The 134,881-nt window shown below is 53.6% G+C and overlaps 12 protein-coding genes and 2 non-coding genes across 32 annotated transcripts; 7 read left to right on the forward strand and 7 right to left on the reverse strand.

The window, feature by feature from the left end:
* Positions 1-3,402: 3,402 nt before the first annotated feature.
* On the reverse strand, positions 3,403-14,679 carry GPC2 (glypican 2). The gene is given in 11 exon segments (XM_058182265.1): positions 3,403-4,390; positions 5,176-5,351; positions 5,783-5,919; positions 6,994-7,134; positions 7,769-7,899; positions 8,185-8,315; positions 8,317-8,342; positions 9,020-9,100; positions 10,065-10,375; positions 11,256-11,414; positions 11,926-14,679. Coding segments are annotated over 11 exon segments (1,716 nt in total). The 5' UTR covers positions 12,080-14,679; the 3' UTR covers positions 3,403-4,121.
* A 9,738-nt stretch (positions 14,680-24,417) lies between these two features.
* GAL3ST4 (galactose-3-O-sulfotransferase 4) lies at positions 24,418-30,789 on the forward strand. Of its 10 annotated transcripts, none has more exons than XM_058180411.1 (5): positions 24,617-25,735; positions 26,145-26,288; positions 26,380-26,517; positions 26,883-27,216; positions 28,112-30,789. In XM_058180411.1, exons 3-5 carry the CDS (start codon positions 26,387-26,389, stop codon positions 28,961-28,963), a joined length of 1,317 nt encoding a protein of 438 aa, XP_058036394.1. In that variant the 5' UTR covers positions 24,617-25,735; positions 26,145-26,288; positions 26,380-26,386; the 3' UTR covers positions 28,964-30,789. The 10 variants fall into 10 exon arrangements, with proteins under 10 accessions (XP_058036400.1, XP_058036394.1, XP_058036391.1 ...); XM_058180408.1 differs by having other exon boundaries at positions 26,145-26,241; XM_058180418.1 differs by having other exon boundaries at positions 26,145-26,241; positions 26,886-27,216.
* Positions 30,790-31,561: 772 nt separating this feature from the next.
* On the forward strand, positions 31,562-37,992 carry TRAPPC14 (trafficking protein particle complex subunit 14). Of its 2 annotated transcripts, none has more exons than XM_058180403.1 (11): positions 31,562-32,783; positions 32,860-32,955; positions 33,038-33,167; positions 33,252-33,338; positions 33,817-33,937; positions 34,974-35,121; positions 35,224-35,306; positions 36,031-36,194; positions 36,425-36,582; positions 36,752-36,945; positions 37,106-37,992. In XM_058180403.1, exons 1-11 carry the CDS (start codon positions 31,875-31,877, stop codon positions 37,257-37,259), a joined length of 2,244 nt encoding a protein of 747 aa, XP_058036386.1. In that variant the 5' UTR covers positions 31,562-31,874; the 3' UTR covers positions 37,260-37,992. The 2 variants fall into 2 exon arrangements, with proteins under 2 accessions (XP_058036386.1, XP_058036387.1); XM_058180404.1 differs by having other exon boundaries at positions 37,751-37,992.
* Positions 37,880-43,175, reverse strand: LAMTOR4 (late endosomal/lysosomal adaptor, MAPK and MTOR activator 4). Of its 5 annotated transcripts, none has more exons than XM_058180419.1 (9): positions 43,023-43,172; positions 41,443-41,529; positions 41,308-41,358; positions 40,408-40,599; positions 39,823-40,023; positions 39,084-39,221; positions 38,914-39,009; positions 38,707-38,824; positions 37,880-38,632 (listed from the first exon to the last, which is right to left on the reverse strand). In XM_058180419.1, the coding sequence occupies exons 2-9, from the start codon at positions 41,522-41,524 to the stop codon at positions 38,257-38,259; spliced, it is 1,254 nt and encodes a 417-aa protein (XP_058036402.1). In that variant the 5' UTR covers positions 41,525-41,529; positions 43,023-43,172; the 3' UTR covers positions 37,880-38,256. The 5 variants fall into 5 exon arrangements, with proteins under 5 accessions (XP_058036402.1, XP_058036403.1, XP_058036404.1 ...); XM_058180420.1 differs by having other exon boundaries at positions 41,443-41,532; positions 43,023-43,141; XM_058180422.1 differs by having other exon boundaries at positions 38,488-38,632; positions 38,707-38,820; positions 43,023-43,175.
* Positions 43,176-51,148: 7,973 nt separating this feature from the next.
* Positions 51,149-51,796, reverse strand: MBLAC1 (metallo-beta-lactamase domain containing 1). The gene has a single exon (XM_058180242.1). The coding sequence runs from the start codon at positions 51,794-51,796 to the stop codon at positions 51,149-51,151; it is 648 nt and encodes a 215-aa protein (XP_058036225.1).
* TAF6 (TATA-box binding protein associated factor 6) lies at positions 51,708-63,894 on the forward strand. Of its 3 annotated transcripts, none has more exons than XM_058180405.1 (14): positions 51,708-52,127; positions 52,207-52,293; positions 52,391-52,544; positions 53,358-53,435; positions 53,556-53,675; positions 54,282-54,424; positions 54,803-54,880; positions 61,757-61,858; positions 61,970-62,152; positions 62,239-62,313; positions 62,401-62,526; positions 62,705-62,878; positions 62,966-63,172; positions 63,241-63,892. In XM_058180405.1, exons 1-14 carry the CDS (start codon positions 51,795-51,797, stop codon positions 63,619-63,621), a joined length of 2,241 nt encoding a protein of 746 aa, XP_058036388.1. In that variant the 5' UTR covers positions 51,708-51,794; the 3' UTR covers positions 63,622-63,892. The 3 variants fall into 3 exon arrangements, with proteins under 3 accessions (XP_058036388.1, XP_058036389.1, XP_058036390.1); XM_058180406.1 differs by having other exon boundaries at positions 53,379-53,435; positions 63,241-63,891; XM_058180407.1 differs by lacking the exon at positions 52,207-52,293 and having other exon boundaries at positions 63,241-63,894.
* Positions 63,895-70,857: 6,963 nt separating this feature from the next.
* Positions 70,858-75,688, forward strand: LOC131198673 (2-acylglycerol O-acyltransferase 2-B-like). Its single transcript, XM_058183571.1, has 6 exons — positions 70,858-71,072; positions 71,502-71,680; positions 73,427-73,631; positions 73,730-73,904; positions 74,037-74,236; positions 75,119-75,688. The coding sequence occupies exons 1-6, from the start codon at positions 70,979-70,981 to the stop codon at positions 75,271-75,273; spliced, it is 1,008 nt and encodes a 335-aa protein (XP_058039554.1). The 5' UTR covers positions 70,858-70,978; the 3' UTR covers positions 75,274-75,688.
* Positions 75,689-78,265: 2,577 nt separating this feature from the next.
* On the forward strand, positions 78,266-82,178 carry MOGAT3 (monoacylglycerol O-acyltransferase 3). Of its 2 annotated transcripts, none has more exons than XM_058183570.1 (8): positions 78,266-78,395; positions 79,107-79,187; positions 79,408-79,515; positions 80,008-80,078; positions 80,507-80,711; positions 81,180-81,351; positions 81,583-81,785; positions 81,923-82,178. In XM_058183570.1, exons 2-8 carry the CDS (start codon positions 79,121-79,123, stop codon positions 82,075-82,077), a joined length of 981 nt encoding a protein of 326 aa, XP_058039553.1. In that variant the 5' UTR covers positions 78,266-78,395; positions 79,107-79,120; the 3' UTR covers positions 82,078-82,178. The 2 variants fall into 2 exon arrangements, with proteins under 2 accessions (XP_058039553.1, XP_058039552.1); XM_058183569.1 differs by lacking the exon at positions 78,266-78,395 and adding an exon at positions 78,426-78,911.
* Positions 82,179-84,411: 2,233 nt separating this feature from the next.
* Positions 84,412-93,238, forward strand: NAT16 (N-acetyltransferase 16 (putative)). Its single transcript, XM_058180245.1, is given in 8 exon segments — positions 84,412-84,480; positions 85,070-85,322; positions 86,870-86,953; positions 88,456-88,601; positions 89,996-90,202; positions 91,262-91,486; positions 92,691-93,084; positions 93,087-93,238. Coding segments are annotated over 8 exon segments (1,530 nt in total).
* Positions 85,340-85,413, reverse strand: TRNAT-AGU (transfer RNA threonine (anticodon AGU)). Its single transcript has one exon. It is a non-coding gene; the product is annotated as a tRNA-Thr (tRNA).
* Positions 85,821-85,892, reverse strand: TRNAW-CCA (transfer RNA tryptophan (anticodon CCA)). Its single transcript has one exon. It is a non-coding gene; the product is annotated as a tRNA-Trp (tRNA).
* A 432-nt stretch (positions 93,239-93,670) lies between the features above and the next one.
* On the forward strand, positions 93,671-94,380 carry LOC131196845 (probable N-acetyltransferase 16). The gene is made up of 2 exons (XM_058180246.1): positions 93,671-93,679; positions 93,832-94,380. The coding sequence occupies exons 1-2, from the start codon at positions 93,671-93,673 to the stop codon at positions 94,378-94,380; spliced, it is 558 nt and encodes a 185-aa protein (XP_058036229.1).
* Positions 94,381-118,187: 23,807 nt separating this feature from the next.
* LOC131198481 (AP-1 complex subunit sigma-1A) lies at positions 118,188-121,363 on the reverse strand. The gene is made up of 5 exons (XM_058183178.1): positions 121,204-121,363; positions 120,518-120,696; positions 119,573-119,681; positions 119,163-119,300; positions 118,188-118,749 (listed from the first exon to the last, which is right to left on the reverse strand). Exons 1-5 carry the CDS (start codon positions 121,300-121,302, stop codon positions 118,702-118,704), a joined length of 573 nt encoding a protein of 190 aa, XP_058039161.1. The 5' UTR covers positions 121,303-121,363; the 3' UTR covers positions 118,188-118,701.
* A 136-nt stretch (positions 121,364-121,499) lies between these two features.
* Positions 121,500-126,859, reverse strand: SERPINE1 (serpin family E member 1). 2 transcript variants are annotated; one of them, XM_058183176.1, is made up of 9 exons: positions 125,898-126,859; positions 125,108-125,373; positions 124,506-124,739; positions 124,126-124,320; positions 123,775-123,973; positions 123,595-123,695; positions 123,160-123,246; positions 122,778-122,861; positions 121,500-122,029 (listed from the first exon to the last, which is right to left on the reverse strand). In XM_058183176.1, the coding sequence occupies exons 2-9, from the start codon at positions 125,370-125,372 to the stop codon at positions 121,992-121,994; spliced, it is 1,203 nt and encodes a 400-aa protein (XP_058039159.1). In that variant the 5' UTR covers position 125,373; positions 125,898-126,859; the 3' UTR covers positions 121,500-121,991. The 2 variants fall into 2 exon arrangements, with proteins under 2 accessions (XP_058039159.1, XP_058039158.1); XM_058183175.1 differs by lacking the exon at positions 125,898-126,859 and adding an exon at positions 125,632-125,785.
* Between the last annotated feature and the right edge of the window lie 8,022 nt (positions 126,860-134,881).

A 134,881-nucleotide genomic window follows, 5' to 3' on the forward strand; every position in this document is an offset into this window, starting at 1 on the left:
AAATCCCCCGTGACGAGAAAGTAGCTGCACAAGGAAGATGGGCGGAAAACTAAGAAGGGTGGACGGGCTGGGGGACGCCGCGTTGGACGGACAGGAAGTGTGCCGTGCCGAGAAGGTCGCTGAGAAAGGAAATTGGGGAATGACAGGAAGTCAGCCATGATGAGAAGGTCGTTTTTCAAAGAAACTGGGGGACGGCCGCGGAAAAGGGACAGGAAGTCGGCCGTACTAGGAAGGCAGCGGCAAAAGGAAGTTGAGAGGGGATGCCAGGAGAAAGGCATAAAGAAAGTCGGCCATACTGGGAAGGTCGCTCAAAGCAGTACTGGCACGGTGATCAGCAGCCATGCGGAGAAGGGCGACGGAAGCGGATCGGCCCCTGAAGAGGATCATAGAGTGGCGGCGTTTTTCCTGCCGCTCTGCACTGCTGGCTTTTTGTGGCTGCGGTACCGGCTCGGACCACCAGATGGCACCATTACCTGTCCCTTACCTATATAGCTGAAGCCATCGTAGGCCATTTAAAATCGGTTTAACTCTTTTGAAGCAGGATTCCTTCTGTGCCTGTGTGGCGGCCCCTGGGAATCCTGTTGCCGTATTAATGTTAATCGTGAGGCGTTGAATAATAAAGATGCAGAATAATAAAACGTAAAATCCGTCAAAAGGATTTTTTGTGTGTGTGCTATTCCTGCTTTGACCACAGGAGGGCACAGTTTTCTGTCCCTTACCGATACGATAGCATTGAGGCCTTCAGAAAGGCCTTTGTTAATGCTATGGGATAGGAAACTGCCATCCTGTGGTCAAAGCAGGTATTGCAGACACAAAAAGAAACCAGCCTTTTTAATGGGATGGTAAGGTTATTATCCTGTATCTTTATTATTGACACCTTATTCGTATTAGGGCAACGGGAGTCCCGTTTGCTGCACCGCGGGCGCAGTAAAAGAAATCCTGCTTCAAACGCCATAAACCAAGTTAAGGTGGCCTATTAAATAACAAGCTTTTAATAATAAAGGATAACCTTAAAATGCCATGGGTTTTGAAGGATTCTTTCTTCTGTGCCTGTGTTGTAGCCCCTGAGACTCCTGTTGCCCTATTAATGTTAATAATACAAGATTTAATAATACAAGATATAAAATAACAACCCTAACCCCTAACCCAACCTCTAACCCTAACTCCTAACCCCAACCCCTAACCCAACCCACCTGACCCTGACCCCAACCCTAACCCCAACCCCTCACCCCAACTAACCCCAACTAACCCCAACTAACCCCAACCCCAACCCCAACCCCCAACCCCAACCCCCAACCCCAACCCCAACCCCAACCCCAACCCCAACCCCAACCCCAACCCTAACCCTAACCCTAAATATCTCTGGAGATTGTCAGCCATCCAGGCAGTGGTTGTCCCAAAGGTGCATTTTCAAGAGGCAACTGGACTTTCTGGGGGTTTTTTTCAAAGAAAGACGTTCAGTTTGGGATAAGGCACCACCCGGTTCTTAGAATGGCTATCCAGCCGAATCAGTCTAGCAATATTGTTATGCTATGGGTTCCTTCAATTACATGATGTCATCTATGAGGACCCTAGGAAGCTCCTCTTCTCTGCAGCAGTGACTCCCCTCCCTCACATATACACTGGTGTTTCTAAGGGCCTTGAAGACAGTCTAAGGCAGGGGTGTCCAAACTACGGCCCGCGGGCCAACTGCGGCCCGCGGGTCAGTTTTTATTGGCCCGCAGCAAATTCTCGGTGGACAGTGGGGTGTGGCCCCCGTCCTGGCCCCCAAGGAAGCCGCCGCTCGCCCGGTTGCAGATGCGGAGTGGCTCCGCTGAGGCGATCCCCGCCCACCCGGGGCTGCGGGCCGGCCATTCCGCCACTGGGCTGTAGGGGGCGCCCAGGACGCCCATGGCTCCAGCCCGGCCCACCAGACAGAGGAAGAGGCGGGCGGGCGGCGCGCCATCGTCCCCAGCGGGCTGCAGCCCGGAAGCCAGGCGGGCGGGCGCTCTGCTTCCCAGCCCAGCAGGATCCTCTCCGGGCGCGGCGCTCTGCACGCGCTCAGGGGGCGCTTACTTGTCGCGGATGATGGTCTGCAGCTCCCGGATCTGGTCGTTCATGGGCAGGAGTTTGAGCTGGGCCGCCGCCGATCCCGGGCAGTCGTGACGCGTCGCCATCGCCGACGTGGCTGTGGCCTCCTCGGCGCCCCCGTCGCCCGCACAGCAGCCGTTCCCGCCAGCGCAGCAGCATCGGCTGCCGTCGGCGCTGCTGCTGCTGCTGTCCAGGCTCAGGCTGTCACTGCTGCCCGGGCCGGGGTCAGCGGCGCAGCTGCGAGGCCCGCCCTCGCCGCTCGCCGGCATCCCGGCCTCTGCCCCGCCGCCCACCACGCGCCGGTTGCGGCAAGGCATCGCCTCCATGCGCCGCTGAAGCAGCCGCCGCGGCGCCCCGCCACACGCTCCGCTTTACCTCAGCCGCGGGCCCGTGGGCCGGCCCGTGGCGCCGCCGGGCTCGCCCGCTCCCCTTGGCCGCCGCGCCTGCCGCTCGCGCGCGCCGCCACTCGGCGTTCGGAGGAGGGGCGGTGCCGCCCACTCTCGCCCCCTAGTTAGCCCCGTCCCTTTCTGGCCTGGGTGGGAGCCGCGTGGCACACCTGAGTGGCTGCGAGGAAGCGGTGCGGGCCTCGCCTGGGCCTCCCCGGAGTCCCTCCATTGGCTGCTGTGTCTCCCTCAGTGGGAAGAGAGTTCATGACGGACGGCGGAAAATCCCAGTAAATACATGCTGGTTGCCAAAAGCTTGACTTTTGATGTAACTGGGGATGCTGCGAAGGTCATAAATGCAAAGACTGGTGGTAAGTCACTTTTTTCAGTGCTGTTGTATTGGTCGCTAAATGAGTGGTTGCAAGCCGAGGATTACTGGTAGCCGCTGTCAGTATTTAGGTCTCTATGTATTTAGGTTTCTATGCCCATAGCCACATCCACTCAGTCACATGAGGAGTTAGCCACGCCCACCAGTCACATGACCACCAAGCCACACCCCAAAATAAGCCACACCCACAGAACTGGTACAAAAATTTTTAGCCGCCCCCCCCTTCCTCCCCCTCCCCCCCGCCCCCCGTGGCCCGGGCCTTTGCTTATTTTTCTGTATTTGGCCCTCACTCAAAAAACTTTGGACACCCCTGGTCTAAGGCAAGGGGAGTGAATTGTGGATTGTGTGGCTTTTTGTTCTTGTCTGTGTTTCTTTTTCTTTTGTCAGCCTTGCCGTTTTCTAAATTCTTAATTTGTGTCCATTGTAATGTTCCTGTTTTTTTGTGACTTCTGTGCGGCTTACAAACAATAAAGTTTGTAACTGTTGCGAGTCAGGCAGCATATAAATTTAAATAAACATTTAATAACTTTAAATAAACATATATTATGCACTGCTTAAAGTCTTGAGGCTTGCACAAACAGAAGAGCACAAATAAGTAAGAAAGAGCTGTTGTTGATACGGAAAACAATAAATTAAATATTTTATTCCATAACTTAAGAAAAAAAGAGTCCAGAAAATACCAGCAGCAACAGGGTTGAGGGTTGGGCCTCAACCAGTTCCATCTCCCCAAGTTTTTCTGGGAAACTGTCTGTGAGTATGGGTATGGGACTGTGGGCGTATGGGCGTAGGGGTGCATCTATAAGAAAGTGGCAGTGAGGCAGGAAGAATAGATAAGTGCGTGTGTGTCTTTATGTGTAAGAGAGAAGAGATTCGGCCACTTGTGCTTATCCCTGCAGCTGCTACCAGCCCAAATGCAGGAATCTCTTCTGCAAGCCCTCCCCCCCCCCAGTTACTCCCCCTCCGCTTAACAAAGTGAAAAAAAACCCCATCCTAGTCATAAAACCTGGACAGTTGCAGGTATGAAAAGGAAATAACAAACAAGGGTAATTTCAAAGCTTGAAAGCATCAGGAGGGAAAGTTTGCTTTTCCAAGGACAAAAGGTGAACCGGTTTATGAGGCTCCCTTCCCTTCCCCGAAGAAGTCAGGTTTATGAGCCCCCGCTTTTCACCCCTACAAAACTGCGTCCCCCACCTGCCCTCCAGCTTTTGTTTCCCTGGGCACATGGAGAGGGGTGCTTCCCCTCCATTAAGGAGGTCTAGTGCTTGGGGACAAGCCCCCCCTCACCGCCCCCCAAGGAAGACCAAATTCAGGAAAAGGGCCAGCGATAGGGCTGCTGTTGGGAAAGGCCCAGCCCTGCTGCTCAGCCTTCCACCACTTTGGTTATGCCGGGAGGAGGAACCCTTCCTGGATCGCTCCCTTCGAGGGGCTCAAGAGTCAGGGGAGGGCTGTGAGCTCCCAGAAGCCCCTCTGGCAACTGCTCCTCCTGACCCTGGGGAGGCTGGCCGGTCTTCATGAAATCCATCACCTGAGCCACTGATGCCATCGTCATCTGGAAAAGAAAAGCAGGGCGAGAAAGGTTGATTATGGGGACCTGGCAGCTGTTTTCCACAGCTTTCTCACTCTGTCTGTCTGCCTGTTTGTCCTCTGAGGCAATTAGTGGGTGGCAGCCTCAAGAGCCCCTCAGAGCAAATCTCCTCCCTCACGGACTCCTAGACTCACCATGCTTCCTGGGCAGAAAGGAAACCCTGCAATGCAACCACCGCAATGTGTTCTATGTGGGAAATGCAGCAGGGTCAGAAAACAAACCGTTTCTGCAACTTCTGACTCACAATGGGTTTCCAGGCTCAGTCTGAGGTGCTGGTCTTACCCATTAAATCCTGAACCCTGGCATGGCTTCCACGAAGGGAAGGACTTTCGTCCTCAGAGAGGATGCCAGGACTTTCGTCCTCAGAGAGGATGCTTCATATCGCTGCTCCCTGCGTGGTTTAGCAGGATCCCAGCAGAAATCCTTCCTGGGACCTTGCTGTGATCTCAGTAGCTCCCATCTTGCTGCCACAAGCAAGGCTGCCAAGCTACTGGATTCAGAGGGCCATTGGGTGAGGGACTCTCTGCTTAGATGCCACCCCTGAGAGGGAGCGGCGTTGGTTTCATTCATTACTTCCGTTCTGCACGGTGGCGATGGTACTGCTCAGAGTGCTGTGTTTTTATGCCTACAAGCTGCTGAGAGTTCTTCTGAGAGCCAAACAATAAATAAAAGCTGTAATAAAGAAAGATATGTGGCTGCAGATTGGCAAGATGGTGCCAGTGAAGGGGAACAAGAAGCTGCAACCTCACCAGCGTCCTGAAAGTCGAGGTCTTGCCCATGGCATGCCCCCATCAGCCACGAGGCCGCACTGCGCAGAGCCAGGACACTTCTCTGGGTTAGAAGATCGGGTTGTGAAATGTCGACCTCCATTTCTGGGTTGTTGATTTGATTCACCAGTCCATCAGCTGCCACATCTGGGAGATACCTGGATGGTTGATTGCAAGGAGGCAGCAGTCAAAGGGGATCCGGGAAGACCAGTCTGTCAGCAGAGCAAAGCCATGCAGTCTACACACACACACACACATACACACACATGCACACACACACACACACACACACACACACACACACACAGAGGTCCGAGAGGACTGGACAGCTAATCCCACATTTACATCATACATCATAGCTAATCCCACATCCCACATTTACATCACGCTTCTTTTCTGAATCTCTCTTTTTCTCTCGCGCGTACACACATGCTCATACACACGCAAGCAAGGCAATTCGATTTTTAAGAAAATAACAGCCACACGGGAGGCGATTTCCCCTTTTTTGCTCTACTCTTACCTTAAATACAGTCATTCTCAATGCACGAAGCCTACTTCTGGCCAAGTCAAGCCTCTTTGGGACCCCTACCTGCCCTGTGTCTGACCGTTCCAGCAACTGTCCTCATTTGCCATGTCAGCCGCTGTCTTCTCGCTGCTGCAGACAGCGTGGGGCAGCAGGGTCCAGAAGCGCTTCATGAGACGAAGTTTTTCCTTCAAATCCAATACCTGTGAGGGGAAACAGGGCAGCAACCTGGTGAGAAAGCTTTCCCCAGGAGGCTGTCCCTCGGATCGGCCGAGGAAATCTTCCCTTCCAGCAGGATAATTTGTCCTGTTTGAAGCATACTGTGTGAAGCGTGATACAGGAACGGGGTGAGACTTTACTGCCGTCTTCTACACACTGCAGTGCCAGGTGGATCATTCGGCCAGGCTGTAACACTGCCAAAGGCTGGGCTTCGGGGCAGAAATGGTATCAAAAGAGCAGAAGCTCCCCTTTTGGCATTGCTCTGGCCATTGCTTTGTTTCCTTTCGCACAGCTTTCTTAGCTCTGTCACAGCGCTCACACATAGCAGGCCAAGAGGACAGAAGGGATGATTGGTATCTTGATTTCTCCATCTTCTTCCTGACCTTTGTTTAAAAATTGGGGGTTTGGGGAAGGGGTCCCCAACAGTTGGGAAATGTTGCTAAAACATTCAGAGTGGAATTAGCCCTTTTTTTTTTCCAGAGATGGGGGGAGCATTCCCTGGACTTTCCAAGGCTTCCATTTCAAGCAGGAGCTTCCACTAGAGAAGCTGCTATCCCCGATGGCTCAGATGGTGCCCCAGAGAAGCAGGCCTGTAGTGATCGGAAGCCCTTCTGGCGAGGGCTAACCAGACTGAAGAAAGGTGGCACGGTGAGCCGAGAAATTACCCAGAGGTGAAGAAAGGGGGCGCCGAGCCAGGGATGGTCATGGCACTATGCCAGCAATGGCAAAAGGTGACGGGAGGACACAACGTGGCCCGTGGGCCCAAAGCCCCACTTCACCAGACCCGGGAAGAGGAGGGGGAAACATGGCTGAACAACCCAGAAGGGCTTCCAGAAGCATCCGTAGCAATTCAAGAGGGTAATTAAAGTTCTTACCCTTAACAAGAAGGGGCTTGTCTGTCTGCTGCTCAGATAAGGCACCCTGCAGGGAGGTATTCCCAATTCTGCCTGGGTTATCTCATCTGTGAAAAATCTTTGCTTTGCCCTCCAAAAAAGGCATGGAGAAGGGCACTACCATTTTTTGTCTTTGAAGCTCACCTATATTCAGCCTGCTCCTACCAGCCGGTCCGAGTTGGTCCCACCTGCGGTGGTTGGCTTCTCCTCTGGTGGGTAGATTTGAAAGCGGTACCTGCTTTCTTCTTGGGGGTCACGTCGGGAATGGGCGGGAGTTGGGCGTGGGTTGCCACAGCTCTGGAAGACCTGAGGGTAGAGCATGGATGACGGGTGGAGAGACTTAGTTTAAGTTAATGCCGATTAATTGTAAAAGAAGCTGAGGTTTTGCTTCTAAAGAGGCATTTGTTCTCACGCGAGGAGGAAGGAAGGAAGGCCTTCTATGAGTCCCCTCCAGATGGAGATTGCGAAAGGCGGCTAACCAAAGTTAGCCTAGGGTGGCCAAAACACTCCAAGAGCCTGGAGGTGCCTGTGAGTCCAGCTAATGCATTATAAGGCATGAAGCGCTGGTTTTGGCTCTCCGAGATAAAATGAAATGTTATGGTTATCATTCTCATACTCCGGGGCTTCTTGTTCACCCACGAAGCACCTGAGGATGACTGGGCTCTTCCGAGTATTACTTATGAGACTGTAGGAAGAATGAAAGCCTCTCTCTCTAAGCCCAGAAGCAAAGTCTTATTTGGGCAAGATGAGGAGAAAAAGCAAATTAAAGGTTGGGTAGTTCACACACTCTTTCTATCTTTTTTCCAAAACTGTATTTCTGTCTGTAATAGAGTCTGCATTTTAGGCTACCAGCCATATTGCAGGCAGAAATTCTGTTTTGAATGAGAGATAACCAATGTGAAAAACAGCATTTGGAGTTTCTGTCGGCATCCATCCGTACCTTAGCCGATGTCTGTATATTGTGTTCCTGCAGGTACATTATGGCCTCTGAAATTTTCACTGCAATGGAATCAGCTGCCAACTCAAAATTGAAGGGTCCTGTGAGTTGTTCTGCCAGTTGGATCAGTGCATCTTGAAAGAAGGAAAAGGAGTCTGTTTGCCCACAGCATCCATGTGCTGGGGAAGCTTTAAGGGGATCCCACGTTGCCCCTTCCATCGAGGTTCTGCTAGGAATAGGTGGTTGTCTCCAAACACTGACTTTTCATGGTCCTCAGAAGGAACAAGAGGAAGGCCAACAACACCCCCAGGACCCTCAGATCTTGGTTCGGGAAACCCTGCTTCACGGAAGTTTGCCATTTAAAAGAAGCTTGACTGCCCCCATCGCAATGTTTGCCTCTCTCTGCCCTGCGTGGTCACCCAGCAAGCGCCCCCACTCGGCATCCATCTCTGTGACGCTCGCCAAGCAGCCTTTCATGACGTTGAGGCAAAATCCATGGCAAGGCTTGAGGGCTGGAAGCCCACGGCACAGTGGGCAGAAGGAGAGGCGCCCGTCGACACTCTTCAGTGGGAGACAGCTGCGTAAGGGTGGAGGAAGGGAGAACCAGGATCAGACTATATGGCATCAATGGAGAAAGGGAGACGGAGGGCCGTGGCTTCTCTCCCTGCACTGGAGAGAGAGGGAGCAAAGGAGCTAATCCAGACAGAAAGCTGATCTCATCTGCAGGCCCCATGGCCCAGAGCCAAATGTGCTATTGTCAAAGGGGTGGGGATCAGAGGATATAGGGGCTAGATGGCTCCCATGAAGCTACAGCTAACATGACTGCAAGTGAACACCATTACAGGTGGCCAGGAAGGTGAGGAATGTCAGAGAGGGTTGGGGGAAGGGCAGTGGTGGGATTCAGCCAGTTCACACCACTTCGGGAGAACCGGTTGTTAACTTTCTGAGCAGTTTGGCAAACTGGTTGTTGGAAGAAGTCATTAGGGCAGAGAACCAGTTGTTAAATCACTTGAATCCCACCACTGGGGAAGGGCTAAGTCATCTGCAGACAATGGAAACCTTGGGCTGCAAGGGAGGAGGAGGGGACCCTCACCCAAGGGGTTGGCGACATTGCTTGCAAACAAGACAGCCCCAGAGAAGTAGAACGTTGGGAGAAGCTGTCTTCCTTCTCTCCTGAGTCTCCAGGTGCTCTCTAGCATTAGCCCCACCTGCTGCCACGCCTAAAGGTTGATTCATATCTGCACAAGAACTCACCTTAACTGCCTGGGCAACGATGTCTCGTCCTGTGGCCAGGCCCTGAACAAAGACCCGAGCAGCAAGGAAAGCCCGAGACACCTGAGGAAGAACAGAAACTGACACCAGGCATCAGAGGAGCCATGGCCACCCATAAGGTGCAAACACAGGGGTAGAGCAAGGGAGTTGGGTCTAGCGGGGAGGCTTCAGTTGAAGGCATGCAGTTGCAAGGGGTGCACTCCACAAGGGTGCTTAAATGTTTGTGCACTCTTTGGAATTGTCAATTTCTCCTTAGAAATATGATCTAAAATGTGATCCGTTTTACACACAACTAAAACTTTAGGACTAAGTCCTAAAACTAAATAAAGAGTGCCCATTCAACAAATTAATTCTCTTTATCCAGTTTCAGGACCTGTGGAAAATGGATGACATTTTAAGTCATGTTTATGCAGAAATGTTGATAATTCAAAAGGGCGCACAAACTTTTAGCCACCGCTGCAGCTGCACCCTAACTGGAATATATCAGAAAGTCAATGCTTCCTTGCATGCCTGTGCCCCACGGTGGGCAGGGGCAACATTTCAAGTCAATGCTGGGGCAGGCATGGGGGGGGGTGTTTTTGTTTTTGTCTGTTTTGTTGGAGAGGGATTGTTTTGAAAAGATCTAGGGTTACCTGGTTGGGTGAGAAGGTCAACCTTGGGGAAGGCATGGCTGTGGCAGAGGCTGGCTCACCCAAAGAGTAGGAGGCCACTCGTGTCTCCTAGGGTAATTTCTGATGCTGGCTACTCCAGTGCCTGAAGGAATGCTTCACACAGCTTAGTTTATGGACTGGGAGATTATGTGACGAAGCAGAAGATGGGGCAGACTGGGAACCTGGGTAAAGAGGGAAAGGTGTGCCCCAACGCCTTCCCCTTTTGGCTCTCTCTGACTGAGGCCTTCCTTGCCAGGCTGCTGTAAGTGGGACAGTGCTTGCTCCCCTTCCCATCTCGCCAAGGGTTCTGCTCTGAGCCAAAGCAGACAGAGAGCTTCTGAGGCCCGAAAGGCTGTCCTGTCAGGAGCAGGGCTCACCTGCACCCGGAACTGGTGGGGGCTGTCTCCAAAGGCATGGAAGCTTTCCACCTGGCGCCCCACACACTCCAGGTACCCTTCTTGGAAGCTATACTGGGGGTTAAGCAGAGGCAGCATTCGCTCCAAAAGCTGAGACCAGAAGTCACTCAGGGCCTCATCTAGGCTGGGCCGAGACCCCTTAAGGTGATGTTGCAACTCCACAAATAATCCCTGGAAGAGGCGGGTATGCTGCACATAAAGGCGCCCATAGGAACGGGCAAACATGGCCTGGAGGGACCGCTCAGCTCCAGCAAGAAGCTCCTGGAAAAAGTCTGGAAGTGGGAGAACAAACACTGAGGATAGCAAGATTAATATAATTTTTTTTTTATTGGCCAAGTGTGATTGGACACACAAGGAATTTGTCTTGGTGCATATGCTCTCAGTGTACATAAAAGAAAAGATACGTTCATCAAGGTACAACATTTACAACACAATTGATGGTCAATATCAATCAATATAAATCATAAGGATTGCCAGCAACAAAGTTACAGTCATACAGTCATAAGTGGAAAGAGATGGGTGATGGAAACAATGAGAAGATTAATAGTAGTGCAGATTTAGTAAATAGTTTGACAGTGTTGAGGGAATTATTTGTTTAGCAGAGTGATGGCCTTCGGGAAAAAATTAAGCGGAACCCTAAGAAACTTGAACTGCTGCCTTCTCCTTTCCCACATTCGCGGGGGAGGCTGCCAAACAGGCAATGCCAGTGGTGAAGGCTGCCAACTGAAATTTTAGGGTGGGGTCAGGTGAGGAAGCAACCCCAGGTGGCATCACGGTTTGTATCTGAGGAAAAGGGAATGAAGGGTTGCCTTAGTCTGCGAAGCACCTGAAGGCAGAACCAGAAGGAACGGGTGGAAAGAGAGATTAAAGAGAGACCCAACCTCAAAGTAAGAAGAAATTTCCTAACAGTGAGAACAATTGGTGGAAAGACTTACCTCAGGAAATTCTGGGTGCTCCATCACTGGAAGTTTTCAAGAAGAGACTGAGCAGCCATTTGTCCTGAATGGCATAAGGTCTCCTGCTTGAGGTTCCTTCCAACCCTATTATTCTATGTCCTATTGGGGGCAGGGTGTACGGAAGTGAGAGGGAAAAAGAAAGAGAGCAGCCGGCTGGGAAAAGGCGGCCCGAGAGAGGCTCCTTTCGCTCGCTCACCCTGAAAGCGATGCTGGCGAGAGCTCAGAGTCCTGATCAAGAAGGCGCCCGTCTCCCACAACAGCGCCCGAAGGTCCGCCTGCCCTTGCTCGCTGAGCCGCTCCTCCGTCTCGCTGGCGCAGCAGGCGTAGTCCTGGGGGCAGATGCGAAGGTGCTCTCCTGCAGGAATTAAAGGGGAGGGCCCATGCGGATCTGTTACACCCTCGGAGTTGGATTAGCCTCTGGGATGAGCCCAACTAGGGTTGGCGCGATGGAAGCGCCTTGCCTTGCCCTCCCTCAGTCTCTACACTGGACAAACGTTTTCCCCACGAGCCGGGTGCGTGAGCCCATTCACTTCCGCTTCCCGGGATCCTTCAGCTGGGGGTGGTGGTGATCGTGGGAGGACAAGTAGCCCAAAAGAGGAGAGAGAAATCCCTCGCAGGAGTTTCTTGACACCCCAGGCCAGAGTCCGTCCGAGCTGATCAATGGGAATGGCAGGGTTAGAAAGGATTTCCCTTCGCTTTGGCGAAGAAAAGAACACCTGCCGTTCCTGGAGCGGGACAGGCTGAGTCTCCCGGCACTCAAATCGCCGCTGTTCGCCCACCCTCCACCCGCGGGATATCGGTCAGGGACGCCCAGGAAACTTTGGCCGCGGCGCCTTCAGAGAAGCTCTCCGGCCGAACTTCCTTACCAGAGATAAGGGTGGGTGGGACCGAAGCGAGTGAGAAGCCGCGGTTCGCCAGCGCCTGCCGGGTCTCCGCACAGCTCCGCGCCCCGCGAGCTTCTCCGGCAGCGGCGGAACAAAGAAGCGCGCTCAGAGCGAAGAGGAGCAGCAGCGTCCCCATCCCGCGAAGTGAAAGGCGCAAAGGCCGAGGAAAGAGGAGGCCCTTCACGCGAGGCACAGCTCGCACCGCTCGGCCACAGTCGGTCCCTGAGAAGGACCAAGCGCCGCTAGAAACAGGCGAGTTTCCCCGCGCTGAGCGGAGCGACTGCGAGACAATAAAAGGCGACCCGCGGGTGAGGCTTGCCGGGCCCTAGTGCCTCCTGCCTGTTATCCGGGCCGGCCATCAGACAATGGGGGCGGAATGGGGAGCGGCCCTAACCTTCCCCATTGCTCTGCTGGCCCCTCCTCTCCGTTGCTCGGCCAGTGGGGCTCTACAGAACCTGAGAGCAAAGAGGGCTGAAGAGGGGGATATGGGGAGCTATAGATCGCCTTCGGCGATGGGTGCGACTTCCCAGTTGACTGGCACCATCCATTTATTTTCCTTAGTTTAAGAAGGAAGCCTTTGTGCTTGACTGCAGTTCTGGTAGCTTGCTTGCTCTGGCTCTCCCCTGTGCTCCCCTCTCCCCTGCAGACATCCAAAAAAGGAGGAGGAGGAGGAGGACTGCTAGGTGAGCCTCTGCTCAGGAAAAACTCTCCATGCTCCAAATTCTGTGAGTGGCCTAAGCAAGTCTGTTCTTGTATATGCAGAAGAAAGAAAAGTTGAAAAGTAGGAAGAGACAATTAGGGAGAGATACAAAAGTGAGGAATGATTTGAATCTGGGAGAGCACCTTTCTTGTTGAGGCCAAGAATGGATCATAAAAATGGACATAGAAGAGAAAAGGGAAAAAAAGGAAGTGGAATGTGCAGGAAGAGAAACTCAATACCAACAATCATTGTATTAATCTTTCTCAAGAATGAACTGAAAATGGACACAAGAAAAGAGAATATGGTTGCTGCTTGAATAGAGTGAAGATAACCAGGTTATCATTAAGTGTTGTACCTTATGATTCTTGACAAATGTATCTTTTCTTTTATGGACACCAAAAGCGTATGCACCAAGACAAATTCCTTGCATTGTCCAATCACACTTGTCCGATAAAGAATTCTATTCTATTCTATTCTAGCACCATAGAAGTGTGTAGAGTTACATTAATGAAAGACATGAAAATGGATGTTTGAGGGAATAATGGAATAAAATGGGTTAAGGGGAAATGCACATAAGAACGATTGCTGCAGGAAGTGGGAAAAAGAGAAAGCTTTTAGAAAGAAAAAGTTGCAAAGAATGCAGTCAGAGCAGTGAATCTGTTAAGGTTTAAAGAGGTAGAGAAAATGCAGAACAATTTTGATGGAAATTAAAAGTTGTTTTAAAAATGAAAGTGATAATAATTTGGGGGGTAAAGTCAAAGTGAAGGAATGTCTTTCCCCAATTTGTATGGGGCTGAGAGTGATACAGTATGTCGAAAAGCAGAATTCAGATGAAGGCTAAAATACATAGGACTGCTGAAGTAGATAAGGTAGCTGGAGAACTATTAACACTTGGGTGTGGATTTGCTTAGATAATGGCCATGTTGCTTGCTTAATACCGGTAGATGTGTAAAAGATGTGCCATTTCTGTGCCCAAAGGCTGAAATTTTCCGCCTTTGTTTCCTCTGTTTCCGCCAAAATAATACATCTCCTGATAATAAGCCCAACTGGGCTTTTGAGTGCATGGCAATAAGGCCAAGCATTTATTTCAGGGTTCTAAAAAATATAAGACAGAGTCTTATTTTAGGGAAAACACAGCACCATTTTTGTTCTCCTTTGCAGAGGGAAAGGTAGACAGGTGAATGCAAAAACTACAGGGGCAGCCATTTGCTAATTGTTCCTGGGAAGATGCTTAACAAGATACAAGAGATGAGAGTTGTTCAGACCTGGGAAGTGCAGATCAGCAGAAGGCATGTAAATGGGTTTTTGATTATCGGTCATTCAGGAATTTAGAACTGTGACAAAGTTCATTGTACATAGAGAGACGTATGGTGTATAATAAAGTAAAAAAGGCCTAAAATTGTGGAATGATTTTCATGGATGTGGAGTGGAAGGTTGGTTGTGGAATACCGTCAGAGTGGCCCACGATGGAAATAAAGCCTGTGGGAGAATAACTCTGGAAGGCTTAGCAAACTCTACCCAGAGCAGAGAAAATGTGGATTGCTGCTTAAGGTACTTACAGACAAATATACAAAGAATGCTTAGAGTGACCTTAGAGGAATATTGGTTGGGATGCAGAATCATTGAATGTCAGGGTTGGAAGTGACCTTGGAGATCATCTAGTCCAACTTCAGCCTATTGCAGGAATCCCTTAGTACAGCATTCTTGGCAGACAGCCGTCCCATCTCCACACTGTCAATGAAAAAGACTCCACCACCTACAGAAAAAGGACTGTAACTACAGGGACTTGTTCTAAGTCTCCGGCCATACTGATCACTGATCACTGTATTAGAGGCTGTTCAGGAAGGACCGCCTATGTATAAAAGCTCTTCTGCTCCTTGATGCCAGGAGAATAAAGTAATTTAAAAAAAGATCAGCTGAATGTGGTACTTGGGAGACCGAGGGACAACACAAGAAGACAAAGGGATGAGTGGACAACAGCGGGACAGCAGTGGATTGAATGTGAAAATGAGAAAGAAATGGGTCGAGGGGCTGGTCCAGACAGAGGGGAGGAGGGGGAGCAGGGGGCAGCACCTGAAGGCTGGATCCTACCCAGAGGGAGCAGGGGGGGTGGGGGGGTGGGGGGGGACAGGCAGAAGGAGGAGGAGAGACCCTCCTGTCTCCCATGAACAAAGGGAGGGCCATGGAAACTAGATCATAAGGCCTTGCCGTAATTAATACCGCAATTAAAGAGGAAGCAACAAATCTTTGTTTGGCACAAATTTCTGCTTTCTTTCAACTACAATCTGTCCATTGTAGCCTCAATGTTTTTCTGCAGACTCTTTGACACAGGATGCCTGAGTAAAGCAATCTTAACAAGTCTAACTGGGTTTTGGGGGTGGCAATAGTGGAGAACTCAGTCGCTTCATAAGCTGCATACTTGCTCGGGTTGCCTGAGTAGACAGAAGGGAAGGGACCCTCCCTTAAGCCCTCCGGCTCCCTCCCTGCCCACCCCAGGCCATCAGCTGAAGAGGCAGAACCTGGCCTGTCAGGTTGCAGGCCATGGAAGCCCATTCCAGGGCTTGAGACATGCCAGGCGGCCTGCTTTGTGTACTTGGGGAAGCAGAAGGTGCCTGCTGGGTGCTCATGGGCTGTCTCCAGGCAAATATTATGTCTTTAAGAAATCGGAAGTGGTATTTTAAATTTAATGTTTTGTTTTCAGATTCTGGCTCTCACATATTTTTAAGACATTATTTCTTCCTTTGCCTCACAGAATTCTGCAGCCACTGAAATACCAAGGTCTGCAGAAGCTGCTGAAAAACCATGGAGACAGACTGGTTAGTGTGCCTGGTTGAGCAAATTCTCTGTTTAGCACAAAACCATTGCTAAGGAGACTATAATTTAAAGTCTGCTGAGTGTACAAAAAGGAAGCCAAACAGAGTGCACATTTTCAAGCATGCAGCAAGGCAGATAATCCATTTCATAATCTGTTTCATCCTGTGGTTTTTCTTGCCTATGTAAAAAGTAAAATCTCACTTTTGTCACCACTGAATTGCATTTTGTTGGATAGGACCCGGTGATCAAGTCTGTCAGGATCCTTCTGAAACTTGAGCGTATCTTCTAAAGTGTCAGTTATTCACCACAATCCCAGCTTGGTGTGGTCTGCAAATTTGATGAGTTCCCCGTCTATCCTCTCATCTAAACCATTTATGAATAGCATAGAACAGAATAGAATTTTTTATTGGCCAAGTGTGATTGGATATATAAGGAATTTGTCTTGGTGCATATGCTCTCATTGTACATAAAAGAAAAGATCATCAAGAATTCTAAGGTACAATACTTAATGATAGTCATAGGGTACAAATAAGTAATCAGGAAACAATATAAATATGAACTGTAAGGATACAAGCAACAAAGTTACAGTCATATAGTCATAAGTGGAAGATGGGTGATGGGAACGATGAGAAGATTAATAGTAGTGCAGATTTAGTAAATAGTTTGACAGTGTTGAGGGAATTAATTGTTTAGCAGAATGATGGTGTTCGGGAAGAAACTGTTCTTGTGTCTAGTTGTTCTGGTGTGCAGTTCTCTGTAGCGTCGTTTTGAGGGTAGGAGTTGAAACAGAGAGGTCTGTAAATATTTTCACAGCCATGGCAGGTTGGTAGCCATTGTTTTTTCTGCAGTTCTAATTATCCTCTGAAGTGTGTGTCTGTCTTGTTGGGTTGCAGAACCAAACCAGACAGTTATAGAGGTGCAGATGATAGATATTGTTTTATCTTGCCTGTACACCGCCCTGAGTCCTTCGGGAGAAGGGCAGTATAAAAATCAAATAAATAAATAAATAAATAAAATAAGACGCCCTTCCTGTCGGCTGGAGGCTTTGCTATCTGGGGACCTCTTGTCAATTGGGGGGATGGGATGGGCAAGCTACATATTAGCTGTCATCCAAGTAGATTTCAGGAGGGCATTTGACAAAGTAAATCACATGCATAAACGAGGACAGTAAACGCAAATTCATCTATACTATAAACTCAATTGCTAAATCCAACTCTACCTACAGTAAACTTAGATCACGTCCTGATCTATCCTTTCTACAACGGATACGTTCTCGTGAACTTCGCACAGAACTTAAAAGAAGACAAGACAATGGTGAATCCAACCTATACATCGACTACCATGCTGATTGCATAAAAAATAAGACCTACAATCAAAAAATCACCTCCAAACCCCCCATCACCCATAACAATCAACCAGCCATCCCAGTACTCAATCAAGTACCCATCACCCTACCACCCATTCAACCAACCATCTTACCAGCCATTCAACCAACAGCCATCCAACCAGCCATCCAACCAGCCATCCAACCAGCCATCCAACCAGCCATCCAAACAGCCATCCAAACAGCCACCCAACAATCCACCCAACCAGCCATCCAATCAACCATCCATCCAAACAACCAAACTACCATCCAACCATCTATACAACCATCTGTTGTACACAACCCCCAACCTACTAACATCCAAAACTAGGTATGCACGCCCCTTACCTCTTCAACACCAATCACTTCAGATCTCAAATGCAAATTGATAAATGCAAGAAGCATAGTCAACAAATTACCTGAATTTATCCTCTTATTAAACAGTGGCACATTTGATATCATTTTTGTTTGTGAAACATGGCTGAACTCATCCCTTCCTGACTCCATTATCTCAAACAAAGAATATCAAGTCTATCGATCAGATCGTGAAAACCGAAGAGGTGGTGGAGTGGCTATCTTTTACAAAAAGTCACTGAATCTAAAAAATATCCAAGTAGCACATAAACTCTCTCTTCCTGAAACTATAGTATGCGCCCTATCCCTTGACACTACTCTTCGATTCTTACTATGCTACAGAGACCCTGACTATGACATTACCCATGCAAATATGCTAACCTCAATGCTAACATGGGCTACCTCTTGCCCATATCCTCTCATCTTCCTGGGTGACCTAAATCTACCTCTCATTAACTGGACAACTAATGAATGTTCAACTGACCCAATCCATACTACACTATACAACACTGTTACAAACCTAGGTCTTGAACAACTTGTAACTAACAATACAAGACTCAACAACTGCCTTGACCTCATCTTCTGCAACAATTCAAACTCAATTTACGGACTACAAATTAAAGAACCTTTTTCCAACAGTGACCACTGCATGATAGATTTTCATCTCAATATACGTCCATACTTAAATCGTCATAACAACAGTACTCCCAACTACAACTTCAAAAAAGCCAATTACGACCTTATAAACAACGATCTTTCATTTCTGGACTGGCAAAATCTGTTTGCAACCTGCATAACCGCTGAAGACCACTATAGAGTCTTCCTACTTGAAATCAATAGAGTCATTAAACTATATGTACCACAAATGACTACCATGACCAAAAAAAACAAACTACCCATATCAATAAAAAAACTTCAATAAAAAAAAATCCCTCTGGAAAAGAAACAAAAAAGGCTATGTTACAAATTTCAAAAACCGCTACAGAAACATATGCAACCAAATAAAAACTGAATGCACAAATTACCACATCAAGCAAGAAGAGAACCTTCTGCGCACAAATTCGAATTGTGCCTTTTATAATTTTGTCAACAATAAACTTAAAGACTCAAGATCCATCCCACCACTAAAAGATTCTAACAACAAAGAATGCAATGACGAAACAGTCAAAGCAAACCTCTTCAACATTTTCTTTGGCTCAGTTTTTGTTAACTCCGATAACACATATCCGACATTCCACAAACGAACCAGCAATGACTATGATGATTTAACTCATATAGATTTCACAGAAGACAATGTTGGAAAAGCTCTTCACAACTTAAAACTATCGCTTTCTATTGGACCCGATGGACTATGTGCATACTTCTTAAAAAACCTTTCCATTAATATAGCAGAACCCCTAAGTATTATCTTTGATAAAGCTTTCACTACCAGTTCTCTTCCCAAACTTTGGTCACTAGCCACAGTCATCCCTATCTTCAAAAAAGGAGACCCCAGCTTAGTCGAAAACTACAGACCGATCTCCCTTTGCTGCGTCACCTGCAAAGTCATGGAATCTATCATCAACCAATCCATTACCTCACACTTAGAAACTAACAACCTACTCTCCAACGAACAATTTGGTTTCAGGAAAAAATTATCATGTAACTTACAACTTCTCCACTGCAAAAACATATGGACTTCAAATCTAGATCAAGGCAAATCAATAGATGCAATCTACATAGACTTCTGCAAAGCTTTTGACTCAGTAGTACACGATAAACTTCTCCTAAAACTAACATCCTATGGCATCTCAGGACCCCTCCACAAATGGATATCTGCTTTTCTGTCTAACAGACAACAAGTGGTCAAAATTGGCAATGCTTTATCAAATCCTGTTCCTGTCAAGAGTGGCGTTCCTCAAGGCAGCGTCCTTGGACCAACACTCTTTATACTATACATTAATGATCTTTGTGACCATATCTCAAGTAATTGTGTTCTCTTTGCTGATGATGTCAAACTATTTAACACCACAGACAATACTTCTATCATTCAAAACGACCTTGATCATCTAACCACTTGGTCTAAAAATTGGCAGCTCCAAATTTCAACCAGCAAATGCTCAGTCTTACATATAGGAAAAAGAACCCAACACTAAGTACATACTAGATGGACATTACCTTACAGACGACCCCCATCCCGTTAAAGACCTTGGAGGTTTCATGTCAAATGATCTAAGTGCCAAAGCCCACTGCAACTACATAGCAAAAAAAGCTCTAAGAGTTGTAAACCTAATTTTGGGTAGCTTCTTTTCCAAAAACACCTCACTACTAACCAGAGCATATAAAACATTTGCTAGACCAATTCTAGAATACAGCTCGCCAGTTTGGAACCCTCACCACATCTCTGACATCAATACAATTGAACGTGTCAAGAAATATTTTACAAGGAGAGTTCTCCGTTCCTCTGAAAACAATAAAATACCCTATCCCACCAGACTTGAAATCCTAGGCTTAGAAAACTTGGAACTCCGTCGCCTTTGACAAGACCTAAGCTTAACTCACAGAATCATCTATTGTAATGTCCTTCCTGTTAAAGACTACTTCAGCTTTAATTGCAATAATACAAGAGCAACCAACAGATTTAAACTTAATGTTAACCGCTTTAATCTAGATTGCAGAAAATATGACTTCTGTAACAGAATCATCAGTGCTTGGAATACTTTACCTGACTCTGTGGTCTCTTCCCATAATCCTAAAAGCTTTAACCAAAAACTTTCTACTATTGACCTCACCCCATTCCTAAGAGGGCATGCATAAGCGCACAAACGTGCCTACCATTCCTGTCCTATTGTTTTTTCTTTTCTTCTTCCTATATATATATATATATGCTTATACCTCATAATTTTTTTTACTCATATATATGTTTATATACTATATAATCTTTTATATGATTTTGTGACAAAATAAATAAAATTAAATAATAAAATAAATAAATAAAATAAAATAAATCTGTTGACAAAATAGTTCACCTGCAGCTCTAGAAGACCTTGGAAAAAGTGGATTTTCTGGTTCTGTTCTGGGTTTTAGGCTGGGATATTGTGGTCAGATGTCTTTGATCTCTCTTGTGGATGACCTCTGGCAGGCTTGTGATGGGGGCAATTCATCTGTCCTGACACAAATAATCTCTCAGTGGCCTTCAACCCCGTCAGCCATGGTATCCCTCTGGACCACCTGGGGATGGGAGGAGCTCCATTAGAGGGCTTTTCTCTGGCTGCTTCCAATCAGCACTGGTGGGGGAGAAGAGCTCGATCAGAAGCCTCCCCTTTTTGCCTCAGGGCTCAACTTTCTTTCCACTCCTACTAAACAGCTACAAATATGAAGCTGCTTAGTCAGGTCTTCTGTGGGTAGGAGAGGTGGTACCCTCCATATGCTGATAATACCTGATTGTACAGCTCCACCTGGGCAACCAAACAATGCCAGCAAGATCCTTTTCCAGAGCCTGGACAACAAGCTTCAGCTCAGTCCTGGCAAGACTGTGCCTTTGAAAGTCCCCCCCCCCCTCATTTCTTTACATTTTCCAAATTTAACTTTGCCTGGTGTGACACTTCTCCAGTCAGGGATAGAATGCATTCCTGCTTGCTGGGCTGGGTGTGGGGGGAGGACTTTATGCACCAGTTCACCTTCTGTGCCAGTTCTGCTTATCCCAGGACCAGGAAGCCTGGCTCCCAGTGACTCAGGCCTTGGTCACCTCCCACTTGGATTGCTGTCATGTGCCCCATGCAGCTGCCTTGAAGCACAATCAAGACACAGCCCTGTGGACAGCGTTTTTCATTTTGCCCCATGACACCACTGCCCTGGAAGTGATGCTGGCTCCCAGCAATCCTCTGGGGGTGGGGGAGAAGAGCTCGATCAGAAGCCTCCCCTTTTTGCCTCAGGGCTCAACTTTCTTTCCACTCCTACTAAACAGCTACAAATATGAAGCTGCTTAGTCAGGTCTTCTGTGGGTAGGAGAGGTGGTACCCTCCATATGCTGATAATACCTGATTGTACAGCTCCACCTGGGCAACCAAACAATGCCAGCAAGATCCTTTTCCAGAGCCTGGACAACAAGCTTCAGCTCAGTCCTGGCAAGACTGTGCCTTTGAAAGTCCCCCCCCCCTCATTTCTTTACATTTTCCAAATTTAACTTTGCCTGGTGTGACACTTCTCCAGTCAGGGATAGAATGCATTCCTGCTTGCTGGGCTGGGTGTGGGGGGAGGACTTTATGCACCAGTTCACCTTCTGTGCCAGTTCTGCTTATCCCAGGACCAGGAAGCCTGGCTCCCAGTGACTCAGGCCTTGGTCACCTCCCACTTGGATTGCTGTCATGTGCCCCATGCAGCTGCCTTGAAGCACAATCAAGACACAGCCCTGTGGACAGCGTTTTTCATTTTGCCCCATGACACCACTGCCCTGGAAGTGATGCTGGCTCCCAGCAATCCTCTGGGGGGGTGGGGGGGAGGAATCAAAGTGCTGGTTCTCTTCTATAAAGCCCTGTGATGAAAGTCTGTAAATATTCTCAGTCTAAAGACTTTTAGCTATACAATTTGGGATGAACACCCTTTGAATGGTGTGGGAGTAGGAATAGATTTCCAGAGGAAACCCCACTTGAGCTTCAGGCTCAAGCCCTGCTTATCTGGCCATCGGCTTGGCAGCAGCTCTTCTCGGCCTCCTTCAAGGCAAAGTTTTCCCTGCACTGAGTGAGCTCTGGTGTTGTTGACCTTCGGGTTTACTGCACTAAACTTGAACACCATGAGTTATTTGTTGTCATATGCAGAGTCACTGTTATGAAACGGGTGATCAAATAAATCAAATTAATCACCAATAAGATCATCCTCAAATGTCTCCAACTCAAAACTGAGTGGCTATGGTTTTGGGGACCCCCTGATTCTGTGGATATTCCAGCTTTGACCTTGGGTGGATTAGCATTTTCCATTCAAGATTGATGTGTGGTATGGGAGTCTGTGGAAAGGGTGGGTGGCACATTCAGCTTCTCCTTAGATTGGGAGACCCTTTAGACAGTCCCTCACACTCTAGTCACTTTACAACTCTACTACCGCAGCACAGTCTCCATGGGGCGGCCCTTTAACACTCTCTGAAGTATCCAGTGGTCCAGAACACAGTGGCCCTGGTACTGATGGGCATCCGTGGGCATGCCCATATACCACCTGTTTCATGAGCTACATTGATTGCCAATTTGCTTCCAGATGCAATTCAAGGTGCTGTTTATGACCCATAGAGCTCTACATGGTGCCGTAGGGCTTGGTTACTTGAGGGACTGCCTGTCTCTAGTACTGTTGGCCCATCTGCTTCAACCTAACTGGCTTGGCACACTCAGTTTCCTTCAGTTAAGCAATCCTCTCTCTTAGGATCTTGAAGTGTGCCTTCATTCAATCAGAATTCTATTCAATCAGAATAGAGCTGGAAGAGACTTCAAAGGTCTTCTACTCTAACCCCCTGCTCAAGCAGGAGACCCTATACAATTTGAGACAAGTGTGCTGTCCAGTCTCTTCTTACAATCCTCCAGTGATGAAGGTCTTGGCACCCACCTTCTGGTATGAGGTTCCCCCAAAGCATTCCCACAGATCCCACCCTAACAACTCTTCTCTGAGTTCCTGAGCTAGATTGCACGAAGCCCATTGTTGAGTGTATGATAGTTTCTTCTGTTGCCCAGATTTGTCATTTTGCTTATGGTTTTATGTTAATTTTTGAATGTACATTTGTCATTTTGTTTTTATGTTGCAAGCCACCCAGAGTTGACTAGAGTAAGGCAGTATGTAAGTCAAATAAGGCTGAAGGCTGGGGCCTTCAACGAGGCCTGGCTGTGCCCCCAGCAAACGACAGCCAAGAGACGCCTGCTCCCTACACCAGACCTTCTAGCTGTCAGGCAGTAAAATCCTTCAAGAGGATGGGATGGCTCTGAGGGGGGCCTTGGCACAGAAGAATGGGAGAGAATGCCCAACTGCCCTTCCCTTCAACCAAAGAAAGAGCCCCTCAGCCCTGGCGGCACTTTTGTGCCAATGGGTCTTTGGAGTGGTCTGGTGAATGGATATCTGGCCAAGCCTATCTTTAGGCTTCCTGTCTCTGTTCTTGTTTTCTATTCTTATGCTCAGCAGTTAGTTTTATAGGCATATTTATTCTGAAAAATCCATTTGCCCAAATCTACATTTCAGAGTTTTGCAGATGGTGGTGATTTATGAGTCTGCTCAGAGTAAATAAATGAATATGGTAGGGCCAGCTCAGCTCCACCCCTGCAAGGCTTTGGCCCTAGGACACCAAGCTCCAGGGTTTGCACCCCAAGCCCAGGCAGCATAACCCTCCGACTGTCTTGGAGGAGTGGGTCACCCAGCCCTGCCTGGCTGCTACACTCTCATGTGCCCAAATGCCACCTGCTTGTACCACCCTGCCCAACAAAGCCTTAGGTTCAAATGGCTCTCAAGGATTTTCCAGCTCTGACTAGAGAAGCTGGACATGGTCACAGGAGCACCAATGGTGCCAGTCCTGGGAGGCCGAGCCCACCCCCACCCTTATCTCTATGTCAGCCCCTCCAAGGCCCTTGGAGTCCTCCTCTTGCCTGCTGCTTGTTGATTGCATTCAGAGAAAATGCCGGAAGACTAATGTAAGCCATTGCTGTGGGGGCATGGCTGTCACTGCTGGGAGGGTAGTTTTGGTGCACCAATTATCCTATATCAACCAACACTCCCTCCAGATGCCTCCACTGCCCCTCTAAGGTGGATACCCGGAACCATGTCCCAGGTCAATTATTCTCAGGAGGCATTCTCCTTGATGAGAATGCTGGATGCTGGATTGTACCTATATATCCCCTTTACTTAAGGAATGTGAAGATCCAGAGAGCAAGTCTTTCTTCGGAAACCAAGCTTAAGCAGGGAACGCCAACGAATCTCTGCTGCTTGATGGGGGCGGAAAAGGAGATGGGACCATTTTCCCGAGGTAAACAAATCAGTGAGTCTGGCAGAAGGTGAGTTCAGCCTTCCAAGCCCACTCTCGACCCATGCGGCCGTTTGCAGACTCCACAGTCGGCCTTGAAACAGGCGAGCCGGTGATAAGAACCGTGGAGCAAAATGCCGGCTTTATTCCACCCCACGGAGGGCTCACAGGAGGCTTATATGGGGCAGCGGATCAGGTCAGGAGACTGAGCAGGCCCCCGCTTCAAGGGAAGGCGGCTGAGCAGGGAGGAGTTACGGGCGAGCCTAAAGCGACTGGCGCGTTTCGAGTCCAAGAGCCGAGCCGGACAGATGGATGCTGTTAGCGGCAAGCTTCGGCTTCGCCCGTCCTTCCGCCTGTACTTTAGGCCGGTGGGTGTATGTGTGTTACGGAGCGGGGGACAAAGAGAAGCACACTGGGCGGGGCAAATGTGATTGGGGAGCGGGAGGCCCACGGAAAGCCGCGGGGGCGGGCAGAAAGCGCGAGTGACCAGAAAAGTTTGAGACAGAAAAGGGGCGGAGGGAGAACGCCAGAAGAAAGGAGGAGAGAAGGGGGTCGAGGAGAGCCAGCGGCGGAAGCGTCCCCTCCCCGCTCCGGATTACCATCGTCGGTCGGCGCCGTGGCACTGATCTCACCCGTTCCCTCGCTCTTCCCCGAATGGGTGAACTGGGCAGCCGTGGGAAGGGCAGAGATCAGGCTTAGACCTCCGACTCTTTCTCGGTGAGGCAGATTGGGAAAAGTTTGGCGACGCCCAAGGATGTGCGGGCGGAGGGGCTGAGACGGAGACACCCCCGCCCCCATTCTGAGCGGCTTGTGGTCGGGCGTGCGTTGGGGACCTTCGGAGTCGGCAGAACAACCTGCCGCGAAGACCTTGCACAAGGTGTGCGGAGATGGGCTGGCTGAGGCTACTTCAGAGAGGCGCTCTGCATGCGCTCTGGAGGCGCTGGGTTTGGTTATGGGAAAGCTCTGGCTTTCCAACGAGTCCCACTCGGAGCTGGGTTAGAGAGCTGGTGGGTGAAGGCGTCCAGCCTGGGTGCGAAGTTGGCCTCATCCCTGCTGGACTCTGGTAGAGAACAGGCAGTAGTCCGATGGATGGCGGGTGGGAGTGGGGGACGGAGAGCCGGCGGTGAGCGCCCCCCCCCCCCATCAACAGCCTGCCTCAGCCCCGGGGCGAGTCGTGCAACAGGAGGCTCTTTAGGGGCGGGAGCCGGGAGGGGTGTGTTCCACCGGGCCTGCACAATTGTAAGCCTTCCCCACCCTCTCCTATACTGGGGTCAAACCCCACAAGTTAAAACCTGGGGGCTACATTTGCACAAATTCCAGGCTTGCTTGGCTTTCTCCTTGATTCTTTCTACACGGTGGTGCTGGCTCATTCTTCAGCATTTGTGCCAGAAAATGTAGCTGCCCAGTTGCTGAGGGTGCAGGGCAGCCGCAATCCTGAAGGCGGCTGCATTCCAATTGTTCTGGGAAGGCAATGCTGTCCAGCCTCATATCCCATCCTGCTCTTTGGGAAAGAAGGCAAGGAACCCAGCTTTCCCAACACCAGGGCTGCATGGATGGCGGTATGCTCACAGACAGCCGTTAGGTAACCTGCCAGGTGAGCCCCCCCCCACCCAAGGGCATGAGTCTTAGCACTCTGTTCACCTGCCTTTGTGCTGGGCATGAATAATGGAGGGGGGGAATGGACACAGAGGGCCTTGAGACTGCAAAGGAACTTACTATCCAGTAGGCAGTTTGGCTTTGCTGCAGGGAGGTGGGGAGTACTCCTCCAAGGACCTCTTAGGGATCATGCCACCTCCTCTCCCCCCCACCCCCAGAATCTGGGAATGACCGGAGGGGCATCTTTGCTCAGGTCATCTCAAAGTCAGGTCACCTCGTGATTCAGTCCTTGGCTGGCTTGGCTTGAGCTGTGCGTGGGGAGGGGGGGGGGAGTTCCAGCCAGGAGATCAGCAGGTCAGGCCAGGCCAGGCCAGAAGGATCTGAATTGGTTGGTTGCTTTCTCCCAGCACCTGACTTCTGCTCAGGTGACCCCTGCAAGATGGGAACAGGTCCAAAAGGCAGCCGTGGAACTTCCTGTGGCCGAGACTGCACGACTGGCTTCAGGTGCAAACACTCAGGAGTGAAGGAAGGAGGGAATATGCAAGGCCTTGGTAGGGCTCCCACTGAAGGCCCAGGGACCGGGTCAGCCAAGCACATGGTCTCTCCCACCACTACTAACTCTCTGCACTCCCCTCCCCCCAGGTGAAGGATGAGGAGCCTTCCCAGGTGGCAGCGGTGCTGCTGCAGCTGCTGTCGGCTGCCCTTGCTCTGGGTCGCACTGGCCATCTGCACGACAATTGGCTTCACGGTCCAGCTCCTGGGCATCTCCTTTCCAAAGAGGTAATGCCTGCTCCCTCCCTTCAGTTCAGCAGGGAAGAGGCTGGGTGCACAAAGCTTGCTAGGTAGTGTAGGTGAGAAATGACTTGGCAGAAGCTGGCCAGGCAGCAGGGGAGTCAGGAGACTTCCGGAGGAGGGTCAGCCCAGGTCCTTGCAGGATCAAGCCTAGTTGAGTGAGAGACCAGTAGAGAATCCCAAGGCCAGAAGGGAAAGGGAGAACCTCCCTAGAGAAGGTGCCAGCCAACCCCCCCTTCACCCTGTGGCCGAGACAGCTAGAAAGGCTTGTTGTCCAGGAAGGCACCAGGTTCTGCTTTAGAAAGGAGTCGGTGCCTTTGTCAGCTGGCTCATCCTTTTCCAAACTCTCCCAGCAGGGTGTCCTTGGCTTTGCTGCTCCCTCCCCTGCCTGCTCCGGTCCCCTCAGCAGAACCTGTGGGGCTGGGGAAGGAAGAGCCCGTCAGCCCTCTCCTCTCCTGCCAGCCACGGCAACACCTGGTCTTCCTGAAGACCCACAAGACCGCCAGCAGCACCCTTGTCAACATCCTGCACCGCTTTGGGGACACGAGATCGCTGCGCTTTGCCCTGCCTGCCGGCTACCAGTTCAACTATCCCAAGCTTTTCCAGGCACGGCGTGTAAAAGGGTGGCATCCCGAGGGGCCACCATTCGACATCCTTTGCCACCACATGCGCTTCAACTTGCTTGAGGTGTGTGGGAGGAGTCCAAAGCAGCCAGGCTGGATTCAGGAGGTGGGATGTGGGAAGCAGGGCTGGGGAAGGGAGGAGGGGCACACACAGAAGACTTCCTCCAAGGGGCTTTACAAGCTGTTGCAGCAGCCGGGAGGGAGCCCCAGTTCTAGCTGGGGTTGTAAGGCTTCACATCTCTCAAGATACTGCTAGCTGAGGCTCCTCCAGAGTGGGATTTGGCATCGGAAGATGTGGGGCAGGCAAGAAGGTAGGTGATGGGTGCCAGGAGAGGGAGTGACTTGGGGGAAGAGGGCTGTGCACAGTTTAGCAATAGCAATAGTCTTAGACTTAGCACTTAGTCTTAGATAATGTCGGCTGGCGACCCCCAGGGGGAGAGCTTTCTCTGTGGGGGCTCCTACCCTCTGGAATGAGCTTCCGCCGGGGTTACGATCACTCCCCGACCTCCGGACCTTCCGACGCCAGCTCAAGACTCTCTTGTTTCATCGCGCAAGGCTGGCCTAATGTGTTTTAACTGGGGTTTTATTGTTTAATTTTAATAACTTAATTTTAATTGTTAGTCAAAATTTAATCAGATTTTTACAGTGTTTTTAATTTATCTATATATATTGTATGAATTCTGTTTTACGTTGGCTGTGAACCGCCCTGAGTCCTTCGGGAGAAGGGCGGTATAGAAATTTAATAAATGAAATGAAATGACTTATATACTGCTTCACAGTGCTTTACAGCCCTCTAAGCAGTTTTACAGAGTCAGCATATTGCCCCCAACAATCTGGTTTCTTTGTTAACTGATGGCCTGGGCTCCAACTTCCACCAAGGAGACAGGCAAGAGCCCATCTTTTCTGTGGGCATCACCTGTAGTTGGCATTAGCACTAACCTCTGCATGTTCCCCTCCAGGTCCAGAAGGTGATGCCCATAGACAGTTTCTATTTCTCCATAGTACGGGATCCAGCTTCCTTGGCTGAATCGGCTTTCTCCTATTACCGGGGTGTGGTCCCTGCCTTCCGCCGGGCTCGCTCACTGCCAGAGTTCCTGGCTTCTCCACAGAACTTCTACCGGCCTGGTGAGCGTGGCAGCCACTATGCCCGCAACCTGCTCTGGTTTGACTTTGGCCTTGATCCACCAGCAAGCCCTGGCTTAGCCACAATCCAGGCTGCCCTGCTGGGACTGGATCGTATTTTCCACCTTGTGCTGCTAACGGAATACATGGATGAGTCGCTGGTCCTGCTGCGTGATGCCCTCTGCTGGAGCTTTAAGGACGTGGTGGCTTTCCAGCACAACCTGCGCAATCCAGAGGCAGTTCACCAGCTGGGACACGCCGATGCAGCTCAGCTCCGTGCCTGGAATCACCTCGACTGGCATCTCTACATTCACTTCAATCACACTTTCTGGGCACGTGTGAAACACTTTGGTACTGACCGCATGGCTGCGGAAGTGGCCATTCTCCGAAAGCAGCGGGCAGAGTTTATGCGGCGCTGTTTACAGGGAGGGGGACCACTGGAGCCAGGCCACATTGCTGACGTGCATATCCGCCCCTTCCAGTTTGGGCAGGTGCCAATCCTGGGTTATGCCCTACAACCCAGCCTGGCATCTGGCCTGCAGGTCGTGTGTCAGCAGATGGTCACTCCTGAACTGCAGTACAAGGATCTCCTTGATGCCAAGCAATTTCCCCACCCCTACAAGAAAGGCGACTTCAGACGGGGAGGGGAAGGCACTCATAATAGCTCTTGGCAGAAGTCATCCGACTGAAATGCTGGCATCGCCCCCCCCTCCCCTCGTGCTCTGCTGGACACCCCCATACACGCAGGACGCAATGGACAGAGGGGCCCTAGGAGAGCTGCCGGGATACGCAATGCCAGAGAAATGAAGTGGTTCCCGTGTTTTGAGACTTGGAGACAAACAGGGCAACGCACCCTCCCTGGCATCAGGCATACCCAGCAGCTTCATGTGAGAGGAGCTTCAATAATTGGATATGACTGAGCCAGGAAGAGCACGACACATAAACCCTTGGCTAATCTCTGGCCCTTCGCTCAGTATTTTTCCCCCTCCCACCCTAACAAGACATCTTCCAAAGCCTGGTAGACCAGCATTCTTGGGGGGAAGGGCTAGGCTCTCACACTCCACCCTTTGGCCCACCATAGTACTCCTGCTGTCTGGCTGCAGAGTGCCTCTCTCCCCTGCCACTGTCTTGTCCCAGAGGCAGTGAGGCTCGTACCCAGAAGGTCAAGGAAACTGGAACTGCCATGGGGCTTCCTGGCTCTTCTCTGTATGTCCTTCTCTGCTTGGGGAGAGGAGGCTGTACCAGAGACTTCTCAGGCAGAGGGGCTCTGGTGGCCATGTGGAAAGCTCGAGGACCCGGGCAACAGTCCTCAACTGGGGACCCTGAGCCCAGGGTTGGAGCTGGGGCAAAAACTTGAGGACCTGTGGAGGCATTGTTGGCAAATGCTGGGAAAGAATGAAGCTGCACTGAAGTTGAGAAAGCCAGAAGATACACAACCAACCCAGGATGGGAAGGAAGGTGAGGAAACAATAATTGTTTGAACAATTAATCATTCAGAGTTATGTGACCCAGTCATAAGGGCTTAATTTATGGAGAGTTTCACATACAGAATAATAAATTGCAGCAAATAAAAGGCTTCTGGAGAAAGGCCATTGCCTAAACCCAGCTCTACCCCAGTCAGGCCAGCAGACCAGAAACTGGTGAATAGGATGAACTGCTTATGGGCTTAATCCTGCTGGGCTGATTGGGGTGCAGGGATTAGACAGGTTTTGGCCTATCCACCTCAGGGCCGTTTCTCTTTTTAGCCTGAACAAAAGAGCCTCAAGAAAAAGGAAACTCCTCCTGCCTTCTCCCAGAAGCCCTTGTGGCCCAGCTGTCCCTTGAAGCTCCATAGTCCGGCTGCCATTCAGTGAAAATAAAAACTGGATTTTGCTGCCTGTTAAGAGCAAGGTTGAACTATGCAAAAGGGTGGGGTGGAGAAATAGCTGTCATCCCACATAACCCTGGGAAGCAAGCCATGGGTGTTCCCGGCAGAGTCTGGCTGCTACTGTGAAACCTCAGAAGTTCCCACCTCCAGGCTCCCAACTCTCACCCATCATCCACAGCAGGCTGCAGGATTACACCATGGCATGCTAAACAGTCTGAGCACCATTGAGCTAGGCATGCCTAACTCATCTGGAGAAGAGTGCCCCCAACTCTCCAGCTGGAGAAACCACAGAAGTACAGTGCCATCTCGGTCTTCTTGCTGGACAGGGAGGCAGGCCCGAGGCTGGAACCTGGACCATCTTCAGGTCTGAGAGATTAAGAACCTCAGGCTCATCACCTCTGCTGCTACACAGTAGTTCAGATTTGCACCTTTGTTCTTTATTGGCCCAAATAGCCAGGTCAATCCAAAAGCTAGGCCAGCACCTCTGGTTCAATCAGTATTCACACTGTGGAACTCTCAAATTATAATAGCACTTTCCAGCATTTTGGGCAGTGATGCTGTTTAGATTTTTTCCCCCCGTGTACAATTACTGTGCTCACTTTCAAAAAGGAGAATATCAGTATAAAAAATTAAAACACATTAATTGATTGCTGTAGTCTGGGCCTTACCTGTTTTGTGTTCCTAAAGCACCTTTTATCCTTAGAAACCAAGATTCTGCTCTCCAGAGGGGGACATTTCTGCTTTTGAGAAATGCCAATGGCCAGAGAAGTGACCCATTGCTGGCAGCCTGGCCTTCCTCTTGTCCAGCTGCATGGCACCACTTCAGGTCAGAATTAGTTGGTGCTTTCTCACTGCCACCCCTCTACCCACCTTCTTCCCGAGGAAGGAAATGCATAGACCAGCTTCTGTTATCTGCACAACTTATCTCACAACTTGAACAATTTACTTTGAATCTGGACACAGTGATGATGGCAAGAACATTGAAAAAAAATCAACTTTCAGGTGGGACTTTCTGGCCCTAATAGTTTGCCATGTGTGTCTGTGTCTGTGTGTCTGCCCGTGCGCGCACACAGGGGAGAGAGAGGGCAGGTTTGGGAGGGGGGAGATACCATAACATGGTTTAAATATACCTGAAAAGTTGTTATCAGGCAAGCAAATGGACAGCGGTCCTTGCCCCATCCAGAATGTGCAGAATCTTCTAGAGTCATTGAGAAAGTAAAAACCTCCAACTCAGCAACTGTTAGAAGCAGTCCCTGCTTAACATTAGGACAGGCCCACAAAGAGATTCCTTCGAGTTGCTTCCGGAGTTCCCAATGGCAGTTTGGGCACTTGGCAAGCAGCCCACATTTACCTCCGATTGCAGCATCCCACAGTCCCAAGATCGCGATTTTTGGTAATTTTTGCCCATTTCCAGTGTTTAATTTCAGCTTCTGGCAAAAAAAAACGTTCTTCGCATGTAATGGATTTTGCTTAAACACCACAGCACTTTAAAAAGTTTGTAAAAACCGGGCATGTCATGTGATGACATGCTTAATGAGGACCATTGTAATTCCGGCCTAGACAGCAGGAATTGTGCTGGGCCATACAGAAATATTAAAGCGGGATCACAACCTTTTAAGGTCCGCCTTATTCAATCCTAATTGATTATTTAATATGTGTAAAACTACATTTATTAACGCAAAAACTGTAAGAACAGCATAATCACTGTACCCAAATCCTCGCCCCAGGAAGGGATGCACGCCAAGTCGGCCTCCGGCCTCCGGCGCCTCCACCGCTCCCTTCCAGCTGTCCGTTGGCAACGCCAAAGGGCTCCAGGGCAAAGGAAGTTCTTCGAACCGCTCCGCCCTGAAAGGAGCCGGTCTAGGAGGCTGCGGGAAGGCTCCCGCCGCGCAGCCTACCCGGGCCGCGCAGCGGACGAGGAGAGGGCGGGCAGTCAGCAGGGAGACGCCGAGTGCTTCCTAGCCCCGCCCGCCGCGCTGCGTCCGCCTCCTTGGCCGCCTTGCTGTCCCGGAGACCCCGGGCCGAATCCACCTCCCGCGCGCCTCGCCTCGCCCTCCTCTCCTTCAGCACTCGCCCGACCGGAGCCCGAACAGGGGACCCCAGCAGCCCATGCCGTGCCGCCCCCGCCCCGCCGCCGCGCGCCCCGCCAGCAGCCGCCGCCGCCAGCGCAGCAGCAGCAGCAGCCTCTTGCCGGCCGGCTGGGAACTCGGCCGCCGTCCGGCCCGCCCGCCGGCATGGAGTCCCAGTGCGACTACTTCATGTATTTCCCGGCTGTGCCCTTCCCGGCCCGCGAGGTGCTTCTGGGGGAGCCAGGCCGGTATCGGGCCTTGCCCCGGAGGAATCACCTCTATCTGGGCGAGACGGTCCGCTTCCTGCTGGTCCTGCGGTGCCGCTCGGGTGCCGGCGGCGCTCCCCGGCCGCCCTGGGGGGAACTGGCAGGCTCGCTCTCGGCCCTGGCCAGCGTCAGCCCGGCTGGCGGCGGCGGCGGCGGCGGCGGCGCTGGAGACGAGGCCCTCCTTGGTGAAGCGGCGGAGGAGGGCGCGGCTGGAGCCGGAGAGGCGGCCGCCAATGGAAGCGTCTTCCGGGAGTGCCGGGCGCTCCTGACCCACGGTCACGGCGCCCGGGGAACGACGGCTGTGACCGTAAGACCGGGATTGGGGCGGCGTGGGGTCTCACTGCGCCCCAAGGAGCGTTCTGACCCTCGGCTCCCTCCTGCAGATCCCCCCCGAGGAGCCCATCGTGTCCACCGACGAAGTCATCTTTCCACTGACGATTTCTCTGGACAGGCTGCCGCCCAGCACCGTCAAAGCCAAAGTAAGCCCCCGCCTTGCCCTGCCTTGCCCTGGCCAGCGCTTCCAGGCGGGGTTGTTCAGGAGTGATGCCCGTTCTTCCGCAGATCGTGGCGACCGTCTGGAGACGCGACCAAGAGAGAGGCGAGGTCCGGGAGCGCGGCTACCTCAGCATCCTGCAGGATCGGGCCCCTTCCCAGATCTTCCGCGAAGAGCAGGGCGCCTTCAAGGCGCAAGGTGAGGCTGAACGGCGGGCGGCCTTCCGCGCTTCCACCGTGCCAGTGCGGAACTGATGCCTCCATCTCTGCCTTTGGTTTACAGTGAGCACCATGCTGACTGTGCTGCCCCCCCCGGAGCTGAAGTGCCAGCAACTCAACGTATCCGGGAAGCATTTGACGGTGCTCAAAGGTGGGTTGCTCGGCAGGGAGGGGAGGGTCCAGAGGTGGGTTTCAGCAGGTTCTGACTAGTTCTGGAGAACCGGTAGCAGAAATTTGGAGTAGTTCGGAGAACCTGTAGTAAAAATTCTGACTGGCCCTGACCCCATCTATTCTCTGCCTCCCAAGTCCCAGCTGATTGGGAGGAAATGGGAATTTTGCAGACACCTTTCCCTGGACTGGGGAGGAAATGGAGATTTTACAGTATCCTTCACCTGGAGTGGGGTGGGAATGGAGTTTTTATAGTATCTTTCTCCTGCCACGCCCACCAAGCCACGCCCACCAAGCCATTCCACACCTATCAAGCCACACCCACAGAACCGGTAGTAAAAACTTTTGAAATCCACCACTGGGAGGGTCCTTACCCCTCTGTATGTGGCCGGAGGTCTGTCTCTTCTGCAGGCAAGACCCATATGCGCTTTGCCGCCCCCCCGCCCCATCTCCCTTCCCAGTTCTGAACGCTGCCTCCCAGGATGAGCTCTCAGTGTGGGACTTGCGGATCCTGCCCAACTTGAATGCCAGTTACCTTCCCATGATGCCAGACGGCTCTGTCTTGCTAGTTGATGATATCTGGTAAGAGGGCCAGTGTGTCTGTCTGTCTGTCTGTCTGTCTGTCTGTGGGAGCATTTAACTGACATTCCCTACTCTTCAAAACACACTATTTGCTTTTGAGCAGCCCAAATCCAACCATTTTCTGAGTTGCACTTCCAGGGCTGGTATTTGGATGAGCAGGGCCTTAGCTACAGCCAGTTTGTCTAGTGTTTAAATCCCCAGGTGAGAAGCCAGGAGGCAGTTTTGGAGCCACCTCAGGCATGAAAGGCAGCTGAGAGACTTTGGATCAGTCCCCTTCTCTTAGCCCAGCCCACCTCACAGGATTGTTGTTTTGTTGTGGGAAAAACAGGAGGAGGGAGTTGTGTTGGATATGTTCGCTACCTTATTTCTAAAAATTATAAAGGTGGAATAAATAAATAACCTGTTCCCCTGAAAATAAGACATCTCCTAATAATAAGTACTATCGGGCTTTTGAGTGCATGCACTAAAGTAAGCCTCTGCCGAAAATAAGCCCTCCCTGAAAATATTTAAATGCAGAGCTAGGTAAGACAGCAAGAGGAACCCCATCTTGCTCCATGCACTCCAAAACAATAAGACCTCCCCAAAAATAAGGCCAAGCACTTATTTTGGGGTTCAAAAAAATATAAGACAGGATCTTATTTTTGGGGAAACACGATATACTTCTTACTCTGTGGGGCGGGGGAGGGAGGGTGGCCAAAAAGTTGTGCCTGGCTGTTAGAGCCTTCAAAGTATCCTTCCTCCCTTGGGCCCTCCAGGAAGGAAAAGCTGCCTCAGGGAAGGCAGAGGCCAGGCATCAAGAGGACCTTAAGGGGTGCTACATGCACAGCTATGAGCTCAGAAGGGAGCTTCTTGCATGGCAAAACCTGGCATGGAAACCTTCTCTTTTCCCAGCCGGGATGGGCTGTGGGCAGAAGCAGTGCTCCATTCCCGATGCCTAGAATTGATGTGTGTGCCAGGATTGTGCGTGCACATCTGTGGGACGAGGGTGCTGGGTTGCAGGTTTTTCTTATACTGCTTCTGTTCCCCCTCCTCACAGCCACCAATCTGGCGAAGTCTCCATGGCCTCCTTTTGTCAGGTGCCCTCGGCCACCTCTGCTTGGCCCTGCTCCGTCCGGGCACTGGAGGAGCAAAATTTCCTTTTCCAACTGCAGGCACCAGAGCAGCCCCCTGACAGCACCAAAGAGGTGAGATTCCCCTGCCCCAGCCTCTCTTTGCCTGGGCACCTGCAGCACAGAGTGGGAGAGGGACACAAGGGGCAGCCACTCATTCTTCCCTGGAACTTGCAGGGCCTGGAGGTTCCTCTCATTGCAGTGCTGCAGTGGTCGACCCCCAAACTCCCATTCACGAGCAGCATCTACACGCACTACAGGTGAGAAGCTTCTCTTTCAGGCTAGAAAGGACACAGCCAGCCCAACTGCCCAGGAGGGGAGTTTGGCTGCCACAGGAGATGAGGAAGGCGCCTTGGCAATGTAGCAGGGAGGTCCTGCCTGGCTTGGAATGGCAAAAGAGCCCCAAAGTCCTATATAATGGGATTAGGGCCTCCTTTTTCCTGCTGGGGATCCCTCTAGTATGGCAGCCCAGAACTTTGTTTGCCTCCACAGCTGCCTGGCCACTGCTTACTCATTAAACACCCCTAAATTATGTCCTTCTGTTGTTCTGTCTAACACTGTACGCCCAATACTGGACCCTGCCAGAGGATTACCCCCTCTCCAGAAATGCTTTCCAGGGTGAAGAATCTTCCTGGAGAAGATTCAAAGCCTAGTTTAGAGTATATAAACCACTTTTTAGTGCATTCCTGTATGTAGACATTGCCCTCTTCTTGGGGCGGGGGTTGGGGGAAAAATATGACGTTTAGCGGCAGAGAGAGGATTGACCCCAAGGGGGCCCAGCAGCAGAGGGTTGGTTGCTCTCTGGTCTACCTTGGCTGCCAAAACTCTGGGTGTGATTTGGCGCCCATCTCACTCACTGCAGGGAGAAAAAAAGCTGGAAGACAGAGTCTCCCTCCCACCCCGAGATACCAAAGGAAGGTGGCATCCAAGAGCTCTAGGGCTTTAGCACAGAGGGCCACACGTTGTTCTCGTTTTCCCTCCTAGGCTGCCCAGCATCCGCCTTGCCCGTCCCAGGTTTGTGATGACTGCAGAATGCGAGTCGCCAGTTGTCTTGCATCGCCGCTTTGTAGTTACGTACACACTCATCAATAATTTGCAGGACTTTCTGGCTGTGCGCCTGGTGTGGACGCCAGAAAGTGCTACTGCAGGTGAGCAGAGGGTAGAGGGTTACTGGGAGGATGGGATGGCTGACTCCTCTTCAGGCAGATGGGATGAGCAGCAGCTTTTCTACACTTGGCTGATTTGCAGCTACTGGCAGCCTGGGAGGACAGCCAGGAGCTGCACAAACCTCTACCCCCGCTGCACTGGTTGGGTTTGGGAGCATTCTGGGTTTTTGGGCCCCTCTTAACTGCTCTTGCTCTGCTACTCCCACCCTAAGGGAAGAAGCCCAATGTCTGCGACGAATGTTGTGCCATACCAGACCCTCAAGACTCCATTGTGTGCCACACCCCTCTCAATAACCTGGGATTCTCTCGCAAGGGCAGCGCCCGCACATTCTGTGTCACGTTCCAGGCTCTGCGTGCTGGCTTGTTTGAGGTAAATGTCCCTCCATGCTACACAAGACAAGCATGGATTAGTTGGCTCAACAAACCAGGATCCTTCTGCCAGTTGTGGTGATCTATCCCAGTTACATCCAATTTCAACATTGCATAGCAGAAAAATCGCAGACCAAGACAACTATCCTCTCTTCTCCCCTCCCCCCCAGCTGTCCCAGCACATGAAGCTGAAACTCCAGTTCACAGCCAGCGTGTCCAACCCCCCTCCAGAGGCCCGGCCAGTCTCCCGCAAAAGCAGCCCTGGGAGCCCAGCAGTGCGGGAGCTGGTGGGGCGTCATCAGGCCAGCCTTGGGCGCTCCCAGAGCTTCTCACACCAGCAGCCAGCACGGGGACACCTCCTGAGGTGAGTGCTGTAGAGGAAGCTAATAGAGAGGGTGGGTGAGTGGGAAGGAAGTGGCTGGAGAGACCCAGCCCTAGGCCCTGCAGACATCAGCTGGGAGGAAAAGGGATGAAATTTGAGCGAAAACCCTGCTAACCTCTCTCCCCTCCCTCCCTTCTAATAGGTCAGGAAGCGTCATGGAGCGCCGGGCCATAACTCCCCCTGTAGGCTCCCCAGTGGGCCGCCCTCTTTATTTACCCCCAGACAAGGCTGCTCTTTCCCTTGACAAAATTGCCAAACGAGAGTGCAAGGTGCTGGTGCTAGCGCCTGTCACATGACAGAGGAGGGGTCCCCAGAAAGGACAGCACTGACTGCCTTCAGCCGACCCACGGAACCAACCCACAGTATGCACCACCCAGTCTTGCATCTGCTCCAGACACCTGAACTTCACAGGATGACCCCCCCCCACCTCCTCTTCCACCCAACCCCATATCTCCTAATAGGACTCGCCCCAGGCTAGAAGCATTTCCTCCTGGCTGTGCCACAGTTCAGCCTTCCAGGGACTGCTGCCCCTCTCGCCCACCCACTCTCTTCATGTTCCTTCAGCTGAGCAGCACCAAGGAGTGACTTTCACTCTGGAGGGGGGGGGAACCTATCCGAAAGCCAAAAGAGGAAGGAGCAGCTACATTGCCCCCTCCCCCAAGCAAGGTACGGGACAGCAGTAGATGTCACCATTAAAAGACAAAGTGACTCCAGCCCCGGCTGGTAGAAGGTACTTTTAACAGCTGGACATTCCCCAAATCGATTTTTCTTTTTCACCCTGGATTAGGCCACGGGATGTGACTTAGAAGGCTCCCAGTATCTCTCCCAGTATCTGCTGCATTCCTAGATGGCAGAGGACCAGTCTCTAGCCCTCTCCCTACCTCATCCTCCCAGGCCAAGGCCACTTTCCATTGCACTTTATTTAATTTTTATTATTTATATTTTTTATTCGTTCAGAAGCAATTCCAACTCTGTATGTATATGCTTACAAATAAACTGCACTGGCTGGCCGGCAAATAACATGCTTAATGGATCTCTTGGTTTGTCCTCTGGCACCATCCCTCTTTCTTCGTCTACTTCTGATGAATTCACCTGATCTCAAGACATGGTCGGATTTAAAAATTACCGCTGGATCTCCACCGGTCGCCTAGATCTTTTGCTGGTTTCAGGCAGCCCAAAGCAGCTAGCAAGCATACAATGTGGAAACTGGTTTGCTTTGCTCCCCCTTGGAACAGCGAACGACATATAAAAAGCTCGGCAGATGCTTCTCCAAGGCCAAAGCAGGGAAATGCTTTAACATCTTTCGACCACGTGCCAGGCATTTGTGGAGGATGGGAATCCCCCCCCCCCACCCCACAGCAGGGACCAGAAAAGGAAGAGGACCCAAGAGGGAACCGCAGGAAGGAAAGGTGGCAGGTGAGGGGAAAGGTCTCCCCTCATCTGGGGACTGGCATCACCTTCCGGCTTTTGTTGGGGGGGACGGGGGTCCCGCTCCACCTCAGGCTTAGCGGGCGGGTGGGAGGGAAGGAAGGAGACGGATGGATTGGGCGCCGTGCTCCCCTCCCCGCCGCTCAGACGACCACGGGCTCCGGGACGCTGTTGAGGCGCTTCACCACGAAGAGCTTCTGGCCGGAGACGGTCGCCAGCAGGGAATGTTCCCCGAAGACCACTGCGGGAGGAAGAGGGACGGCGCCGGTCAGCGGAGGCCATGACGCGGCCGCCCGCCCACCCCGGGACGCTCACCCGAGACGCGGCGGAAGGGCAGCTCCGGGCCGCGCGGCAGCCGGAAGGCGCAGGCCGTGCTCATCAGCTCCGCCATCGCGCCGGCCGTGCGCTCGTCGTTCTCCAGGTCGCCGGCTGACTGCGGGGAGAGGAAGGTCAGCACCCGCTGGCCCCGGTCCGGTCCGATCCGGCCCGGCCCGGCCCGGCCCACCCCACGCGACTCCTCACCGCCAGGACGGCGCCGTCGCAGATGACCAGGTAGCCGGTCTGGTCCGGGATGCGCTCCAGGCCCTGCGTGAGGGCCGCCGCCGCCGCTGCCGCCGCCTGCCGAGAAAGCAGCGCTCGGTCAGCCTGGGCGCCCCTCCCCGTCCTCCCCTCCCCTCCCCTCCCCAGCTCACCATGCCCGGCCGGAGCCGCCAACAGACGCAGGCGGAAACGGAGCCGCGACACCGGCCACTGACCGCTGCGGAAACGGAAGGGGCGGACCGCCGGAGTGTCCCCACGGGCGCTCGCTTCCGGTGAGGGAGGTCTGGGGCCTGAACGAAGAGGCTTCAGCTCGGGATTCTCGCGAGATCGGGCGGGCGGGGCGGTGCCTGCCACGAATAGCTCCGCCTCTTCTTCCGCTTCCCCCTCCCTCCCTCCCTCCCTCTCCTTCGGCTTTCGCGCCCTCCCGGCCAACTCCTGACGGGGCCGCTGCTCGTGCTGATCGGCCGTCTTTGCGCGCGTTCCGGTCACCCGGGGGAGGCCTGGTCGTTCGGGTTTCGGAGGCTGCTAATGTCCGAGGGAGCCTGAGCGGCGGCTCGACGAAGCCTTCTCTGTTGGGGAAGCGGGAGGGGACGGTGCAGGGGAGATGCGAATCCGGGGGGAGGCAGCCCCCACACCCCGGTGTGCTCTGCAACCCGCGTCGGGGTTTGGGCGAGACGGGGTTGAAGTGGCTCAGCGAAGAGCTCCGTCGGCCAGAGACACGATCGGTCCTGCCGAGCCTGGCAATCGGTGGAGTTCAGCCTTCCCCCGACACACACACCCGAGACCCTTCCGGCCCAGATGCGGGCGAGAGAACGAGGCAGTTTAGCAACATCGAGGTTTATTAACAAAAAATTCCGTTAAGAACAAAGGCCGCCCTCGGCTGCTACAAACCCCCACTGCAGCCCCGCCTGCGGCGGGACACCACAGCGTTCAAGATGAGGATGCCAAGAGCCAGCAGCAGGGCCACACCCAAGGCCACGTGGATGGCGGTGGTGACCCCAAAGGCAAAGAGGAAGACAGTCCGGTGGCAAAAGTCAGGCCGGCCAAAGTCCTCGTAGTCTGGGGGGTAGATGGAATAGACCCACACGTTACCTGTTGGGGGAAAGCGAGGAACGTGGTCAGGAAGGGCTATCGGCTCCTGCCCTGTTGGCCCATGTCCACCGCCTCTAAAGTTTGGCCGCTGCTTAGTCTGGGGCTCAGAAACAGCTTGGAGGGAGGCAAACAGCTGTTCCTAGGATGCTATTGCTGTGGGCAGGGGAGGCTGCCTCCTGTCAGCCCCAGAAGTGGCATCAAAGGTGGCCCGAACCCACTTAACAGCCTTCAGTGCAGCAAACTGCCAAGACATCTAGAAAAAGCTCTCCAGCCATCACAGCCAGGCAGCTCTGCCAATTAAAAGCTGCAGGTCATGCAACTCTGTACCCCACCATGGAAGGGCGAGGACCACCAGCTAGCACCTCCAGGTGCCCCTCCCCCTACCTGCAGTGAACCAGGCGCAGAGGAAGAGGAACCCTGCTCCCCGCAAACAGTTGAGTAGTGTGCTTGGTTGGTTGGTGCCATCCCCACAGGGAACACAGCTGAGGAACAGGAGCAGGAGTGTAAGAGCACTCAGGAAGAGCAAGTAAATGGGAAGGAGAGGCTGCCGGGGACACTGACCAAGATAGACTGCTCCTGGGGATGGAGGAGCAACAGATTAGCATCTTAGATTCTGAGACTTTCCTTCAATATGACGCACCCCAGAATGCAGATCCCTCCTATTGGCCTCGGTCATCAGTATTTTCCTGTGTCGAGGAGCCCAGGTGGCTTAAAGCAGAAGATGAAAATGACCCTTTCCTGAAATTTGGGAGACAGCTTGGCAGCCTTAGTCACCTCCCAGATAAAGACTCCAAATTGACCAGGGCTCCAGCTGGTCGGTATCTGTACCCCAACCCAGGGAGACATGCAAACTGCAGGTATAGGTGGAAGGAGGAGAAAAAGCAGCCCAGCCCACTCCCCATTGGCCAATTCAGAGGCAACCCATTTCCATAGCCCAACAGCAAGGACGGCCTGGCATCTTCTCGGGGCCATGCCTGGCACTGGCATCTTGGGAAGGACAGCCCAGCCAACCTTTCTGAGCACCACAACTTGTGGGCCTGGTTCATGGAGCACGTCCAGGCACAAACCAGTGCTGCTTTGCAAGCCAGGGTTTGGGTTGCACCAGCCACAGTTGTTACAATTTCCTCAGCAAACTAGGACTGAAAGCCTTGCAAATTGTATGCAGCAGGTTATTCAGCCCCTGCAGAGCTGGCCCAGCAAAGGACTCGGCACAACTGGAGCAGGGGCAACAGGCCAGCCAAAGGGGCTGTGGGGAGGCAGGGACAGGACGAGGGTTTCACTCACCAATGGCGATTCCTGCCACAGGCAATGCAGCAAAGATAACTTTTCCTAGGACTGGAGGAGGAGGAAGAGATTAGGCCACTCCAGAGATGGGGGAGTACTAGCAAAACCAAGGTGTGGGGAGAAAAAACAGCCTACCCAACAGGAGGGAGTGCACGGAGAAGGCAGGCTCTTCGGTGGCCCTCAGGAGAGGCCTCTCAGGCTGGGACTCTTCAGCCATGGCAGCTGCTGGTGAAGCCGAGGGGAGAACTGAAGGTGCTGACTGCCCTTCCACGCCCATCCCACATCATCTTAAGTACCAGCTGTCTCTGGCCTCCTGACCCAGGTGTGGCCTACCCTCAGCAATTACAATTGAGGGGGGAGGGAGGCAAAGTTGGGCTCCTCCCCTCCTTTAAGGCTTTGTGTGTGTGTGAAGAAATGAATGGCTTGGGTGGGAGGGCCCGGCCCCCTCTTCCCTCACTTGCCTCAGCTGATGGGCGGGCTGCAGACTACCCTCCCAAATGACCAACCTGGATGAGACAACCAAGGCAAAATGGAGTAGTGCTTGGAAAGTAGGAAGCTGAGCTCAGGGACCAGCTTTGTTTGGATGGTTCTGCATGGCCGGGGGAGGGACGACAGGGGAGTTGCCTGATCTAAAAGTCTCACAGGACCACCAGGTAATTAATCAGATTGTCCTTCGCTCTCATAAAGCTTATGAGGTACTTCCCTTTAATGAAAAGGGTGTAGAAGCCAGCTACTAGTTGGAGTAAGCATCCTACCGGGCCCACCCTGTGCAACTACTCGGTTACTTACTGGACTTGGTTTGAGGGCCTGGGATTGAGCTTTGGGCTCAGGCGCCCATGGCCAGTGCCCAAATGCCAAGCAGAAGTGGAATGGGAGAGCACCGTGAAACCTGAGCGGTCTGCCAGTGGCAGCAGACCAGTTCTGCTTGGTTCCCAAGACCACAGCCAGGGCATCTGTGCAGGCACAGGAGGCCCTCACTGACCTGGGAACCCTACCTGGCTCTGGCCTGCACCGTCTCCAACCTGCGCAGCCCTCAGAAATTTGCAGCACCCAGCCTGGCCACAAAATATGTCCTCCTCCCCCCACAATCAGAAATTATAGAGTATCTGTAGATGTTCTTCCTTTCCAAGGCATTTAGTTATCGTGTTGATAGTTTTTCTCATAAATTTTACATTTAAGTTTCCCACTGTTTGGGTTCTTTTGTCACTAGAGCCAGGTCTCTCACTGCAGTTGGGCCAAGTGGACCTGACCCAAAGCTGACACCCTGAGCAAAACTGATGGGGGGGGGGTTGCAATGGGGCCAAGAGAGTCCTCTGCCCAGGGATGCCTTCAGTCCCTCCCCAGAGGTGTTCTTCCTCCCCTCCCCAATTCCATCTTGCAGGCTCGGGCAACCAGGTGGGTGCATTTGATGTAGCTTTGGCCACCCCAGCATGGCCAATCCTGGAGACAGCAGAGGCTGGGCCATGTGCCTATCTGCTCAAGGTAGAGATACCCCTCTCATGCTCAGCCATGCCAAAAGATGGGTAAAAGAGGCAAAGGGGTAGGGGAGATTAGGGGGTGGGTGTGCTGGACTCAGGTTCTCCCTGACCCTCATTCCCCAAGCCAATGCAGATCTCAATCCAGGCAGCAGAGCGCAGCCCAAATGGAGCCAAGCCCTCGTTGGGGGGAAGGAGGACCCTGAGAGCCAGGAGACACAGGTGCCCTGCGCTGTTTACCTGAGACGGAGGGGCTTCACCCAGCAGCGAAAGAACAAATGGACAAGCAGCTGTTCTGACGCCACCTCACTCTTCCTTTCCAGCCCGCAAAGAGCAGCTGACTCCTCACTTCCTCCTGCTACTGCTGCCGCTGCCCCTCCAACCCCACCCTGCTTGAGTGGCAAGGGCAGAGTTGCTGAGAAGATGGCCCCCACCCATCTTACTGTCTCTTTCCCCAGCCAGGACCCTTCACAAAGTCCCAGGAAAAGAGATGGCTTTAACCCAAGCTGAAGTTATGTGAGGCACAGGACACAAATCACCAGGCTAGTGAATTACAGCCAAACCTCAAGCTGAGTTTACAATAGACATTTGGAAGCTGAGTGCAAGGCAGCACTTCTACATGCTTCCGGTGCCGGGGAGGAGAGGAAGAGGGTGCCCGGAAGTTCAGATGGGCAGAATACTGAAACGGCAGGAAATATTAGCCGCCCCTCCCCCACCCAACAGCCTTGCCTTGCCAGGTGCATTCAGTCCAAAGAGATTTAATGGGCGCTTGAGTTTAAGGTCCACCTGAAAACAACCCATTTTCTGTCAGTTTGCACAGCACAGCGGGCCAGCGACTCATGCAGCTGCAGAACGACTTTGCTTTTCATGAAGTGGCCTGTAACACCAGGGTTCCGTTGGCAGCACTTGCCTCTTCCATCTGGCGCTGTCATCTGAGGCTTGATATTTCATCTTGGCTCTGTGCTCATCCTTCGTACAACAGCCTTCTGGACATGCTCAAAAGTGCTGTCATCAGGTTCAGCTTCCATGAAACCAAAGGGAGCTTTAAGCTCTGTTGTCAGCTGCCAGCTTGTGGTGAACCATGGAGAGAAACTGGATGGGAGGGAGAGGGCCTGGAGGAAAATGAAACTGAACTGTGAGATTTTCTGACCAAGTGGCATGTGGCCAAAAAAGGGCTTAGGAATTTTTTAAGTTTATCTTTTAAGGGGTTTTTAAGGTGGGGGAGGGTTAGGATGGGTTATGGGGGTAACTCATCGGGGGGGTAGGGCTGGCCCGTTAGGGCTCGCGGCTTGGATTTTAGAAGTTTGGAGGAGAAGGAGGAGGCTAAAACTCAACCGTATAAGGGCTTTTCCATCAGCACGGTACATGGGAGGGGCAGATATGGTGGAAGCGGGGACCCGTATCATGTTTGGGGAGTGCGCACTCACTGCTTACAAGCGATTGCACACTCCGGTCCCCCTGGCTTTACCCGTTCCCCGAGTGGCCAGAATCCTCAGGACCTGGACCTTGGATTGATGTTGTGTAATGCCAGGTCCGTGGTGAATAAAGCCCCCCTCATTTTTGATCTTATACAGGAGGGGGGTGCGGACCTGATTGGCATTTCGGAGACCTGGTTGGGCACAGAAGGGGGGGGTCACCCTTATTGAAATGTGCCCACCAGGCTTCCGTGCATTTCATCAGCCGAGGGCCCAGGGTAGGGGTGGCGGGGTGGCAGTTATTATTAACGAAGGTCTGGAGCCAAGGGAGGTCACTGTCCCGCAGATAGCCGGATGTCTCTCCTTGTGAAGTGGGGTCTGGGGATACAGGTGGGTCTGCTGATCACGTACCTGACTCCTTGCTACGTGACAGCGGCCCTGCCCGAGCTGCTCGAGGTGATAGCTGGGACGGCGGTGGATACCCCCAGACTTATGGTTATGGGGGATTTCAACCTGCCGTCGGTAGGCGAAACCTCGTCGACGGCTTGGGAGTTCATGGCTTCCATGACAGCCTTGGACCTGTCCCAGTTAGTCAATGGTCCCACTCACATTGAGGGAAACACTCTGGACTTGATTTTTGTCTCGGGACTGTGGCTGAATGATCTGGAATTGGGGGATTTAGTGACCGAACCCCTGTCATGGTCAGATCATTCACTCCTTCGACTTGACTTTCGAACTGCCAACCCTCACCGCAGGGAGATAGAACCGGTTCGCTGGTTCCGTCCCAGGCGCCTGATGGACCCGGAGAGGTTCCTGACGGAGCTTGGACCGTTTCCTGAGGACCTAGCCCACGGCTCGGCTGAAGAACTAGTTGCCGCCTGGGAAAGGGCGGGGGCTTTAGACTGCCTCGTGCCTTTGCGGCCTCTGACCCGGCGCCGAGCTCGACCAGCTCCCTGGTATTCTGAGGAGCTGAGAGAAATGAAGCGCCGGAAAAGACGCCTAGAGAGTGTTTGGAGGTCCAGCCGATCCGAATCCGACCGAACACTAATAAGGTCTCATATTCAGACCTACTTAGTGGCAATAAGAGCGGCAAAACATGATTATTTTTCCGCTCTTATTGCATCGGCAGATAACCGCCCAGCCGCCTTGTTTAGGGTGACCCGCTCCCTTCTGGTGCAGGGAGCTCGGGAGGACCGCTTGCAGGGCCGTGCTGAGGATTTTGGACAATATCTGTCTGATAAAATCGCTCGGATACGGGATGGTCTGGACGCTGATTGGGTAGATTTGGGTGGGATGACGGAGGTAGTTCTTGAGATTATCTGGGGAGAGTTTGATGCTGTGACTCCCGAGGACATGGACAGGATACTGAGGAGGCTGAATGCGACCACATGTTTATTGGACCTGTGTCCCTCCTGGTTGGTACTGGCCACACAGGAGGCTGGCTCCTGGGAATTATCAACGCTTCTTTGGTAGACAGTGTCTTTCCAACCGCCTTGAAAGAGGCGGTGGTGAGGCCCCTCCTTAAGAAGCCCTCCCTGGACCCGGCTATTTTGGCAAATTACCATCCGGTCTCCAACCTTCCCTTTGTGGCGAAGGTTGTTGAGAGTGTGGTGGCATGTCAGCTTCCTTGGTACCTGGATGAAACTGTCTATCTAGACCCGTTCCAGCCCGGCTTCAGACCTGGGTACAGCACGGAGACGACTGGTCGCGTTGGTTGATGATCTCTGGAGGTCTCGGGACAGGGGTAGTTCCTCTGTCCTGGTCCTATTAGATCTCTCAGTGGCTTTTGATACCATCGACCATGGTATCCTGCTGCGTTGGCTGGGGTGTTTAGGAGTGGGGGGCACCGTTTTTCAGTGGTTCTCCTCCTATCTCTCCGACCGATCGCAGACGGTGCTGGCAGGGGGGCAGAGATCGGCCTCAAGGCACCTCATATGTGGGGTGCCGCAGGGGTCGGTTCTCTTGCCTCTCCTGTTCAACATCTATATGAAGCCGCTGGGTGAGATTATCCGTGGTTTTGGGGTGAAATACCATCTGTACACTGACAACACTCAGCTATACATTTCCACCCCTAACTACCCCAACAAAGCCGTTGAAGTGATGTCCCAGTGTCTGGAGGCCGTGCAGATCTGGATGGGGAAGAACAGGCTTCAGCTCAACCCGTCCAAGACAGAGTGGCTGTGGATGCCGGCCTCCCGGTACAGCCAGCTTATTTATTTATTTATTTATTTATTTAATCATATTTATATACCGCCCTATCTCCCAAGGGACTCAGGGCGGTTTACAGGCACTAAAAACAGATAAATAGAATATAAATACAATATAAAACATTTAAAAAACTTATTCTAAAGCCCGTCCAATTAAAAATAGAAATAAAACCCAATTTAAAACCCAAAATTTAAAATCTAGCTCAGTCCTGCACAATTAAATAAGTATGTTTTAAGCCCGCGGCGGAAGGTCCGAAGGTCCGAAAGCTGACGAAGTCCGGGGGGTAGATCGTTCCAGAGGGTGGGAGCCCCCACAGAGAAGGCCCTTCCCCTGGGCGTCGCCAGACGACATTGCCTCGCTGACGGCACCCTGAGGAGACCCTCTGTGAGAGCGCACGGACGGTGGGAGGTATTCGGTCGCAGTAGGCGGTCCCGTAAATAACCCGGCCCAATGCCATGGAGCGCTTTAAAGGTGGTCACCAAAACCTTGAAGCGCACCCAGAAGGCCACAGGAAGCCAGTGCAGTCTGCGCAGGATAGGTGTCATATGGGAGCCACGAGGGGCTCCATCTATCACCCGCGCAGCTGCATTCTGGACTAACTGTAGCCTCCGGATGCCCCTCAAGGGGAGCCCCATGTAGAGAGCATTGCAGTAATCCAGGCGAGACGTCACGAAAAGCGTGAGTAACCGTGATAGGGCATCCCGGTCCAGAAAGGGGCGCAACTGGCGCACCAGGCGAACCTGGTAGAACGCTTCCTGGAGACGGCCAAATGCTCTTCTAGAGACAGCCGCTCATCCAGGAGGACGCCTGTTGCGGACCTCTCCATCGGGCCAATGACTCGCCACCGATGTTCAGCCGCTGGATTTAGCTGACTGTACCGGGATGCCGCATCCACAGCCACTCTGTCTTGGCGGGATTGAGCTTGAGCCTGTTTCTCCCCATTCAGACCCGTACGGCCTCCAGACACCGGGACAGCACTTCGATAGCTTCGTTGGGGTGGTTCGGTGTAGAAAAGTACAGCTGAGTATCATCCGCATACAGCTGATACTTCACACCGAAACCACTGATGATCTCACCCAGCGGTTTCATGTAGATGTTAAACAGAAGGGGCGAGAGAATCGACCCCCGCGGCACCCCACAAGTGAGGCGCCCCGGGGACGACCTCTGCCCCCCTGTCAACACCGACTGCGACCGGTCGGAGAGATAGGAGGAGAACCACCGATAAACGGTGCCTCCCACTCCCAATCCCCCCAACCGGCGCAGCAGGATACCATGGTCGATGGTATCGAAAGCCGCTGAGAGGTCTAATAGGACCAGGGCAGAGGAACAACCCCTATCCCTGGCCCTCCAGAGATCATCTACCAACGCGACCAAAGCCGTCTCCGTGCTGTAACCGGGTCGGAAACCGGACTGGAACGGGTCTAGATAGACCTTGTTCCATCGCTGACTGTTGGGGGCGAATCATTGTCCCCCCGGGGGAGGGTTCGCAACTTAGGCGTTCTCCTGGATGATCGACTGTCTTTTGAAGAACACATGACGGCCGTCACCAGGTTTTTTTTTTATCAAGTGCGCCTGATACGCCAGTTGCGTCCCTTCCTTGACCGGGATTCCCTATGCACGGTCACTCATGCCCTTGTCACTTCCCGCCTGGACTACTGCAATGCTCTCTACATGGGGCTCCCCTTCAAGAGCAACAGGAGGCTCCAGCTGGTCCAGAATGCGGCTGCGTGGGTAATAGAGGGAGCACCGCGATGCTCCCATGTAGCACCTCTCCTGCGCAGTCTGCACTGGTTGCCAGTGGTCTTCCGGGTTCAATTCAAGGTGTTGGTTGTCACCTTTAAAGCGCTCCATGGCACAGGACCAGGTTACTTACGGGACCGCCTACTGCCACCAACAGCCTCCCATTGGCCTGTGCGCTCCCATAGGGAGGGCCTCCTCAGGGTGCCATCAGTTAAACAGTGTCGACTGGCGACCCCCAGGGGGAGGGCCTTCTCTGTGGGGGCCCCTGCCGTTTGGAATGAGTTACCTCCGGGGTTGCGTCAACTCCCCGACCTCCGAACTTTCAAACACGAGCTCAAGACTCTGTTATTTCATCGGGCAGGGCTAGCCTAACGAAATTTTTAATGTTTGTGTATGTTTATGTTTTTATCTTTGGCTGTAAACTGCCCTGAGTCCTTTGGGAGAAGGGCGGTATAAAAATCCAATAAATAAATAAATAAATAAATAAGTGTTCACATCCTCTCCCTGGGAGAAGAATGCCAGTACGTAGAGTGACCGTTTCCAATCTTGTTTAAATCAGTGGTGAAATCCAGCCGGATCCATCTGGCTCGCGTGAACAGGTAATGCTGGCAGCAGGAGGCTCTGTCCATCCGCCGAGACATCATTACGTCCCATTTTTGACAACCTGTGCATACACAGAAGGCTCTGCGCATGTGCAGAAAAGGTCCATGCGCTCCCGTTCCCGAACCGGTAGTGAAGGTAGGTGGATGTCACCGCTGGTTTAAATATGATTGGACAATAAGAGATAAACAATGGGAACTGACCAAGGGAGGGAAGTTAACTGGCAGAAATCTGGTGCACTCTCAGTTCTGGATTTACACCACTGCAATTCACTTGTCTTCTGGTAAACTACTTTTCTCAACAAATGGATTTAAGCTTTGTTTTTACTTAGAAGCCCAAGTTGAGGCAGGTCTGTTGCCCACAGATACTTGCAGACAAACCTACTAGGCAAAGGGTCCAGATGGAATTCAGTGGCCCATCCCCCAGTCCCAACAAGTAGTCCATAATGGTACTACATCTACATGGAGAGAAGCGGTAGGGTACCACAAGGTTCCGTCTTAGGCCCAGTTTTCTTCAATATCTGACTTAGATGAGGGAATAGAAGGCGAACTCATCAAATTTGCAGATGACACTAAGCTGGCAGGAATAGCCAACACCCCAGATGACAAGCTCAGGATCCAGAAAGATCTTGACAAACTTGAACAATAGGCCCTATCCAACAAAATGAAATTTAATGTGGATTTACACTTGGGAAGAAAAAACCAAAGGTACAAATACAGATTAAGCAAAACCTGGCTCAAAAACAGTAACTATGAGAGGGACCTTTGTGTCCTAGAGTGAACGATCAATTAAACATGAGCCAGCCATGTGTGGCAGCAGCCAAAAAAGCTAATACAATCCTTGGTTGTATAAACAGGCATATAATCAAAATCACGTGAAGTATTATAATACCGCTTTATAAAGCTGCATCTAGAATTCTGCATCCAGTTTTGGTCACATTACAGAAAATATATTGAGACTTTAAGAAAAGTGTAAAGAAGAGCAACCAAGATGATTAAAGGCCTGGAGATTAAAACATATGAAGAATGGTTCCAGGAATTGGATAATGGCCAGTCTAGAGAAAAGATCAACTAGGGGAGACATGATAGCAGTATTCCAGTATTTGAGAAGCTGCCATAAAGAGGAGGTCAATTTATTTTCCAAAGCACCAGAGGGCAGGACAAGAAGCAATGGATGGAAACTAATCATGGAAAGAAGCAACCCAGAATTAAGGAGAAATTTCCAACAGGATAATTAATCACAGGAACAGCTTGCCTTCAGAAGTTGTGGGTGCTTCATCACTGAAGGTTTTTCAGAAGAGACTGGACAGTCATTTGTCTGAAATGGTACAAGATCTCCTGCTTGAGCAGGGACCGGAGTAGAAGACTACTAAGGTTCCTTCCAGCTCTATTCTTCCTCTGCCTCCAGGCAGACCTCCCTGAAAAATACAGTTTCCCTGGGAAGATCGATTGGGGGAGTGGGGTTCTCAATGGAGCTGCTTCTCTCTTCTTACTGCCTCTGCCACAGCAGAGGAGTCCGATGAGCTTGGGGGCAAAGTAGAGGCTGGCACTGTGGGCTCCTTAGGGTGCTCTGAACTTGGCTGTTTTTTTGCAGTTGTTTCATTACCAGTGCTAGGAGGGAGTGGGGTTTGCTCCAGTGGTGAAATCCAAACTTTTTTACTACAGGTTCTGTAGATGTGGCTATTGCAAAATCTCCATTCCTACCCCACTCTGGAGCCAACCAGAGGTGGTATTTGCCGGTTTTCTGACCTACACAAAATTTCCGCTACCAGTTCTCCAAACTGCTCAAAATTTCCGCTACTGGTTCTCCAGAACCTGCTGCATTTCACCCCTGGTTTGCTCCCATTTTATATGCTAGTGGGAGGATGCAGCATTCTCTGACCCATCCAGACCACCAAATAGGACATTGTCCTCCAAGTGCACATCTAGAGGGTCTCTACAGATGAGCCAAGGCTAAATCTATTCTCCTGATCGTTCCCTACATGCCACTTCTATCCTTAAATCCTTTTGCGCTTAGCCAAGTTGCATGCAACATTATCCAAAGGGATCCCAGACTTGCAATCCCCACAACAAAAGATGTGATATCCAAACCCAAGTCTGGCCAAAAGCTGCAATTCTTTATTTAGCTGGTCATACGTTGTCATTTTGGACCTGACCATCATTTCAAGGAGCCAGCAGATAACTTCATTTCCCCTCAACTGGGCCACGAGCCAAGCTTTATTACTGGTTTCTGCTATGGAACCTGAGCCTGAAAAAGTCCCAGAAAAGGTATAGTGCCCCTCAGTCAGCAACTGTCCTGATGGGAGTCTCCAAGCCCAGCTGCTTTAAGGGGCTAATGAACGACTCCCCCAGTCAGGAAAGATCCACCACTCGCCTCAATTCAACCCTTTATTGAGTGCCGCCATCAACTCGCCCCACCGGCTCCCTCCCTCAACACCTGAAACGGGGGCCCGTGGCCGGGCACAATGACGTCAGCGATAGCCAAGACGCGGGCCCGACTCTCGGCCTGTCGGGCGGGGTCTTCGCTCAGAGCCGCCCACTCCCCCTCGTCGTCCTGGTGCTCGAAAAGGTCTCCGGCCACCACCACGCTGCCCAGGGAAGTGCCCAGCACCAACAGGCTGACGTCGCTGCCCGTGTGGCCGGGAGTGGGCAGCACCTCCAGGTGCCCCGCGTGGATCGGATAGGGGGCGCCCTGGCGTAGCCCCGTCGGCAGGTAGCGGCCCCCCGGCTGGCAGACGTCCGTGCCCACGATCAGCTCGGCCCACGGGAAGAGGTTGAGGTTGCCAGTGTGATCCGAGTGGCCGTGGGTGCACACCACGTGGCCCACGTCGCCCGGGGACACGCCCCGCTCCGCCAGGCCGGCCAGCAGCCGCTCACGGGCCCAGGGCCCGCCCGTGTCCACTAGGGTCAGGCGGGGGCCCAGCACCAGCGACACCGTCCCGTCCGCCAGGGTGGAGCCGTCCGTCTGCGCCCGGCAGTAGCCTTCCTGCACCACCGACACCGAGTACGGGCAGCCGGGCAGGACCATCGGGGCTGGCCGTCGCCTCGCCATGGAGCCGCCGCCGGATCGCGCGGGAGACCCGAAGGGGAGGCAGGTCAGCCTCGGACCGCCGGAGACACACCGCACGTGCCCCGCCCGAGCCCGGCGGCGCCGCCTAGTGACGTCAGCCGGGCGCCGCGCTCGGCTGGCCAATGACCGGCTTCGCTGGTGGGTGGCGGCGCGGGCCATGGCGGAGGAGAAGAAGCCGAAGGTGGGCAGCGCGCAGCTGTCCACCGAGTCCATGAAGGTGGTGGCCGAGTCGGTGGGCATCGGGCAAGTGCCCGAGGAGACGTGCCAGCTCCTGGCGGACGAGGTCAGCTACCGCATCAAGGAGATCGCGCAGGTAGGCGGAGGGAGGGGGGTCCACCTCCGCGGGGGGCCCCGCCCCCGCCCTGCGGCGCCCACCGGCTCCTTCTCCACAGGACGCGCTGAAGTTCATGCGGATGGGCAAGCGGCAGCTGCTGACCATGGGCGACGTCGACCTGGCCCTGAAGCTGAAGAACGTGGAGGTGCCATGGGATGGGGGAGCGGGTCGGGCGTGGGGGAGGCGGGCGACCGCGGCGCCGTCTCACTCATCCGTCTCTGCTCTTTCTCCTCCTCCTCCAGCCGCTCTACGGGTTTCACACGCAGGAATTCATCCCGTTCCGCTACGCTAGCGGGGGAGGCCGCGAGCTCTACTTCTACGAAGAGAAGGAGATGGACCTGAGCGACATCATCAACACGCCCCTCCCCCGCGTCCCCCTAGACGTTTGCCTCAAGGGTGAGGGGGCGTTCGGGGACTCCCACAGCACCACCCGAACACCGACTCCAGCCACCAAATGCCTTGTGCAAATTGGGACGGCGCTGTTGGTTGCTGCAGAGGTTCCCCCCCACTCCCAGATCTGAAAGTCTCCCAATTTCCAGTCTTGATTAGAGACTTTGCTTTGCTTCTAACATCCCCAGGGGATGGAACGCAGTGTCCCTCCTCGGGAGCCAACCTACTTGTATGCTGTGTATTCTCTTTCCCCTGGGGGAGTCCATAGCGGCCTTGTAGGGAACCAGCTGGAAACGGGCCACAGCCATCAAGCAAATGGGCTACCCCAGTTTGCCTTCCTGGGAAAGTTCCCGTTTGAGGAAATGGGCTGGCAGACACCCATTCTTGCGATCTATATGTATGTGTTTGGGGAGGGTGCCCCAATGGATGTACTATAATCAGAGCATGGTGTGCAGCGAGGCTCCTCTGTTCTCTTGGAGGTTCCTCCTCCCCACCTTTCTTTTGGCCACAGCAAGAGGGCAGGTGACAGCCAGAGGATCTGTGGCACACGCAGCATCCAGCTGTATTTGGCTGTTGAGCAGAGCAGCTGCCAATGTAGAAGCATCCAAACCGGAAGGCATTGAAGTATCCTGGATTTTGTGCTGCTTTATGTTTATTTATAAGCTGTTAACTTTTCTCCTCCCTAACCTGTCTTCCAATTTGAATCTGTAACGCTGCCAAGAAGAGACCAAGCCAGGATTTTGCAAGCCGTTATGGGCCTGCAAAATCCTGGCTTGGTCTCTTTTTGGCAGCGTTACAGAGCTCTCCCTCTCTTTGAAGCTTCTCCCTTTTTTCTAATAGCACACTGGCTGAGCATTGAGGGAGTTCAACCGGCGATCCCAGAAAATCCACCCCCGGGTGAGTGATAAACCGTGGTTTCCAAAGCAGGGCAGGCAGCTTCCTACCTCAAACAAGAGAATTGACTTGGCAGCCATTGCTGCTTGACCTTGACCTCCAGTCCATCTCTTCTCTTCATAGCCCCCAAAGAGCAGCAGAAAGCCGAGGCCACCGAGCCTTTGAAGGCAGCCAAGCCGGGCCAGGAGGAGGAGGGTGCTCTCAAGGGCAAAGGACAGAGCGCCACCCCAGCCGATAGCAAAGGTCAGTCTGAGCATGGCTGAGGCAGGATGGGGAGCAAGGGGCAAAGATTAAGCCCCCTTGCTTGGCACCTGCGGAGAACTGGGCATCCCAGAGTGAGGCACTTTTTTTCTCCCTGGATCTTCAGGAAAATACTAGTGGTCACCCTTGACCATTCCAGCCAGGGCCTGCAAACTATTGGCAAAGAATCTGGCTCAAACCTCTGTGTCGGGAGGGGGGCTCCATGGAGGAGTGGCAGGCAAGTGCTGGTCAGGAAGCCTTTTATAGAGATGGGAGCAAGCAGGCATCTCCCCAGGTCAGCAGCAGCCCTCTTCCTCCTCCTCTCCCATCCCTGGAGGAACCTTTGTCTATCACGGTGGGCATTGGGCACTGTACTTTCTGGTTGACAATGTGCCATGCACTATTGGCTTCCTGTGGCCGTGCTGGGCATTGAGCACTTTGCTTTCTGCTTGACAATGTGCCATGCACTATTGGCTTCCTGTGGCCGTGCTTCATGGGCTAAGGCTGTGCGTTTTCTCAGTGGCCCCTGGCCGATCCCTCTTAATAGGAAGGGGAGATGATGATAATGTACACTCAGAGCCCATCTTTACATTCTCTCCATCTGCACAGGCAAAGAGAAGAAAGGGCCCCTTCTAGAAGGAGCCCCCCTGAAGTTGAAACCACGCAGCATCCACGAGCTCTCTGTGGAGCAACAGTTGTATTACAAGGAGATCACCGAAGCCTGTGTGGGATCTTGTGAAGCAAAGCGAGCGGTGAGCAGCCAGGACTACTCCATCTGCAGACAATGCTGTTCCCTCCCCTCACCCTCGGGTAGCTCACACGCTGGAGAAAACGGCAGTTGTGCACCTTTTTAAGGCGAGATGGCCTGGGGAGCATCTGCAGACCAGGTTCTGGATACCACCCTCTGCCAAGTCCAGCTTCCTATCCTTTGGCCTTTGACAGGCATGGGTAGGATCTCCCTCGCCTGCCTGAAAAGTGGCATTTGATCATCTCCCCTGGAACTGGCCAGGCTTCTTGCCAACACTCTTTTGGTGGTGGGGGAGGGAGGGGGTAGTCCACATACGTTCTTTTCCACAATACCCTCCCTCAGCTCTTATCTCCCTCCCCTCCCCCTACTTTTCTCTCCCCAGGAAGCCCTTCAAAGCATTGCCACAGACCCCGGGCTTTACCAGATGTTACCTCGATTCAGCACATTCATTTCTGAAGGGGTAAGGAGAAAGGGTGGGGGCTCCTGCTCCCTTTGCCAGATCTTTGCTATGGCACCAAGCCACAGGTGGTGGTTGAGGGATGAGGCAGTTCTGTGTCCTCGCTGTCTGTGGCTGTCTGTGCCTTCAGGTGCTTTGGGGGGGGGGGCTGTCCCAATTTCTTGGAGGCAGGAAGAGTTGCACCGAGCCAACCTACATATGAGTGTCTTCAGGAGGAGGAAACAGTTCTGCCTGCTGTTAAGCTCTTAGTAATAAATCACCCCTTCCTCCTGTGGATTCTTGGGAGGATCCTGAATACCTGGGGATCCCAAGGTTGCCAACTAGCTGCTTGAAGACGCTTGGAAGCCAGCAACCCTGCAGCGGAATCCCTGATCTCCTGAGCTGATTTTTGGCCAAGGCAGAAAAAGCTGTTCTTCACAGCATTGCTCAAGCCTTGGAGAGCAAGGGGAAGGGTGCAGTTGGGAAGGGTGCTGCCTGGCACCCTCTATGCACCCTCTGGGCCAATGTTCTGGCTCTGAGATGTAGCTTGGTTATGAATTCCTCGGCTCAGATGTGGAGGACCTCCTAGTTGGGAACCCCCGAAGCAAAGATGGGTCAATTTGTATGAAATAGGAATAGGGAGAGAAGAGAAAAGAATCCTTTATTGGCCAAGTGTGATTGGACACACAAGGAATTTGTCTTTGGTGTAAATGCTCTCAGTGTACATAAAAAGACAAGATACACTCGTCAAGAATCACAAGGCACAAAACCCAATGACAGTCATACGGTACAATAAGCAATCAAATCATACTAGGAAACAATATCAATACAAATTGCAAGGATACAAGCAACAAAGTTACAGTTATGCAGTCACAAGTGGGAGGAGATGGATGACAGGAATGATGAAAAGACCAATAGCAATAGTAATGCAGCCTAATGTGAATAGTTTGACAATGTTGAGGGAATTATTTGTTTAGCAGAGTGATGGCTTTCAGGGAAAAACTGTTCTTGTATCTAGTTTGTTAAGGATAGTCTTATCTCACAACCAGTGTTGTGTGTTACTGAGCAGATTACCCTTTGAGTTTACACATGAAAGCGACTGAGAATGATTGTGGATAACAGAACAGAACAGAACAGAACAGAATAGAATAGAATAGAATAGAATAGAATAGAATAGAATAGAATAGAATAGAATAGAATAGAATAGAATAGAATAGAATTTTATTGGCCAAGTGTGATTGGACACACAAGGAATTTGTCTTGGTGCATAAATTTGTCTTGGTGCAGAAGACGCCTAGAGAGTTCCTGGAGGTCCAGTCGTTCGGAGGCTGATCGGACACTAGTTAGGTCCTATACTAGGACCTACCTAGTGGCAATGAGGGAAGCGAGACGTTGCTACGTCTCCTCCCTCATTGCGTCGGCAGATAACCACCCGGCCGCCCTGTTTCGGGCTACTCGCTCTCTCCTTCAACAGGGAGAGCGGGATGACCCGTTGCAGGGACGTGCTGAGGAGTTTAGTAGTTATCTATACGACAAAATCGTTCAGCTTCGGGACGGCCTGGACCAAAATTGGGTAGATCCAAGTGGGATGTCAGAGAGCCGTCTTGTTGAGACTATTTGGGATGAGTTTGACTCTGTGGCTCCCGAGGACATGGACAGGTTGCTGGGTAGGTTGAATGCCACCACGTTTACTGGACCCGTGTCCCTCCTGGTTGGTGCTGGCCGCACAGGAGGTGACACGAGGCTGGCTCCAGGGGATTACGAATGCTTCTTTGTTGGAGGGGGTCTTTCCGGCCGCCTTGAAGGAGGTCTTTCCGGCCACCTTGAAGGAGGCGGTGGTGAGGCCTCTCCTCAAGAAGCCTTCCCTGGACCCAGCTGTTTTAGGTAATTATCGTCCGGTCTCCAATCTTCGCTTCGCGGCGAAGGTTGTAGAGAGTGTGGTGGCATGTCAGCTACCCCAGTACCTGGAGGAAAGCATCTATCTAGACCTGTTCCAGTCCGGTTTTCGGCCCGGTTACAGCACTGAGACGGCTTTGGTCGCGTTGGTGGATGATCTCTGGAGGGCCAGGGATAGGGGTTATTCCTCTGCCTTGGTCCTATTAGACCTCTCAGCGGCTTTTGATACCATCGATTGGGATTGGGAGTGGGAGGCACTGTTTATCGGTGGTTCTCCTCCTATCTCTCCGATCGGTCGCAGACGGTGTTGACGGGGGGGCAGAGGTCGGCCCCGAGACTCCTTACTTGTGGGGTGCTTCAGGGGTCGATTCTCTCGCCCCTCTTGTTCAATATCTATATGAAGCCGCTGGGTGAGATCATCAGTGGTTTCGGTGTGAGGTACCAGCTGTACGCTGACGACACTCAGCTGTACTTTTCCACACCGGACCACCCCAACAAAGCTATCGAGGTGTTGTCCCGGTGTCTGGAAGCCATACGGGTCTGGATGGGGAGAAACAGGCTCAAGCTCAATCCCTCCAAGACGGAGTGGCTGTGGATGCCGGCATCCCGGTACAGTCAGCTGTAGCCGCGGCTGACTGTTGGGGGTGAGTCATTGGCCCCAATGGAGAGGGTGCGCAACTTGGGCGTCCTCCTGGATGGACGGCTGTCCTTCGAAGACCATTTGACGGCCGTCTCCAGGAGATCTTTTCACCAGGTTCGCCTGGTTCGCCAGTTGCGCCCCTTTCTAGACCGGGATGCCCTATGCACGGTCACTCATGCTCTCGTGACATCTCGGCTGGATTACTGCAATACTTTCTACATGGGGCTCCCCTTGAGGAGCACCCGGAGACTCCAGGTAGTTCAGAATGCGGCTGCGCGGGTGATAGAGGGAGCCACGACGTAACACCTCTCCTGCGCAGACTGCACTGGCTGCCTGTGGCCTTCCGGGTGCGCTTCAAGGTTTTGGTAATGATCTTCAAAGCGCTCCATGGCATAGGGCCGGGCTATTTACGGGACCGTCTGCTGCCTCTCACCGACTCGTGCGCTCTCACAGAGAGGGACTCCTCAGGGTGCCGTCGGCCAGGCAGTGCCGACTGCTGACACCCAGGGGAAGGGCCTTTTCTGTGGGGGCCCCCACTCTCTGGAACGAGCTTCCCCAGGTCTTCGCCAACTTCCTGACCTTCGAACCTTCCGCCGCGAGCTTAAGACACATCTATTTATCTGCGCAGGACTGGACTAGAATTTTAAATTTTTAAATGTTTAAATTTTAAATTTGGTTTTAAATGGGTTTTATTATTTATTTATTTATTTTATTTATTTATTTATTTATTTATTTATATTTTTATACCGCCCTATCTCAGGGCGGTGTACAGCCATATAAAAACACAGAAATATACAAAATAAAACATTCAACTAAAAAACTTATTATAAAGGCCAAATATTTAAAATCAGATATAAATAGTAAAACCCAATTTAAAACCAAAGCTAAAATTTAGTCATTAAAAATTTAAAACCCTAGTCCAGTCCTGCGCAAATGAATAGATGTGTCTTAAGCTCGCGGCGGAAGGTCCGAAGGTCAGGAAGTTGATGAAGTCCTGGGGGAAGCTCGTTCCAGAGGGTGGGAGCCCCCACAGAAAAGGCCCTTCCCCTGGGCGTCGCCAGTCAGCACTGCCTGGTCGATGGCACCCTGAGGAGTCCCTCTCTGTGAGAGCGCACGGGTCGGTGGGAGGCATTCGGTGGCAGCAGACGGTCCCGTAAGTAACCCGGCCCTATGCCATGGAGCGCTTTGAAGATCATTACCAAAACCTTGAAGCGCACCCGGAAAACCACAGGTATCCAGTGCAGTCTGCCCAGGAGAGGTGTTATGTGGGAGCCACGAGGGGCTCCCTCTATCACCCGCGCAGCTGCATTCTGAACTACCTGGAGTCTCCGGGTGCTCCTCAAGGGGAGCCCCATGTAGAGAGCATTGCAGTAGTCCAGCCGAGATGTCACGAGAGCATGAGTGACCATGCACAAGGCATACCGGTCTAGAAAGGAGTTGAAACAGTTTATGTCCAGGATGCGAGGGGTCTGTAAATATTTTCACGGCCCTCTTCTTGATTCGTGCAGTATACAGGTCCTCAATGGAAGGCAGGTTGGTAGTAATTGTTTTTTTCTGCAGTTCTAATTATCCTCTGAAGTCTGTGTCTGTCTTGTTGGGTTGCAGAACCGAACCAGACAGTTATAGAGGTGCAAATGACAGACTCAATAATAGAATAGAATAGAATAGAATTTTTATTGGCCAAGTGTGATTGGACACACAAGGAATTTGTTTTGGTGCATATGCTCTCAGTGTACATAAAAGAAAAGATACGTTCATCAAGGTACAACACTTACAACACAATTGATGGTCAATATATCAATATAAATCATAAGGATTGCCAGCAACAAGTTATAGTCATACAGTCATAAGTGGAAAGAGATGGGTGATGGGAACTATGAAACGATTAATAGTAGTGCAGATTCAGTAAATAGTCTGACAGTGTTGATGGAATTATTTGTTTAGCAGAGTGATGGCCTTCGGGAAAAAACTGTTCTTGTGTCTAGTTGTTCTGGTGTGCAGTGCTCTATAGCGTCGTTTTGAGGGTAGGAGTTGAAACAGTTTATGTCCAGGATGCGAGTGATCTGCAAATATTTTCACGGCCCTCTTCTTGATTCGTGCAGTATACAGGTCCTCAATGGAAGGCAGGTTGGTAGCAATTATTTTTTCTGCAGTTCTAATTATCCTCTGAAGTCTGTGTTTTTCTTGTTGGGTTGCAGAACTGAACCAGACAGTTATAGAGGTGCAAATGACAGACTCAATAATTCCTCTGTAGAATTGGATCAGCAGCTCCTTGGTGTTCTGTTTCCCTCCCCCCAATACTCCCAGCAAAGAGTCAGTCAGAGGCCTCCTTTTCTAATTTATTTACATAGATAAATGTCCTGGCCACGTCTACCCACGGGCCTGCCAAGTTTCTGGAGATAACGAGGAAATTATAGATAAGGCCAGAATTACTCACGAATATATTCTTCCCTCCATTGATAGTTTGCCTGCGCAAATTCATTGCTTTGTCCAAGACAAAAAACCAGGAAGTCCCGCCTCCTATTTATAGTCTCTGCAGATGTCACTGCATGACAATCATTACTTGGCTTTATCCCAACGCTGCTTCTGCTGCACGTGCTGGTCACGTCTGCGCAGTCTTGCATCACTCCAAAACTGTTCTTGGGGCGTTGCCAAATCAGAAGAAGGCTCCAGAGAATCAGGCCTTGCCAGCCCCTCCTCCTCCCTTTGAGTGGGTGCCAGGGAGGGAGAGGGCTCAAGAGAAGCAGGGCTTGCCAGGTCTTCTCCCTCACTTTCTGAATCATCCGAGTCCAGGAGTCCAGGAGTCCGGGTCCAAGAACCTGGGTCACAACACTTGGGCAGTTTGAGCTTACTGAGTTGGCGCAGAAAGAACATTCTTTGTTGTCCTTTTTTAATGATGTTTTTGATGTTAGCTGTCCATTTGAGATCTTGCGATATGATAGAACCTAGAAATTTGAAGGTTTCTACTGTTGATACTGTGTTGTCAAGTATTGTGAGAGGTGGAAGTATGGAAGGGTTTCTCCTAAAGTCTACCACCATTTCTACGGTTTTGAGTGTGTTCAGTTCCAGATTGTTTTGGTTGCACCACAAGGCTAGTCGTTCGACCTCTCGTCTATATGCGGATTCGTCATTGTCTCGAATGAGACCAATCACTGTTGTGTCATCTGCGAACTTCAGTAGCTTAACAGATGGATCATTGGAGATGCAGTCATTGGTATACAGAGAGAAGTGGGGAGAGCACACAGCCTTGGGGGGCCCCTGTGCTAATTGTACAGGTATTTGATGTGATCTTGCTTAGCTTCACCTGCTGCTTCCTGTTTGTTAGGAAGCTTGTGATCCACTTACAAGTCTGTTCCGGTACCTGTAGCTGGTTTAGCTTAGTTAGAAGAATGTCTGGAATGATGGTATTGAATGCTGAACTAAAGTCTACAAAAAGGACCCTTGCATAGGTCTTTGGAGACTCAAGATGTTGTAGGATGTAGTGCAGAGCCATATTAACAGCATCATCTGTTGATCTATTTGCTCGGTATGCAAATTGCAAGGGGTCTAACAGCAGATCTGTGATGGTTTTCAAGTGGGACAGCACTAGCCTTTCAAAGGTTTTCATGACTACAGATATTAGAGCAACTGGTCTGTAGTCATTCAGTTCCCTGATGGAGGGCTTCTTCGGCACTGGGCTGATAGTGGAGCATTTGAAGCAAGAAGGAACATGGCACATCTCTAGCGATTTGTTAAAGATTCGGGTGAAGATGGGGGCCAATTGGTCAGCACAGACTTTTAAGCAAGGAGTTATCTTGTCTCGGCCTGGAGCTTTTCCTGGCTTTTGTCTGTGAAATAGATCTTGCACTTCCTTTTCTCTGATCACCAGGGGTTGTGAACCCAATGGGATGGAGTCAGTTGCAAGAGGTGTGGCGGCTGTTGATGTATCTGAGATGGGGTCAGTTGCAGGAGGCTTGGCTGTTGTTGATATATCTGGGATGGGGGTTGTGGAGATACGTGGCTGTACTTTCCTTTCAAAACTGCAGTTAAACCCATTCAGGTCATCTGCCAGTTGTTGATTTCCTTCAGCCTGGGAAGGAGGTTTGCCGTAACTGGTGATATTTTTAAGAGTTTTCCACAGACCTGTTCATATTTAGAATTCATCACAATCTTCTGTCCAGTCCAGCATTGAGCATCCAGGCAGTTTAGACCACACAAGAAGGATTATCCACCAGTGCTGGATGGCACCTTGGAACCGCCCTGGACTGAGCCTGGCCAGCTCCTCGGCCTCTTCCACCAGATGAAAGACCTTTTCTTGGGGAAAGTGGACATGGAGCAGCATCTCCCAGGAAACTGACCTCATGATCACCTTCCTGCCCCTCCAGGTGCGGGTCAATGTGGTGCAGAACAATCTGGCTCTTCTGATCTACCTCATGCGAATGGTCAAGGCACTGATGGACAATCCAACCCTGTATTTGGAGAAATATGTGAGCAGCAGAGACTTCTCTAGCACCGGGCCAGGGGTTGGGACCGGGGGTGGGGGGTGGGGAGATGGGACTGGCATTGATGGGCATCTGCGGTCCTATTTGTTGCTGCAGCTGCACGAGATCATCCCAGCAGTCATGACCTGCATCGTCAGCCGCCAGCTCTGCCTCAGACCAGATGTTGACAACCACTGGGCCTTGCGAGACTTTGCTGCTCGGCTCATTGCCCAAATCTGCAAGAATTTCAGCACCACCACTAACAACATCCAGTCACGCATCACCAAAACCTTCACTAAGGTGAGGGCCTGGGGAGGTCCAGGGCACTTAGCAACCCTGGCTTTCCTTCTGCTCCTCACGCCTCTTCCCCTTCCTTTGCTCACCAGAGCTGGGTGGACGAGAAGACGCCCTGGACCACGCGGTATGGATCCATTGCTGGCCTGGCAGAGCTGGGGCCTGATGTGAGTCTATGTCCAGGTGGAACCACAAGCGGGTCCTCTTGGCCCAGCTTGGCCAGAGGTCCAGACTGCTTCCGACTTTCTCTTCAGGTGATCAAGACACTCATCCTGCCGCGGCTGCAGGTGGAGGGGGAGCGTGTCCGCAGTATCCTGGAAGGTCCTGTGGTCAGCAATATTGACAAGATTGGGGCTGACCACGTCCAGAGTCTCCTGTTGGTAAGGAAGGCAATCCTCCCACAAGCAGTCCATAGGAAGAGGCTGAGTTGTCTCATCCGGAGGGAGCCTGCTTGCCCTCTGGATAAAAGGGTGCACTCGTGCACCGCAGTGGGTGGGTGGTGCTCTTTCCTTGGGAGTTTTCCTACATATCTTTTCCTTTCTCACCCCCACCCCACAGAAGCACTGTGCTCCCGTCTTAGCCAAGCTGCGTCCCCCTCCGGATAACCAGGAGGCCTATCGAGCCGAGTATGGCGCTTTGGGCCCCCTGCTCTGCACCAATGTGGTGAAGGCACGGGCCCAGGCAGCCGTGCAGGCTCAGCAGGTGAACCGCACCACGCTGACCATCACCCAGGTAAATTGCCCGTTGCTCCTCTGCCCTGGTTTTCCTAAGTGTGGCAAGAGGCAGAACTAATCATCATCTCCTCTCCTCTCTGCACAGCCCCGTCCGACACTGACCCTCTCCCAGGCAGCCCAGGGAGGCAGCAGTGCTACACGGGCACCCAGCATCATCAAGGTCCCTGGCTCCATCACCCTCCCTGTGCAGACCCTCGTCTCAACACGGCCGGCCACCCCAACACAGCCCTCACCTCCACCCACCAAATTTATTGTCATGTCTTCCGCCTCTGGCACCTCCACTTCCCAACAGGTATGTTAGGGGTCAGGGATGGGTGGTAGGCAGACTGGCTCTTTTCTGACCTCCTCATGCTCTCACAGGTGTTCACACTCAGCGGTGGCCCAGCCAGCACCTCCACTTCGCCCGTCACCAGCACCGTGCCCAGCACGCAACCCCTTGTGAAGTTGGTTTCTAGTGGGCAGGCAGCCCCCAGCCCCCCCATCTCAGGCAGCGTCCAGAAGTACATTGTGGTTTCTCTACCACCTGCCACAGAGGGCAAAGGGGGGGCCTCCCAGCTCTCCCCCTCGTCCTCTGTTCCGTCCAGCCTAGGACTCGCCAGCGGACCCCTCAAACAGGAACGCAGCAACAGCCCCCAGCTGCCAGGTGGTACCAGCACCACCACCAGTGCCACTGCTTTCCTCTCCAAAGCCACCAATGGGGGTCAAGGCTTGGTGCCCGAGTCCCCACAGCCCCCCCTCTAGAATTTACCAGTGCCATCTAAGGGTGGGCATGGGATAGTCCGGGGCTCCATTTCTGCGCCCCAGCGTCTCAATACTGTGAGAGAACACCTCTGTGGGCAAAGATTGCCCTGCATCCAGGACTGACCCTTTGTCCTGCCCGCCTGTGTGAAATTGGAGAGAAAGAGAGCGATGGGTTTCTATGTTGCAGGAGTAGCAAGGGTGGTCCTTCCGCTGCTTTCCACAAAATACATTTGCTGTAAATACTTTCCAGTGCCTAATAAACATGTCTGTTCAATAGTTGCATGACCTGAGTGGTGAGAGAGCTGAGAAGGTCTTTGCTCTGGCACAGGGGGCTACAGGGTGTGGGATCCAGGAGGTCAAGGCAAACTTCAGGCTTGCAGGGAGGGGCCAGGCCAAGCTTTCTCCTCCCTCCTAGTCAGGATCATGTTGCTGCTGCTAAAGACCAAGCCCCAACCTTTTCAGTTGTGGGGGTGGGGGTAGAGTCTTTGCCTGAAGGCTAGAAACCGAAGCACCCGTTGGGGTTAGCTAATCCCCCAGCGTTGGCTCTGGAGGAGGGCAAACCCTGGAGGGGGCAGGCTGGTGGGCAGACTCTTCCACGTCCCTCCCCCGCGGCTGACAGACACATAGCCATCCCGGCCTTTGCTGGTAGCGCCTTTACTGCCCGCGGGGGAGCCCAGCGGTAAGCTCTCGCTGACTCGGAAACGACCCGCTTTTCCCAAGTCCCGCCTTGTGTAACCGGCGGGCGACAGCGATTGTTTGGGCCGGCTTATCGGGGGCGGGAGGCCAGAGGCTGCCCCCTGCCTGGGAAGCGCGACTGGGAAGCTGCTGTTAGGGGACGAAGAGAACCATCGGCTTCCTTCTCTGCTCCAGCCGGGCGGCCGTGGGGCCTAACCAGCCGTTGGGACCGCTGCCGTTTCTCTGCCCCGCCGCCGATCGTTTGCGGTCCGTCGAGGGGGTCTCGCTCCGCTGCTCCGCAGGTGAGGCGCGCTGGCTGGCCTGACCGCCTTCTGGAGAGGGAAAGAGGCCAGGATGCCGGAGAGCTCAGTGCGCCCCTTCTGCCGGCTCTGTCGGTCGGAGCTTTTTCTCTCCGCCGGCAAGGCTGCAGCTCCCGCCTCCTGCTTTTCTCCCCGCCGTCCCCCGAGCCGCATGGTTACCCTGCTCCCAAACCTCGGCTATCGGCGCACTGACGACTCTCGCTCCTTAGCGCCTGGCACCGACCCTCCGAACCCCGACTGCGCCTGGAGGGCAGGTAGAACTGGAAAGAGAGCGAACGGCGCGTCGGGGCCTGGCCGCACGCGCGCTGACACGGAGGAGCTTTCCCCTTTCGAAGGAGGCTCCTTGGGCCCCTCTCTTGCAAGGCGAGCGGGAGGGGTCCCTCGCTACCCGCCCGCCCGCCCGCGCCCCTTCCTCACCAGAAAGACGGCGTTGCTGACCACGCAGAGCAGCACCGCGCCGGCCAAGAGCCGAGCCACGACGTCGCCCACCTCCTGGCACAGGCTCGGCTGCCAGGACATGATTGCAGATGGCCGCTCTCTTGTGAGGCTGGAGCGCCAAGTGGGAGGGGGGAGGCATTGTGAGGCCGCAACAGCTCACAGGGGGAGAGGAGGGGAGGGGACGGGGCCGGCTCACGCGCCCGACAAGGGCCGCTGGAGTGGGACCCCTGGAAAAGTCCCACGGCAAATCCCAGACAGGGAAGAAGGCAGGCCCGCTTAGAGCCCTTGCGAGCTTCGACCCTCCGCTCTCGGTCCTCCTTGCTTTCCCGATTCCTCCCCGGTTTTACGAGCCTGCAGGCGGAGCCTCTTGAAAAGACGGCTTCGAGGCACCCTTCCCTTCCGGAAAGGCCCTACTGGCTGGCCCCCCGACCCACGCTTCGTCACGTCGGACTGTGCGGTTGGCCGTGCAGCTGTCAGAGAATCGCTCCGGATGCATCAGGCCAGAGCCTCGGGGTGGGGGAGCAGAGGCTGAACGAGTCAAAAAAACTCTACTGGAGGTTAATCATCTCCATGTTCTTTCACCTTCTGTTGAGCTCCAGCATCCTCCATGGCCACCAGATGGAGGAATGGGAGAGGGCCCTTAGGGTCTCTGCTTTTTGGGGTGCCATATTGGATTGGCTTCTGTCAAAGTAGAACCAGCTTTTGTTAAATCCCGGTGCTCATCAGGCCCCGCCAGGAGTAAAGTTAATTTACACCAGCACTCCAAAACCTCAGATCACCTGGGATTGTGTGGAACCGAGATTTCCTCCGCCAAACACACGCCCTCTAATCTGCTGTGTTGTCTGGTTAACAGAATTTTCATGACACAGTTTATTGCTGCACCTGCCTTGAGTGCTACACCAAGCACAGGCAGTTCCTGGGCTGCTTTCTTCTTCCCTTCCTGCAATAAGCCCCCAGCTCCAACTGGCAATTGCTGTGCCAGTTCCCCCTCCCCCTTATGCAAGTGCCAAGGGTCGTGAAGCTGGCCCACCCTAACTCTGACAAGGTGAGCCTGAGCAGGTGGCAAACCCCACAGAAGCTAACATTCGGGGATCAGGGGTCAGATATATACTACTTTTGACTGGATTTTTCCAAACAATCCTAACACACACACAATTTGATTATTTACAAATACCTTTTGAGGGAAACATGAGGGTGGCTGCAGAGTTTGGAACGAGCTGGGTACACCCATGGGGGAGGAGGAAGAGGTGGTGCCTTAGCAGTGAGTAACAGCCATCCTCTGGGAAGGCAGAGCCTCCATAATAAGAGGCAGTGCAGAAGAAGCCAGCTGGCCTCACACTTCAGGACTGCCTACAGATTCGGTTTTTCGGGGAGGGGAGCAACCTCTGGCCATGTCTCTCCTTCTCACCTCCTGGCACTCTGCCCTCCATCCCACCCACCCCAGAAATTAAAGTCTGGGTGTGACCTCCTTCATCCAGCCCCAAGCACCTACCTGCGAAGAAGGAGAATTCCCAAGACCATCTCCATGCTGGCTTCAGGGCAGGGGTGAAATCTAAAAATTTTCCCTACTGGTTCTGTGGGCATGGCTTAATTGGTGGGTGTGGCTTAATTGGTGGGCATGGCTTGGTGGTCAGATGACTGGGTGAGCATGGCCAATAACAATGAATAATAAAAATAAATAAAAATAATTTTTTTTAAAATGGACTGTAAGAAGAACGGACATTAAATGTTATGGCAATTGAAGAAATATATGTGATAAAAATTTTGAGTTCGAGAAGATGGACTGTAATTTGAGAAATGGACTTATGAAATTTGAAGGAATATACAAGTGGAAAAAAAATTGAATTTGAGAAGATGGATTAATTTTAAAAATGGACTGTAAGAAGAAGTAATATGTGAAGTTGGTATTGCTTCTTTTCTTTTCTTTTCTTTTTTTATTATTCTTTCCTATCTTTTTATTTTTATTGTGAGGGGATCTAAAGTTTGAAATTTTTAAAGGTGGGAGGTTATGTATATTTTGTATACTTTAGCTTGTGATTGTTGGTCATAATACCCGGTATTTGCTCTGGGAAGTCTGGGGGGGGGGAAGGGGGAGGAGGGGGGGAAGGGGGGGGAAATGATACATGGATTGATTATTAATGTACAGTAATTTTTGAAGATATGAAATTAAAAAATTTAAAATGAAAAAAAAACAATGAATAATAAAAATAATAAAGTATAAAAACAATAAGAGGTACCAAAAACCAACTTTCACACTTTACACACACACAACACAATTGACTCACACACAATGTAAAAGCAGCTGCAGCTGCACTTCGCACTTCACACTTCACACAGCCACAAAAAACTCAAAAACCAACTTTCACACTTTACAGACACACAACACAACACACACAATACCACATACAGCTTTCTGAGATTTTGTGTGTTTGTGTAGTTAGAGTGAAACACTACAGAAACACCAAATCTCAGAAAACTGCACAAATATTTTATTTTATTATTTTATTTTATTTATATTTTTTAGATAAGGGATCTCCAACCTTAGTAACTTTAAGGTTTGTGGACTTCAATTCCCAGAGTTCCTCAGCCAGCCAAGCCAGCCAGCATTAGTTGCTCAGTGATGAAATAGATTAGCTAAGCAACTGATTCTGTCTGGTGCTGAAAGTGAAACTGGGGCTTTCGGGCTGGGAAAAAAGCCATGCGTTCGATCAGTAATCAGGTAAGTGCCTTAGAATCTCTTAAAAGGAAGTTTTCTACATGTTTTCTACAGAAAACATGTTTTTTTAAGGTTCTGCTGATGAGGAACTCAGGTGAGATTGCCAGAGGAGCCTTTAAAAAAAATTTTTTTTTTTTAGTTTAAAGGCTCTGCCGATCTCAGCTAAGGGGCAGGATCCTCAAAGGCTTTTTTTTACTTTTAAAAGCATGTTTGAAAGACCTGCTTTTAAAAGTTAAAAAAAAAACCTCTGCTGATGGTGCGGCTCAGCAGAGGCAGGGAGGGCGGGGCCAGGGATTTTTGCTACCAGTCCTCCGAACCAGCAGCTACCATCGCTACCGGATCGCGTGAGCCGCTCCGAACCGGGAGCATTTCACCCCTGCTTCAGGTCCATTTTCTGATACTGCTGACCCATCAGCCCACCTGCATTTTGGTAGCATGGTGCACAGGTGTTGCCACTGCCAGTGACTCCCAGCCCTGCTTTGGCTTCTACCCTTTTGCACCAGCTCTGACCTCTTGGCTCTGTGAGTGTGGAAACAGGCAAGGATGTCCCTGAAGACAGTGCAGTCCACACACAACTCCCATTCTGCCCAAAGATGCATTTCCCCTTCCCCTCTGCGCAGTAGGCAGGCAGGCAATGCAGACTAGAGGGTAAGGTTGGGGTTCCCTGCCCCTTTTCCAGAAGTGTCTTGCCTGTTCTTTCCAGATGGATGGTTCAGGCTACAATATTTGCAGAATATTGGGCAGGAGAGAAAGGGCAGGGGGCTGCTATTAGGAAGCACACTCAGAAGGACACATGGCAGCCACCAAACAATTGTCCTCTAGTCACCTGCCCTGACACCTCCTCCTAATGCCCGCTTTGGGGGCACTTGCCAGCTTTTTACTAGTCTGAGTTACACAGAAGTGTTTCTGCCACACACAAAAATGAAATTTTTAAAAAATTGATACTTGGATATGAAGCTTTCAAATATGATCTTAAAAGCTGGCCTAGTTTAAAATTAGATTTCTCTTTATAATTTTTCTAAACTGCACCCTTCTACGGTTGTATTTTGTACTATTCTGTAGTATAAGAATGTGATAAATATATAAATTCTGTTCATCCTTAATGAAGTTAATAACACATTTTTGCAAGCAATTTCTGCTGATTTTGTTGAAAGACTTCTTCTGCCTTCTACCGTGCTGGTGCTGGTGCTGGTGCTGGTGCTGGTGCTGGTGCTGGTGCTGGTGCTGCAGCAGCTGCTTCAAGTCTCCCCAAAGAAGAACAAGGGAGAGTCTCGGGAGAGCAGCAGCACTGCTGAAGAAGCAGCAGACAGGGAGGCCTCTTTCTTTCCTCGCCAATCCCACTCCCTGGCTGGGAGTACCCATTAAACCTTCTTCATGTCATCTCTTGCAACACTTCTGGCAAGAAAGAATCAGGCCCATCTTGCTGGCCTTGGAGACCATTCCGTGGGCATACAGAAAGAGCCTGTGATTGCAATAAATGCAGAAGTTTCCCAAAGTGCCCATTTGGCTCCCTCTTCCTACCCCAAGGCTCATATTCCACAGCAACTGCTCCCAAGGCCATTGATCCTGGAAAGAACAGAGTCATTCTGCCCAGCAACCATGATTTCTGTTTCTTTTCAAAGATGCCAAGGTATCCCCCTGCCATGAGGCAGATTCTCTCCAGCCAGGAGCAGCTGCCATGATGGGTGGTGGAGAAGTGGTGTTCTCCCCAAACTGCAGGGAGCAGCTACATGTTTAGAAAGAGTGAATGCACTTCCGTCCCTCTGCCAAGCATGGGGCCTGCCTAGCTGCCACTTCCTCTTGTGCCGTTCCCCCTCTGGATGTACTCGGCTTCAGGCTCCAAGAAAGTAGTGGGATTCAAATCCTATCACTACCGTTTTGGTGGGCGCTTGGCGCTCACTCGCACGTGTGACACTTCTGTGCATTCACAGAGATGTCCGGGTGGGTGGGCAGAGCCTCCCACTGCTGCTGCTACCGGTTCGCCTGATCCGGGTTGAACCGATAGCAACCTATCATTGCTCCAAGAGCCACAGGTTTGCCCCATGGCCCAGCTGGCCAGCTTCCCATGAACTATCAGATGCTGTAAGGGGGGCCTAGCATCGAGCCCCTTCCCCTTGCAAAATCTCCAGCCCAGAACACCAGGGGTCCATGTGTCACACACCTTCAAGGGAGTACACCCCAAGTCTATCCTATTCACAGAAAGAGCTGCAACTTCTGGTCCAAATTTATTCCCACTTCTCAATCTTTGGAGCTGCTCCCTGGGGGGTGTGGTAGCAAAGAGGGTCTCTTTCCCATTCCCCACAAGCAAACTCTCTCAAAGGGGGGTGGGGGTGGGTTTGCCTTGCGCCACTAAGGTCAGCAGAGATATCCAGGGAGGCCAGGGAATGAGGCCAATGTTTAGGGCAGAGAAAGCTGACTCTTGGCTGCAGGCCAAGGCGGCCCTCTGCCTTCCACAGGAACTGAGGGCCCTCAGACCCCCCACAAGCCTCTGTGGAAGAACCTCAGCAGAGGCTGGGCTGGCCAGCAGTCAACATGGATTGCTAGCTCATTTGGAGTGGTGTAAGAAAAGGGGTGATATAAGCTTTTAGGGGTGAAAGATATTGGGCACACATTTGACATAGGGGTTCACAGACTGGGGAAACTACATTTGCTCCCCTTGTGATGGTGAGGGGTGAAGCTCAGCTTGTGTCTTTGAAGAGGGCCATGGCCCACTTATGCCGCCCTCAGGTAGAGCAGTGAGATCCAGGCCTCTCTGACAGAGGGGAGGGGGGCTCCCTTGAGGAAGAGAAGGCCCAGCAGAAAAGCTCCAGGTGAAGGGCCAGGGGAAAGGTCGGTGCCTCTCCACCTGAACCGCGACCGCCATGCCTGGGGCGGGAGAAGCCAGAAATAGCAGCAGCTGGGCTCAGACCCAACTCTCTCATGCGTGGGGAGAGGGGGGGGGCTAGAGGCTGTGCGAAGGTCAGCGGCTCGCCTAGAGCTCTTCCCGGTGGGTTTGGGGCCACTCCTCCTCCCTGCGCCGCCTTCTTTGAGCGGCTGCGATTCGCCTAAGACAAGCCAGCCCGGAGCCGCCGTCGGGAAGCGCCCCCCACCCCACCTCACTTACGGGCGGGCGGGGTGTGGCGTCGAGGAGGAGGAGCTCGTCCCTCCGTTATAAGCTGCAGCTGTGCTCAGGGTCAACCTGTAGCCGCCCGATCCCGTCGCCCTGGCCATGTGGCTCCGGTTCGCCCCGCTGCGCCTGCCGCTCCGTCGGCGCCTCCAAACGGCCGCCGTCCTCCAGTGGGTCTTCTCCTTCCTGGTGCTGGGTGAGGACAGGACGGTGCCGTCGTCGGCAGCTTGGCAAGGGCCGAGAGCGGGGGCGGCGGCGGCGGCGGCAAAGTTAGTTGTGTCCCGGCCGCGGCCGAGGTAGCAGGAGAGGCAGCGCTGGCCGGCGGTCGTGACCGGGGAAGCCGCGAAGGGAAGCCGAGGCGGGAGGGGAGGTGCAGCGCCCGGCTCGGCTGTTGCCGGAGGCTCGAGCTCTTGGGCAGCGACTTGCCTTGCTCCACGCGGGGCTGCCTTCCCCAAGCCCGACTGCTCCAGCCCTACAGGGCGCTGCCTCTTCAGCTCAGCGGGGGCTGTCTGCAGGCAGGAGCAGCAGGAGCGGCGGGCTTCTGAGCACGTGCAGAGTGCCGCAGCTGCCGCTGCTCGGGGGCTGGCGAGGCGGAGGAGATGATCACCCGCTATCTTTCTCGTAGCCCAGTGCTGCCTGGGGCTTTACCTGGTGCTGCTGCTCGGGGACGGCTGGCTGCTTGCGCTTGGCTATGCTGTCTGGCTCTACCTGGACTGGGAGACGCCGTCTCGCGGGGGGCGCCGCTCCTCCTGGGTCCGCGGCTGGGCCCTCTGGCGATACTTCCGGGACTATTTCCCTATCACGGTGAGCAGAGGAACCGGGAGGCTGCCTGTACTAGCGGGGGTGTGGGGGTCAGGCCTGGCGGGACACCCACTTTCTCCCGGGGAGGGGCGCCGGCTCCTTGGCCACAAAGCTGCGGGCCGGGGGAACGCGGGGCCCGAAGCGGCGCTGGAACTTCTTGAGGAAAACCAGCCAAGAGCCGCGGGGTCGCCCTCCTTTTAACTGCACTGCCTAAACCTCGGTTTCTCCTCCATTATCAAGCCGCAGTTGCTCCGTAGCCTCCCCTTACTCAAATGTCATCCCTTTTGCCCCCGCCCCCCCCGTCAGAAAATGTCGGCCCTTTTCAGTCTAACCCATTATTAAAAGTGAGAAACTCTCGGGTGCGATGGGGGGGAGGCTTACGTCCGTGGGCAGCTTAGCTGGGCCTGGAGAAGGAGGGGTGGGACAGGAGTGGGGTGCCTGGCAGGGAAGATGGATCACACACCCACTCAAACCCCTTTGTGCTTGCCAGGTAGTGGCCTGCCTTGTCTGTGGGGCACCTCCCCCCCCCTGAAAAGCCTCCAATGAAGGGGCTTAGCCAGGAAAGGAATTTAAAACATCTTGGTATAATAGGCAGACTGCAATGGTGAAAATCTGATATGAAATGATCCACTAATTTCATAACTTGGGAATCATTTACTGAATCCCATGAAGCAGTATGGATTGTAGCTTAAACAATTAGGCCACCCGTGAAAACTCTTGTTCTCTGATCTTTTGCATTTTCTTTGGCTGTAAGTTTCATCTTATGTCTCCAATTAAATGTGACAATTTTTGTAAATGCCATGGTAAATATTGTTTTGCTTATAAACAGAGTGTCATTTTTAATTGGTAGCCCTGAGATGTAACTAACAGTCAGAATTCAGGCAGCTGTGCTGCTGGATTGTTAAATCAATTTATTTACTAATTTCCTTGATCCTCTGCTTGCCCACATTGGTTCTCACTGACCTAGACTGTCCCATCTGTAACTATTTCATGAATGTGCCAGCTGCAAATGTTTCATTGGCATGAAATTTCTTCCTGTTTGTTCGGGCAGATCAGGATGTGTTTCTTTAACTGCAAGCATTATTCTGAACATTTTTTTTGGTGGTGTGGGGGGGGGTGTTTAAGACAGAGCCCACTAAGTTTGCTAAAGCTTCTGTGAACTTCAGTTGCCTTCCAAGTGTTCCGAGAGAGACACCCCCCCCCCAAGACAGAGCCTTGAAAATAACTTTTGGTTGAAGCCGGGCTCCCGAAAAGTATTTGGGTCCACCCCTCATCTCTTGGAGGGCTATTGGGCTTAAAGTTGTGCTCCCAGATCCTTTATTTCCTTGCTTCCTTAAAGCGAGAATTTGGCTCAGGCTTCATCAGTTGGCTTTGCTCCCTAGTCACTCACACGCACAGTCACACTCACACACACCTGTCTGCCAAGCTGAATGGCATCCTGAGGAGGCTGCTGCAGGGCCTCCTTTGAGGGGGAAGCTGGGTACAGCAGAGAAGCAAGCAGTCCTGGATGTTGTGCCCAGGCAAAGTCTTAGCAGCCTTCCTGCTTGGGGGAATCTCTTTCTTTTCAGCCTTTTTGGCTTGGAAAAATGCCAGAAGCCCTGGCAGCTCTCCAGGGGCCACCCCAGGGTGGAAAGCTGCAGGGTCTGTCACCTGAGGGACCACTGACTCCATTCCTGATCCACTATACCTCAGTAATTTGAGTGCTCCTCTCTGCCTGACTTTCTGTTCTACATTTTTTTCCCCTGGCAGCTGGTGAAGACTGCAGAGCTGAACCCTTCCCACAATTACCTCTTCGGCTTCCACCCCCACGGGGTTCTGGTGGCCGGTGCCTTTGGGAACTTCTGCACCGAGGCCACGGGGTTCTCTCAGCTATTCCCGGGGCTCACCCCCCATCTCCTGATGCTGCCCTTTTGGTTCAAGGTCCCCTTCTTCCGTGACTACATCATGAGTGGGGGTGAGCTCTTGGGGGGCATCTAGGCATGAGGGGACTGCGAGGCAGTGATGGTGGCCCGGGCAGTCTTGCTCTGAGCCCCTCTGCTCTTTTTGTTTTAGGACTGGTCTCTTCGGAGAAGACCAGTGCTTCCTACCTCCTTGGCCACGAAGGCGGCGGGCAGGTGGCCGTCATTGCTGTGGGGGGCCCGCCTGAGTCACTGGATGCTCGCCCGGGGGCTCTGACCCTTCAGCTACGCAGTCGTAAAGGCTTCATCAAGATGGCCCTGCGTCACGGGTGAGGGGCAGGGGGCCTCTGAGAGCACTGCAAGACTGGGGTGAGGAGTGGGAGACCTGAGCATGGTTAGGAGTGGCTCCAACCAGCAAGGTGATCCTCCCTCTGACCAGAGCTCTGCCTGCCTCCCTGCAGAGCAGCGCTGGTGCCAGTCTTCTCCTTCGGGGAGAACGAGCTCTTCAATCAAGTCTCCAACCCGCAAGGCTCCGTCATTCGCAGGCTGCAGGAACGGCTTCAGAGGGTCATGGGGCTGGCCCTGCCTCTCTTCCATGCTCGAGGTGTTTTCCAATACAACTTCGGCCTGCTGCCCTTCCGGAGACCCATCTACACAGTTGGTGAGTGTATCTATTGCGGCTTCCAGAGGATGCTAGACAGGTCAGTTGCTGGGGAATGGTTTGGATCCTTTTGGTCATGGCTGCCCATGGCAGGAGCCCCTCTTGGGCAGGGCTGCCTCCACCTTGGGCAATTGTCTCCTAGCACTTTCCCCCAGATATGCCAGCATTTCTTTGAGCTTGGAAGTCAGCCAAACTGACCTCCCTCTGGTGATGCAACAACCAACTGCCAGTCTCTGTGTTGCAACTCCCCTAAGCCAGCCCCTCAGTGGGGAAGCAGCCTTGGACTTTGGTTGGGGCCTTGCCGGGGGGGGGGGCGCTTGGGGATGCTGTGTTGCAATGTTGTGGGACAATGCAGCTCAGACACTTGACCACATGAAGGGGGAGTACTGATGTGGCTGGCAGTTTTCAGCAGATGCTCTGCCCTGTGCCCCAAAGCTAGCTAGTTCTGTGGGGGGGAGGGGAGGTCTACCCCAGGCCACATAGCACTCTCCAGTATCCTTCAGGACTTGACCCTGATCTTGCCTGGCTGGGCTGAGGCTCTTAGTGGTAGGTTCTGCTGATGGGTTGGAGCCCCCTTGCTGATCAAGCTCAGTAGGTCTTCCCTGTGCAAGGGAGGCTGGTACTCCTGCAGCCCAGGCCTCCCCAGAACTTCAGAGGGAGTAGGGGGCTACTGGGAGGGAGGATGGAGCATTGGGGCTGCTTGACTTCACTTGGCTGCAAGAAGGGACACTCCAGGGTCTCCGCTGCCCCCGAGACCTCATTTCTTGCTAAGGGGGGATTTCTCCCTGGTGTTTCAAAGGGAGCTGTTTGGGGGCAATCTGAGGGCTCATTTGTTTATTTTATTCCATTTCTCATGTCTTGCCTCCCCCCCACACCTTTTAGTGGGAGCTCCGATTACAGTGCCCAAGATGCCTCATCCATCGCGAGAAGCCATTGATGAGCTGCATGAGACTTACCTGGAGAAGCTGACTCAGCTCTTTGAAGAGCACAAGGCCAAGTATGGGCTGCCCCAAGACAAGCACCTGACACTCACCTAGCTGGGCACAAAGGGCTGGCCCAAGACACACAGAGCTACACCTGGGTCGGGTGAAAGGACTGCACAGCTGCAGGAGGAGCCAGCACCGTCTTTTAGGGCAGCTTTCACCAAAGATGCTCTGGAGGTGTTGGGTTCAAGCTTCCCTCGTTGCCAGGCAGCGTCAGAGTTGTGCCCAGAGAATGACTGGGAGTGGAACTCTCGACCCTGCAGAGTTGGCATCAAAGGCTGGTGATGGTCAAAGGCTGGTGATGCCAAATCATGGATGGCAGGCACAAGGTCCACCTTAATAACAGTTATGCTGTCTGACTCTTGTGGGGAGGAGGGTGAACTCCTGAGCTGCTGCACAGTCTTGTGTGCCAGGTACCCGACTGTGGCATTTTCTTTGGAAGAAATAAAGTGGAGCACTCAATGCTGTGGAGGGTAGAGGAAGCCTGGGGGGACAGGGTGGGGGGCAGGAGCCCGGAGGTCTTCAGCCTTCCTTCCTCCTGCACTCAGGGCTGTCAGAGAGCAAGAGCCGCAACTTGGCAGCTGGTGGGGATCCAGAACCATGTGAGAGCCAGGGAGAAGAGAGCAGGTCTACCCAGCATAGGGCTGGGGCGACTGAGGGCCTCCGGTTTGAGACTTCTATGGATCTGCTTGGGGGCTAGAGACCACCCCCGCCTTGGCCAGTGCAGGAGAACTTGCTGGGCTGCTTGCAGACTTGGGCATCTGGCAGGCGGAGGAGTGCTCACTGGGTGGGGAAGTGCCTGAGAGGCAGCCAGTGGGTGTTGCCTGGACCTGGCTGGCAGATGAGTCCCGGAGCTCTCTTGCCTACTATTTCCAGCCAGGCTGCCTTTACGAACTGAGTACCTCGGCTTTCCCAAAAAGACCATGCAAAATGGGGAGGGGGCTTTTGAAAGGGGAGCAGCTAGGGTCTGTAACAGGTGCTCTGGCAGCCAGCAGCCAGGTCAAGACCGGCTTCCAGAATTAGCCAAGCTGTCCATCTCTGACGGGTCTGTGGGTCTGATCGTGGGGGGTTCGCCATCTGCTGCCAGTCTCCATACCTTCATGTGAAATGCCACATCCTGTGACCCTGGGTTGGTGGCAGCAGCCCTGCAGAAAGATGATTGCCTCCTCTCAAACCACTCTGTGGCTGCCCCACCACCAGTTGTTTCCAGGTTCTCCTGTAATGGGGGGGGGGAGGAGGAGATCAGCCTCAAATCCTCCTCAGAGCTGAGCACAGGAAAGAGCTTAGTTCCCTTTCCTGGCCAAGGGGTGGTGGTGCCCCTTTTGGTCAGAGAAGGCGGGCAACTGTATGGGAGGCCCTGCTGAGGTCTGGGTGGGGCAGCACAGTGGCGCTTAGCCTGCATGGAGCTGCAGGGAATAAATGGGGGAGGGCAAAGTAGAGTTGCAAGGGGCACCTGAAGGCACTGGCAGGTCTGGGGGGCAGGGAAGCAGCTGTGAAGCAGAAAAGTATGGGGAGGGCAGAATCTGCATTGGGGGCACAGGGAGAGGTGGTGATGACAGGCATGGCAGCTACACACATAAACACAAACATCCTTTGCTGCCCACAGGCCTCTGAAGGAGGAAGGACCCTGCTTGTTCTGGGAGGCAAGGAGAGAGAGGGGGAGGAGGGGTATCTGCCTTGGCCAGCAAGGAAGCAAGGGGGTTGTTGGGGTGCAATGAGGCCATTTCTTAGGGGGCAACCCATGTGTCCTGGAACCCAAGAGTTTGGCCTTGTGGGGCTTCAAGTGGGTGTCTGGTGTGGGGGAACATCAGCATGGAGCTTGCTTGGGGTGCCAAACTAAATGGGGCTGGGGGGGACATGGAGTGCTTCCCCCTGTGGACGTCTGCTGTGGATGGGGCTTGGGGGAGCCATGCTTCTGCCTGGCCTTAGGGCTGGGGCTTTAGGGCCCTGGCTTCCCAAATGCTAGGGAGTTTTCTGGCCCCTTGCAGCCATGGGGGAGGCCAATCGGCTGGGCTTAGTGGGTGAGCAAAACTGCAGGGCTGTGCCAGGGCAGGCCAACTTGCTGGGAAAAGTGGCAAATGCGGGGTGGGGATCCCCTTTTCCTCTCCTGTCCCACCTGGACAATCTTGGAGGGGTGCAGCTGTGTGGGGGAGAAAGAATGGGGTGCTCCTGCAGGCCTTGATCCAAAGTGGCACCCTCTGCTCCCGCCTTTGATAGCTGCAGCTGACTTGCGAGATGCTGGTGCTGTCCTGGGCTGCATCGTCCAGCAACAGCCAGTGTTTGGTATTCAGAATTTGGCACCACTCCATCCAGCTCTACACTCAGCTGCTCCAAGTCGTCTCACAGCCAGGCTGAGCGTGGCCAGCTCCCTCAGAGTCCGATGGCAGGGAGCAGGGGGGGCTCAGCTGCTGCTGCTCCCTCTGGCCAGGTTTCACAACTGCTTTCACCCTCTCTCGCCGGCCAAGTGTCCCGCAGAGAGGGGAGCGCAAAGGGCTCTCCGGCCTATAAAGCAAAGCCCGAGGCAGAGCTTACATTGCATCGTCCCGAGTGCAGCCCAGCCCAGCCCCTGGGCAAGAGATGCTGGAGGTGCTCTTTGGGGCACAATAGAGCCCCACATGTCCCTGGAGATAAAGGCGGCTGCAGCAGGCCTGGGCTGGCTGCGGTGATTCCAATTACGGCTATCCAGGTTTTTTAACTCCCGGCTAGGAAGACTTCTGATGGATTTCCTTGGGATCTTGGAATCCTAGAGATCTGATTGGCTTGCCAGTCTAAGGAAGCCAGGTGAGTCCTGTGTCTGGAGTAGTTATATTGTGGGGCCTTTCAAGAGGAAGCATGGCTGTGTGTGTCTGTATGGACGTTCCCAGTGATGGGCTTTCTCTGGGTCGAGTTTGTGGGGCTGCCTTGCATCGAGATGGGACTGCAGGGAGGGTCAGCTGAGGTCTAATGGGATTAGGCAAAGAGAGCAACCGGGTTTAGCCAGGGTACAGTCTCCCTTGTGCTGGTTAACTTTCTTTTCCCAGGGCAGGACAAGTAGAGGGGCCCAGCCGAAGGAGGCCTTGGGATCTGCCCGCCTTCTTCACCTCAAGGCTGGGTCTGCTGCTTCCTCTCCGCTGCTGCAGGACCCCCAAAACCTGGGCCCTGGGGGCGGCTTTGCCACCCGGCTTGGGTACAGAGAGGTGAGGGAGTGTTTGAGCATGTGCAGCATTCACCCCAAGCTTGGCCCCATAAAGCCCTTGGCGGTTTCTGGTGCTAGAAATTAAATGGCAGGAGGATGTATGAGGTGGGGGGGAAATCTTTAATTCAGACCACATTGGAGAAGCAAGGAGCCTCGTCTCCAGCCTAGGCGGGGGACAGGGACTTGGGTCCGAAGCTGTGACTGCCCAGCCCTGAACCTTGCTGGCAGCTGACCTTTGACCTCTCACCTGAGCCCAGCCCACCTTTAAGGGCTCCAGGCTGGAATCCCGGTTCCTCGAATAGGAGCCCAAGCAGAGGCGAGTGGGGGCAGGCAGCCCAGCTCCCCATAGGGCCCCGGCGGCAAGGGAGGCGGGCCTTGTGCAGTGGCTTGGCCTCCCTCCTTATCCGCTGGCAGCACCTGCTCTCCTGCTTGCTTGGAGGCCGAAGTTCAGCTGCAGCTGGCTGGAGGACGTGGAGCCACATGGACGGGCAGGCGAGTGCCTCCCTCCCCCCCAGGAGTAGGTCCTCTCTCCCCCTTCCCCTGCAGTTGGGTGGAAGGAGCAGGTGGACTCTGGACAGCCAGGGGAGCGACCAAGACCCTGGCTCGGGTACTCCTCCCCCACCCGCATGGCTGCTGCCTGTTCCACCGCCAGGATCAAGGGGCGCGTCGGGGCTGCTCCGGGACTAGTGGTGCATTTTGTATCCTGCCACAGGTCAGCCAGAGAAGATGATCCTGCACAAGCAGCTGGAGGCCCTCAGCGTCCTGCAGTGGGTGCTGACCTTCCTCTTCTTCGGTAGGAGTATGTGGGGGAAGCCTATGGGCACAGGACAGCCATCTTCCTTTTGGGGGGAGGAGGCAGCCCCTCATGGGAAAGGGGCCTGGGTTCTCATGCTTCCCAGGGGCCTGCCCAAGGAGCCCTCCCCTACTTGCTCAGTCTTGCCTCCGGGAAGAAGGCAGCTGGGTGTGGAGGGGACAGGGGACCATGTGAAGCCTGGTCTCCCCTCTGCCCCCAGGCCTCTTTTTCACCCTGCTTCTCATCTACCTGCTCTTCACCTCCTTCTGGTTCCTGAGCGTGGTCTACTTCATCTGGTGGATTGTGGACTTGGACACCCCCATGCAAGGTGCCCAGCTGCCCCCTTCCTTCCCTCTCGGGTATCCCCACTCTCTTCCTCCGCCAGGACTGCTCACCTGAGCTTCAAGCTGCCAGGCATCTTCCTGATTCTCCTACAGCGATACGGGGGAGTGGGGGCTTGCTGTGTCTCCCCAAGGGGGCTGCTGTCGGGCTTGGACACCAGATCCCTTTCCTGTGGGATGCGGTTATGGAGCTGAGCGGGGAAGGGGGGCAAGGGAAGAGAAGAACTGTGGTCTTTGGGCAGTGGCATTCTAAAATGCCCGGTCTGCGTGGACTTTTAGCCGTGCAGGTTCCTCCCCCCCCCTCACCCCCAGGGAAGCTGGATCTAACCACTGAACACCTCCCCCCACCCCGCTGATCCAGCAAACCCCAGCCCCTCAGAAGGCCAATAGTGGGAGTTAGGATTTGTGGGGAGCCGGACCCCACTATTCCCCTTGCAGGACCAGCCACCCACTCTTGGCTGTTGTGCTTGTCCTGCCAGGAGGCCGTCGTAGTGAGTGGATGAGGCGCTGGAAGGTCTGGGAGCTGCACAGGAACTATTTCCCCATCAAGGTAGGAGGAGCCTGCGGTGGGGGCGCAGCAGCTGGTCTCCTTCGAAGGGACGTGGCCCCATGAAGCCCCCCCAAAAAAGCCGCTTCCCGCTGGGCCGTTTAAGGGGCTGGCATACTCTTGGCCAGTGTCCAAAACCCAAGAGGAGTCACTCTAGTGGGGCTGGAGAGCACCAGGAAAGGCCACAGCTGAAAACCCGCCCCAGCAGCACAGATATGGGTGGAGAAAGAGCCACAGGTCCAGCTTCTCAATGTCTTGGAAAAAGGGGAGCTGATTAAGGCCCAGGACCTCTTTGGGCAGGATGCTTAGTCTGTGAAACCCATTGCCACTTGCACTGAGGCCTGCTCTGTCCATGGGCGGCTGGCCACCAGTGTGGGAAAGGAAAGGCAGCCCCACTGCTGTCCTCTTCTGCCCCTGCTTCTTCTCCCCAGCTGGTGAAGACTGCTGAACTGCCACCCAACAGAAATTACATCCTGGGGTCCCACCCCCACGGCATCATCTGTGCAGGAGCCTTTTCTGCCTTCAGCACAGAGGCATGTGGCTTCTCCCGGGCCTTTCCTGGCCTGACCTCCAGCCTGGCCCTCCTTGCTGGTCTCTTCTACCTGCCCATGTATCGCGAGTATATGATGAGCTCAGGTGGGAAACCTTTTTTCTCCCCAGCACCCCTGGTCTGGTTTCTGAGCCCATGTCCTTGGAGCCTTCGAGACCAGGGGCCCATCCATTCTGGCATTCTGAGGCTTGGGAGATTTGGAGGGTGGGGTCTGCTGCAGTGACCCTCTCTTTGGAGTGTTTGGGACACAGCCCCAAGCTAAGAGAGGATCCCCCCTCTGCTTTTGACTAAGATGTCTGTCTTTGGGAAGACCGACTAAGCACTAAGGGAATCTCCTTGGTGGGGAGGGGAGGGTGGGGAGGTCAGCAGTTCCCTGAGCTGGGAGGCAGTGGGCAAAGAAGGCTCCAAGTGCCCCGCTTGTCTTGGTTGGCCCAGGCAGCATGGGGAATCCAGCCACCATGTGAAGGCGCACTAGAGTTATGCAATGAAGCGGCTTTCCTCCCTCCATCACCAAAGCTTGGGTCTCTCCTCCCAACTTTCTCACCCCCTTCCAGGGATGGTGCCAGTCAGCAAGAGGTCCCTGGACTTCCTGCTCCGAGCAGGGCCCGGACATGCGGTGGTCATCGTGGTGGGCGGGGCCACAGAGTCCCTGGACTGCAACCCAGGCGAGCAGCGCGTGCTTCTCTCGGGCAGGCGAGGTTTCGTGCGGCTTGCGCTACAGCACGGGTGAGGGTCTCCATACGGCCATGGCAGGAATAAGGGATGGGCAGATGGGGGCACATTTTTGGGGGTCCCCAACTTCCTTACCTATCAGTGGAAGAGGTCTCAGTGGCCTTCAGCAACACTTCTCGAGCTCTAGGCTGAGAGAGCTCAAAGTGCAGAACCCCATGTGGGGGTGGGGGGGAGGGGGCTCCCAGCTCTGTCCCCTGTGCAGAATCTCCCCATTTCTGTTTCCAGGGCAGACCTCGTCCCTGTCTTCTCCTTCGGAGAGAATGACATTTTCCGGCAGGTTCAGTTTCCTGAGGGCAGCTTCCTCCGCCGTTTCCAGCTTCGCTTCAAACAGCTGGTCGGCTTCGCTCCCTGCCTTTTCGTGGGGCGCAGCCTCTTTTTCAGCCACTGCTGGGGGCTCCTGCCCCAGCCCTCCCCCATCACGGTTGTGGGTGAGCCTGGGATCTTCTTCCGCCCCCTCCCCCCCCGGGCTGTGGGACGGCAACCTGCACTGGCAGGGAAGGGTCAGCCAGTTGCACGTGCTCTCTCACACAGACACACAAACACACACATTTTCTCTCATTTGCAGTGGGGAAGCCGATCCTCGTCCCTTTGCGTCCACACCCCAAACCGGAGGAGGTAGACCGCTACCATGCCCTCTACGTCCAGGCACTGCAGCAACTCTTCGAGGAGCACAAGGGCAACTGTGGCCTCCCCTCCTCGCAGCAGCTGTTCATCATCTAGGGACCCCCTCCCCTGCCAGGGAGCCCGGCGCCTGTCTCTGCTGCAGGCTCAGGTGGGGTCCCCTCTTCTGCTCCCCAGTCCCAATAAAGAGTGTTACATTTTGTGGCACTCACGTCTGCTTTCTGCATTGAATGAAACTACTCAAATGAAACCATGCTCAAGGAGTAGCCCTTAATGGGTCTAAGTCTACAAGGAGAGAAGTAAGCAGTGGGATGCCACAAGGTTCCGTCTGAGGCCCAGTATTCTTCAATATCTTCATAAACGACTTAGATGAGGGAATAGAAGGGGAATTTATCAAATTTGCAGATTCTAAGCTTGCAGGATTTTTTTTTTTTAATTTATATCCCACCCTTCTCCGAAAACTCAGGGCGGCTTACAATGTGTTAAGCAATAGTCTTCATCCATTTGTATATTAGATACAAAGTCAACTTAATTGCCCCCAACAATCTGGGTCCTCATTTTACCTACCTTATAAAGGATGGAAGGCTGAGTCAACCTTGGGCCTGGTGGGACTTGAACTTGCAGTAATTGCAAGCAGCTGTGTTAATAACAGACAGACTTAGTCCGTTGAGCCACCAGAGGAATAGCTAACACCCTAGAAGATAGGCTCAAGATCCAGATGGATCTTGACAGACTTGAACACTGAGTCCTATCTAACAAAATGAAATTCAATGTAGAGAAAAGAAAAGTCCTACACTTAGGTAAGAAAAACCAAAAGTACACATATAAACTGGGTGAAACTAGGCTTAATAGCAGTGACTGTGAGAGGGATCTTGGAGTCTTAGTGGACAACCAGCTAAATATGAGCCAGCAGTGTGCGGCAGCAGCCAAAAAAGCCAACACAATCCTAAATTGCATTAACAGAGGAATACAATCAGGATCAAGTGAGGTACTAATACCACTCTATAAAGCCCTAGTAAGACCACATCTAGAGTACTGCATCCAGTTTGGTCCCCACACTATAAAAAAAGATGTTGAGACTCTAGGGAAAATGCAGAGGAGAGTAACCAGGATGCTTAGGGGACTGGAGACTAAAACATATGAAGAATGGTACAGGAACTGGGCATGGCTAGTCTAGTGAAGAGGAGGACCAGGAGAGACATGATAGCAGTGTTCTAATATTTGAGGGGCTGCCACAGAGAGGAGGGGGATCAAGCTATTTTCAAAGCACCTGAAGGCCAGACAAGAAATAATGGATGGAAACTGACCAAGGAGAGATTCAACCTAGAAATGAGGAGTGAGGACAGTTGACCAATGGAACAGAAGTTGCCTTCGGAAGTTGTGGGAGCTTCATCACTTGAGACTTTCAAGAAAAGATTGGACTGCCATTTGTCAGAAATGGTGTCAGGTCTCCTGCTTGAGTGGGGAGTTGGACTAGATGACCTGTAAAGTCCCTTCCAACCAGGGGTGAAATCCAGCAGGTTCTGATAGGTTCTGGAGAACTGGTAGCGGAAATTTTGAGTAGTTTGGGGAATCAGCAAATACTACCTTTGGCTGGTCCCAAAGTGGGATGGGAATGGAGATTTTGCAATATCCTTCCCCTGCCACGCCCATCAAACCACACCATGCCCACCAAGCCACACCCACCGAACTGGTAGTAAAAAAAATTGGATTTCACCACTGCTTTCAACCCTGTTAATCTGTTAAAGAATGGGTAAGGGGTTGTCAGAAGTGGATATAGGAAGGTTAGACCAAAGGAGGCTATGGAAGAAGAACACAGATGACAAGATGCCCCTCCTGTCAGCTGGAGGCTTTGCTATCTGGGGGCCTCTTGTCAATTGGAGGGGTGGAGTGGGCAAGCTGCATGTTAGCCCTCATCTAAGTAGACTTCAGGAAGGCATTTGACAAAGTAAATCACAGCTTCTTGGTAAAATAGAACAATATGAGATAGGCAGGATCCTCACCAGATGGATTCATAACTGGTTGACCAACCGCACTCAATGTATAATCTTCATCTGCATGGAGGGGACCATGCAGTGGGGAACCCCAAGTTTCCATCTTGGGCCCAGTTCTCTTCAACATCTTCGTAAATGATTTAGATGAAGGGCTAGAAGAGGAACTCCTCAAATTTATAGACCACACCAAGCTGGTAGGGATTACTAACTCTGAAACATAGTTTCAAGATTGAGAAGGATCTTGACAGACATGAATACTGGGCCTTATCAAAATGCAATTCAGCGCTGAGAAAAGACGTTTTATGCTTGGGCAAGAAAAACCAAATGCACAGATATAAGATAGGTAGTACCTGGCTCAACAGCACTAACTGTAAGAGAGATCAAGGAGTCTTAGTGGACAAATAGGAGCCACCAATGTGCTACAGATGTGAAAAGGCCGATGCACCAACAGAGCAGGGATAGCATCGCTGTTGCAAGAAGTGATGCTGCTGCTGCTGCTGCTGCACTAGTAAGGCCACGCTTGGAAAACTGCATACAGTTCTGGTCATCACAATATTTAAAAAATGCTGAGACTCTAGAATAAGGGCAGAAAAGATGAAAGATGATAAAGGGTTTGGAGAGGAATCCTGTTGAAGGAGTCAGGTGTGTTTAGTAGCCAATGAAAGAGAACCATTGGTTATTGTCTTCCAGGATTTGAGGGCTATCACAAAAAGGGGATTGACTTACTCTCCACATAGTTTTTTTTTATTGAAGGGAGATCCAACCTACAAGGAAAACAATTCTGACTGAGAGAACAATCAGTGGAACCGCTTGCCTCCAAATGTTGTGGGTGCTCCATTACTGGAGGTTTTCAAAAATAGACTGGACAACCATTTGACCGGGATCAGACATCCTGCCTTGAGCAGGGGTTAGACTACAAGACCTCCAAGATCCCTTCCAGCCCCAGGATTGCACGTTCTAAGTGTTGCCTCCCTATTTCAGGGGAGCCAGGAGGGAGTCGCAGCGGGTGGGTGGGGATCGGGAGACCTTCCCGGCCGGAGTGGCCCCTCGAGGGTTTTTCCTTTGACCCGCTAACCGGAAGGTTCCAATGGCCTCAGCTCGCCCTCGCCGGCCAGTGTCTGCTCTCCGGCCGCGCTACCCTGATGTTCATGGCTGGCGCTGCCCGGCCCCGCGGTCTCTTTACAGGGCTTGATTCTGTACCAAATGGGCCGCCCTCCAGGGGTGCTTGCGAGGGGAAGGGCCACCGCCGCCTTCCGGGAAACCTCTGGCGGGTCTTTGTGGCCCCTCCCTTTTCCGAACGAGTCTGCCTCAGGGCAGCCAACGGCGTGTCCGGCCTCCACCCGCAAAATGGTAAGCCGGTTCGCAAAAGGCACCGCTGGGATTCGAACCCAGGATCTCCTGTTTACTAGACAGGCGCTTTAACCAACTAAGCCACGGCGCCACCCGCCGGTTCACGTCCGCGCGGTCCTGGCTGTTCACTGCAAGCTGGCATAAGCGTATCGCAAAACCCGGAAAGGAGTTTTGTTGTTGGACGGGACGGCGACGGACCAATCCCAGAGCGGAATTTTCAAAATCAAAAGAGAAGGAGTAACCGAGCAAAAAAACGGCAGCGGGACAGGAGGAGGCGGAAGCCCCCTTCGAGGACTGGGGAGGGGGCGCCGCGGGGAGGTTCGAATGCTGTAGCCCTGACCTGGGGTGGATCCCCAGATGGAGCTGAACTCAGAGCTGCTGCGGCGGGAGGGGAGGGGGCATCCATGATCAAGTGGAGCCTAGTTCCCGACCCCGCAGCGATACTCGGAGGCTCCGTCTTTCCCCTGCATGTCAGGGCAGCCCGCAATAAAAGATTATTGACCCCGACGTGATTCGAACACGCAGCCTTCTGATCTGGAGTCAGACGCGCTACCGTTGCGCCACGAGGTCGGTGGCGGGCCTTTCCTGGCAGCCTCCTCTGTGGGCCTGGCACCTCCCGCTCGGGCACTGAGCAAGGAGTCTCGCGGGCCTTGAGCGGAAGGAGTCTGGCTAGCTCGCCACCCTCCCCACATCAACCAGCCACTGCGGGACCCTTATCCCGCCTCCAGAGATGGGCCGGGATGGGGGAGGCGCAGACACAGCTGCAGAGACTTGCCCAGCGGCTGGGACGGGTCTCGGCAGCCGCCCTCCGCGGGAGTCGCGGGGAGCTTGGCCAGGGGAGGCTGCCCGTAGGCGTGCCCGGTGGGGCGGAGCGGGGCTAGCGGCGAGACATCGGGGCATTCTTAGCGCGGACTCTGCCCATTCAGCGTGGCCTAGGGCTCTGCAAGGGAACTTTGGACCTATGGGGCAGAGTCCGTTGTTTGGGACTGGATAGGAGAGGGGCGGTTCCCCGGCGCAAGAAACATCAACACCCAGGTTCAATCCCTGAAGAAGCCGGGTCGGTTCCGCCCCTCCCGGGGTCTCTGTCAGAGCTCATTGTCCGTGGAGTCCCTCTGGCTTTTAACTTACTGTTTAATGCCCTGGAGGAGAATGATTCACCTAGGAGTTTAAAAACAGCCGTGCTTGTCAGAATCGGGCCAGTGTTCCCCCCGAACCGCGAGGCTGAGGCGGGGCCCTTCAAAAAGGATCGTCCTCACCGTCCCCAAATACGCTTCTCCTGCACTTTGGAGCCGCGTCGCCCTGCCTCCCTCCCTCCGTCACGCCGGCAGGATTGCTCTAACTGGCCGTTCGAATACGCGGCGTGGCTATTTTGTTATTGACTGTTTCCGTGCCCACAAGTGATTATCGACTCTTGGGGAGCACGTGAACCAATTTTCTCCATGACGCTCCGTCCGTAACCTGATCTTTCAGCCCTTTCAATTTATGCTCCACCCATCGCCACAATAAGTGGTTCTCCTCTTCCTGTCGCCTTCTTCCCGCTTTCCCAGCTCGGAGCCCCTCCAGAGCTGGAGCTGGGCCTTCGCCTTTTGTGCTCGAAGTGGGGCCGTTGGTGCTTCGAGTGAGAACTCCGGGTTGATTCGTTTGGTGACTTTCTTGGCTGTCCGGCCTTGTCAGGGGCCTTCTCCCAGCCCAAAGTCGGAAGTCCCTACCTTGCCTATTCCCATCACCAATCTCTTTCCACTTATGACTGTACGACTATAACTTGTTGCTGGCAATCCTTATGATTTATATTGATATATTGACCATCAATTGTGTTGTAAATGTTGTACCTTGATGAACGTATCTTTTCTTTTATGTACACTGAGAGCATATGCACCAAGACAAATTCCTTGTGTGTCCAATCACACTTGGCCAATAAAAATTCTATTCTATTCAAAGTCCAACTGTCACTGACTGGCTCGGCAGGTCTGGTCTTTGTAGGTACAGACGTCACGTGGGGCATTTGAAGGAGGCCTTCGGGGCTGTTCTACCGGAGTCCCATCCCTGGCAGAGGTCTTGATTGCTTGCTCCTTTATTGCGAATAATTGACCCCTCAATGGTATTGCTAGATTTTTATCCCACCTTTTTTTATTCCACTCCATTGTCAGTTCTAAGCTTGGTTATTGTGCCCGTTATCCTTAGTTTCTTTATATTTTATTTTAATCCCATTTTTCCCTGTGCTCTTCTGTGCTTGCAAGTCTCTTTTGCCAGTTCTGGAGCTTCCTGACCATGATACCATTACTTGTTTTAACCATCTGTGAACCATCTGTGAGCCACTCAGTCACTGGGAAAATTGTAGTTAGTTAGTTAGTTAGTTAGTTAGTTAGTTAGTTAGATAGATAGATAGATAGATAGATAGATAGATAGATAGATAGATAGATAGATAGATAGATAGATAGGAGAGGAGGGGCCCTGGAAGGTGGCTTTGAGCCAGCCCAGCCCACCCTCCCCTTTAAAGAGAGACGGGTGCCTTTGGGTGCTCCGTGCAGATGCACCTTATCTAATTTGGCACTCAACTCATATTCCCTTGCTCTTGTCCAGGGCTAGGAGAAAGCAACTTCTCCTCGCTTCCTCCATCCATGCACTCAGCGCCGGCTCCCGGCCACCAGTTAGGATGACTTCCGGCTCTTTCAGGGCCGGGAGAAGGGACAGCCCAGCTAGGCTCACTAGAGCCAGGGGCCATCTGGCTCTGCCAGAGTGGGACCTGCTGCCTGCGGTGGACGCCCTAGCCCTATTGCGGGGTCCCGCGCCGCTCTGGAGCTTTGAAGGCAGCTGATGCCCGGCACCTGCCGGTGGGGAGAGAAGCATTTACCTCGTCCGGCCTCCCACGCTCTTCTCTTGTGCCCTCTCCTCCCCCAACACTGACGTAAAAGCGCGCGAGAGTGAGGGGAGTAGGCGCCCCCCCCAAGCCGCTCGTGGGCGGGGCAGAGGGATGGGGGGGGGAGCTTATCTCCATCCTTACTGGGAGACGAGAAGGTCTTTAGGCGGAAAGGGACCGCCCGGCCATCCGACAGACGCGAGACCGCATCGACCAGAGGTTCCTAGCAGGTGCGCCATCGGCTCGAGGCTCTCTCTGCCTTCTGCGCTTCTGCAGGTATTGGCGACACTTCCCTGCATCGGCCTGTGGGCTTCGGCGGGTGTCGGGGGAACAGTTGCGGGGCTGCTTGGGGGATTCGGCGTGAGGCGCTGGCGCGGCTAGCGTCCTGCTGCCTTCTTTCTGCCGGCGGAGCCGAAGTGGAAGTTGGCTACGGCCGGCAGCTCCTGCAACCGAGAAAGGCCTCCGTGGCGGGGAGGGGAGGCGACTTGGCTTTCTCCTCGCCTCCCATTCACCCTCCGGGAGCTTTCTATGGAAAGGGAACGTCTTCCTCCGGCCCCAATCCCGCGGGCTCTTTTCCCTGCAAAGGGCCGAACAGAAGATTTGGCCAGAGAAGGATGGCTGGTTGGAGCGGTGTCTGATCCGGGGGTCTCCTCGGCCCCGAGCTCTGCCGTGAAGGTTTTCCCAAGGAAGGGTAATAGCTGCGCTCCCCCTTGGTGCCTTTTCTGTTTCTAGGACTCATCACCTGACCAGCAGGAACGAGGCCGTTGGAGCCCCCCCCCCTCTCTCTGTGTGTGTGTGTGAGTGTGTGTGTGAAAGAGAGAAAATGCAGGGAAATGGGAGAGGGAGAAGCAACCTACCCCTACCCACACCGATTTTGTCAGGCGAGCTTTGTGGGCCGGTTCACATGCCAGGGAACGGAACGTGGACTGAGGGAGGTGAGGCTGACTTCCATTCCAGTCTTAAGACTGAGGGGTTCCTGCCACCAGGAGAAAATGGTGGCAAAATAAGAGGGTAGAGATCAGTGGAGGGATTCAAAAAAATTTAACAACCAGTTCTCTGCCCTAATGATTTATTCCAACAACCAGTTTGCCAGACTGCTCAGAAAGCTAACAACGGGTTCTCCCAAAGTGGTGCAAACTGGCTGAATCCCACTACTGGTAGAGGTCACATCAAGGGCATTGGGCTGACAACCTTTGCCTGACTCTGGGGTGGGAAGAGAGGACTTTGGTTGCCTCCATCTTTGGTCAAGCAGCTCCTTCCAGCCCACCAGATGGGCCTCTTGGTTCCACACTGGCATTTTGCTCAGCTGTCTCCAAGCAGTGGCTTCCATGGGTCTCTCTGAAAGCAAGGTGCCCATCTGCCATTACTTCTTGCTCTCCCTTTGAGATGGTGGCTGCATGGTTAACAAAAAATACTGTTTGCTTAAGCTTTGACTGTCACAAGTTCCCTTGCTTCATCCAGATCCCAAGGCTGTTTTTTCCCCAAGGCACAACCTGTATTGTGACAATGTGTCTCCCTCCCCACCTGGTTGTAGGGTGCCAAGCAGAGCTTCTGCTGAAATCTATGGGAAGCAGGAAGGACCAGCTAGACAAAGATGACCAAATGACTCACGGGGATCATGGAACCACCTTCTCTTGCTGAGCTTATGCCCATCCCCAGTTCCTCTTCTCCCTGTCCACCCTCATTCTCCATTCCACCCAAGGCCTGTCATGAGCCCTGCACCCTACTGGAGGCTGGCTGGGCTGCTTGAGGAGGGCTGGGGGATTCCCATCTGTGGTCCTTCCTGAGGTGTTTATGGAAGTCTGTGTCCCTGCAGCCGCAATTGCCTGTGCAAGCCATGAAATTGGAAAGTGCAGCCGACTCGCAGCTGGAGTTCACCATTGCCACAGAAAGAGATTTTGAGGAGATCCTGGCCATCTCCAAGGGGATCTATGGAGGCCTCGACTACCTCCCAAGCCGCTACCATGCCTGGATCCATGAGCCGAATCGCACCGTTGTGCTGGCCAAGAAGAACGGCGTGGTGGTAAGGGCCCGTGCGAAGCTGGAATGGCTCGCTGGGATGGCTCTTCCCCAACCCTTCCTAAGTGGAACTGAAGCTGGGCAGCAAGACTCTTTGCCACGATAGGGGGTTGGGGGGAGAGGCTGGTGGGGAGCAAATGGGTCACTGGAACAAAAGGACTTAGCCCCCTTCTGAAAGATGAGGACGGGGCATTTGGCTGCCCAATTATTGTCTCTCCAAGGGGATGGTCCCGGGACTCCTAGCCTCCCAATGTTCAAGGTGCACTGCTACATCCTTCTGTTTTCAAGAGGGGCCAAGTTATAGCAGCGTTGTGGGTTTGCCCATTACTCTTAAGAAGAGTTTACAGAATTCTTGGTGTGCCTCCCCCATGGTGTGGAGTCCAGCCAAGCTTACTTGGCCTTACAATGACAATTGACAAAATGGAAGTAGCCCCTAAACGAAAGGGGAGACATGACCTAGCATTATTGTGTCCAATAATGGTCCCAATTACTTTTGTCAGGTTGTGGAGGGAACAACCTGAATTTGACAAATAATTTCTAAACATGCACTGTCTCAAAAGCATTTGGCTGGAGGCCTGATTGGGTTAGCCATGCAGTCCCTTTTTGTGTTCTTCAAAATGAAAGAAGAGACACTTCTGAAGCAGGAAATGCTTCCAAAGGATCTTTCAATTTGCTGAATATTCCACACTTGGGACCCCCTCCCTGAAGCCTTTGGGAAGGAATACTCAGGCCAAGGCAGGGACTCACCAGGCACTGCTTGGATGCCCCCCACTTCATAAGCTGGAGAAGAAGGACCCTCAAAAGAAACCCCTTCCCCTCTCCTTCAGAGCATACTGTAGTTTCATTTTCACTGGATTGTTCCTATAGGTGTCAGGCGGGGCTCTGGTCCCCATCAAGGAACCTGGGGGGTGGGCTTCCTTGGAGGAGTGCAATGGGGCTGGTAGAGTTTGGATCCTCAGCGGACACATTTCATGTGAGGCTAGGACCCCTCCAGTGCTTGCTCCTCCTATTGGACCCCTTGGAAGTTAACTCTCTGCTCTCCCCACCCACAATCTGCCTCCAGATAGGGCTCCAGTCTGTCTACATCATTGATGCGGGCGAAACCGCCTTAGTGGAGGGACTGCGTGTGGCACCCTGGGAGCGTGGCAAAGGTGTGGCTGGGGTCTTGCAGCGATTCTGCTCTGCCATGGTGAAGGAGAAGCATCCAGAAGTCAAAGTGTCACGCCTGACCCGGGATGACAAGCTGGGCCCCAAAGACTTGAGGAAGTATCGCATCATTGCAAAACAGGTGAATGAACCCTGCTCTGGAACATCCTGTCTCTTCGGGGTAAAGGAGGGGGGTAGGACCAAAAGTATCAAGGGGCTGTGTTCCTAGACCAGCTAGGCCTATGACAGGTGGATGCAGGAGCCTCGGGATCGAGGCCAGTTGCTGCGTCCTGTTGGGCGCGCAAACTGAGCCGGGGCTCAAGATCTTGGGCAGCCTGGCAAGCTAAGGCCAAGAACTCAGCCCTTCAGCCCAGGCCAGGGGCACTGCCAGAAGGCACAGTCCCCAGCCCCCAGGCCTGTCACCTGATACTGCGGTAGCCTCCTTGGGGAGGAGGCTCTTTGTTAGGCCCCAGATGAGGAGGAGACCCCTGGAGCAGAAGGACCTCTGCCCAAGGAGAGGTCAGCAGAATTACTGTGGATTATTTCCAGCTTGGCTCCTTCTGGAACACAGATCCCGAAACAAGGGCAGCCACTTGGCATTGGGTGTGGGGAGGGGAGGCCATCACAGGGAGGGACAGCGTCCACTTTTGAAGGAGCAATGACAGTTCTGTTTAGATTTTCCTCAAAATGGGCACACTTTTTCTAAAAAGTCTTTGGCAGCATCTCAGAAGTACCTCCTGGGAGTCCGAGGGAGGGGAGGTGCCCAGTTGCTTAGCCCAAGACCCTTCCCAGTCACAGGAGGGGATGCCACAGCTGCTGGCTCCATGGCCGCCCAGCTTCTCAGTTGCTCCTCCTGCCAGGAAGCCTCAGCAGCTCCTTCTTTGTGGCTGGGACCATTTCTCTTCTCCCCCTTCTTTCCATTCCTCATGGAAAAGGCCCCCAAGATCCACTCGGGGCCAATCCACTGGCTGCCTAGAAAGCCCTCTCCACCAGGTTGCCTTCCCTGCAGACTTGGCTTCCAGGAAAAAGCCCTCCCATCCCCTCCATCACCCTCCCCCTCCCCAGTGCCATTTCTAAGCTGCCTGAAAGTACAGAAGCAAATAGGGAAGCAAACCAGAAGTGCCTGGAGAAAGGGGTCCTCCCCTCGTGTCTGAACTGAACAGGACCCACTGCAGGCCCTCTCCCATGGTCAAAGCAAGCAGGGCCGGCCCCAGGGGTCTCCTTGGGCAGGATGCCAGCTGGCAGAGAAGAGCCGCTTACCAGAGATGCCCCCCAGCAGTCAATGGCTCAGTTGCTGCCCTGCCAGGCTCTTCCCACCCCCTTGAAAAACCCTCCTCCCCTTCCAGGGGATCCTTCTGGTGCGCTTCCAGGCCCAGGAGGTGCTATCCCGCTTGGACGCTGCGGTGCTGGCTCAGGGGGGCTTCAGCCCTGAGCCTTCGGAGCTGCTCCTGGAGAACGAGGTCCCAGAGGTCGTTCTGAAGGAGGCTTTTCGGAGCGAAGTCCTGCTGAACCAGACCATCATCCAGGACTGGCAGCCCTTCAAGGCCACCCGGAGCAACCTCAGCCTCCTGCAGAAAAAGAGCCTCTGCTGGGTGGTCGACCAGAAGGCCCACCCGACCATGGCCACCCTGAGCACCCAGCCCTTCTCCATCCCTCTGGGCAAAGACTGGCACTACCTGAACATCGATGCCTTTGGCCGCAACGCAGGCCACCTCAAGAGCCAGCTGGTCCACCACCTGCGCCTCAGGTGCCCACCCTGCGGGGCGGCGTCATGTGCCAGCTGTTCCTGGAGCCCCAGCTGTGGCTAGAGATGGCCGCCTTCTGCCAGGAGGCTCTGGGCCTGGAGCTGGCGAAGGACTACACTGAGCAGTACCTGCTGGAAGCCGACATCTGAAGGGCAGACCCCCCCTCCCTTCCCGAGCCCACTTTTGTCCACCACGGGTTTCCCCTGCCTTTCTGACCAGCCCAATCTGTCCTCTCAGGTGAGCCCTACAGGCCATTCTGGCAGAGGAGAGGCAGCCCCAGGAAAGGGGACTCCCCCACCCATTGGCTCTGGCGCCAAGGCCTGCAGCCACAGCCCTTCCCTAGGGAGCAGCCTGGGAGAAGGGGAGGATGGGTGGCCACTCCAGAGGGAGTATGCTGGGCACTAAAGCCCCATCAGCCTAGATGCTCTCTCTCTCTCTCTTCCTCCCTCCCTCCCTCCCAGTGCCATTTCTAAGCTGCCTGAAAGTACAGAAGCAAATAGGGAAGCAAACCAGAAGTGCCTGGAGAAAGGGGTCCTCCCCTCGTGTCTGAACTGAACAGGACCCACTGCAGGCCCTCTCCCATGGTCAAAGCAAGCAGGGCCGGCCCCAGGGGTCTCCTTGGGCAGGATGCCAGCTGGCAGAGAAGAGCCGCTTACCAGAGATGCCCCCCAGCAGTCAATGGCTCAGTTGCTGCCCTGCCAGGCTCTTCCCACCCCCTTGAAAAACCCTCCTCCCCTTCCAGGGGATCCTTCTGGTGCGCTTCCAGGCCCAGGAGGTGCTATCCCGCTTGGACGCTGCGGTGCTGGCTCAGGGGGGCTTCAGCCCTGAGCCTTCGGAGCTGCTCCTGGAGAACGAGGTCCCAGAGGTCGTTCTGAAGGAGGCTTTTCGGAGCGAAGTCCTGCTGAACCAGACCATCATCCAGGACTGGCAGCCCTTCAAGGCCACCCGGAGCAACCTCAGCCTCCTGCAGAAAAAGAGCCTCTGCTGGGTGGTCGACCAGAAGGCCCACCCGACCATGGCCACCCTGAGCACCCAGCCCTTCTCCATCCCTCTGGGCAAAGACTGGCACTACCTGAACATCGATGCCTTTGGCCGCAACGCAGGCCACCTCAAGAGCCAGCTGATCCACCACCTGCGCCTCCAGGTGCCCACCCTGCGGGGCGGCGTCATGTGCCAGCTGTTCCTGGAGCCCCAGCTGTGGCTAGAGATGGCCGCCTTCTGCCAGGAGGCTCTGGGCCTGGAGCTGGCGAAGGACTACACTGAGCAGTACCTGCTGGAAGCCGACATCTGAAGGGCAGACCCCCCCTCCCTTCCCGAGCCCACTTTTGTCCACCACGGGTTTCCCCTGCCTTTCTGACCAGCCCAATCTGTCCTCTCAGGTGAGCCCTACAGGCCATTCTGGCAGAGGAGAGGCAGCCCCAGGAAAGGGGACTCCCCCACCCATTGGCTCTGGCGCCAAGGCCTGCAGCCACAGCCCTTCCCTAGGGAGCAGCCTGGGAGAAGGGGAGGATGGGTGGCCACTCCAGAGGGAGTATGCTGGGCACTAAAGCCCCATCAGCCTAGATGCTCTCTCTCTCTCTCTTCCTCCCTCCCTCCCTCCCTCTGCTCATTGCTGTGGAGAGGCTTCCTACCTGGGCGCCCCGGCTGTTGGCCATATCTTACTCATATTTATTACATTTATACCCCACCGCTGCCCCACAGGACCCTCGGCTTCTTGACAGGAGTTCAAACACGGTGAAAATATCAGTCCAGTTAAAACTGTTCGACACCTGAGTGTCCTCCACACTCCAGGAGGCGCTGAAGCCAGCGTTTCCAGTCCAGTGGGAGGCCATTCCGCAGGGCCAGTGCAGAAAAGCAGTGACTTTGCCCTCCCCCACCACACACACATACACACTCCGGTCCTCCAAGTGCAGAAGACAGCTGCTCTTCCAGCGAGATTAAACAGAAGGGCTGATTTTAAGGGAGGAAGGCACTTCATAAGGCATCTGAAAGGGCTGAACCCCCAGAGCTGCCCCTGGGAGCTAAGGCCATGGGTATAAGGTGGCCCCATCAGTCAGCACTAGATAATTGGCAGCCCTTCGCATGTAGAGCCAGCTGAGGTTCCTGCCCTACTCTTAACGGCAGACCCTTCAACAGTGCTGGGAGCCCTCATGCTAAGAATCCCTGTGGCCAACCCTCTTGCCCCACGGGGGCCCACAGCTGAGCATTGGTCAAGCTTTTCACCTATGGTTCACAGTAGGAGGACCTCTCGGTTGTGGGTTCTCCACCAAGAGGTGCTCCTGGGGCCCCCTAGGCACCCCGATAGACAAACCGCAGCTCCTCCTTGCTCTTGTTTGCTCCCATTCAGACTTTGGAATGGGCCCCACCAGTGCAGCCTGAGGCAGAGCTGGGGATACCCTCAGCACACTGTGTTGAACCCCAAGTTACCCTATAACTCCCTCACCCAGTGGCTTCATACAGAGGTCAAATGGGTTTTAAGTTGCCCTCCCCCCTCCTGTCACCCTGACTGGACCAGCCTTTGAGTGAGGAGCCTCCAATTCTGACCAAGTCCCTAAGGATGCCATGCCAGACTAGGGCACTCTTTCTAGATCCCAGATTCCAAGAAGGGCTCTTACTCAGCAGTGCAAACAAACCTGTTTTCATCCCACATCCAGGTCTGAATCCAGACCCTCCACTTCATCTGAAGAGGGTGGTTTGCCACCAACTGAACAACCTGGTAAAAAAGAGCAGACAAGCAGCAGCTGCTCAGTAGGACTGGATATAGGGAACTGGAGGAGCTCCCCCACAGGCTCCTTCAGGGCCACCAGAAATGGCCTTCTGGCAGGAGACACGACCGCCTCCCAGATGGAGGGAATGAAGCCGCAAGGGCCCCAGCTGCAGGCAGTGAGGGCCTCCGAGAGAGCGCCCTGCCCCCTTCCTGAGAGGGAATCAGCCAGAAGAATCCCTGATTGTTGGCAAGTCAAGTGGAGTCAAGACATGGGTGAAAGTGAGTGGAGTTACTGGCCCAGCATTGTGTCACAGTGCCAACAAGAAGCCCTTGCAATAGGATTAGCCATCCTAAGAAAGGCCACTGGAGTGTACAGCAGCCCGCAGAGGCAATGGATGAAGAGGAAAAGTGCTTGGCTTCTCTTACTGCCACCCAGCAGGGCTGAAACTGGGCACACACCTGGCTCAGTCTGTTCCCCTCTTGCCCTTCTGTTCTAGGAGTAGCATCTGCGCCTTCTTTTCCGGAGGCCCTACAAAGACCAAAGAGCTGCCCAGGGGCCACTCAGGATCAGTTATGCCAAGGGCCCAAGGTGCTGCTTGTGGCCACTGGCGGATGAGGCCCTTGATGGTCTTCCCTGCCAGGTGGTTGAAAAAGTCCCAAGCGCCCCTCAGAAGGCATCATGAGCATCTGGGGCTCACCACCCGAATGGTGAAATTGTGCAGAGATGAATAGTCTGGCCATGAGAAAGGGGCAATGGACCCCCTCCTTGTCCAGATCACAATTGCTCCAAAATGAAAGGGGGCGATGGGCGTCAGGGCTGAGATTACCTGAGAGAAGCCATGAACTCCTGGGCTCTAGTAGATCCAGACCAACCTGTCCCCAAAACCAAAAGTGGGGGCTTCAATTGCCAGCTTCGTCCCTACGTAGAGGGGACTAGGAAGGCATCCAGGTGGTACCATGGCCCAATCTAACACAAAGTCACACAGTCACACTCCCCATCCCTTTGATCTGGGTTACATAGAAGGCCCAGATATATCAACCCTACCTCTATCTCCAGCCTTGAAAGGATAGCATTCCCACCTTTGGAACACACCCCAAGGCCAGCTCTTTGTCCACCACAGCGGGCAGCAGAGCAGCAATCTGGGTCCAAGCGGCCCCAAGGGACACAGCTGCTTCTGCTGCCCCCCAAGGGACACAGCTGCTTCTGCTGCCCTCCCTGGCAACAGCCACATGGCTGCAGTGAGGGAGCCTGGCAACAGGGGCTGACGTAGTCAGTGCTCCTGGCAACAGTCAATGTGGCCATATGAGGAAGGAAGGAGGGAGGGAGGGAGGGAGGGAGGGAGGGTGGCACAAGGTCGCCATGTCCTATTGCTGGGCCTCCTGCCCAGTTTCCCCAAGCCTCACGTTCGAAGTGAGCCTTGTGCAGGAGAAACCTCTAAATGCAAATTTTCGCTCCCACCTGAGCTTTGTCGCTCCCTAACTCAGCCTGCCCACCCCCAGCAGCCTTCTTCCTATCCTCACCCCTTATTTTGATCCCTGGGGATGCAGAGGAGGCATTGGCACACCCCTTCCTCATAACGGATGAGTCCTCTGTTCATACTTTGGAGAGCTAGCCAGAGGCCATTTAGAAGTCGGGGGGGGGGGGGGGGGGGGAGCTGTCTAAGAATGCAGTTTCCCTTCAAGCACAGCTACAGCCTCTCTGTCTAATTCTCTGGGGTGGCATATTTGAGGCCTGCCCCATAGGGCCAGTTCTCTTCTAGAGGTGGGGTGGGGCAGAGCTAGAAGTTCAGCTGGGGACAAAAAGGAAGCAGACTCGGGGTGCCTGTGAACTAGATTTGTAGACCTTTTGGGACCTGCTTGTCCTTCAGCTTTCCTTAGGACAGAAAATGGGACAAAAGGGGGGATGTCCTACAGTGTTTGGAAGTTCCACCCCCAAATGCCTCATCAGCATAAAAGGGTCACAGCCTCTTTGATAAACAGCCAGCAACTTTTGTGGGATTGTGCAGAAAAGGCATAAGAAATACCTGAACAAATTAAAAGCATAAGAAAAAAGGGAAATATAGCTCAGTCTAATTTCCTTAAGGACCCTGCTCATTTCTGCCAGATCCATACTCCAATTCACAATTTCTGTCCTGTTCTTTAAACCTCCTTTTGAGGCGCTTCCCTGCTTGCTGCAGCTTTCCTCTTCTTGTTCTCTGTCTGGTTGTTTTGGGAGCCTCTTGGCTTCCTTTTTCAGTCTCACAAGAGGGGGACCCCCTTCCCTCCCCCCCAGCTTCTCTTGATGCACCACAACAATAGTGGGCAGAAGCAAGCTTTTATAAACCAGGACTTACATTTATGTATTAGTAGCCTATACTAATTTTTATAAATAGCCCAGAGTAGAGAGAAAAACTCCTTTTTCCCCACAGTAACAATGACCCTCTGAAGTGGGTTGGACTGAAAAAAAAAGGACTGGCCCTGCTTCCATGTTTCATTTCAGGTCTAGAACCAGCACCTGAGTGTCTACACTTGTTCCTTGCAACCAGCCACCAACTACCTGGCTATCAGCATTTGCTACCCTTATTTTTTTCCCGTTGACATCTTTAGTGAGCATTCTGCCAAAGTCAACTAGTACTCTTTGTGCTAGTTTTTCATTTATGTATGATTCACAATTATTTGTTCAGCTTGAATTCAACTGTCTTGGTCTTTGATAGACTGACATCCTCCTCACATTTTTCAATGTAATCAGCATGGCAGATCATTCAGGTTTTCTGCCCACAACACTTTAACATCTGGAGCAGAACATCTGCCTCAGAATTGATGGATGTCCTTTCTGGGGGAGTTTCAAGGGAGGCTGGGGTGACCTCTGTTCCTGCCTGGCAAGAAGCCTGGCTGGGTGACCCACAGTCCACTGGTTCCAATCTGCCCTTCTGTGGCTCCATGCCCTGCATACAAAGCTTCCGACACACCTGCATCCCCAATTGACGCACCCCAAACCTCTCCATAGCGGTTCCTTCTACAGAGATCATAAATGTATTATGTTAAGAAAAATAATCTCTCCTTGGCTTTTATTGTCTACCCATTCTCAAAACTTTCGCTTAATGAACTGTTTATTTTCAGACATGCTCCATCAGTACCAAAAATGCTGTTTCATTTGCGTTCACTGTTGTTACCTTTTGCTTTTGGTAAAAGAACAAGAAGAGTCCTTTGCAACCTTTGCAGATATGTTGACAAGTCAAGCAACCCACCTCCCAATTTTAACATTTCTCCAGTTACCCTGCAGGCTTTAGGTTTTTGTTTTCATTATTCCTTTTCTGAAAGCTAACATTAATAATATTAAAAATACTGAATGCCAGCTGTTTGTTTGTTTGAGTAATATTAATCCACTCCTTTGCTAACCTCTGAAATACTCCTTCCGGCACGCTCCCTTACTTTTGTTTTATTCCAAATTTCATCACCTTGATTTTTATTCACGGTTTTGTAGGTTCCTTATTCAGTCCCCTGCACTCATTTCCAAATGGGTGCAACTTTTATTCCTGACTGCCTCCACTTCTTCTGCCTCACAGGTTCCTTGCTGTTTCTGGCAGCCTCCTCTGTCCCCTCTGCAGGTGAGGGCAGCCCTTCTCTCATCTTCGCTTTCTGTAGCAACCCTTTCAGTGGGGGAATTTTTGCTCGTCCTTGGCCTCCTCCTTGCAGCCTCCATTGCCATCCAATTCCACACTCTTCTGGGCCTTTTCATTCTTCCCCTTACGTTTCAAGTTTCTTCTATTGTTGCCATGTGCTGTGTCCCAATGTTAAATCATTCCTTGACCAAGAGGGCTTCATCCTGAACTGAGGAATTTAGCCTGCCAAGATGACACCCAACCGAGGGAGAGTTTCCCAAATTCCTTGAAGCATTGGCCAAGTTCCTCCCTTCACGGGTAATGTTGACAGAAAAATTGGAAGCCAGGCAGTTTAAATTTTTATTTATTTATTTATTTATTTTATTTGTCACAACAGTACATATAAGCATAAGCATGAAAATAACTGTATAATATATAAGCATATATATGAGCATAAGTATGTGATAGCTATATTAATTGGATATAATGAAAGGAAACAATAGGACAGGAACGGTAGGCACCTTTGTGCTCTTATGCACGCCCCTTATAGACCTCTTAGGAATGGGGTGAGGTCAATAGTAGAGAGTTTAGGGAGTTGTCCCTCTCATTTTGCACTCAGGACAGTTTTTGAAAGGGAAATGGGAAAGCTAGCTCTGAACATACTTGTTGGTCTCTTCCCAGATAAACCCCAAGCAAGGTGACCCCAAAGTGAAGATCGGACTGAGAGGCTCTGAGCCTGAGTCATCCTGAAAGAAAATAACTGCTTTTTCTACAGGAGCCCCCCCCACTCCTCCTCCCCCCCCCTTTCTTCCCATAGCAGCCTGGTGAGAGACTGAGGGAGGGCCAGCCAAGCCCTCCAGCCTCTGCACTCTCCTGTCCTGGAGAGCTCCCCCTCCCCAATCACCTTCCAGGGCTTGGAGAAGATGCACTAACCCAGGGGTCTTCAACCTTGGTCCCTTTAAGACTTGTGGACTTCAAGTCACAGAGTCCCTCTGCCAGCAAAGCTGGCTGAGGAACTCTGGGAGTTGAAGTCCACAAGTCTTAAAGGGACCAAGGTTGGAGACCCTTGCACTAACCTGTCATCCCAACCAGAAAGCATTTTAAAATGCCAGTTGTGGTTGAAATAACTGGCCCAAAAAACTGGGGACTGAGCTGGGATAAAATACTGTAATCCCATAAATGGAACTCTTTAATGGCCTCTTTGTTTTTCTCTTAGTCAATCAATCATACCACCTCATCTCAGATCCTCCTTATTATACCCATGAGATGCCACCCTACTCACTCAGTCTCTCTGCTGTATTCTGTCTCATGGATGTTCTAGTTCGCATAATTCTGTACAGAAGGCTGAATCGCTCTGGCCCTCGCTCGGATGGCTTTTGCTGCCTCTAGCACCGTAATAAACACTTCAAAGGAATTGTGTGCCGATCCCCATTTCAAAGAAACTCTTGAGGAAATTTCGGAGAGTAATGCTGTGGGCAAATTTTTGTCTCACAAGCAGGCAGCCAGCAGCTATGCTGTATAAATGCTGCCTGGCATCACGGCTGCTGCCAGCTCTCAGTTTCTGCCCCTTCAGGGGCTCAGGGGATAGCGAAGATAGGTTCCATCTGGCTGCCTTGGCTGGGCCAAACAGACCCCACTTTTTTATGGTCACAGAACATTTGGCTCCTGACTGAAAACAGAGATTGCAGACATACTAGATACCGCAATAATAGATATATACAATCAATATTGTATATTGATATAGATATGCATACTAGATACTGCAATAATACTAGAGCAACCAATAGATGTAAACAATGTCAACCGCTTTAATCTAGATTGCAGAAAATATGACTTCTGTAACAGAATCATCAGTGCTTGGAATACTTTACCTGACTCTGTGGTCTCTTCCCATAATCCTAAAAGCTTTAACCAAAACTCTCTACATTCCACTCCTTCATCGCTGCACCCCAAATTCCCCCAGGCGTATGTGAGAAGCTGCAGAACCTGAAAGCCTGAACCTTTGTTCAAGATGCCTTTGCTGGGGGGCTTCATTTGACCATCATTTGTGTTGTAAACGTTGTACCTTGATGAAGGTATCTTTTCTTTTATGTACACTGAGAGCATATGCACCAAGACAAATTCCTTGTGTGTCCAGTCACACTTGGCCAATAAATTCTATTCTATTCTATTCTATTCTATTCTATTCTATTCTATTCTATTCTATTCTATTCTATTCAGCAGACAAGGCCCTGCTTCATGCCCTGGGAGCAAGGCTGGGATCTCCCCCCACCCCCATCATCACCTTTGTGCTTCATGGGCTGAATGTGTTACTCCTAGGCAAGTCAAGAGAGAAGGAGCCACCTCCTTTGCTCAAAGGTGTGTGTGTCTCCTCTGCTGTTCCCAGGATTCTTGCTGGCAGTACAGCTCTCTGTCCCGGCTTCTTCACCCGGGTTTATCTTTGGGAAGAAGGCAGGGAGGACATGAAATGCTGTAAGGCAGCAGCTCAGGTGATCTTGTGAGACAGGCAGGGGCCATAAGGGCAGAGCTGGCCTCCCTGCTCCCTGCCCCATTTGAGGCTGTGAGAGGAGCTCAGCTCAGTTATTCCACATTGAGTAAAACCTCTAAGAGCAACCATTGCCCCCTTCTCATTGCCCACTCCTCAGAAGCAATGATGAAAAGACATGGTTCAGGAGAATGAAGTAGTGTTGCTCCTGAGCTCCAGAATTTTCCAGGAGGAACTTTTGAGAAGTTGGACAGAGATTCTCACCAGAGGACATCAGGAGATCAAACTCTGTGGCTTCCCTTTAAAATGACATGAATTTGGGGCAGGGGGAGGGGTCGGCTCAGGCGTTTGTTCTTGGGCCTCCCTTGCATTAGCTCCACCACCATGTAGGAATTTAGCACCCACCCCCCTCCTAGAAGAATGAAATATTCTAGGAAATATTTTAAAAAGCAGAATATTATACCTTCCTGGATGAGAAATGGAGAAACATATTTTAAAGACAAAGGAACTCCCTGCAACTTCCTGACTCCCCCCCCACCTTTGTCAATGGGCCATTAAAAGCCTCAGCTAAGCTCACTCATTCTCCCCACCTTTGTCAATGGGCAATTAAGGCTTCAACCAAGCTCACTCAATCCCCCCATGATTTGCAACACAATACAACTGAAACTCACCACATGGCAAGGCTCAAGCAAGCTTGAGAGACAGCCAGCAAGGCTAGCTAAGACCCCCACCCCCTGGGAGTCTGACAACCAATCAGGATACTCTTCCTGTGCCCCAGAAAGGTCAAAGCTCAGAAAAATCATAAAACCAGGGAGCACACAGGATCTCGGGCCCTTTTCTGTTCAGGCTCTCAAGCCATGTGATCCTGGCCACCATTAAACCATCTTTCCAAGCAGCCTCCACGTTTCCAGTGTCTTTGTCCCCACTTGGAACTGAACCCAGATGGATATTTCTTCCAACAATCACAAAGTTCTCTCCAGACTGCAGAGAATGCAGGGCCTGTGATTGGAGCGTAGGAACCTCCCTCCTCAGTGCTCAGCCTTGGAGGAAGAGGAGGCCCCTGCAAAAGTTCCTGGCTCAACCCTGACCCCCAAGCCCCCGCCCCCCCAAACGCCTCCTGGAACTTCCACAAAGGTTATCAACAGGGTGGGGAAGTGGGAGGGAGAAAGGCTGTTTGGGGCAAGAAGTGCTGGGATGAACTCCATCCCCCGCCTCCCTGCCTTGAATGAATGGTGAGGGATGAAATTGGGAGGGGATTCTACCCAGTCAGGATGGAAGGGCTTACTTACCAAGAGGGGGGGTAAACACACAGCAGTTTCCATTCAAGGCAAATTAAAATAAGCTCTTCTTTACCCTGCACCACCTATAACCGTGGAACTGGCTGTCTGGTGGCCTAGATGGCCTTTAAGACAACTCGCTCACTCTCCCTCCCTCTCTCCCTCCCTCCCCCTGTTTCCCGAGTTGGGAAATTGTATTAAGAACGGAGCTGATTTCCCGGTGTTCTCAGTGCTAATGCGGTTGTTAAACAGGCTGCTACTTACATGTGGCAGTGATGGCTTACTTTTCTTGATATGGCTGAAGATGTTGAGGCATTGGGGAAAGGGAGGGGTGAGGCAGAATAAGCTCGTATGCCTAACCCCTCAAAAGACAGAGAAGACAAAACTGGATTCCCATTGCCAAGTCAGGCAACAGACCGACCTAGGATCGATAATGGCCCAGCTTAACCAATGTACGAGTAGATCTCTTAACTGATCTGGCTGTACGTGTCTTGGGAACCCCAAAGGATCATGTTCAAAGGGGAAAGGAATGGACGTCCTCCGTAGTGACCCCCTCATCTGACGATCCATAGAAGCCCTGGCAGAATCTTTCGGATCCACCCACTCAACGATCCCTTGTGAAGAAGCGTTGCGGACCTGCCCCTCTGTCCACCGCCCCACAGTTGCTTGGCTGTATCTCTGTGCTGGACGCTCCTTTAAAACCCCTCTTCGCCGGTCTGTTGCACTAAATTTAGCACGTCGGGTCTTCGCCACGCTCTGTGAGCTCCGTGACTCATTCTCTGCAGCCGTTTACTGCGTCAGCGGATCCGGGTGGAGGAGGCGACCACGAATGCGATGACCGGCGGCGGAGAGTGGGCGGTCACCAGCTACAACGCAGCCACACACCGGGATGGGTGGGGCGGAAGAGGGCCAGACCCGCCCTGTGGCCTCCAGAGCAAAAAGCAGAGAGGCAGCCCTCCTTCACTGCCCCCCCTCCCCAATCTCCAGCGCGTCTTCTCTGGGAGAGGCGACATTTCCGTTCATTTCTGGGCCCAGGACAGGCGGACGGGGGCGGGGGCGGGTTGCGCGCACGGAGAGGGCCGTGAGCTTCCAAGGCAGCGGAGGGGGCCGGAGAAGCGAAGGCGTCACTTTGGCACCTGCTTCGGCCTTTTGAGCGCTCTTCTAAACTTTGGGTCCTCTTTGCCAGCTTCTCAGAGACGACTCCCCTCCTGGAGCGCGCTCTCCAAGGGGGCAGGTGCCCAAGACTATGCCGGAAAAACATCTTCTCCTTTGAGAACCTTCATTATCCGTGACTCATCCCGTTTCCTCTTCCAGCCGCCGCCCCCACCCACTACCTGCAGTGAGCTGGAAACGCGTTACGGGGGGAGGGCGGCCCATACTTGCTTTTGGGATTGGAGCCGCTCACTCCCCTTGCAGTGGGTTTTTTTTTTCCCCTCCCGCCTCCGAGTGGCGGGAGGACAGGCGGCTGATAACAGCTGAGGCGCACGAGGCGTGGGGTGGAGGTGGCTTATGATTCACCGCTTCCTAGAGGAGGAAAACAAGAACTGCCTGGTGCAAGGGGGGGGGATTGAGCCAACTTTCCCCTCTCACTTCATACGGTCTAAATGTCTAACCCTTATATACCACTATTACCTGTTCGCCGCTTTCTTTTCTCTCTAATATTCGTGCCTTTTCGGCTTCGCCGCACTTGGCTGCTCTTGGCCGATCCTGGGAAGCTACATAGGTAGGAGCGCCTTAGTTAGTGTTAAATGGGAAGGCAGCGAAGAGCCCGGGGAAGAGCAGAGCTGAGCTTCCAGGCGATGGCAGAGAAAATGCGCGGCTATTTCCACAAAGCCGACGGAAACCTGGCCCCCTCCTTGCCTAGAGAAATTCCCCACGGCTCTCTTTGGGGTGCGCCGTTTCCCGATTGTGGCGGGCGGTTGTGGCTCCTCGGCATATTGGAGCCCTGACCAAAAGCGAAACCGCTTCGCAGGAGCTAAGGGACACGGGCGGCTCCCATGAAAAGGCCAGAGCAGGGGAAAGCGCTTTCCGACGCCCGGCTCTTGAGGGCTCTGCCCGCCGGCAAAGAGCAAAGCCGGGCCTTCCTCAGCCTGAGGGAGGGGAGCTCTCCGAGGTGCTGAAAGGAGAGGGAGTGCGTGTTCCAGACGCCAAGCAGGGCGCCCTTTTGCAAGCTCAGATTGCAGGTTTCTGGAAGTTCCCGAACCCTGGGAACGACCCCAGACCGAGGCTTGGTCCGAAACTAGAGGGAGCAAACAGCCAGCGGACGGAGATTGCCTGCAGCTCCTCACCCGCTAAGAGAAGGAGTGAGGTGGTGGTGGTTCCTGTCAGCTGGGCACTGGATCCGAATCAGTCCCAGACCTTTCGTCCTTTTCTCGCAGAAAGCAGAACCGTTTAACCAAGGATGGGTATTAAAACGGCTATGGGTGCCCAGGAGACTTTGCTGCCCTACCCCTTGAAAACACAAGAGGCATTTTAGGACTAGGAAGCTCTTGATGAGCTCCAGCGCCTCACCCACAATATTATTCTCTATATTGCAAGGTACCCCACTCTGAGCATGCACCAGCTCCTCCTCTGACATGCAAATTGGCCCCAGGGGCCCCATAATGAGATCCTGAGCTTGGCAGGGAGAGTGCTGGCAACATTAGATACAGGGGTAGAGGGTTGTCGAACTGCTAGCAGGCCTGGCTGTTAGCTGTGTGTGAGATAGAGCCCTGATGGAGCACACTCTCCACAGTTGCCAAAATCACCAGGACATTTGTGGTCACCTTCACAAACATCTCCCCCCCTTCAGTCTCACCATCCTGTCAACCCAGACAGCTGAGAGCAGCAAGTCGGCACAAACAGGGGGAGGGGGCTTTTGCTAGGGGCAGACATTGGGCCAGGGGCTCTGCTCCACTGCCTCTCCCACTTCTGCACTCCTGTTGGTGGTTCATCTCAGTGACTCTGGTGGTTCATCTCAGTCACTCCTGTTGGTGGCTCATCTCAGTGACTCTGGGCAGCTGACAATTTAAGAAACATATTACAATTAAAACACTAAAACATTTTAAAACAATAAAAAACAATGGAAACATCCCCCAAAATGATAACTAAGCAGCCAATGTACTTGGCTAGTTAGCAATAAAGGAAACCCTTGATGACACATCCAGCAGGGCAGCTCAGGAACACAACCAATTATTTAGGGCCTTGTGAAAGCCCCCTGCTCAAGCAGGACACTCTCCCCCATTTCTAATCTCCAAAGGTAGGGTGTTCCACAGAACAGGGACCACTGCAGAGAAAGCCTACAGCTAACAGGGTGACCTCAGGATCAACTCGCACCTCCCTCTCCTTTATTTCCAGTGGTTCTCAATTCCCTTCACTTTATTAAAGGGCCTTCCCTTGCCCATCTTCTGATTTTAGTGGCCTTTCATCAACCCCCACAGACTGCCTCATGACATGCTGCCCCTTGCCCTGAACTAACCCGGGAGAAGAGAAAAGAGAAAGGCAGCCTCTGGAGACCAGAGGATTGGTTCTCTGCCTGCTTTCCCCCAGGAAGAATACTTAAGATTGCAGCCAGCCTGAGATTGGACATCTGCCCTGGCTTCCCTGCCCCCACCCACTGCCCCCCATGCTACACAGCCACTCCTAAGAAGAAAGACTGATCGCTAGTTTGTCATCTCCCCAGTTGCTTGGCTCCTCCACAGTCTCCTTGTGAGTCACACCTCCCCCGTAAAGTAGCACCGCTCAGGCCCACCAGCAGTAACAGTCATCTGGTGCCCAGGTTGAAAGGGGGGTGGGGCGAGCATCAGCCCTCTTGAAACAGGCAAGTCCAGGAAGGCTCCAGCTGCTGAAGGAAAGGGGGCTATAAGCACCAATTTCTGCCTACTTCTTCAGCAATTAGGAATGCTCATATCAAGGATGTCATTAGTCAGAGGCCTCCAAATGTCCTCCAGGGACAATAGATTACTTCCCTTAGCCAGAGATGGAGAGATGGGCCAGGGATCTGGAGGGGCCAAGTAACTGGCCCTTCCTTGCCAGCTCCCATCAGCTCCAGGATTTGGGGCACAAGAACTGCTGTGGGTCAGGAGCCTGGTCCACATGGATGCAGATGATGATAACTTCAGAAGGGCCCAGAAAGCCCCACAGGTGAAACCCTGCTCTGTGCAGGGTCCAACGGATGCTGGGGATGGGCCATATCTTATCCCAGGCCCAGGCCCAGGCCCCTGTCTTCCTTCAGGGACACCCAATGCAAAGGCCCCCTCAGGCAGCCCCATTTAGCCCATGGGGATGGTTGAAAGAAGCCATCCCCAAATCCTTCCCAGCCCCTAATATTGAGAATGACTGGTTGGAAATGAGGCTGGACCCCCTTCTCAGCTGGTCTTGTGGACCACACCACAGCCAGGCTCAGTAAGTATACCCAACTCAAAAGCCAGATGGGCATGGAGGAAGAGGAAGAGAGGTGGAAGGAAGGAGGCCAAATGGATGTGAAAAGTACGGGGGGGTGGGTGGGCAGATGAAAGCAGGGAGCAGGGAAGGGGTCTTTGGCACAGGAGGAAAAGGAGGCCTTCAAGCTGGCAGGTTGGCTTTGGAAGCAGGAGTGGTGCCAAGAGCCAGAAGGCAGTTCTGGCCACAGCAGCAGGGGGAATGGGGCCTGTGTCTAATGGAAGTGGCAAGTCCTGGGCAATGTGCTGCTGCCCAGCCTTTTTCTTGGGCCTGTTTTAAAAGAGGAAGGGAACATGGGATGGGGTTGTGGAATTGCACACAGCTTCATGCAGTTGCTACACAATTCCACCCCACCTGCTTAAGACTGGGGGGTGGGAAAGGCCACTTTTGTTCCACATCTGGGAAAATGTTCTGTTTGAAGCTGCAGGCCCATCGTGGCCAGCAATGCCATGGGCTTCCTGATCTTCTCCCCATATTCATGATGTTGATCGAGGGCCATTAGACAATATGGTGAGCAGAAAGCCACAAGTCATCAATGACTGCCAATCATGTCCACCGTCCACCCACCCACCCCCATCTGCCCACCCCAGCCTTCTCCCACACTCCTTTCTTAGTTAGGGCTGGGGTCTCACTCCACATTGGGGTTGGTGGGTTTCTCGAGTGCAGCAGAAAAGCTCCTGGTTTATGCCAGGCAGGAGTCCAGCTCTTTTGATTCATTCACACAATCAGTGCCTTCTGCTGCAGGAGTGACTCACTCTCCAGGCATCAATCTAAACTCTGACAGGCCGGAAATCCGGCATCAGCCCTGGGAGGGAGCAGCTCATTCAGGAAGGATGAGTGGAAGGACGGGGAAATGGCCATCAGCAGGAACTTTTTTCCCTGCGTGGCACTTACAGGGGACTGAGGCACAGAGCAGGTCCCTCTCCTTTTAGTCTGCCTCTCCCATGCATACTGACTGCTGGCAGGGAGGGGTGGATGGGGAAGAAGAGGGAGGATTAGTGCCCCCACAGAGCTGCTACCACGGTGGGTGTGGCCGGACACATGAAAAACCTAGTTGGCCAAAAGAGCTGCCTTGAGGGAGGAGCCATGCTTGCCTTAGATCTCAGGACTCCTTGAGTGGCCTGAAGGTTTTAGCCCCTCTGCCTGCTTCCTTGGCTTCCCATAGCTCCACCTAACCAAGCAGCATGACCTTCCTGTTGGTTTTCCTTCTTGGCTGGGAACTTTTTCTTGCACCTGGGATGCTCTTTTGACATCCAGATGTAGCTGAAGAAGCGTTTACCCCTAGAAGAGTGGCAGAGTTGAGGTAGGGAAGAGTCCTCTGGTGGGCCCTGCAGTGCATGCAGGTTCAGGATTGCCCAGCAGAAGCCGTTCAGAAGTTCTTGCAGCAGAATCCCGGGATGTTTTCTGCTGATGCATCAGGGACCCCTCCTTTCCATAGGGAGAGAGGGACGAAGGAAAGCAGCAATATGGAGCATCGGAGGGCTGGAAGGGGCTCTTCAACTGAAAGCCTCTTTTTCAGCCCCTCTCCTTCTTTGTGGCCACTATCAATTTGCCCTTTCTGTTAGGAAGTTTTCTCTACAATTGATTCAGTGGATCCACCTTCCGTCACTTAGATCATGATTCTGTTCTGCATTCTGGAGTTATCAGTCTTCTTTTTTCTCTAGGTGACATTCTTTCAGTGCTTGAAGACTGTTATCATATCTCCCCTTAGCCATTTTTCCTCAAGGCTAAAACTTTTCCATTCCTTCCATCTTCCTTCCCAAGATCTTGTTTCTAGTCCCCTGAACCACCACCACCACCACCTCCTCCTCCTCGAAGCTGTAACAGTTGGTCAGAATTCCTCTTAAATGTTGGGATCTCCTTGATGCCTGGACTTCTTGGCTGGGAATATACAGTGCTGTGTGGCCAAAGGAAGGGGGAGAGTCATGACTGAATTTCTCTCCTGGACCTCCTAAAGGCATGAGGTTCAAAGTCGTCCTCCAGCTGTCCTTCAGTCCTCATAACCTTCAGCCAGCTTGTCGTCTGGCTGCAGGGCACCCATTTGGGAAGACTAACCTAGATGAGTGGGACTTTTCCTGTAGAAGGGGGTTGTATCTGCCAGTGTTTGGAAACACTGGTTTCCTAATCCCAACTGGCCATATGGCATTTCCTTTTCAGACCATAGAAGAATACCGTGGCTCTTTGGAGGACTCCTTCACCTCCAGTGCTGCAGAGAGAGCCTCCCTCCCTCAAAAGGAGCATCCAATAAGCCTTTTGTGTTCCATGTCCAGCCTCAGTCAGGGAAGCTCCTGGTATCTCAACAGATAGCTGGCAGGAGTTGACGTTTCTCCATGTGAAACAAACCAGATCTATAAGGAAGGAACACAACCCATCGCGGTTCTCCCCATCCCCACCCCACAAGCACACCCTGTACTGATAACTGAGGGTGAGAAGCGGAAAAGACCCCGGGTGTTTTGGTTTGAGCACAGTCTGGGGTTTGCTAACCCCCTCCATCGTAGTTCTGAGGTGAGGGGTGACAAATGCAGAAGACAGCGCAGCTTTCTTCACCCCCAAGGACACGCAAGAGGGAATGGGAGGGGAGAGCCGGCAGGACTGCAGGGGGAGGGGAGGTGACTCACCCTCTCCTGAAACCTCGCAAAGGCCTCCCTGTACGGATCCAAAAGGAGTCACGCCTGAGAGGGCAGGGGGGAGAGAACGGGCAGGAAGAAGAAGCCAAGCGAGACACGGAGCTGAAGGTAAGCACGGGTGGGCCGGAGGATTCTGCGGCGGCAGGTAGGCGCGTCAAGGCAAGGTAGCAGGCTCTGCTCGGGCGCTGTCAAAAGGCGCATCGAGGACTGCTGCGCCAAGATAAAAGACCCACAGCGTCGACTGGGGTCCCCATCTTATCCCCTGCACGCTCCGGAGGCCACCCGATACAGCGCTAGGCACGCGGAACACGGAGTGCACGCAGAGGTATCTCAGCGCGCGTCCCCCAGTTCTGCCCCGCCCGCGCATGACCGCTGATGATTCCCCCCGGACCGCCGTCAGCTTTCTGAGAAGGCAGGGTCTTCGCACCGCCGACGCGATTCGGAAAGAAACCACGGCTCCGTTTCTTGGCTCCGGCAACGGGGAAGCCCCTGTAAAAATCTGGAAAGAGATTCCTCGGGCCTCCCCGGGTCTGTGCCCCTCCCACCCTTTCCTCCGAGTGTCTCATTCATTCACCAAATCCACGCCTCGCCTCTCCTGCGGCTTTCTCCTTCTCTGCTGCTCCCGTTCTATTTCTTCATTCATCCACTCCGCTCTCATTCATTCAGCCAAAGGCAGCCATTCACCCGTTCACTCGAAAGGCTTATTTTCATTTCGCGCAGGCGCGGAACTCCCCTCCAATCCTGCTCGAATTTTATGAATGAACATTGACGTCAATAGAGCCCCCCACGTGGGCTGGATTGGAAGTACAAAAGCAGCAGCCCAGCCCCGCCGCTGTTCAAGGTGCTGAAAGGCTATCCGGCAGAGAGCGACGCCCGAGAAAGGCAAGCGGCGGCGGCGGCGAACAGGCGGATCGGTGAAAGGGTGGAGTCCCTGGCGGCGCAGCTACACCCGAGTCCATAACGCGCTCCTCCCTCCCGGACCACAGAGAAACGTCGGTGAGCGCTGGCGGGTGGGCGGGAGTGCCCTCTCCCAAGAAGAGGGGGAGTACGACAACCGCCTCCCCCCCCTCGACCTCGCCCATCCACGGGTGGGGGGATTTGCTGGGAACGAGAGGCGAGCGAGCCACGCGATCTGGTGTCAGGAGAAAGCCGGTCGGCGAGGGTTCCCCGTCGTAGCCTTGGGTGGGAGAGCCCGGACTGCGGGCGACGAAGCCAGATCGCCGAGCCTTCAGGAGGTGGACACGGCCGGGGCAAGGGAAAAACTTGCGTCACTCCGGAATTCAAGCGGGAGGGATACAAATATATAAACCTGGCTGACTTGGGCTCACAGGAGAAGGGGGAGGGCGGACCCCATGGAAGATCTGGCTCGTTGTTTTCTGAAAAGCAGGAAGGAGTGGCGGCGAGGCAAAGGGGTCGCCTCCCAGAGGGTCTCCAAGGAGAATGGGGAGGCGTCGCTTGGTGTAAACACTGCGGAAATCGCCAAGGCTGTTTAAAAGAGATCTCGGCGAGGCTGAATCCGGTCGGCATGAAAGGATCTGGGGCGCGGCTGAGAGGTCGAGGGCCGAAGTCGATCCCAGAGGCGGACTGGCGAAAGGAAGCAGGATCTCAGGAGGGGATCTGAAGGGGAGGGGTGGAGGCTGCGCTTCCCCAGCACTCCCTGCCAGCAGGAGCGGTGGGTGGGTGGGTGGGTGGGTGGACTGCAGAGCGGTCTGCTGCTGCTCTGCTGAGGGGAGGCTGCTCCTTTCCCCCCTCCAGAGGATCATCTGCACCAGTAACTGGGTAGGGAGGGTGGCTGCTGGCTAGGGTGGTGATAATTGGGCCAAAGGAAGCAGGAGCTGCTTTTTCCAAAATCACGGAAAGGGACAGAGACAGAAGCATCACATGTGGAGTCCATCACACATACACACCGGAACCAGGTGAGGCACACAAGAAGCCCATTCTACGGAAAGTGGATTTCGTTCTATGGGGAGGGGGGCAAGTCCACTCCCAGAGGATTGGGCTGAAGGGGTGAGTGTCTGGGACGGGTTGGCAAGAAGCAACAACAACAGTAAATCGTTTCAAATGAGGAGTCCCCCTCCCTACCCGCCAACATGCTCTGTGGAGAAGGTGGCAGAAGGTGCGAGTGCAGACTCGCAGGCAGTGGGTGGGTGGAGGAGGTACCATCTTCCTTGGAGCAATGCCCCTCCATGGCACAGGGAAAGTGAAGACTGTGGCTCTCTCCAGCTGCAGCTGTTCTGGGATCGTTCTTGAGGATCCTCTCGGAGACCTCCTGCCCCAGCCATGCCATGGGCAGCCCTTGCCAGTGTGCCCACTTGCCAGTGTGTGCCTTCAGATAAAAGGGGTCCAGAGAGAGTGCTGGTCAGTCACCTTGTGACCCATGTGCTGTGCAGATGGCATCCCACCTTAATTGTGCAGGTGGCAAAACTTCCTCCAGTCAACCATACCAAGCAGCTAATGGGGTTGGGGGGGCGGGCAATTTCATCTCACCTCTGACACAGGAGTAGAGAACCCAGCCAGTTGCTTCTGTCAACAGTTCTAGAGGTCATACATGTTTTTATTGCTCCTGGGACACTCGAGTTCTGACCTTGCCCCCTTGTCTGTCTCTTCCCCCTCCCCCCACAGATCATCCAGTGGTGCATCATAATGCTTTGGCCCCAGCCTCTCCACAGAGGGACATGGATCCTTCTTCTCTGCCTCTTGGTGCAGTGCCGTCACCAGCTGGCTGCCCCCCTTCCTCATGGGTTGGATGGCCAGTTGGGTGAAGCTCCAGAAGAGTCCAACAAAGAGTGGGTAGATATGGGCCCAGACGCTGGGAAGCAGAAGGGCAGCAGAGAGGAACTCTTCCAAGACATCGAGCCCAAGGCCCTTGCTGCCATCCTCCTGCAAGCACTTCAGATTGCACCCCAGGACTCCAAGGAGACATCCCTAAGCCCCAAGTCCAGTGCCAATGAGGAACGAGTCCAGAGTGAGGCCAGGAGCTCTGATGTCCAGCCAGAAAGCCTGCCAGGTTGGCCATCCAACAAGGACAGAGACCAATCACCACAAGAGAAGGAGGCCAAGGAAAGGATCTTTGACCAGCCGGAGATGGAGAACCTGAAGTCCATATTGAAGGACCTGCAACACTACAGCCCCACCGACAAGCGAGAGGAACCTTCCTACAGGCATCAAATGCTCCCTACCGAGTCTCCCCAAGGACCCCACCCCAATGACATGCTCAAGGAACTGGAAGAGTACCAGCAACTCAAGTTTAACATTAAGCGCAAGGCGCCCCCCGCCCAGGAGTCCTGGACTGGAGCCCGGAAGCTGAGGCAGCAGCAGCATCTGGAGCATCAGCTCTTGCAGCGGCGCTATGAGGAGCTGGCTGAGAGCCGGAGGCAGGCGGAGGAGGCCCGACGGGCTGCGGCCGAGGAAGAGCGCCTGGCAGACATGGCCTCTGACCTGCTCCTTCAATACTTGCTGAAGGATGGTGAAGAAGATGATGGTGGCGAAGGACAGCGAGGGGCCGCTGCCCAGGAGGAGTCCGAAGAAGAAGGAAGCAAGGTGGCCTCCCTCCTCTTTGGAGATGGGGAAGACAATGTGGCTGAAGACAAGCGGTCCAACGAGACCCCGGAGGGGGTGGAGGAGGAAGAGGAGGAGGAGGAGATCGACCCAAACACCATTGACCGTCTGATAGAGCTGTCCAGCAAGCTGCACTTGCCTGCTGATGACGTCATTGATATAATTAACCACGTGGAGAAAAAGAAGGAACCCGAGCCCAGCAGCAAGGGCAAGCTGCTTGTGGCTCCATCCCACAGCAAACCCAAGAAGGCCCCTACTCATCCCAGTGCCCGCCAAGAGGTCCGCCCCATCCCCAAGGCCTTCCACCCCACAGCCTTTCAGCCATACCACCACCTCCCCAAGCAGGAGGAGGCTGCCTGGAACGAAGTCTTAAAAGGGAACGAATTCCCTGTGCCCAAGCGGTACCAGGCCAAGGACAGAAGCGCCAAGCTCTCCAACCACATCGACCCCCGGACTTTCCAAACTCCAGTCTACCATCACTATCACCCCCTGCCGGGCCCCATGGTGCCACGGGATGGCTATTACGACATCCAAGCCCACGATGAGGACCTGGAGAACTACCTGGAGAACCTGCTGATGAAGCACCCCAAAGTTTTCTAGTGAAGGTGGCGGCAGCCGCTTTTCCTCCCACCCTTTCCCCACCCAAAGAAACTTGGCCACTCAGTGTTTCTGACATAAATCTGGGTTCTTGCATGATTCAGGAGAACCAATTCTTCCCACCTGGTGAAAGGTCCCAAGATTCGGTGCCTGGGGGGCAGCCAGCTGCCCTCCCTTTTCATCTGATTTCAGACAGCCGCCCTCCAGTGGGGGAAAGGGGAATTTCCTTTTCCTGATATCTAGTCTAAAGGAGCCTCTCTGAGCAACTTGGGACCCCATTCCCACAGACCCTTTAAGACCCCCAAAGGAACTGCAGCAAGAGGCCTTCACAAGAGCAGAACAGGACAGACCACACGCACTTTCTTCCCAGGGCAGCAGCTTCAGATGAAAATGCCGGTTGGAAACTCTTGGTTACCCCTCCCACCCTGTTTGGTAGAACTCCGAGAAACCCACATTTCATAGCAGTCACAGAAAGAAGTGGCAGAAAAGAATTAGGGGAGAGTTGGGTGTGGCAACAAAGACCCACCTCCTAAATAATCCCTATTCACTTGCCCTCCCGTGTCTCAAGCAGACTCCTTTGCCTTCCTCCCCCCCCCACCCTCCCCCTGGAAGTCTGGCAAGGCAAACAAGCCAGTCTGAACCACAAGACAGTCCAGGGTGGATTGGAGCTGATCCTGGGGGTTCTATTCCGTCTTCAAGAGACAAGGAGAGAGCAGCCGGTTAGGCCAAATTCTGGTCCACAAGCTTCCCCGAAATATAATTATTGGACCTGGTTCTGATTGCAGGGGTTCTGATGGAACAACTTGCTACCCAAGAACTCAGTATCTGCTTCCTCCTCCTCCTCCTCCCTCTCCTTCCATTCAGAGTCCAATGTCTAATTCTCAAGAGTCTGTCTGCAGTTTTCTTGGCAAGATCTTTTAGAAGTGGATTGCCATTTCCTCCTTCCTAGGGCAAGAAAGTGACTGGCCCAAGGTCGCCCAGGCAGCTTTGTGCCTAAGGCAGGACTAGAACTCCCCATCTCCGGGTATCTAGCCTGATGCCTTAATCACACACCAAACTGATTTCTCTAATCTGCTTTTTGTCACAGCCTCATCAGTGAGAAGTGAATTCCTACCAGTCTCATGCTGCAGACTCTCCGTATTGGCTACAGGGATGGTCAAACCAACCAAAAAACTAGAAAGAGCTAGCTGGGGCCCTTTTCCCTCAAACTTTCCCAGGTGACGAGAGAGTGCCTTAGGAGCACAGCCCAAGCCTGCTAACCCAAGTCCTTGGGATCCGTTTATACTTTCTCTTCTAACACACATTGGCTGTTTTTCCAGTTAGAAGAGAAAGGAACCTCAAGAGATGCAAACCAATTTTTGCCAAACTGGTTGAGGGGCAGGAAGTAAGGTTGGGTAAAGATGGCCTCTGTGGCATCTGCTGATTCCGTCTGCGTGTCATTACCTTCTGTGAATTAGTCACCCAAGACGAGGCTTCCTTGGAGACTGAGCCTCCAATTCTGCCCTTGAATCAGGCAGGCCACTTATTAAAGGGGATCTGCCTCCCATCGCGCTGATGGAAAAGAGCCTGTGCCATAACTGGGATGGCAGCTCGGGGTGGGGGGTGGGGAGGTGATCCTTTTTCCTTCTGGCTGCCACCTGGCCCAGTTGCTCACAGGGATGCCCCCTGGCAATCTGAGACAGAGACACCGGGCTGTCGTCCCCGGCTCCTGGGCAGGTGGTTGACACGGAGGAGTCACGCAAGCATCACGCTGGTATTCCGCACCCAGAGCCAAGGGACCCTCCAAGGGGTGGGGAGGTTGGGCTTCAGCATGTTTCAGTAGACCTGCTTGTGAACATTCATGACCATCCAAAGCTGCCTGCCAGAGGGATCTACCTGGGTGAGCACCGGAGGCTGACGAGGCTGTGGCGAAGGTGGCACTTTGCACGCGTGTAAGAATTTTCCACTGACATCAGCCCTAGAGTGTGCAAGTTTCTTCAATTTGTGATGTCCAGTCCTGTACAAACAAGCAGAAATTGTTTTGATGTCTGGTCCATTTTGTTGTACTTGAAATAAAACACATTTGCCCTGTTGTAAATAGCATGTTGAATTACTAGTTTTGCTAAGAAATAAAAGCAACTATTTTATTATGAGTTACTCTCATTATTTGCAAATTGGTGGGCTATAGGCCATATGGGCCTCTGCCCCCAATACAGGATCTGGAAAACTTCAAATCCTCACCAGAACTAGCTCAGGGAAGTACTGCAATGTAGTTGTTTCCGAAAGTAGCTTCTGAGCGTGTGCAAGAGTGGCTAGTGCTAGCCCACTCTCACCTGGCCGACAGCCCCTCAAATCCGAGCAGGGCAGAGAAGCTGGCCTTGGGGCCCCAGGACACTCTCCAGAGAAAGCCCTCCACTGCTCTCCACAGCGTTCCTGGAAGCAGCACCAGCCACGAAGCCTCCTCGCTTGCCACATCGGGAAGGTGAGAGAGGCACAGCTGTCCTGGGAGGGGCTTCCAGTTTGCCCTGCTGCCCAGGATCTCACTCAGGAGCGGAGGCAGCTCTGCCAGGAAGAAAGACTTGGTGAGGGGCTCAGTGGGGAGAGAGACCCCAACATAGGGACTTGAGCTGGCGGGAGGGAAACCTCAGGAGGGGCCCTACTGGGAGGGCCATGAAAGAGGGATGGGCAGAGAGATGGCTGTGTGACCGCTCACGGGCTCAGGCTCAGCAGCTGCCAAGCAGCCCCCCCTCAAAATGGCTGGAGGAAGGTTGGCAGCCAAGAGGCCGGTTCAGCTGCCCTGGCCAGCTTAGGAGCAACATATTGGAGACTAGCTTTTGAACCGCTGGGTGGCTCTTCCAAAGGCTTCTAGGTGTCGTCCCCCCCAGGTCGAGTAGATATTGCATTCTGGGGCTCCTCCGTGAAACGACGTCCTCTTGCTGAAACCAGTCTTGCCTTCTGGGGGTAGGGGAGAGCAGCATTCTGGAGGTCTGGAGGACTCCAGCTCTTCAGTCTTCCTTAAGCTTAGGCTAGCCTGACCGCAGAGGTCCGTTTTTGTAAACAGGATGGAGATGGGTGCGAGTTACCTTTTTCTTTTTAAACTGTGGGGTTTTAATCTTCATATCCTGCCACGTCAGTTGTGAGATGGGCATCATGTAAGTTGGAGAGATGACGTTCCACTAAGGAACTCTGAAATACTCTAGTAGTAACTGCCACATACATCTGTTTGCCCCACATGTTTCTCAGGTACTCTGGGAAGTAACCATCACATCAAGAAGCAAGACGGTGGCTTTCAGCACCACACGGCACCCGTTAAGGCAAGGGAGGACAAGGCAGACTGGAGGATCTGTTTGAAGGGGAGTCCTCTCCTCAGGCCGACCCAGCCCTCGCACCTGTGACGGCTGGAAGCAGGAGGCCACTAGGCAAGGACCTGCAGAGTTCCCCTGTTCTCGGTTTGCCTCTCGGGCAGCTTCTGGGGAGCTTCTCCTGGACTGGAGGAGCGGAGCAGCTCTGGCATCCAAGTCCGAAGCCTCACCACCCTCCCTGCACCTCCAGCCTCCCGCTTTGCCATTTCCTTGCCCACAACACCCCTCCAGCTCCCCAGGTGCCCTGATGTGAGGCAAGCTGCTGCGAGGCAGGAGTCGTCAAGCGGCTGCCAGGCCCTCAGGGCTTGCTTGGCCCCAGTCCATCCTGCCCTGCTTGGAAGGTCCCCAAGGCCAGCAGCAGGGACGCCCTGGCTGACCCTTGCCTCCCCACTGGCAAAGCTGCCCCCCCCCATCCCCCTGTACGTGAAGAACAGAGAGTGTGCAGTGCCTGCATCTTTCAGGTCAGCTGGGATCCTGCTAGGCATAAAAACACCATCAGGCCAGACTCTTCCAGACACATTTTATTCCAGAAAACCCGGGAAGACCTTCCCCTCCATTCCTTGCACAAGAGAAAAGCGCCAGCACGGGCAGAGTGCAGAGAAACACACGCAGCCCCAAACATCCAGAGAGCAGCCTTCGGGTTCGAGTAAGCTGCTGTTCTGTGGTGACCTTGGAGCTTCCCAATATGGCTCCCCTCGAGGGGGTGGGGAAGGAGAGGAGGTGGGCGCTCTGGGCTCTGTTGGAGACCGTTCAGCAGCAGCAGCAGATGGAAGCTGCGGATGTGAAAGGGGGTAGGAGCGGACAACAGGGTGAAGAAGAGGGTCGCAAGAAGAGCCCACCAGCATCTGGGACCATGATGAAAACTGCCCTGGATCCTGCCCCTAAGTCGGGGGCTGCAGAGTCCAGCTGCCCACTTGCCAGAGTCTCACGAGTCGGTATCCGCAGAGTTTGCGGGGCAGTGGAGGAGGGGAGAGGCAGGGTGGCAAGGGAAGATGGCCTGAGATTCTGAAGGGAGCCAAGCTATGCCAGCCCCATCTCCTCCAACACGCTCCGAGGAGACTCGTCCTCCTGCAGGATGGAAGGGGGAGGGGGCATCAAACTAGAGAATTCCACACACTGTAAACAAAGCCCTCTTTCCCAGAGACAGATCTAAGGCACTCTGCACATGCTCAGCCAGCTGATGAAATTTCTGCCAGCAAGGCAGCCATTCCAGGTGCTAGAAGCCCAGCACCCCACAGTCTCAGAGGAGCCTGGTGGCCATGGCTGCTCTCCTCCCCACTGTTCCCAGCAGTCCAGTCGCCCACATCGACTGTGACTGCAGGAGAGCGCGAGCAGAGCCAGCCTGCCTGCCTGCGGTGACTCATGGCATGCAGCAGCCAAGGAGCTGGAGGTGCGGGTTGCTCTTTCTCCTCCTCCTCCTCCCCCAGCCATTGGCAGTGGGTGCAGCAGAGCAGCCTGCCTCCCCTCCATGCAGCCCCTACCTCTTGCAAGAGATCTGCCTGCTCAATGGCTTTCAAGACGCTCTTCTTGGAGGTGTCCTGCACCTCCCCCCCCATCAGGAACTCGTCCAGGATGAAGTAGGCTTTTTCAAAGTTGAAAATTATGTCCAGTTCACACACCTGGGGAGGAGGAGCAGAAGGCAGGGAGGGCTTTGCTCATAATCTGTGGGGAAACAGAAGTGCCCCACCCAGCTGCCAGCCCAATTCCTGGCTTGGAGGAAATGCCAGCCTGTCATTAGCAGCCCTAGCAACAGCCACAGTTCCAGAGGTCATGAAGGTGTCTGGCAGAACAGGGGGGTTGCCCAGAGCTGGTCTGGAGCACAAGGGGAGTGGGAGCAAGTAAGTGGCCAGATCAGCGCAAGAAAGGAAAGCCACAACTCCCTTTGACTCACACTGCCAAAATATTTGTCTAGCAGCTCCACATATCGATGGATGAGTTCCAGGGTGATCAGCTCATTGTCCTGCCCCTCGATGGCACAGCAGAAGTACAAGCTGGCATACCTGGGCCAGAGAGAGGAAGGAGGAGCTGTGAGGCTCTCCCTTGTCCCACAGAATTCCCCCTACTATTGAAGTATCAAACAGCATTCGGGTGGGGGGTGGGGAGAATGGAGGGCCACCAAGAAAGCCCTGCATTCTTATTAGCCAGAGCCGCTCAGACACTTCAAAGGACCACTCCTCTCGAGACCTGTTAATGTCTTTGGGATGTAGTTCACCCCAACCGGTGGAGCAACCTCCTCCTCAGCAGAGAATCTGGTCTGTCCAGAGCAGCATTTAAAGACCAGAGAGAGATCTGGCTGGGGAAGGGCAGCCACATTGCCCATTCAGCCCAGCTGTCTGTGGGAGGCCACGGGAGGCACAAGGCAACAAAATAGAGCGCTTGCTGCCCCAAGACCCCAATGGGAGGAGAGTGTGTAGGGCTCAAACCTCTGCCGTCCCCCAGCATGAACGGGAAGGGAAGGAGCAAGAAAGCACAGAATGTAGATGGTAGACATCCCTTGGCTCCTTCTAGCCAAGGTTCTTCTCAGTTGGGGGGAAGCAAGGCCTTCCTGGGGGATGCCCCTGCTTCCCAAATAACCAGGCTGCTTCTGGCTCAAAGCCCAGGGAAGGCCTTGGAGGAGCGGACCACCTTCTGGGCTCCACCAGCTGTTCCTTTATCCCCCCCCCCAAGAGATGCAGAAAGGAAGCCAGGTGTGCAGAGGCAGCAAAGGAGGGGCCCTCTCACACCGTCTCACAGAAGGTCCCACAAACAGCAAAGCCCCTCCCTCCAGTGGACGCAGAGAGAGGAGGAGGAGGAGGCGGCCTCACAGGCTGGCCAGCCCCTCCCAGGAAGGAGTCACCTTTTGTAGACCACCTTCAGATCCCGCCATTCCAGGAAGCTGCACATCTTGGGCTTGCGGGCCAGCACCACCTGCATCAGCTCCCGGACCACCTTCTTCTTGTCCTTGTCAGAGGTGGCCAGGTACCACTTCTGGAGGCGCAGCTTCCCTTGCCGGCTGAAGAGCAGCATGAAGCGCATCTGCAGGGCACACAGGGGGGGTCAACCTTCCTGGGCAGCGCCGGGAACGCCCGGCTCCAAGGTCGCCCGTCCACCGGGGGGAGAGGGGGGCAGGAAGCGCACGAGGAGGGCGTGCTGAGAGCCCGGGGGGAGCCGGGAAAGGCAGTGGGGACGGAGGCAGGGTGCCCCTCCGCTCCCCATCGCGAGCCCAGAAACAGCGGACAGCGGGGGAGGCTCCGGGGGCGGAGGAACTGACGGTCGCGGGAGGGGGCAGAAAAGCCACCGCCCCCAAAAGCCCCCACTGAAGGCCTCGGCGGTCCCTTGCTTCCCACCCAGGCGCGGATCTCGGGGAGGGGCGGGGCAGCCCCAGGATCATGTCCGCTGCTTTGGCCTTGCTCGGGGCCGCCCCCGCCCGCCCGCCCCCCCGCCCGCCCGCCGAGCCCGGAGAGCCGCGGCCGCCGACTCAGGCCTCCTCGGGCCGCCCCTGCTCGCCGGGCGGCGCCCGATGCCCCCGCCCGCTCTCCTCACCATGGCGGCGGCGGCGGCGGCAGGGCGTCCCAGGCGGGCCCGGCAGCCGCTTCCTCTCCGCCCTAACCTGCCCAGGTGCCTCCGCCCGCGCATGCTCATGGCGCGCACTTCCGGGCCCGGGCGGTTGCCGGGAGACGCCGGGGACGCCCTGCCGTGACGTCAACGAGAGCTTCCCTGACCATCCCGCCCCAGAACCCTGGAGAGGCGGTGCCCGGCTTCGCCCCGCCCCCTGCCGGCGCCTTCCCACCTCCCGACCGCTCTGTCGCTCTAAAGGGCCGCTTGGCCTGCAAAGCACGCGAGTCAGTTGCCGTCGCAGTGTATTTTTATGTGCAAAAATAAGACAAAATATCTGCATATATTAACTTTCTCTTCTTAGTCCCAAAGTGCTCTAGTTCAGACGGGTGGGGGAGCCCCGACTCCATCCCCAGAGGCTCTTGTTCCAGAAGGAGAGGAGAGACTGACTCCCTGATGCAGTGTGAAGGGGCAGTGCCCAGGCAAGGCTGGCATCCACGGTGGCACCTTCTCCATCCAGGCATTCCTTGAGAGTGGCTAGCAGAGCTCCCCTGCGCCTCCAAGGCCGCCTCCTGCCTGGACCTTCGTTTGCTGGTGCCCGGTTCTCGCACTGGAGCCCTCGATGCCAGGAGTAGCGGCAGGCAAGGGAGAAGGCCCAGCAGAAGCCACTTCCACGAAGGCCCTGGTGGTGGATCATTCTGCTGACACAGAGGCTCCCTGGGCGGGCGAAGAAAGGTCTCCCCGTTTCAGAGGGAGGGCCGGCAGCAGAGGGGCACTCAGGGCTCCATCACCTGCCCCGTGAAGAGAATGGTGCCTGCAGGAGGAACAGAGATGCTACAGGAGGCCAGCAGCGGGTGAGGCAAAGTGGAGCTGCCTCTGCCCTCTTCCTTCGCTGGGGGGTGGGTAAAGAATGGGGCCAGGGAGCTTCCTGGGCTGGCCTAAAACTGACCCTCTGGGGCCAGAGCATGCTCCCTGCACACCAGCAGCCTCCAGCTGAACCCGGACCATGGCTGGAAGGAGGTAGCACTCTGGCTTCCACGCCGGTTGGATCTCTGGCTAGCTAGCCAGGCGAAAGAGGCAAGGGGTGGGGTGGGCACTCTACTTCCAGGGTCTGTCTCTGAGGTGCCGCCCTTACCAGAGTGAACAGAACAGACCCAAACAGGGTGCCCACTCTGAAGGTTTTCCTTGCAGCTCAGTTTGGCTGAGTTGTAAAGCAACTCCACCCTAAACCTGGGTCACCCAAGCCAAGGTTGTGTTGGCATCACAGTGGTGCCAAGCAAATAACCAGTTCGCACAACCAGCCAGGTCTCACTACACTGAGCCACCCAATTTAGTCACCTCTAGCTAATTTTGGAAAATTCATGTGGCTGTTGGACTGAACCAAGGAGGAGTTTCCTTCGGTCTGTACCAGAACAGGCAGCAAAGCCACATCTAGCGCTGGGGCAGTCCTGGTTTTTTTTGAGTCGATTTTTCCCTGGGCTCCTGCAGCTCCTGGGACAGAAGCCACTTTGGAGCAGCCTGCAAAGTCTTTGGCAGGAGGAAGGGTCCTCGGTGGGCCTTACCAGTTGGGTTGTGCCGCACAACAAAAAGGAAAGGCCGGTCTAGCACGATCTCCAAGGGCGCCATCCGGGAATAGACGATGGCAGCTGGAAAGGAGGGAGGAGAGGGCCTCATTCAACAGCTTAACGTTTGACTGGTAGGTTCAGCAGCAGCAGTACCACCCTCCACCTGGCACAGCATGGAGCCCCTGGCCCCTCACCGCCCTCCTGAGGCTCCTAGGAGGAGTAATGGGGGTGACCCACTTTGGAGCAAAACCAACCTGGGTGTATGCTAGGAGGCCTCAAAGTGTGTGTGTGTAGGGGGCGTTGTTTGCTGGCAAGAAGTTTCTTCTCTGCCAACAGAACTGGACATAGAAGGGCCCCTGCAGTGACCCAGGGCACCCACCTGTGGCAGAAGAGGCCTCAGTACCACTCTCGTTCACGTCAATCTTCACTTTCTGAAGCGCCCGAGACACAAAGAGGGGATCCCGCACTGCGAAGAGAGGGCAGGTCGGTGAGCAGGATTGGCCCCCAAATCCTTTGCATGGGCAGCACCTCTCTCTTGTGCAGGTCCAGTGGCGGGGGAGGGGGGGAGGGATGCCAGCTAAGTCACAGCAGGATACAGACTGACTGACTGACTGCTTCAGCCAGGAGGTTCAGGCCTCTCGCGCAGAGCTTATGGGCTCCAGGGAAAGCACTCTGCACACTCTCCGAGATCACTTCCTCCTCCCCCTGGGCTTGGGCCTTAGCCCCGCCAGGCTCCCTGCAGCCAGCCAGCGCACAGCCAGTGCCCAGCCTGCGGGATGATGAGCCAAGGGTGGCATAGAGAGGAGACCCCAACCTGAGAGGCGGCTAAAGTTGGCCTTCTCGCAATCAAACATGTCCGTCATGCCCAGGGCCTCCAGTGGCCCGCGGAGGTCAACTTCGCTCTCCAGAGAAAATCTGCAAAGAAGGAAGGGTCAGTGAGGGGTTGGAGTTTCTGTGGGGTTGGTGGCTTGAGGCAGTCCCAAGCGACCCCTACTTGGGCAAGACGAGGAGCCTGGTCACGGTGGACATGTTGCTCTTCCACTCTGCAATGAGACGGGAGTCAATAGCAGCTGCCAGGGCCGAGAGGGGGGCCTCCCGCTGGAAGGGGCTAGCAATGAGCATGCTCAGCATCTCCCCCTGGTAGGGCAGTTCGATGACATCGTAGTCCCCCTGCTCGAGGGTGGAGAATTCACCTGGAAGAGAAGTGGGGGGTGAGAACCTGAGCATCCTGAACCCTGTGTCAACCAGAGGTGCTCTGCACATGCTCAGAGAAGCTTCCTCTGGCTGGCTCAGGCCCAAGAGCCAAAACTGCCACCCCCATCGCTCCAAAGAGGGGCCTCCTCACCATAGTGGAATTCGGCCATCTGCTCCATCATGGGGACCACGATGGTGCTGCCGTCCAGCTTGTGGAAGATACGCTGGTGAGTGGCAGCCTCTGGAAAGGGAAGCTTCCAGAGGCCTTTAAAGTGGATGGCGTTCACCAGCACCAGGCGCGTCATGGCACCCAGGGCGCCCTCCTGCAGGAAGCCCTCGATCATCCCTGAGAAAGCAGAGGTGGTCAGTGGGGGGTGGGAAAAAGCAGCAGGGGAACCTTTGCTTCCAGGCTTAGAGGCCCTTTGGCTTAAGTCCTGGCTTGAATCAAGCACCCCACCCAGCTTTTTCAGCCTGTGGACCCAGGGTAGAGTCTGCCGGTTTTCCAAGGGAGCCCTCCCCGCTGCTGCTCACCATTGGTGTGCTGCTTTACCCAGGCGTTGACAATGTCACGTGCCCCGGCGCTCTCCAAGAAGTCCACCTGCTTGACCATCTGGTGAAAAAGTCGTTGGAACCGCAGCATGAAGGTGGGCACCAGCGGCAGATCACGCTGCACGAAAAGGGCATCTGCCATCTGCACCACGTCCTTGCTCCGGGGGTCACTCAGGGTCTTCTGCAGCAGTCTCAGGGCTCTTGGGACGCCCCATTCTGGGGTGGGGGGAGAGCATGCTCAGCTCTGCTGGAGCCAACAGCCAGGCCCTCTCAGGGATTGGCAGCTGCTCTGGGGAGAGCAGAGTTGACCTACAGGAGGGTGAGGCAGGACCTTCCTCCCCAGATGCTACCCTGGCACACACCCCGCTTTCCTTCAAGCAGCTGGGAGCCTCCCTTGACTCTTCAGGCAGGATCTGCAAGTGACAGGAGCTCTCCTAGCCCACCTGTTCCTGCTGTCCAGGCAGTGCAGGTTGAGAGGTCAGGCGCCCAACTAGGCTGCCCCTCTCCCAGGATGTCCTTTCCCCCAAAAAAGCAAACCAAAAAGCTAGTGAAGTGCCAGCCCCTCCCCCCCGCAGCCCCCTCACCTTTCAAGCCGAACCTCATGGCGCCCTTGATCTGGCCCCGGGTGTTTCCTTCAGAGGCCACCTGCAGCATGGCCACCACCGAAGCCACGCCGTGGGGGGAGAAGGCCAGGTTCTGGTCTTTGGAGGCCTTGGATACTTCCCGGAACACCCGGAGCCCAAAGTCCGCGGAGAGTTGGGCCACCCGGGCCACTTGGCGGCCAGAAGGGGGGTGCGCGGCATGCGAAAGGGCTAGGCAGGCCACGGACAGGAAGGACCACAGCTCCATCCTGCCGAGAGAGGAAGAAGGTGAACTGGCGCCATCCTGACCGGCGCGGCGCCCGGAGGCCCAGAGCGGGGTCCGGACTGCTTGTTGTTGGGGGGAGGCTGCCGTCTGCCTCTTATCCCAGGCCCGCCGTGACCACCCTAGTTCCGTCCTCTGAGCCGGAGGAACGGAACCTCCTCCGGTACGCCGATCGGGAAAAAGCGGCCGTCCGTTGGGCTGGCAAGGGAGGGAGTCCCTCCGCTGGCGCGTCCCCGTTGCTTACTCGGCTCCCTAGCGGCTCCTGGGCTCGGTGCCGGTGAGCTCCCACCGCCCCGCGCTTGGCTTTATATGCGCTGCGCCGCCTGCCAGGAAGCCGGGATGAAGTCAGCGGCGGACACCGCCCCTCCTCCCGCCCCCGCCGGGCTAAGCTCTGGGCGAGCAGCCGCCCCCTCCGTAAGACTGGCGCTCGGCCCGGCACGCGGCCCGGCCGGTGAGCAAGGGCGCCTCCTCGAGCAGCCCGGCCTCCGCCGCCTTCGGGGGCCTTCTTACCGGAAGTGGGGCTTCGGTGGGGTCCCAGCGCTCGCAGCATTCTCCCGAGGGAAGGAAGTCCTGAAGCTTGCGCAGCGGAGATTGCTGGCATCGAACCTCTTCAGATGCAGCGGGACTGGCAGTGGCGTCCCGGGAGGGATCTGGCCATCCGGCCTGAGCCAGCACGGCGCTGCAGCTGCCGGAACGGCCGAGGCGGTCCTGGGCTACCTCCGCACGGACGCTAGAGCTAGCACAGTCCTCTCTGGGCTGCGCGTACCGGAATGCAAGTGGAGTGCCCGCTTCGAGTTGCCCCAAGCCAAGAAGGACCGGGAGCAGCTGCAACGGGGGCAGAGATTTGCAGGAGCTTGGAACGAAATCTTGGAAGACAAGAACTAGAGATGGGTGGCCTAAGGAAGACAACCTCTTTAGGGAAGAGTAGAAACTGCCTTCTGGTTCTTGGAGGGGAGAGTGTCAGCCGCCCAGAGAGAAAAGCGGCACAATCCCGTTTGTCTGGGATATTCCTGTTCTGGCCAAGGGTGGACTAGGTGACCTCCAGGGTCCCTTCCAATCGGGTGAGGCTCTGAAGAGATTCTTTCCTGGAGCGTGGCCCAAAGTTGACTCTTGTCTGGGTGGGTATCAAAGGACCTGTTCTGAGGCTTCTTCCCTGGACTGAAAGGAGCAGGAAGACACCCCCCCCCCCAGCTTGGGGGTTTCCTCCCGGGCGCTGGACTCAGGCCATAAGGGTTCAGGGAAGGGTTGCAGCTACTTCCCCCACCCCGCGTGTTTTGCAATCTCAGCCCCTGCTGCTAATCAGCCGGTTTGGGATGATGCAGCCTGAAGTGGCCACTGCTGCGGGGGCGGATTTCCCCCTGCTGGGCCAGGATGAACCCAGTCTCCTCTTGGCCACATCGTCATTGTTCCTGAACGCTTGGAATCTCCCAAACATGGGGGCGGGAGGGGAGCACGGGCCAGGACGTGGGGAAGCCCCCACTGGCCCAGGCAAGGAAGGGTCAGGAACAGGACACCAAGCATATGCCCTGCTTTCCCATCTAGAGCAGGATCTGGGGAGGAGCCTGGGCATCCGGGCGCCCTGGGGTGATGGTGGGCGGGAGGGGAAGGACAGCCTGGAGGCACCATTTCCACCAAGAGCCCCTTGCTGGTCAGTCAGCACGCTGCTCCTTTGAGTGCGGGGGAGTGGCCAGCCAGAGGACATTCCAAGCTAAGTGATCACCAGTCCTAGCCGACAATTAGCCATCCAGGTTCCCAGGCCCATCTGCAGCAGCAGGGCAGGAGGCAATGGGGAAGGGAGGGAGGTTGATCTCCATCCAAGCAGAGCAGGGCCTGGCGGTGGCGGCACCTCCTGCTACTTCTCCCCCTGGAGCGGGAGGAAACATTGCAGCTTGGGGCACCAGCACTGGGGAGATCTCTTGCTCTGATCTTGGCCTTATGACCCTGTGAAGACTGAGCCACCGCCACCATGGTGGCAAGCACGACCTACCCACAACTGCCTCTCTTCCTGCGCTGCCCGCCTGCATGGCCTCTGGGGCTGCTGTCATCCGAGAAGGAGCACCTGGCCCAGCCGACTGCCTCCAGCGGGAAATCTCAGACAGCCTGCAGAAGAGCTGCACAATACTTTCCTTCCCCCTTACTAGTGACAAGCATTTTGGGAGATCCGGGGTCACCACGTTGGGGAAGGTGGGCTTAAACATGATTTCGTGCAGATCCAAATTTGGACGTGTGTCTTTTGCAGGAGCTGCCCTGGGTGCTTCTCAGTGCAATTCCGATTCGACTCCCTTTAAAGCCCCAGAGGGCTTGGGACCAGGATGTTTGATGAACCACCCCTCCCCAAACATCTACCCCTCCTACCAGGGCAGGATGGCAGGGTATGTCACAGAAAGGGAGGGAGGGCAAAGAGCCCTCTCCTCACTGCCCCCCACTTTGGAACCTCATTCCCCCAGAGGTAAGATTGCCCTCCCCCCCCCCGCCGTGTGGCTTTTCAGCAAGGTCTTAAAAGGTGTGGGGGTGTCAGTGGGGACCCCTATTCGGAGCCTATCAAGGGGTCTGTTTGATTCTGTTGATGCCGCAGGGTAGAGTGGGGGCTAAATTGTGAATTTTTAGTATTACACACTCCCAGAATCATTGTGCGTATAAATTAGTCTAATAAATAATATAAGAGAGGCCTCTGTGAGCTGAGCCAATCCAGGAAAAGGTTGTTGTGACTGGGTTTGAGTAGAGTTTCCACCAGCACTTCCAGTCGATCCTGTCTTGGAGTGGGAGGAGCACCATGACTCACTCGTGGCCTGTCTCGGAATTCCCTTTGGCCTCCAGCTGCCCCCTGCCCGGCCTTCTCTTCTGCCCAAGACCTCTGCCGGTCTTCCTGTTTGTTCCCTTCTCCTACTGGAGCCCTGAGTGCCAGCCAGGTGCTTCCTCTCCCCCCAGGCGCTTCCTGGGGCTCTTGGCCCAGGCCAAAGGAGTTGGCCTTGGAGGGCTCCAGGGGAGGGAGGGGGCTTGTTGCTCCTGAATGCTCTTCGGCTGCCACTCGCTTGCTGTCTCTGCGGACCTTTTGAGAGAAAAGGGGGCCAGAAGGGTGGTCCTCAGCCCACCTTCTCAGCTCCCTGCCATTGCACCCTGTAGACATCTGCCAGGGTGCCCCAGCCAGCAAAAGTGCCCAGGCCAGAGGGAGGGGCCAGCAGACACAGCCAGTATCATCCACAAAGGCCGGGCCCTGGCGCATCCTCCGTCTGTCCTTAGAGGGGGCCCTCTGTCGCTCACAGCCCATCAAACAAGCACCCGCCTGCTTTGCCTCCCCCCACCCGCCTGACCTCTCACCCCCACCAATCCCATCCTCAGGCCAGCCAATAGGAGGAGTCATTCCACCTTTCCCCCCCAATTGCAAGTGTAGGGCTGGGCCCAGACAGGTGGGCCCCCAGCACCCCCAAGGCAGCACCCGTGGAGTCAGACAGCCCCTCCCTACCAGCAGTCTCAGGCGGCCCACAGGGCTACTCCTAGCACCAGGAGTTCAACGTGACTGGCCCCCTGGGGGAAGGAAGGGGACTTCTGAGTCATGCCTGCAGAGGGGGAGGCTACTGCCCAGAAAGGCAACACGGACGTGGCACTGAGTCCCCGCACAGACCGGCCTCCGCTCTTGCCCATCAGAGGGCCCTGCTATGTGGAGAGCCCCGGATTCAGAGACTCCACCAGAGCACACTGGGAGGGCCCCATAAGGTTGGCCCCAGGAGGGTTGAATGTAGAGCTGCTCGGGATCACCCCTGCCTCTGATTCGCCTCTCCACTGCTACAACCTGGAGGCTGGCTGGATTGGCACAGGATGGCCCTCTCAGCCTGTCTCCCCATTAACCAAGAACCCCCCCCCCACTTCTAGGCTGCCCATTTCCTGGGCAAAAGTGGAGCAGGCCTCCAACCTGGACATTTGGTAGAGTTGGATTATTGTACAAAGTACAACCCTAACAGATTCTGTTTGGGGTACAAAAAAGCCCCCAAATGCATTAATAAAACCCCCAAATACCTCCAACTCTCCCGTTCAGACAAGGACCAATGAATGAAGAACTATTATTATTATTATTATTATTATTATTTATTGGATTTATAAACCGCCCTTCTCCCGAAGGACTCAGGGCGGTGTACAGCCAGGATAAAAAAGAACAATATACAGTTAAAATACAATTAAAAAAAACTTATTATACAGTATGGCCGAAATAATTAAGAATTAAGAATCTAAAAACCCCAATTAAAACCAGAGAAAAAAATTAAAACCAACTATGGTGGTGCAGTGGTTAGAGTGCAGTATTGCAGGCTAGTTCAGCTGACTGCTGTCTGCCAGCAGTTTGGCAGTTCGATCCCAACGAACCACCCCAACGAAGCCGTTGATGTGATGACTCGGTGCCTTGAGGCCGTTCGGGTCTGGATGGGGACGAACAGACTCCGACTCAACCCATCCAAGACGGAGTGGCTGTGGATACCAGCGTCCCGGCACAGTCAGCTATTTCCATCGCTGACTGTGGGAGGGCAAATTGTTGGCCCCCAAGGAATCGGTGCGCAATTTAGGTGTTCTCCTGGATGTACGGCTGTCTTTAGAAGATCATTTGACGGCGGTCGCCAGGGGAGCTTTTTATCAGGTTCGCCTGATTCGCCAATTGCGCCCTTTCCTGGATCGGGACTCGTTATGCACAGTCACTCATGCCCTCGTTACTTCCTGTCTGGATTACTGCAATGGGGCTCCGCTTGAAGAGCACCAGGAGGCTCCAACTGGTATAGAATGCGGCCGCGGGGGGATTGAGGGAGCGCCTCGTAGCTCCCATGTAACACCGCTCCTGCGCAGGCTGCACTGGTTACCGGTGGTCTTCCGGGTGCGATTCAAGGTCCTGGTTATCACCTTCAAAGCGCTCCATGGCATTGGACCGGGATACTTACTGCCTGCTGCCGCCAGTAACCTCCCATCGACCAATGCGCTCTCACAGTGAGGGCCTCCTTAGGGTGCCGTCGGCCAACCAATGTCAGCTGGCGGCCCCCAGGGGAAGAGCGTTCTCTGTGGGGGCTCCGGTCCTATGGAATGATCTACCTGTGGGACTACGTCTTCTCCCTGATCTTTGGACCTTTAAGCGCGAGCTCAAAACCTTCTTTTTTCACCAAGCAGGGCTGGCCTAATGATAAACTTTAATTTGAGGGTTTTTAGTGGGGTTTTTAAGGGGTTTAATTTATTTAGTAACTTTTACTTAGTAATTTTAATATTCAGCTTATCGAATCAGTTTTTTAATGAATTATTGTATTTAAAAAAATTTTGATATCTATGTTTTATCCATGCTGTACACCTCCGAGTCCTCGGAGAAAGGCAGTATAAAAATACGAAAAATAAATAAATAAATAAATAAACTGGCTCAAGGTTGACCCAGGATGGAGCCTTCCATCCTTCTGAGGTTGGTAAAATGTGGACCCAGATTGTTGTGGGCAATAGGCTGACTCTGTAAACCGCTTAGGGCTAGAAAGCACTGTGAAGCGCTGTATAAGTCTAAGTGCTATTGCTATTGCCAAACCAGAAGAGAGGCCTGTGTTCAGAGGGCCCATGGAGGAGGGGGAGACAGACCACCTCGCAGACCACCAGGGGGTCACCAGAGTCTAAGGGCTGCTCTTGGCAGTGGGGACCTCAGGCAGCTCGCGGCCTCTGCCTTCCATGCAGCAGCTTGCAGCTCTTACCTTCTCCCATTCACACGTGTCCCCAAACCCATGTGTGATTCGGGGTCTGAAGAATGGGCGGCTGTTTGTCTTCACCTCTTAGGGCCTGTCAGAGTCACGAGGGAGCTGGGCCTGGTGGTCCTGCCAGCTCTGCCTTGCCTCCAGATGGGTTGTTCATGCAATGGGCAGAAGGGACACCAATTGCCCCCCATTGACTCCCCAGGAGTTTGGGTGGCTGGTTGCCCGGCTGCAACGGCACGTAGGAATTCAAGGTTATGCAACTGGTTGGGCAACTTGCGGCTGGCTTGATGTACACACGCCATTGTGTGTCACACAAAGCAGGGTGGTTCCTGTTTTGGTTTCAGGAGAATTTGCTGATTAAAAGCCTCCAAAGGAAGAACATTGTTAATGTTTCCAACACCAGCTCAGCACTTCAGAAGAGAGCATGCAAGTGGGGCTGGATCCTTCCCTGACAGGGCTGCCCCTTCCCTGGATGGCAGGAAGCCCCAGCTGGTCCTCTGGCTAAAAGCAGCAGGGCAGGGAACAGCCGGAAGCAAGACCCCTGGCATGTGGGAAGAAGGTCCCTAAAAGACCCCGAACCAACCCAGCATCTAAGTCAACAATGGTAGTGGCTCCACTGCTGCAGCCTTTGGGCCACTGCCTGGGAGGGAAGGGGGATCCCCTAGTTGGTGATTCCCTCCCTTGGAAATTTCTCAAAGTCGTCTTGGGCCCTGTACTGATCCTCACCCATCCCCCTAGTTTGGGTGGCAGTGGGTTTCTGGGTGTAGGGCAAGCCCTTTGTGGAAGAGCTCAGGACCTGGGCATCTGCAGGACCACCTGCTCCAGATGAAATCCACCCGTCAGTCTCACAAGGCAGACCAGAGCTGGAAATCCCCAGGAAGCCAGAAAGGACTTGGAGGCAGGGAGGGAGTCTTGCCAGTCTGCTTCTGTCCCCCTGTGGCTTAAGGCAGCCTCTGCCTTGTTTTGATGCTTGGACACTTCAGTTCTCTTTCTCCCCCCAACCTCATGATGGTCACTGCACATGAGCCTCTTCCTGGCTCTCTAGGTAGGGTGGAGGAGGCGGGGCCTGCTGTGGGTCCCTGCCTCTCCCCGGAGCAGTTTGGAGAATATTCCAAAGAGGGGAAAAGGCCATGAGGAGGCACTATGACTTAGTCATAGAGGCGCTGTTTGCATTGCCTGTCTCTTAGCAGCGGGTGCTCCAGGCTAGCCACGGAAGGACCATTGTCTCAACCACACCTGACTGGCCTGGCAGATAATTCAGCACATTAATGAATAAATGAAACAGCCAGAACAATGTTTTACAAATTGCCTAGGAAGATAATTTTTTCTAGCATAGCAATGCCTTTTTTTTTAATGAATGAATGAATGAATGAAAGTACCTCATACAACCACCCAATTAATTTTTGTTATTTTTGTTATTTTTATTTTATTTTATTTATTTTGTCACACATATAAGCATAAGCATGAAATAACTAAACAATATATAAGCATGAGTATATAATAACTATATTAATTGGATATAACGAAAGGAAACAATAGGACAGGAACGGTAGGCACGTTTGTGCTCTTATGCATGCTCCTTACAGACCTCTTAGGAATGGGGTGAGGTCAATAGTAGACAGTTTTTGGTTGAAGCTTTGGGGATTTTGGGAAGAGACCACAGAGTCAGGTAGTGTATTCCAAGTATTAACAACTCTGTTACTGAAGTCATATTTTCTACAATCAAGATTGGAGCGGTTAACATTAAGCTTAAATCTATTGTGTGCTCGTGTATTGTTGCAATTGAAGCTGAAGTAGTCTTCGACAGGAAGGACATTGTAATAGATGATTCTATGAGTTAAACTCAGGTCATGTCAAAGGCGACGTAGTTCTAAATTTTCTAAACCCAGGATTTCAAGTCTGGTGGCATAAGATATTTTGCTGTATTCAGAGGAGTGGAGAACTCTTCTTGTAAAATATTTCTGGACACGTTCAATTGTATTGATGTCAGAAATGTGGTATGGGTTCCAGACAGTCGAGCTGTATTCAAGAATTGGTCTAGCAAATGTTTTATATGCTCTGGTTAGTAGTGTAGTGTGTCGTGTCCCACTCCTCCGCTGACGGCCAGGTCAGGGAAATCCGAATCAGGCGTGCCTCTGCAGCTCTGCCAAAGTCCTAGCAAAGTCCTCAGGGCAGGCAGGAGACCAGAAAGTGACTTCAGCAAGATATGTTTAGACTTTGCCTGACTCAGAGAATGCCAGAAAGCAGATCCTTTATATAGGCCATGGGGTGTGGCTCCATGACTCAGCACTTATCCAGGCCTGCCCCTCCCTTCCTTCTGTTGCCTCCGCCTATCAAGTCTTCTGACGCGAGGGTCACTCCAGTCGGCAGCTGTTGGCAATAGACCTCCCTCAGGCTCACATGCTGTGGAGGAGGGGGAGGGTCTAGTTGCTCCATTTGCCTGGGCATGGAGCCAGAGCTGGGGGCTGGAGATATTTCCTCCTCTTCAGCCTGTCTGGGCATGGAGCCAGGGCTGGGGCCGGGAGGCATACTAGAACATTCCTCCGTGTTCGGAAGCAGATAAGAAGGCCCCGGCTGTGGTGAGATTGGGCGAGACACAACATAGTGTTTTTGGAGAAGAAGCTACGCAAGATTAGGTTTACAACTCTTAAAGCCTTTTTTGCGATGTAATTGCAGTGGGTTTTGGCACTTAGATCATTTGATATGAAAACTCCAAGGTCTTTAACAGGGTGGGGTCATCTGTAAGGTAATGTCCATCAAGCTTGTACTTAATGTTTAGGTTCTTTTTTCCAATGTGTAAGACTGAGCATTTGCTGGTTGAGATTTGGAGTTGCCAAGTTTTAGACCATTCAGATACAAAGTCAAGGTCTTTTTGAAGGGTAGTCGTATTGTTGGTGGTGTTAAATAGTTTGACATCGTCAGCAAAGAGAACACAATTACTTGTCACAGAGATTATTAATGTATAATATGAAGAGTGTTGGTCCAAGAACGCTGCTTTGGGGAATGCCACTTTTGACAGGAACAGGATTTGATAGAGCATTGCCAATTCTGACCACTTGTTAACAGGAAAGCTGTTATCCAGTTGTGGACGGGTCCTGAGATGCTGTAGGATTTTAGTTTTAGGAGACGTTTATCATGTACTACTGAGTCAAAAGCTTTACAGAAGTCTATGTAAATTGCATCTATTGCTTTGCCTTATCTATCTATTAACTATAGATAATTAATATATTATCTATTATCTAGCTATAGATAATATCTATCTATCTATTATCTATAATAATATTAATAATAATAGATAAATTATTATCTATCTATTATCTATTCACACACAGGCAACTTCGGGCAGCTTACAACATTAAACATCCACAACCTATGGATGTGGCTGATCCAACCCCCACCCTCCCATGGTAGAAATGCAGAATTATTGCAGCCTTCAAACAAAGGCGAACAGGGCTGGTCTGGTCTGGGGGAGGGGGCTCAGAAGGAAAGCCCTTATTGGCTTGCAAGAAGCCCAGCTGCACCCGAGAGGCCTACCCAAGTACCTGGAGGCCCATTGAAGTGAGGTGATCGAAGAGGCAAAACGCACCAGTGGAGAACAAGGGGACGAGCCGGTGAGTGAGTGGGGCCAGCTGTGGAGCAAGGAGGAAAATTATCCACAGGGCAGAGAGGTGAGCCGACTGAGGGCAAAGCAACGACTGGCAGAGAAGAAAAAGGTGAGCTGGTGAGAGACAGGAGCAGGGAGGAGGAGGAGAACTGGCTGTAGAGAGGAGATAAGAGGCAAGCTCACCGTAGGCC

This window comes from Ahaetulla prasina, chromosome 4, assembly GCF_028640845.1.
Source record: "Ahaetulla prasina isolate Xishuangbanna chromosome 4, ASM2864084v1, whole genome shotgun sequence".
Taxonomy (NCBI): Eukaryota; Metazoa; Chordata; class Lepidosauria; order Squamata; family Colubridae; genus Ahaetulla; species Ahaetulla prasina.

Excerpts from the sequence above, each read along its gene's own strand:
- GAL3ST4 (XM_058180417.1), top strand. The coding sequence starts at position 26,387 with ATGAGGAGCCTTCCCAGGTGGCAGCGGTGCTGCTGCAGCTGCTGTCGG. Across the intron at positions 26,518-26,882 it reads GGCATCTCCTTTCCAAAGAG|CAGGGTGTCCTTGGCTTTGC; the intron begins GTAATGCCTGCT and ends AAACTCTCCCAG. Across the intron at positions 27,217-28,111 it reads TGCGCTTCAACTTGCTTGAG|GTCCAGAAGGTGATGCCCAT; the intron begins GTGTGTGGGAGG and ends GTTCCCCTCCAG.
- TRAPPC14 (XM_058180403.1), top strand. The coding sequence starts at position 31,875 with ATGCACGCCAAGTCGGCCTCCGGCCTCCGGCGCCTCCACCGCTCCCTT. Across the intron at positions 32,956-33,037 it reads CCAGCACCGTCAAAGCCAAA|ATCGTGGCGACCGTCTGGAG; the intron begins GTAAGCCCCCGC and ends GTTCTTCCGCAG. Across the intron at positions 36,946-37,105 it reads GCACGGGGACACCTCCTGAG|GTCAGGAAGCGTCATGGAGC; the intron begins GTGAGTGCTGTA and ends CCCTTCTAATAG.
- LAMTOR4 (XM_058180419.1), bottom strand. The coding sequence starts at position 41,524 with ATGGCTGAAGAGTCCCAGCCTGAGAGGCCTCTCCTGAGGGCCACCGAA. Across the intron at positions 40,600-41,307 it reads TGTGGCAGGAATCGCCATTG|GAGCAGTCTATCTTGGTCAG; the intron begins GTGAGTGAAACC and ends CTCCATCCCCAG. Across the intron at positions 39,222-39,822 it reads CAGGCGGGGCTGCAGTGGGG|GCCCCAGACCTCCCTCACCG; the intron begins GTTTGTAGCAGC and ends CTCTTCGTTCAG.
- TAF6 (XM_058180405.1), top strand. The coding sequence starts at position 51,795 with ATGGAGCCGCCGCCGGATCGCGCGGGAGACCCGAAGGGGAGGCAGGTC. Across the intron at positions 54,425-54,802 it reads CTTGTGAAGCAAAGCGAGCG|GAAGCCCTTCAAAGCATTGC; the intron begins GTGAGCAGCCAG and ends TTCTCTCCCCAG. Across the intron at positions 63,173-63,240 it reads GCACCTCCACTTCCCAACAG|GTGTTCACACTCAGCGGTGG; the intron begins GTATGTTAGGGG and ends ATGCTCTCACAG.
- MBLAC1 (XM_058180242.1), bottom strand. The coding sequence starts at position 51,796 with ATGGCGAGGCGACGGCCAGCCCCGATGGTCCTGCCCGGCTGCCCGTAC.
- LOC131198673 (XM_058183571.1), top strand. The coding sequence starts at position 70,979 with ATGTGGCTCCGGTTCGCCCCGCTGCGCCTGCCGCTCCGTCGGCGCCTC. Across the intron at positions 73,632-73,729 it reads TGACTACATCATGAGTGGGG|GACTGGTCTCTTCGGAGAAG; the intron begins GTGAGCTCTTGG and ends TTTTTGTTTTAG. Across the intron at positions 73,905-74,036 it reads AAGATGGCCCTGCGTCACGG|AGCAGCGCTGGTGCCAGTCT; the intron begins GTGAGGGGCAGG and ends GCCTCCCTGCAG.
- MOGAT3 (XM_058183569.1), top strand. The coding sequence starts at position 78,875 with ATGGACGGGCAGGCGAGTGCCTCCCTCCCCCCCAGGA. Across the intron at positions 80,079-80,506 it reads GGAACTATTTCCCCATCAAG|CTGGTGAAGACTGCTGAACT; the intron begins GTAGGAGGAGCC and ends TCTTCTCCCCAG. Across the intron at positions 81,786-81,922 it reads CTCCCCCATCACGGTTGTGG|TGGGGAAGCCGATCCTCGTC; the intron begins GTGAGCCTGGGA and ends TCTCATTTGCAG.
- LOC131198481 (XM_058183178.1), bottom strand. The coding sequence starts at position 121,302 with ATGAGCATGCGCGGGCGGAGGCACCTGGGCAGGTTAGGGCGGAGAGGA. Across the intron at positions 119,682-120,517 it reads CTGAAGGTGGTCTACAAAAG|GTATGCCAGCTTGTACTTCT; the intron begins GTGACTCCTTCC and ends TCTCTGGCCCAG. Across the intron at positions 119,301-119,572 it reads TAGACAAATATTTTGGCAGT|GTGTGTGAACTGGACATAAT; the intron begins GTGAGTCAAAGG and ends CCTCCTCCCCAG.
- SERPINE1 (XM_058183176.1), bottom strand. The coding sequence starts at position 125,372 with ATGGAGCTGTGGTCCTTCCTGTCCGTGGCCTGCCTAGCCCTTTCGCAT. Across the intron at positions 124,321-124,505 it reads GGTAAAGCAGCACACCAATG|GGATGATCGAGGGCTTCCTG; the intron begins GTGAGCAGCAGC and ends CTGCTTTCTCAG. Across the intron at positions 123,974-124,125 it reads GATGGCCGAATTCCACTATG|GTGAATTCTCCACCCTCGAG; the intron begins GTGAGGAGGCCC and ends CTTCTCTTCCAG.